Here is a 131613-nt window from a genome sequence, read left to right on the forward strand (position 1 = left end):
CAGGGTCAAAGTCCGACTTGTCCACTCTTCAACATGCCGACATAACCTCCGAAAAGGTCTATTGTCTCTAAAACAGTGCACCAAAAAGCATAAACGATTTTTTTTAACATTTATGTTTATATATGAACTGTGTGCGTTGGAAAAGGAATTTTCATCATCCAGAAAGGTGAATGATGAAAATTGAATTATATATGCCTGACGACTCTGTTGATTCACTATGATGATTCACACAGAAACCGCGGTACATTTGACAATTTTCCAACATTAATCAAAAACGGCCTTTCAAAGCATCAAAAATAACATTTCACAAAATCATCACATGGTCTTCAATTTACATTCAAAGGCAACTCAATTCTCCAGAGGAATTTATAGGTTTTGACCCCAAATCTACAGTTTTCCCATAAAAAAATGCCCTCTGAAAAAATTGCAAAATCCAGGCTTTTTAGAAAATGAGGGGTCAGTGTCTCAAAATAACTTTTCCTCATCGACGAAAATCAGACGGGCTTTTACGTTTTCATTACAAAGCTATGTGGGATGACATTTATGAGTTATCTTATATATTGTGAAAGTGTTTAGCAAAATATAAACTTCAAAAGTTGGAAAACAAAACAAGAGCCAGAGTGTCATGTCCATGAATAGGAACCGGAAAAGGATGAAAACGAGGGTTAAATGCAAGCAGGAATAACACGATGCATCAAAAGTTAGTCATAAAACGAATGCGAAAAAAATGCCTTGAACAAAAAAATCCAATTAACTGATGACGATAGAATAGGAAAATGAATGGGAAAACGGGGGTTTCATGACATTAGTTTGTTGTCCAAATATGCAGGGAAGCATTGATTGCTTTGTTTTTCATTGCTGATAATTAAACATCTCGTATTGTTTATAATTTCTATGATTAAGTTTGTGTGTACAATAGGTATATACTTTATCAGAAAATTTGAACCATCAGCAGTTAGCAGACTGATTATCCTGGTATTCCTTCTTGTTCCATATCGAGCAAGATGTTGAATAGTAAGGAAGTGAAGCTTCAGTGCGGTGTTGCTGAGAGAACATGGGGATATAGAGAAGAGGTAAGAGGTTCTGGTAGAAGATCTCTGGTTCAAGAATAGAAGATAAGTGTAAGTGGGAAGACAAACAGGCAGTTTAATTACCCAAAGGCTGATGCAAACAATTGAGTAAGTTGGTTTCAAGTGTAACATTCTGCCTTAGTAATAAACAAGCAATTATTTATGTAATTGGATGCTTTATATTTTATATCTCTCTAGAAGGTAACTCATGTCTGTTTAAGCTTGTCAACTTTTGCTAATCACAAGATCAGTCTTTAACGTGAGTGAGTCGTAATGCTAGGAACAAAACTGAACATCATTAGATATGGACGTGACAAGCAAAGCAAACCACGGAAGGCAAAGGACCCTACAAAAGGATTACATTCAAACTCATTTACATCAAATTTACAACACGCATTATCCGACATACAACACGCACAATTCCACTGATTATCAATTTCATCAAATGCTGTTAAAGACTTTGTATTCTTTCAAATCAATGATGTCATCATTAAACAATTACACTTGGTATTCAGTAACCTCGAATTTGCCTAATTACTACATTTGATTTTGTATTTTGATGGTACAATCAACATTTTCAGATTCCATCAAGAAAAGAAGCGTCATCTACATCAAGAAAGAGTTTTTTACTGTCTCTGGAGACAAAGTAATAAAACAGCAACAGAAATAATGCTTTGCAAAGCAGATGCCCATGCAAAAATTATTCGCGGATACAGCGTCATTGTTGACAATGTCATTGTCAAAGCCAGACATTGTGGGATCTATGGCAGCCATGCCAAACTGGAATGATCTTAAATATTCTGAGCCTGAAATGGGAAGACATATTGAATAGCTCTATTTAGTCACGTTTTAATGTCTTTTAACTGCAAAGATATTTAAGGCATTTCTATACATAGTCTAAATATCTCTGTTTCCTCTCATTTCTTGCAGACAAGCCAACAAGACTGTGCTGTAACCTTCTTTGCTGGCCATAGCTAGATCCTTGCTGAATTATCGAATTATCTATCTATAGGGTTCTTACTATTGTCATACCGTAATTCCTTTAGTGAGTGCCTGAAGGGCTGACTTTGATTGCTTCTCCAGATCCAATTTATGATTGGAAATGTATGCACAGCAACAATGTAGCATTTCTTTAAATTACAATTGGAATTTACCAACCGAACCAAGGTATTAACCATTACTTTATTTCATTTTAGGGTCGCACAAATCATCATCCAATTTTGATTGGTCAGTACTGGATACACTCCATTTTCAGAAAACCACATCAATAGTAAGCAGGAGTTTTTTTCTTTTTGTTCAAATCATGGTAGTCCTGACAAAAAAAGTTCAGCATATTCATACTTATGTTTTAAGCTTGCCATTTTGAATTCGCAGGAACAATCTCGAACTGCCAGGAAGGTCTGTAGCTGACAGCACAAAGGTTGGTATTTTTACATTTAGCCATCATTTCAAAGAAGACAACTTGTTTTTTGAAAGTTACTTTTTTCGAATCAAGTGTAACTCTCAACAATTAATCAAAAGTCATAGCTTAAGGTTTCCAAAATGCATTTCATTTTTGAAACATTGGCATGGATGCTACCAATGATTTACACATTTCTGTGCAGCCAGAAAGGTTTGTCATTTTAACAATGATTATTGTTTTATCATAGAGTGCATGAATCGTATTTGTCTTTGGTACGATTTATTGCGCGAATCCACTCATCCCTAATGGCAGAAAACCTCAACTTACTTGGAACAACGAAAGGGCTTTGGACAATAGCATTCGCTGTGAGTAAGCTCTGGATGAATTTCACATCTTTCCTTCTTCCATCTTTTAAGCTTGTAAGTACTGTTTATGCATCCAACTATGGCACAGTTCCCATTTACCATATTTGTTTAAAAACGGCCTAAGCACAATGCCAATTCAGAGCGTATTTGCGTAACCCCCAGAGCAAGGTACTCAAGAAAGATTTTAAAAAAGCTGTTCCCGAAGATGACAGACTACCCACAGCAAATATTTTTGCTTGTTAACAATGAAACAGTGAAGTGATATGTTCTCAAATCGAGCAACCTGCACTGCACTGCACGTAACAACTTGCAGTAACTATGGCGAAAAAAAAAATTTATTTCACCCAATAACTCGTGCCAGACCCCGAGAAGAACACGGCTCGGCTTATCGTTAAATGGTGTATTTACCTGCCAATGATCCTTTTAATAACATTGAAGATATGCAGTTCAATTCAAACCAAAAACTGCTACACAAAGTTCCAACACTGAGAAACAAGTAGCAAGTGCTTTTCCAAAAGGTAACATGACTTGTGGACATAGTGCTGATACCAATACTGAATCCTTCTCTGAACGTTATGAACCCCCATTGGGAAACAATACTGCTAGCATTAGTATCTCTACCCTGGAACTTGAAGCTACATATATAGGGAAAATGTTTGCCGAAGTTGCTTGAGCGATGTCCCAATATCGAATTCCAACAAAAAATGGTTCAAGGGCAGACATAGAAATGTTTAGATACCCTTTATGATCTTGCAAATGAAAGACAAAAAGATACAATTGTTTTAAATGGTGCTAAGTTAATTGAAATGCCTGCGGAAGGTATGTACAGTTCAGATCTCATGAGAAGGCTTGCCAGGTCAAAATTACCAAGCGAAATAGAGGCAAATCTTATCTTAAGCAAGGTTTCAGTGTCTTTACTTTCAGAATAGCAATTAATTACCTGATCTCACAATTTGGCGCTCCTACTAGACTTAGACTTGATTCTGAGTCGGTAAAATATTTCACCAAAATTATTAGTAGACAGTCCCTACTGCTGTTGGGTTATCTTTGAAAATTTTGTCAAGAAGATGGGATCTCGAAAAGAGTCTTCTGTCTATTTTCATGCCCAAGCAAAGTGCACTGAAGATGGTTGTTTTCATAATGCTTCGTTGACCATCGGGTACCAAATCAGTAGTAATATGCAAATATCTTTTAATGGTAATGTCCTACATAAATGTGGTAATCTTTTTTCTTTAAAAATATGTTGCAAAGGCCAGGATGTGATAGCGCAATACCTTGTAGACAATTTATCAGTGCCTCCCTCAAAAAAATGCAGAGAGGATCTTAAATAATTAAATGACCTACAATTTTCAGCAGGAAATATGTCAGGACCAATTAAATCATATTGAGTGTAGTATTGAAAAACTCAATTACCTCCCACCACATAAAATGTACCATGATGGACCAGAATTTATGGAGACAATTGTCAAATATTGATGGGCAATCTGCCGTAGGTGGAGAAGGCGAAAGATGATGATGTCAGGTGTAGGTACAACTAACAGTGTGTGCCAAGAGATAGCATCTTTAGCTCAGCGTGCGGCTAGGAGCTGCCAAACATTGCCGGAAAATGTTATGTCCCCCTGAGAGTCAAAGACGAAAAGGAATCAATGAGATTAAGGTGGACTTTTAGAACTGAGTTTGGATATATCCAAAAACCAATCATAAATCCGGATAATCTACAGATTATTCTAAGTGATAAAATAATGACGATGTTGTACCATGAGCACATACATAATGACATCAATGCAACTGGCTCTGTCACAGATAAGCATAAATGGCTTTTATATTGTATGGCTGTAGTAAGAAATCCATATGCTGAAACACATCTGTTGCCAATCGGCGAATTCATATCCACCATTCATATCTGGTAAGCACAACCAATCCACCATTGAACAGTTTTTGCAAATGATACATTAAAAGGAATATAGGAAAAACAAAGAAACTACAAATCCTAGAATGGTAATGACAGATTTCAGTTGGGCAATTATCCTAGCTTGCCTTAAAATGTTTTGAAATGAAAGTCCTATTGAATACTTGAACAGAGCATTTAGAATTGTGAACAGGGACGAAAGTACGACTGATTTTTTTAAAACTTTTTTACACGTTTGCGCTGCACTTATAATGAAACTTAGCAAAAAACATGCAACAGCAAAACATTGTAAAAAATTTTCAACAAAGAGCCAGGTTCATTTTGGGTCATTCCATGTCAAATCATCCAGAGAAAAGAAAATTTGTGACCATCATGTCTTGGATTTTGATCATATTTCGCACAATCAAAGCTTCTAAAGAGATTAAAAAAACTGCAAAATTTCAGATTTATATCTTGAATAGTTTAAAAGTTACAGTAATCCAAAAATTTTGGTGAATCAGCAAATCTGCAGAAAATTGGGCGTGATACACACTGACCCGTATCTCCTTTAACAGTTACAATTCAAAAACTATTGCAGATATAAGACTCAAATTGGCAGGGAACCAAAAAACTAGCTGAAAATTTAAAAAATGCATTTTAAAAATATTTGTGATGCTTATTTACTAGACAAATCAAGCATTTTCCTAAAATTATGAAAAATTGCATTGTCCGCAAATTCCTTGAAATTTAAGGGTGTGGGCAAATAGATACAAGCAAACCTTTATAACTCATTGAAACATAACAGTTTTCTCTTAATTTAAAACAATTTTCATCAATTGTATGTGAAGGCACAAGGACTAACATGCACTTGAAAATCACAGTCCATTTTCGCAGAATAATAGCACTGAAACGTTAGGTGTAGCCTCATTTAGTTCCTCAACATTTCAATTTATCACAAAATTCCCAATAACAGCTGAAGATTTATATAAATCTCAATATCAATTCATTCACCACCATAATTGTACTACCAGCAAGGATCCATAACATCATGATAAAAAATCTTCAAATTTCCTGTTGATATTGTTCAAATACATGTCGCTTATAGTGTAAACCTGACCAGATTTAGTGTTTGGCGGCTCTATTTTACACATTATTTTTGTGCAAGTTACCCAGCAAACGTCATCTCTTGGTGGCCATGTAAAATTTTTTACATGGTCCATGTGGATGAAGAAACTTGACTTTTGCACCTCAATTCTCACTGTCTATCTCTTCAACTAGACCTACCCTCCACAAGGCATCATAACAGCAAGCAATGAAGTCCATGGTGCTGGTTGAGATTTTTTCCTTGCTTGTCATTGAAATAAACTGAACTAAACTGATCATCTTGACTTAGGCATTTAAATTGCTCACCCAACCCATCTTGCAAAGGTTTAAAATGGTGGTAACTTCTAGTACCTGGTACTGTTTAGCCTAGCATATAACGCTGTCTTTGCATATTTCTTACAGCCACCATTTCCTCCTTTCTTATCATGGCAAATTCAATCTTTGGCATAGCTTCTTTACATTAAGTATCGTAAAGTAAGTATCATATGTACATTAAATATTGATATAACATTAAGTATCTGGCCGTATAAAGGCTGTTTTAGGCTAGCCCTAGCTGTTAATCTTTTGATTGCACCTCCAAGCCCATCACAGGAGGATTTTTCATGTGAAGTTGCAAAAAAAGACCATATTGCAGACAGACCAAAATCATCTTCATGTTTACAGAGATTGACAAAATTCTTAAAGTTTTTGTATTGTCCACCACATCCATCTGAAAAGTTATGCATTTCTTTGACATGTGGAAGCTTTAAATTGACGTACGCTGTAGTTTTCTGCTGAACTTTGTGGACTAATGTGGGGTATCGTGATAAAACACAAAGGGACATGTCAGTCAGAACTATCTTTCTAACCTTCCGATGATAACCGGCTGCAAGGTACACTGTTGATTGTTCCAATGAAAGATCTGCACCTCATCTTGAACGACAAATTTGTAATTTTCTGCAAAATCAAGAATTGTATGTATGACTAACGCATTTCATAAAATAGACTTACTGCTTCCTCTACATGACTTCAATGCATTTTCCATTCTTAGGCTGCGATCACATTGCACAAGCATTTACTGGCGCCAACTTTTGCATCACAATTTCTGCAATTCTAACCCCTTGCTGTGCTCACCCTTGATTTCGAGCTCCTCATCACCGAAATTGAAAAAAGGCCCGCAATATGGGATCCAAAGAATACAAAACATTGTAATCGCAATTTCACATCTAAATGCAGGGAAGAAATAGCAGATATAATGCAGTCACAAGGTAAATTTTTGAATTACCTTGTGTGAAAGATAAAATTTTCATATTTTGACAAATAAGCATTTCACATGTTGCAAATAACTCTCCTTAATTAATTATATTTCTTTGCCGTGGGACTTCTCCTGACGAACTGTTAAAATAGTTCATGAACTTATTTCGAATCTCTAGGCTTATATTGTTACCCCGGTAAGCTTGTTGTTGAATTGCTCGATCTCCTCTAACATTATTTTAACCCCACAAGTTTTCTGCCATGTCATCAAAACGCAAGCCTTCCTTTTCAACTATTATATTATGCCAGAAACAAATAGCTTTTATTAGTTCCTCGCAATTTTTTACACTGATATCCACATCAGTTGCCAAAAATCTCCACTTTGCTTGTAAGATTCCAAAGGCATACTCAATACACCAACGAGCCTGAAAAAGTCTGTAATTGAAGATCTTTTTGCATCATTGAGATCTTGACGAGGAAAAGGTCGCATGAGGTAGGGAGTGAGCAGATAGGCCTCATCACCAAGGATTACAAATGGCAAAACAACATCTGTGTTGGGTAGAGCCCTTTTGGGGGGGGGGGGAATATCCAGGGAGCCATCATCAAGGCATCTTCCTAAACTTGAAACACGAACAATTCCTCCATCAGCTCCAACATCAATTGCAATGAATTTGCAATTAGCATCTGCCCAACCTTGTAGCACAATGGAAAAAACTGTTTATAATTGTGGTACATAGACCCAGCACGGTCCACATCTCTTATTCTGACATGCTTTCCGTCTACACAGCCAAAGCAATTCGAAATTCATGCTCACATTTAAAAAAAAGTTCTTTCCCGTAAACAGCCCCATGTAATTCTTGTTGTCTCCTCTATAACCCCTGACACGGTCAAAACACCAACTCGAAAATGGAATGCAAGTGAATGGTATGATTCACCAGTAGCCATATACCTAGGGTAAAATAAAAATATTGGATGTCAAACGTATTTCATTGGAAATAATTTTTTTTCAATGGACGTTTTAAAAAAAACATGGAAAGCAATGTGTGACAATTTTCGAATAGAGCTTAAAAAAGTACCCATGGGAAAGTCAGGTGATTCTGGGCTACCACTGGACCAGTACCTCTAAAAATGGCCTTTTTTCAAAATGATGTTTTTTTGAAAAATTTTATGGTTGGGAGAAAGATGTCAGGCAATCTCACAGCCGCAAAAATTGGGGAGATCAGTCTCCAAAATGTTAGTAAAAATCCCTCTCCAGCTCTTTCACAGAACAGTGCAATGGAGGCTTGAGAAATACTTCCTAGAGAAGGGTTTTCCAAAGATGTTTCTGCAGCTGACTGCCAACCACTACAGAAACCAATTAACAAAAGAAAGAGGTGCAGAGGCGTAGAAAATGAGACCGAAAAATTAATGATGTTTGAGAAGGAGAAGATAGAGATAGAAAAGGAAAAATTCCAGCTTCTAGCAAAGAACAACGAAAGACAGGAGAGAGAAGAAAGTGACCCAGACCAATTATTTTTGTTAAGTTTATTGCCACTCATTAGAATAGTTCCAGAGAGGGAAAAGAAAGACGTGAAAATTAAATTTCAGAAATAATTGCAAGAAGCGCTTTTTAGTGGCCCACACAATACAAACGTTTACAGGCCATGGGATGATTGAAATAATCCATATATACTTTAGATTATCCAAGAAATATATTAGAACATGGTTTGCGACCTACTGCGCAATGATGCAAGTAAATGCTTGTGCAATGTGAACGCAGCTTTAGGCTCAGGATCAGCTTATATACCTATTTCAATTAACGGGCAGTTCGGATAAGATACTCTGAAACACCACAGAATCTTGCAGCATCTCTTCTTGACCAAGATTCGGGCACCAGAGTAGAATCTTAATTTTCTCTCTGTAGGATGAAACATTTAACTTTTCTTTCAAAAGATACATGAGCTTGTCAAAATCTTCATCTTTACCTTCAAGTGATGTATTTGACTGTTGTGTGCTACAGCTTTACTCTAAATCTTCAACATTAAGATCAATAGCTGTTGCTGTTTCAGTTTCTTGTGCCCTGAACATTAACACAAATAGCTCTTGCCGTTTCAGTTTCTTGGGCCCTGAACACTCTGTTAAGCTTTTCCTCTGCAAACAATACTCTCCTTCGTTTCTCGATACCATGAAACTTTATTGGTGAAATGCCACATAATTCCAGACAATATCTCTAGAAATTTCGGGATCATTAATTTCTACATCTTCTCCCCCTTTTTTTTTTTTTTTTTTTTTATATCCAGATAAAATGTTACAATACAAATTACATTCTACTTTACTTGCTAATTACTCTACGATACTACAGGTACAATACCATGAAGAGCAATGGACAATGCCAACCCCATGGCCATTACATGCAACTAGAGAAACAAATACGAACGCTACACTTACACTTAATCAATGTTACAAAAAAAAGAAGTATATATATATAGAAGATTACAGGTACAAGATAATACGTTTTGAAAAACTGAAAATAGCAAATAAGTGGGTGAGACACAAGATTAAGGGATATTTGATGAAACTGATTTTATGATCATTCAAAGCGTTCCGTTCTTGAAATATACAGAATAGTAGATTCCAAAATGAATTTATTTACTTCAAATGGCAATTTTTTGTCGCCATACAAAAGAATCTGTAAAAGGATAGGATTAGGAACGTTGGTAAATTCAAGTGCAGTACTGGAATGACACAAGATAAGTTCAAATTTGAGTGCAGTACTGGAATGACACAAGCGAGGAGGTCATGTCTTTGTTCTTCAAAAGAATGGCATGACAATATGAAGTGCTCTTTCTTTTCTTCTTCATCAATAATATGTGAGCTTTCAGACTGGCTTTTACCATAATATTTAAGTATTTGCTGGTAGCAGTTCCTGCAAAGTTTCCACCAAGGCAAAACATTGAACCCTCTTTCTTTTGACTCTTTTTTGAGGCTACCTTTGTTTTTTTTGGTGTCGCTTAAATGGATCACAACAGTTTACGGACTTTTTTTCAAATACTTGTCCAAACATCATTTTGTCGTGTTTGCAAATATTTCCACCATCATCAAGTTGATTCAACCTGCTTCTCCATAGAAGTACCTCTTGATGTTCTCTTGGTAGGTCAGAAAAAAAGAGTTAAATGCCTTCTTCTTGTGAAAGATTTTTTGTGGCACAAATCATCTAATAAGGTTCCAAAACTGCAAGGCTGCATTTCCATCTTGCTTGTAAAAGAAAACAAAAGGCTGGCAGTCTGCGATGGTTTATGACATACGAAAACCAGGTCATCGGCGATCATCCCCGATCATCGCAAAAGTCAAAATAATTTGACTCTCGCGGTGCTTCCCACAGACGATAGCAAAGAGAACAATAGATCAGGAATGTTATGTCTCAAGTGAGGTCATTTTCACTCAAGCGAGGGTAACTGTTTCGTGGAAAAACTGGAATGCTTTCGACAGTGAAGGAAACATAAAAGCCCAGAAAGGGTGGTGCTATAATTCCTATTCTAATTTTCTCATTTTTTGTGGTGAATCATCAGTTATGCCATCAACATTATATAATCCACTAAACAAAAACGTTCCCAGGAGACCACAGTTTTATAACTTGGGCATCATGGATTCGTAACATTTGCCTAATCCTGTTCAAGCTAAAGAAGATGATGCTGTTTTCATTGATATCATACGCGAATTTACAATCGAGCATCAAAAGACTTCCAGGATCGAAACAAAATGGCCAATAGTGGGAATGCCGTGTCAGCATAAATAAGTGAAAATATCGATGTGGTAAAGAGAATGTACGAGTCCATCAGGACCAGTTTTAGCAGCTATCTTCAAAAACAAAGGGCAAGGTCTGGCTCTGGTGCAGAGGTCACTGCTCTTGACCCAAAGTTCGAGCATCTCAGAAGGCTGCTGACCTAAATGAAAACGTTGGGGACGTCTGGGAATTTTGAAAATTGCCTGTATTTCTTGCCTTGCCTGTACATCCTGTACATCCCCCACCATCGGGGAACATCCCCAACCACCGGGGAACATCTCGACCACCGGGGAACATCTCGACCATCGGGGAACATCCTGACCATCATGGAACATCCCCGACCATCAGGGATCGTCCCTGATCATCGGGACTGCTGTGCATCGGGGATCGTTGCCGACGAATTACGATATTTGAAAACCAGGCTCAACCAAATGCTAGAACCTCCTCTTTTATTATTGCTCAACATGAATCTCATATCATCAAATTAACACACCCACTCAATGCATGACTCATTACAAGAAATGAAGAGGAAGTCAAAGGCAATAAAAATATCTCTATAGGAGGGGAGGAAGCATTTAAATGATGTGTTAACTATCATTAAATCAATTTACACCTAAGCATGATTTCCTATTGCCTAACAATCTAGTCTATTGATCAATTTTATACTCGGCTTGCTTCAATTCAACTGTGAGCACAGAAGAATTTATTTTCTTAATGCTTAATTAGAATTTCGAAGAAAAACCTGAAGCTAAATGCTAACTGTAAAAAAATTTACTAAAATTTCTGACAGAGCAGAAATATTAGCATAAATATTTGAAATTTTCTTGGAAATTTAGTGAAGGAGGGGGTAATAACTTGAGATCAGAGAACTCTGCTAACCCAGACACAGTATCCTGCATTTGCTGGAAATCTTGTAAACAAAACAGCACCAACATAATACTTCACACTTTGAGTGACATGGATTTGGACAAACCAACAGGATATTTTGTATTTATATTGATGTAAATGAATTGAAATTGATATTTATATAAAGCTTAAACTGCCATATAACAGTTTTTTGACAAATTGAAATTTTCAGGAAACATTACAATGAAATTTAGAGAAATATGAAGCTACACCTAACGTTTCAGAGCTATTATTCTGCGAAAATGAACTTTAATTTTAAAATGCGTCTTACTCCTTGTGCCTTCACAAACAATTGATGACAATTGTGCTAAATTAAGAGAAAACTGTGTTCCAATTAGTCTGAAAGGTTTGCTTGTATCTATTTGGCCACACCCTTAAATTTCAATGTATTTGCAAACAACTCAATTTTTTCATAATTTTAGGAAAAGCCTGATTTCTCTAGTTAATAAGCATCATAGATTTTTTAAGTTGCATTTTTTAAATATTCAGCTAGTTTCTTGGTTCCCTGCCAATATTAGTCTGATATCTGCAATAGTTTTTGAATTGTAACTGTTAAAGGAGATACGGGTCAGTGCGTACCACGCCCAATTTTCTGCAGATTTGCTGATTCAGCGTAAATTTTGGATTGATGTAACTTCTAAATTATTGAAGATGTAAAGCTTAAATTTTGCAGTTTTTGTAGTCTCTTTAGAGGCTTTGGTTGTGCAAAATATAATCGAAATCCAAGATATGATGGTCACAACCCATGGATGATTTCACATGGACCCTTTTGCAATGCGCTTCTTTGGGCGTCTGATGAACTGCAAAACATCAAGAGATGCAATATCTCTTGCGAAATGTGGGAAAAAGGTCATTACATCAGAGTATGCCACTAAAACAGTTGTTAAATCGCTTGAAAACATAGAGGGTATATCAATTCATTTGATGAAATGTTTGAAGAAATTTCTGATCAGCAGACAGAAGACTGGAATGGATGAGCAGGAGGTTGGAATTTAAGACGAACCTATAGGATGGGATGAGTCGATTGCTCCTAATGTCAACTCATTGTTCCATACACTTTGGGAGAAGGAGCTTGGATATGATTCAGATGAGTACTTGACAGACAGTCCTAAAGATTCATGTAGGCAGAAAAATAATAAGAAAACTCGTACTGAACATGATTCAGTCCCAATAAACATAAAAAATGAAGAGGTTTATGATGGGGATGGGGATATTTCTAAAAATAGCGAGCACAAAGTTCTTGAAGAAATATGTACTTCATGACAGGTTATTTTTGTTGCTGAACTGCGAAGCTCCCATGCATCACTTTATGGATAAATATTTTGTTAGGTGATCAATCTAAACATAGCAATAGCTACATAGAAGCCAAAAAAGTGATGTTCAAAGATCTTTCTTGGATAGCAATACCACAAATGACTATGCTGAGCAGTTTGTCAGTGTAGTAAAAAAGGACATATCTCAGTTAAAACTGCCCATTAACAAGTTTGTAAAAAAATGATGGGAGGAACAGAGAGGTTTGCATCTCCAATTCTTGAATGGTATTTATATTGGTATGAACGCCGAAAAGGATAATGCCCAAAGAAAAAGTAGTGATAAGCAAGATGTTTTCAAAGATCCTGAAAAAGTGCAAAATTCAAAATGGAAGAATACATAAAAAAGCTTTGTGAACAAGAGTAACTTTGCCATTCCGAAGATGACTTTGAAAGCTCAGTTCACAAACTGGAGGAATCATGGTCGAAAAAACAGGGTCCAAATCAATCAGGGAAACGCCACTAGAAAACTGGCACGTATCAGAAACCACCAGAAGCAGAAAGGTCAATTGGTCTAGGAAGCAGTGGTATAACGCACAGTGTGCACCTTTAAACACAAAACTACGGGCCACCAAACATTTGGGCCTCGAAAAGTTTTCGAAAGGCGGGTTTTTGGATAAAAACAAATGTTTCTTAATAGCATTCACAGCAGCATGAAGGTGGGCACAGGACGGGATATGATTTTTGAGCAAACACAATAATGATATAAGATAATGCATGTCAATTAGGTTTCCTTCTAACGCATATCTATATCCGTTATAAAATTTTAGTTTACGAGGAAATCGCAGATATTTGAAATATTCTTGATTTTCTCAATAAAACAGTTTGAAAATGTTTATCTATTCTGTTTTCAAGCATACCGATCACTGTTCTTGCATCCATTTCACAATGTCTTCCAATCACAAGCGTTTTTATGAATCTGGTGCAAGCAACAGGGCTGAAATGTAAAATCGAAGCAACTACAGCAAACACAAAGTCAATTTCGCTGTTTTTTGAAAAAAACAAAGACCAAAAGCTACCAAGCACAAGTCTCCCTCCGCAGGGGGAAATGGCCGAAGAAAAAGTCACGAGCCCTGTCTTTGATAATTCTTATGAAACGTCTGAAAAGAACAACAAAAGTGCGAGTCAAGCTGTATCTCAAGTAAAATCATGCCAGTTTTATCTTTCAAAGACTTATCCAACTGATTGTGGTCATTTTTGTGAAGGTGTGCTTGATGCAGATCTTAAGAAATTGATTTTACAACATGGGTCATGTCGACCAGGTGGTACATTCGAGTGCATGAAGGAAGATGGATCTGTCACTGCAAATTTTAGTGCTAGGTATTATAACAAACACATAAAAAATATTTCGGTTCCAAGGCTATGGCTCTGTTACTCGATGGAAATAAAGGAACCTTACTGCGAGGTTTGCTGGCTGTTTGCTGATTGTTCATTGCATAATTACAAAAGCCAGCGAGGCTGGATCAATGGTGATAATGGCACTGGCCGCAACATGCTGGAAAAAATAAAGCAGCACGACAGTACACTCATGCACATCCAAGCCGCTTCTGTATACACTGCATGGAAATCCGGCAAAAACTTAGATGAAGAAAACAAACAATAGATACGAAAAAACTCTCGTTTTTGGGTTAAATTTCTCCATTGCATTGTGACAATAGTCTTGACTTTGGCATCAGTATCAATAGCTTTCAGAGGTCGAAGAGAAAATGTAAAGGATGGGCTTTGTGAAGGAGGAAATTTTCTTGGTATGGTTGTTTTGTTAGCTGAATACGATGTAGTGTTGGTTGAAGTGGTACTATTTCCTACTCGAGCCACAAAGTATTTGAGTGCAGCTATTCAAAATGAGTTGATTGAGTTGCTTGCAAGATCAGTGCGATTGTCCCTCGTTGAAAAAATCAATGTGTCCCCATTTTGGTCAATAATCCTTGATTCAACTAGTGACATATGTATGGTCAATCAGCTTAGTGTAGTAGTACGCTGGGTTCAGATTGTTGGTGACAAATGCTCTGTTGTGCAAAGTTTTATGAGGTTTGTTAAGATAACTAATCCAGATGCGAAAGGTATTGCTTAGACAGCAAGAACTTTTGTAGAATCACTTGGAATTGACTTTCGAAGAATCAGGGGACAGGGATATGATGGTGCTAGCATGATGAGGTGTTCATTCTGGGGTACAAACATTGATTGAAGAAATGGTTTCATTCCCTGTTCCATTTGTGCACTGCGGCTGCCACAACCTCAACCTTGTCATGATAAGGCTCTAAAATTTGACTCAACCTTAGTTAAGTTTGGGGGCCCCAAAACACGACTTTCACTAAGGGCCCCACACTGCTCTGTTACGCCACTGCTAGGAAAGTGAAGGGAGAGTTGCAATTTGATAAGGAAACAGCTAAATAGGAACATGAAGGAAAAGGTCCAGGCAGTAAAAATGAAAGAAATAACATTAAAAACGATGAGGTTGGTGTAGATCATGTTTTTTATAAAGAGGTTGACAGTAAAAGTTCTAATGACCCTGAGAAACAACAAACTTTGACTCCTAAAGAGAAACCAGGCTTTTCAGTTTACAAAAATAATTGTTATTGTAATGCGCTTGAATCAAGTGGAGGCTCTATGGAAAAGCTGAAAAAGGTATTGGAAGATGGTTGGTTTAGTTTGTCCACGGCAGAAAAAAGAAAAATTTATCAAAGATGGCAGCAAAAACAAGGACTTGTGCTGTTTCTGTGGCAAAGCCATGTCTCCTAGCTCAAATCCGGGAACGAAAATCGAAGAATGGATTTTGTGTTTTCAATGCCTGAATTGGTCTCATTAGAAATGTATACTCCTTGATAAAAACAATAGTGACGTCATTGAAACTTTCATTTGTCCTCAGTGTGCCAAAGTTCACTTGCTTGGATTAACAAACTATATTTACACTTTCGGATATTTGCCTTCTAATAAAATTGGAAAGGTCTTGGATACCTACTATAGCGAATCGGAACCTCTTTCTGAGAAGCAAAAAAATATCATCTGCGATCATGTTTTCACACCACAGACTGTACACAAGCAAGTGAGTGTACCTGCCCGGCAAATACTAAGTTAAGGTGGAATAAGAAACAAACATAATCTCTGAAGAAACAAACTTTCTGAAGTCAAAACGAATTCAAACCACATCTAGAGTGTTCTATATTTAAGAGACTTCTTGTTAGGAACAGGGTGGACCCACCTTGGCTAACTGACCTTAATGGCAATGAAATTGCCGACCTAGAAAATTGAGTTGCCTTTCCAATGAATGTTGATTGAAGATCGTGTTATGATTTTGAGAAAGTTATTTTTTATACACCGATGAACGGTTTTTGTTCGATTCCTCAGACAGACTCCATTTTCTTTAAAAAAACGTGAGTTTTGCAATTTTTTCAGATAGCATTTTTCAAGGGAAAACGGTAGATTTGGGGTCGAAATCTGTAAATTCCTCTAGAAAATTGAGTTGCCTTACCAATTAATATTGAATGAACATCATGTGATGATTTTGAGAAAAGTTTTTTTTGATACACCGACGAGCGGTTTTTCTATGAAATGTAAGAGCACCTCATATTGCAAGATACCATAGACAGGAAGTAGATGAACTAAGGCAAGAGTTTTATACTTTTTGAAAGTCTCAAAAAAACTTTTTTTGCCTGCAAAAGGTACTTGCTAACAGTTAAATTGACAAACAGTGATCATATGTTAACCAGTTTGTTAATAATTCACTGAATAATGCTTCAAAGGGAAAATATTAGATAAAATGAAGTGGTTTTCATAAAAAAACATTGCAAATTTTGCCCTTGTTTAAGACATAGCCCTTGTTTAAGACAGGGTGCAAATAATGGAGATAAAATTCGATTTTTTTGAAAATCAGTTATCAAATAACAGTCAAACTCTGAAAAATTGTGTTTACCGTCGGCTTTTTGGCCAAAAAAGACAAATTGCCGGTCCGTAAAAAATGGCCTATGTTTCCTCAAGTATGTTTCCTCACAGGACAGACTTTAGAACAAGACACCCAATCGTATAATGAAAATCTTATTCGATCTAAAGCAAGTAAATTATGAATATAAATAAATACAAAACGTCTTACAGCGGCGATAAACTGAATAACTGGAATGGAAACTGAATGCGAAAATACAATAAAATAAACTTACTTACTTATGGTGATGTCTCTAAAGTGTCTTTGATAAGCTGGTTTCTGTCTAAATATTATTCCTGGTTAGCATGCAGTAACGATCGTGTCCTATTTTCCAACGTGTGAATACTACTAACTAAAACTAATTTGCATAAGAATAAAACAGAGCGGGATAATACAAAGCAACTTGTCAACATAATAATAATGTCCTTTAAGAATATATTATCAACAAAACATCCTCCGCCCCCGATGGTCCTTATCAAATATGTAAAGTTATTTATTCATATCCTTCTGCTGGGCATATAACTGCTATCTTTGTCACTGGGCGACTGTATTCTCCTGTTGCTGTTTTTACTTTGACATTGCGCACTCGTCCATCAGGTCCCGGGAATACTTCAAGGATTCTTCCAATGTTCCATTTACCTCGGATTGCGTTGCTCTCGGCAACAGTAACTGTGTCATTAGGTTGGACATTGCGGCGGTCCATGTGCCATTTCTTTTGTGGAACAAGTGATGGAAAAACATCACGTATCCATCATTTCCAGAATGATTTTACAATTTTTTGAACAAACTCTACCCTTTGAGATCTTTAGTTTCTTGAAATGAGCCTTGAGGTACTTCTGGGGTAGCTCTTCCTAACAGAAGATCGTTTGGACATAAGTAGGCTCCATCATCTGGATCATTTGGAATTCTACCAATTGGGCGTTGGTTCAATAAGTTTGCAACTTCCATCAAACAAACAAGGGTCTCGAAACTTGTTCACCAATAGCGATTTTTAATGCTCTTTTGCTGCTCTTTACAAGTGCTTCTGCGCATCCATTTTGGTGTGGTGCTGCCGGTGTGATGAAAATCCAGTTTATGCCTTTCCCTGCACAAAAATCTTGTAGTTGGTCAGTGTCGAATTCCCCTATCATCTCTCTCAAAACTCTCTCTGCACCAACCATCTGTGTTCCATTGTCACTCAAAATTACTGCTGGATAGCCTCAAATGCAAAAAAATCTTCTCAGTACTTGTAAAAATTCCATTGTAGAACAATCTGTTGCTAGCTCTAGGTGAACTGCTCTTGTACTCAAGCATGTAAATATGACACCATAATGCTTTGCTGTTTTATTACGTCCAATTCTAACATTGTACGGTCCAAAATAATCACATGCTGTGTAGTAGAATGGTGGTGTTTGCGGTGTCAGTCGAATTGCAGGAAGGCTTCCCATTTGTTGTTCTTCTGCTTTGTGTGCCAATTCTCTGCAGAACACACACTTGAATTTAACAGATTTGCTTATTTTGTTGCCTGTAAGTATCCAATATTTCCTCCTTATCTTTGCTGTGGTTATTTCAACTCCGGTGTGCCTGTGTTGGTGTACGTGTCTAGTTATCAGCAGTGAAATCCTATGATTACTTGGCAGTAGGGCTGGATGTCTTGTCTCATAAGACACTAAAGCTTTATCTGCTCTGCCTCCAACTCTAATAACTCCATTTTCGTCAATAAAAGGACTGAGTGACTTGAATTCACCTTTCTTTAAACGGTTATGTAAGCTTTTTTGTGCATCTTTGATCAGAAACAACTCTGATTTCTGGAGTTCCTCGGGTTTCAGTGGTCCATATTTAAATGGTACATGACGTTTCAGGCGTCTGATATTTTCAGCTAGTTTTTTGATCCATGCATAAACTCGTATAAGCTTCGGCCAACTGGAGACTGTGTCATAATTGATAACATTTTCAGGCTTTGTGTTTATCGACAAACAGACTTTTGTAGCTTTACGACGTTCACTGTCTTCTTTGACTGGTGACGGAATAGCTTTTGTTGGCCATAATCCTTCCGCAGTTCGTAGAAACTCTGGTCCGTGCATCCATCTTCCGTTCAGTTCATGTACATGAATCCCTTATGACAGTTGGTCTGCTACATTGTTTTCCCCAGGAATGTGTTTCCACTGGCTAGGGTCTGAATTGCTTTGAATCTCTCCTATCTTGGATGATACAAATGGTTTGTAACTGCGTGATGGACTTTGAATCCAAGCTAATGTTATTGAGCTGTCTGTGAAGAAATTAACATCCTTGAATTCGATCCTTGATTCTTCCTGAATCGTTTTTGCAAGACGTGATGCAAGGACAGCAGCTTGTAACTCCAAGCGTGGTATGGTTAGCTGTTTTAGTGGTGCAACTCTTGTTTTGGCAGCAACGAATCTAACATCAAATTTGCCATTCTCAATCTTCTGTCGAAGATATGCACATGCTCCAAAGGCTTCTTGTGACGCATCTGAAAACAAACACAATGATGGTTTTTCTTTGACATCTGTTGTTAGCAATGGTCTTCTGAAAAAAATATTGTTGAGCTCTTTCATCTCTTTAAACAGTTCATTCCATTTCCCTCGCATATTTGTAGGAATTTCTATATCCCAATCAATTCCAGTCTGCCATAGTTCCTGTATTCCAATCTTAGCTCTGATAATAAATGCAGCAGCCAATCCGATTGGATCATAAATCTTTGCAACTTCAGACAGTAGTCTTCTTTTGGTTAGTTTTACCTTCTCTGTTAGATGCTTTTCTTCATCAATGAGTTTCATCAAGTCAGAGTCAACTTTAAGTGACAGCGTATCTGACTTTCTGTTCCAAGAAATTCCAAGTACTTTCTCATCTGCTTCTTCTTTCAGCATATGGTTTGCATCTGACTCTCCTGTATGCTTGCTGTTTTCATGCAGTTCTTTCTTTGAAATCCATCCTTTGACTTGGAAACCTCCGTTCTTCAGAACAAAATCTATATCCTCTGCTAGCTTCTTTGCTTCTTCTACCGTTTTCACTGATTCACATATATCATCCATGTAAACATTTTCTGTCAGCACCTTTCCAGCTTTCGGTTTGATTTCTTTACATTCTTCTGCAGTCTTTCTCAAAGCAATCTGTGCCATCGCTGGAGCTGGTTTGTCCCCAAATGTAAGAACTGTCTTGACATAAACATCAGGCTCTCTGTGTGTCTCTAAATTACGCCAAAGAAATCTGTGTACATGCTGATCTTGTTCTGGTATCAATATTCGATGATACATCTTTGATATGTCACCAATCAATGCTACTTCTCTTTCTCTGAAACGCAGACTGACTCCAAAACGGTTATTCAATAGGTCTGGGCCTTTCATCCAATAATCGTTGAGTTGATGACCTTGAAACACTGATGATGAGTTGAACACGATTCGGACAGGTGTGCTTTTCTTCTCTGGTCTTAGGACTGCATGATGGGGGATGTAATGCACAGGGCCTTTATATTCTTTTAATTCGTCAGTTGTCAATTTACTGAAAAGTTCATTTCGTTCATTTCTTTCATTTGCTTATCATAAGCTTCTGCTTGTTCGGGTTTAATCTTCAATCGACGTTCCATTGATTCTAAACGCTTCACTGCCAGTTGTTTATTGTCAGGTAGAAGATTGGGATCCTTTTTCCATGGATATGGAAATAGCCATTGGTTTTCCACCTTAACACACGATGGCCTCTTCCTTCTCAGTTTCACTCAGTTTGTCTGCAGTGCATATGCATTGCTTCATATTAACTCCCATTGATTCCGTGGTCCAAAAGGCAGCAGGGTCAACTGGTTCTGTATACTTCACATGAAGTATGCTTGTTACTTCACATGTCTCTCCTGGTCTTGCTCCAAAAAATACCCATCCAAGTGGAGACTGTCGAGCCATCAAATGGCCAGCTTGCCTTGTTTTACCTGAATGCATGAAAGCATAATCTATGCCGATTTACAAGTCCACTGGGCCATTTCCTCTTCTCACCTTTTCTGCTTGCAGTCCGAAAATTTCTTGTAGTCTGGATGTGTTGACAGATTTGATACCATCACTTATTATTGGAATGCCAATTGCCTTGACTGAATACTGTTTCTGGTCATTGATTTGGGAAACTGTAATAGTATATTTCTTTGTTTTTAATGTTTCTTCCTCTCCACCAACTTTTGTAATGTTGACTGATACATCTTGACCTTTAAGTCCTAGTTTTTCAGCTGTCTCTTGACGTATCAAGCTGATTTGTGCTCCTGAATCTAACAATACATTTCCTCGCTTGAAGAAACCTCTTGAATTGGAGATGTTGACTGTAATAACTGGAAGGATTGCTTCTCCGTCATCAGATGCGATGGCAACTCCGACTCCTACTGTGCCGTTTTCCTCTTTGTGCAGGAGATGATGATGGAAACCGTTGCAACGTATACCATTTTTAACGACTGGACATTGTTTGCGACAAATACAGTTGGCGGCTTTGTGATCTCTTCCAGCTTTTTTCAGGCAGCTAAAACAAACATGATTTTCTCTGGCAACTTTGTGACGGTCATTCACATTGAGCCCAGCAAACTTTATACATTGATCTGGCCAGTGTGAAGAGTTTGAGCAAAGCCAGCACTTGTGTCTTGTTAGTATGTTGCGGTTGCTGCTTTCACTAGCGACATGAGTGACGGTACGCTTGTGAACAAAGGTTGATCTGATTGGTGCTGTAGCACGCATACGAGACTTCATCACCACTGTCATCCATAACATTAATGCTTGTAAAGTTGGAACTTTTTTCTCTTGCTCCAGGTAACGTGCCCATATTTTTCTGTCATCAGCACACATTTTTTGCTCTATGATTGAAAGCATATGACTATTGTCCATATCACTTGGTATACCGACTTCCTTCAACGTGTTGTAGCATCGTTTGACTAGGTGCACTAAATCACAAAAACGGGCATCTTCACCATCCTGTAGTGGTCTGAATTTGGTAATATCTTGTGTGATTGCATCTGATACAAAACGAGGGTCTCCATAAATAGCATCCAAATACTCCCATGCTGCATCATAATCGGATCCAATTCCTTTGATCAATTCCAAAGGTTTATCTTTCAAACAGGTACGTAGCAGTGTAATGGCGTCCCTTTTGGTGTATCAAGCCTCGATTGCATGTTTAAAGTCAGAACGAAAAATTGCATATTCTCTTACATTACCTGAAAATGATGGCATTTTAGGTTTCTCAACTTTAAAACCACAAAATTGCTGTTCCTTAATTGGGTTTTCATTGTCTTCCTTAATTGGGTGTCCATCGCTAATCCCTTTGATACCTGGAAACGATCCGCTTCGTCTTTGTCAACACTGCCCTCATTTGTTTCTCCTTGAGTCATTGACTGCATATTTGGAATTCCATCAAACTGTTGTGGGTTTCCACTCGGGGGGTTCTCGCGAGAATTTCTTGAAAATACTGGCGCTGTTTCCGATACTTCGTCTTCGTCTTCGCTTGAAATTTCCTTCAATTTATCAATACATTGCTTTGCCTTCGTTTCAATTTTCATAAATGAGTCCTGGCATTCTGCTAACCATCTTTCCTCTACTTCATATTCATCGTCATCCTCGATTAGATTTGTAAACTCCTCGTGTTTTTGCACTAAAAGTTCAAACGCTCTTTTACATTTATCCAAAAGTTCTTGTACCTCGTTTACCGCTCTTTCATTACCGATTACGTGATCTAAGGCTTTCAAGGCTTGAGTAAAAGCTCCTTTCGCAGTTCTTCGATCGATTTTACCCCGTTTTAACTGTTCAGTTTCCGCCATGGTTTCCTATCATTATTCGCTCGGTTTACAGTTCTCCCGTTCTTCGACAATTTAACATAAATCGAATGTATGTTTCCTCACAGGACAGACTTTAGAACAAGACACCCAATCGTATAATGAAAATCTTATTCAATCTAAAACAAGTAAATTATGAATATAAATAAATACAAAACGTCTTACAGCGGCGATAAACTGAATAACTGGAATGGAAACTGAATGCGAAAATCATCTTTCTTGATTGCAATATGCTTCTAGATGCAAAATTCCTCTTAAATGTTGCTGGAATGGTAGAAAAACGTAAAAATCTGGCTGATTTTTGTTGATGGGGAAAACTTATTTTTCATACACTGACCCTCAATTTTCTTAAAAAGCTCAATTTCACAATATTGTCAGAGGGCATATTTTTACTGGAAAACTGTAGATTTTGAATTGAAACGTGCAAATTCCTCCAGAATATCGATTTGCCTTTCCAATAAATCTCGATTGAAGATCTGTGGTGATTTTGTGAAATATTATTTTTGATACTTTGATACGCAGTTTTTGACCGATACGCAAGAAAATTATCAAATTTTACGAATTCTTACGGAATTTTCAGTTTCCAAATGCTAAATTCCTCTTAAACAATTATTAAATATGTCGTTAGAACAAAAATAAACTTAATATCTCTTCTAAACTAAATGTTAATCGATTATAATTTGTACAGTGGTTTCTGTGCGAATTGTCACAGTGAATCATCAGAATCGTTATGATAAAAGAACTTCTCAAGTTTATGTTACAATGTGCCTTCTCTAGAAATATTGGATGTGGAAATGAGTCAATTGAAAGCTTTACATTGGCTTTTAATAAGGAGAATCACAATAGATAAATTGTAATTATAAACAAATGTTATTGTGAGAAGTTCAAATTGAGAATTTTAGGACCTGCGGAGGATGCAAAAAAGTAGCTCAAGGTCAAATAATTTGACAGTCAGTTTTGAGTATATGACAAAAAAATGACATGCATCATTGGATGGAGTTGTCAACTGCAATTGCAGTCATTTCTGGTTCCTTCGTTTGGAATGCTGCACATGATATTCTTAGATGATTTACTAAAATTATAAAATGAGCTCAGGGGCAGTGGGTAGCGCTTAAAGATTGGTATTAATTTTTTTCAAGTAAAGATACAGGGCTTTTGGCCACATAGCCACTTTGATGAATTTTCCGTTCTTTCGTTTTGATGATACAAGTTTTCTTTTGGTGTATTTGAGGGAGTAACAAATTCTCATTCTTATAAATAATTTTAGCATGTAATTTCTTGGAAAACTCCTGCAAAGGAATATCTATTATTTCTTTTTCCAAAACCTCAAGAAGGTGCTTTCCAATTCCTTGTAATAAATTGAGGTCTTGGAATTTCCCTACAAAAGTGTATTCAAGCTTGATAACATAGTCTATCATTACTTTAGAGGGAACTACCAACCCTCCAAAAGCATTGCTGTCCGACTCATATGCTTTGAAGAACATAAAGACCTTCCTGTCATCGTCAAAAGAATCATTTGTCAAGAAAGATCTACATGTCTGGCAGTCATGCTTAGTGAAGGATTTTCTAAGCAAGAAACCAGCAACATATGTAATGGCATTATCCTTCAAAAGCCTGTTCTTGACAAGTTGGTGTGAGAATTCCTCTGCTAGTATAAGCTTCAAAGGAGCTTCAGCTAGTGACGATTGTGGCACATGTACTTCAGACAGACTTGGGAGAAATTGTAAAGGCTTGTCATCGTCAGCTTCACAGTTACCTGATGCAATCTTGAGGAGATTACAATGGAAGAGCTCTCTGTATGCTCTCTTAAATTGTACAGGAGTGGGGTTGTCAGAGTTCCCTTTTGAATTGAGCCGAATAAATTATTCAAAGGATCTTGGTTTAGCTGTCTCGTTAGAAGATAGGAAGCTTGGCCATCATTGTAGAGCTTCTCCCATAGCTGTAGTATAGAATTTAAGGTGAGCTCCCAACTTTTGAGGCATTTCAGTAAATGTGTCTTGTCCATCACAGTTATATTTTCCAGCACTCTTAAATTTTTGAAGAGCTCAATATCTGATCTTATTTTCGTTCTAGATGCAGATGTATTGGACAAAGGATTTCTATATTTCTTTGGTGTGCTGAAGCTATGAGAGTTGACACAGTCAAAAATGTCATCCATCATTTTGATGAAATCTGCTGTGCCTGCAGCCTGTGCTGGGAGTTTCTGGCAAAAAATGTATGCTGACATTCCTGCAGTGACAGAGTGGCTGAAAACTTGATCAGCTAGCCTAACTTTCATTTTCATAAACCCGTTAGGGTTTAGGTGCTTTTCTGTAAGCTTAGGAGCCATTCTAGTTGGTAGCTGCTGCTCAATTCTAAAAAAAAGCTTGATATCAGCCCACTGAGCTGTCTTGCCGTCAAATGAAAATTGGTACTTCATCAAGTTATTCCTTACAGATTTAAGTAAATGTGGTGGATCATTTATGATGAGGTACTGTTTTCCATCCACTCTATATATGGTCGTTCTGGTGTTACTTTCTCCCCTGCTATAAACGTTTGGAAATTAGAGCCCTGGTCACTCACAAGAGCACCAATATTCAAGCCAAGTGACTCAAGATGGTGGAAAGCCTGCCATAAAATCTCTTTCAACTGGTCACTTTTGCTGGTCTCATGGACCAGATAATATGACATATTTCCAATTTGAGAGGACACCTCTTACCATGAAAACCAATGCAGATGTTGCTACAAGACCCGATGACAATCCTTTTCCATAGTCTTCAAGACCAATGATGAAATCCTTTGATGGGTCATAAAAAATATTGCTTTTGAGAGAGACTTCATCCATCAAAAGAGCACAAATTTTGCTGCGAGCTGGCAAAGTATCCACTCTCTGCTTCAATCTGAAAGTGATCTTTCAGAAAAACCAGCCTCAGATGCAAATGTTGAGACCATTCTGCTAAGTGTGCGTTTGGAAGGCAAATCAAATAGCTTAGCTAAGAATCTGTATGCTTTACCACTTATATGATATAAATATAGTGCCCAAGCCTTAAACTTATTATCATAACGCTTGCCTTTTGCTTTTTTTCCAAAGATGTGCTCGAGTTTTCAGAAATTCTAGAAGATCAGCACTTATATAGCCTTCTAGAAGCTCAAAGGCCTTTTCCATTTTTTCGACCTGACTTTGCTTGGCATTTTTTTGAACAAGCTTCAATTCATTTTGAAGATAGTTGCACCTGTTTCTCATTTTTGTTAGCATCCTCCTTAAATTTGTTTTACCGATAGTATGAGCGCTCAATTGATTTGGGGTCTGACATGCATACCCAGTGTTGTCTTCTGAACCAGCCCTTGCGTTGATTTCATTACCTGAAGCATGGAAAGTTTTATTGGACAAATGGTTACTGTATTTGTTTTAGTTGAAAAAATTGAAACAGTTAATGGCTTGAAAATTATAAATCAAGTTAGTAATTAAGAAGAAGTTTTGAATAAAAAAAAGAAAATTGTAACAAATCTTTAAACAAGTTGACAAAATATACATAGAGTAAAAACTCAGTTTGGATAGAGTAAAACTCAGGGGCAAATAGCAACAAATGCCAACTTGTAGTTAAATTAGAAGTTAATTTTTTCTGATAATAAAAAATTTGCTCATTTACCAAGTTGGGTTGATTGTATGTAATATATTCTAGATAGTGCTAAATGAAATCCCAATTTTTCAAATAGGTTTGAACAAACTTGATTTTTCTTCTTGCTCTAAATCTTGTCCAACAGGAAGATATATGAGATGCGTTTTTAATTGCCTAATAACAAAAGCATTTCTATCTATTTGTATCTAAGAACAAGGTATTACCATTACTAGTGAACACTTCCTCTGTATAATCTTTTTCCAATTTGTTTCTCTTACCTGCAATACATATAAAGAAATTGTTTCAATTTTTTAACATAGTAAATGAAACCCTATCACAATTAAATATTTTATGCCAAAACTCTAGGAAAATACTTACCAAGATATAACAAAAGATCACTTTCCTAATTTACTTTTTGCCATTTTTGATAAACTTTTCGGGTTCCTCAACAGTATAAGTTTAAAATTCTCTTCACAAGGATATTGAAACTTTTGAAATGTCACAAGAAAAGTTACTTTTTACTGTATGAATCTCCAGTTTCTTCTGGGCCAAAGCTGTCCTGAAGTTTTCGTTTTGGTGTAGCTAAAAATAAAAGAAACATTTATTTCACATGCTTAATAGAACATCTATAAATGCTTTGAATTAAAATGTTTCAAAATGCCAGCAAAGAGTTTCGAATGCGTGGCAAGAAGCAATCAACATTTATTGAAAATAAATCATACCGTAATGTGTTTGATCAAAGGCAAAAAGAGCCGATAAATAACAAAGTAAGTGCCATATGAAACAGCAAATTAAACATAACATTGATTTGAATCTATTGAGCAAACTCATTTTGGTTGTAACACTAAGATATCATAAAGAGCCATTTAGTCATGTTTCATAAGACAGGAAGCATTATTCATAAAGTCATCAATTCATAAAGGCGCTGTCAGCTGTATTGATATTGCATGATTAAGAAAATTCAACCTTACTTTTTTAGGGGCTTAAATTCTACCTTGCTGCAACTAGTCCTAAGAGTTTCTATTTCCCATCCCTCAAAAACATGAATACACCAGTGACATCAAAGAAATATTGTCAAGCACTTTGTTAACTGTATATGTTAAGAAAATCAGAGAGAGCAATACTTTTTTATCAATATCATCTTGTTGCTATTTTTAGCTGAAGGAGCGGTTTCAAAGAAGTGGTGCAGGCACAATTCCACTGACTTTGGTTAAAGAAGAGGACAGTAGCCATTTTGTTCAGTATTTGGGTAAATATGTGATATCCTTTACTACCCCATAAAATAATCATGTGCTATAAATCTACATGTGCATGTACAAAATAGTTAGAGCAAAGACCCCATCCATAACAAACGATCTTTACTTGTTTCAAAATGCCAACAAAGAGTTTCGAATGCGTGGCAAGAAGCAATCAACATTTATTGAAAATAAATCATACCGTAATGTGTTTGATCAAAGGCAAAGAGAGCAGATCAATAACAAAGTAAGTGCCATATGAAACAGCAAATTAAACATAACATTGGTTTGAATCTATTGAGCAAGCTCATTTTGGTTGTAACACTAAGATATCATAAAGAGCCATTTAGTCATGTATCATAAGACAGGAAGCATTATTCATAAAGTCATCAATTCATAAAGGCGCTGTCAGCTGTATTGATATTGCATGATTAAGAAAATTCAACCTTACTTTTTTAGAGGCTTAAATTCAACCTTGCTGCAACTCGTCCTAGGAGTTTCTATTTCCCATCCATCAAAAACATCAATACACCAGTGACATCAAAGAAATATTGTCAAGCACTTTGTTAACTGTATATGTTAACAAAAATCATAGAGAGCAATACTTTTTTATCAATATGATCTTGTTGCTATTTTTAGCTGAAGGAGCGGTTTCAAAGAAGTGGTGCAGGCACAATTCCACTGACTTTGGTTAAAGAAGAGGACAGTAGCCATTTTGTTCAGTATTTGGGTAAATATGTGATATCCTTTACTACCCCATAAAATAATCATGTGCTAAAAAACTACATGTGCATGTACAAAATAGTTAGAGCAAAGACCCCATCCATAACAAACGATCTTTACTTGTTTCAAAATGCCAACAAAGAGTTTCGAATGCGTGGCAAGAAGCAATCAACATTTATTGAAAATAAATCATACCGTAATGTGTTTGATCAAAGGCAAAGAGAGCAGATAAATAACAAAGTAAGTGCCGTATGAAACAGCAAATTAAACATAACATTGGTTTGAATCTATTGAGCAAACTCATTTTGGTTGTAACACTAAGATATCATAAAGAGCCATTTAGTCATGTATCATAAGACAGGAAGCATTATTCATAAAGTCATCAATTCATAAAGGCGCTGTCAGCTGTATTGATATTGCATGATTAAGAAAATGCAACCTTACTTTTTTAGAGGCTTAAATTCTACCTTGCTGCAACTCGTCCTAGGAGTTTCTATTTCCCATCCATCAAAAACATCAATACACCAGTGACATCAAAGAAATATTGTCAAGCACTTTGTTAACTGTATATGTTAAAAAAAATCATAGAGAGCAATACTTTTTTATCAATATGATCTTGTTGCTATTTTCAGCTGAAGGAGCGGTTTCAAAGAAGTGGTGCAGGCACAATTCCACTGACTTTGGTTAAAGAAGAGGACAGTAGCCATTTTGTTCAGTATTTGGGTAAATATGTGATATCCTTTACTACCCCATAAAATAATCATGTGCTAAAAAACTACATGTGCATGTACAAAATAGTTAGAGCAAAGACCCCATCCATAACAAACGATCTTTACTTGTTTCAAAATGCCAACAAAGAGTTTCGAATGCGTGGCAAGAAGCAATCAACATTTATTGAAAATAAATCATACCGTAATGTGTTTGATCAAAGGCAAAGAGAGCAGATAAATAACAAAGTAAGTGCCGTATGAAACAGCAAATTAAACATAACATTGGTTTGAATCTTGGTTGTAACACTAAGATATCATAAAGAACCATTTAGTCATGTATCATAAGACAGGAAGCATTATTCATAAAGTCATCAATTCATAAAGGCGCTGTCAGCTGTATTGATATTGCATGATTAAGAAAATGCAACCTTACTTTTTTAGGGGCTTAAATTCTACCTTGCTGCAACTCGTCCTAGGAGTTTCTATTTCCCATCCATCAAAAACATCAATACACCAGTGACATCAAAGAAATATTGTCAAGCACTTTGTTAACTGTATATGTTAAAAAAAATCATAGAGAGCAATACTTTTTTATCAATATGATCTTGTTGCTATTTTCAGCTGAAGGAGCGGTTTCAAAGAAGTGGTGCAGGCACAATTCCACTGACTTTGGTTAAAGAAGAGGACAGTAGCCATTTTGTTCAGTATTTGGGTAAATATGTGATATCCTTTACTACCCCATAAAATAATCATGTGCTATAAATCTACATGTGCATGTACAAAATAGTTAGAGCAAAGACCCCATCCATAACAAACGATCTTTACTTGTTTCAAAATGCCAACAAAGAGTTTCGAATGCGTGGCAAGAAGCAATCAACATTTATTGAAAATAAATCATACCGTAATGTGTTTGATCAAAGGCAAAGAGAGCAGATCAATAACAAAGTAAGTGCCATATGAAACAGCAAATTAAACATAACATTGGTTTGAATCTATTGAGCAAGCTCATTTTGGTTGTAACACTAAGATATCATAAAGAGCCATTTAGTCATGTATCATAAGACAGGAAGCATTATTCATAAAGTCATCAATTCATAAAGGCGCTGTCAGCTGTATTGATATTGCATGATTAAGAAAATTCAACCTTACTTTTTTAGAGGCTTAAATTCAACCTTGCTGCAACTCGTCCTAGGAGTTTCTATTTCCCATCCATCAAAAACATCAATACACCAGTGACATCAAAGAAATATTGTCAAGCACTTTGTTAACTGTATATGTTAAAAAAAATCATAGAGAGCAATACTTTTTTATCAATATGATCTTGTTGCTATTTTCAGCTGAAGGAGCGGTTTCAAAGAAGTGGTGCAGGCACAATTCCACTGACTTTGGTTAAAGAAGAGGACAGTAGCCATTTTGTTCAGTATTTGGGTAAATATGTGATATCCTTTACTACCCCATAAAATAATCATGTGCTAAAAAACTACATGTGCATGTACAAAATAGTTAGAGCAAAGACCCCATCCATAACAAACGATCTTTACTTGTTTCAAAATGCCAACAAAGAGTTTCGAATGCGTGGCAAGAAGCAATCAACATTTATTGAAAATAAATCATACCGTAATGTGTTTGATCAAAGGCAAAGAGAGCAGATAAATAACAAAGTAAGTGCCGTATGAAACAGCAAATTAAACATAACATTGGTTTGAATCTTGGTTGTAACACTAAGATATCATAAAGAACCATTTAGTCATGTATCATAAGACAGGAAGCATTATTCATAAAGTCATCAATTCATAAAGGCGCTGTCAGCTGTATTGATATTGCATGATTAAAAAAATGCAACCTTACTTTTTTAGGGGCTTCAATTCTACCTTGTTGCAACTAGTCCTAAGAGTTTCTATTTCCCATCCATCAAAAACATCAATAGACCAGTGACATCAAAGAAATATTGTCAAGCACTTTGTTAACTGTATATGATAAATTTAGCTGAAGGAGTGGTTTCAAAGAAGTGGTGCAGGCACAATTGCACTGACTTTGATTAAAAAAGATGACAGTAGCCATTTTGTTCAGTATTTGGGTAAATATGTGATATCCTTTACCACCCTATAAAATAGTTATGTGCTATAAATCTACATGTGCATGTACAAAATAGTTAGAGCAAAGAACCCATCCATAACAAACGATCTTTACTTGTTTCAAAATGCCAACAAAGAGTTTCGAATGCATGGCAAAAAGCAATCAACATTTATTGAAAATAAATCATACCGTAATGTGACTGCCGTAATGCCGTAATGCCGTAATGCCGCATGATGACTTAATGGGTATACTATTGGGACCTATTGATTTACCTGTTTTTAGCATATCTATTATATCTGATACTTCAAGTGGAACTGAGGGACTTCTAAAAAATGAATGTGGATTTCTACTTTCAAGGTAGTCTAATGGAGATTTTGGTGACCTGGGTATTCTTTTTGTAACGCCATCTGCTACATTAACAAAGAAGTCATTAAAAATAGTAGCCAATGTTGAAGAATCTGTTGTCAAGTTTCCATTTCCATCTTTGAGTTTGTTGATGACATTAACTTGAGAATTTTTAACACTAATTATGGATTTTATCCCAGTCCACAACAGTTTCATATTGTTACTATTTATACTGAAATAGTTATGAAAATACTTTGCCTTGCTTTCTTTGAGTTCAATGGCAACTCTGTTTCTAAACTGTTTGTACAAAAGTTTTGCTGCAGCATCCGGTTTTTTCCTCAGGTTTTTAAGAGTTTTATCCCTTAGGCGCATCATTTTATGAATCCTACTGTTGATCCATGGCTTGTTCCGTAGTTTTATGTCTTTTTTAGCGAGTTTCTTCAATGGAGCATGCTTTTCGACAAGTTTGTCAAGATTAGCAAGGATCTATTAAATTTAGCATTTACATCACTTTGATTGTCATTCAAGTAATCAAAGTCAAGGCTCTGAAAGTCTGCAAGAAATCTTTCCTGGTCAAATTTTGAATAGTCATGTTGATAATATGAGAGATTTTTATAGGTGGAAACTGCCTTTTTATTAATCAAAAACTGTGGAAAGTGATCAGCAGCTTGTGTTAAGATGTTACCACTTTTGGTGTCTAAGTTGCAAACATTTGAGAAAATATTATCAATAATGGTAGAAGAATGGTCAGATACTCGAGTAGGATGGATTATATATGGAATGAAATGTTGAGAAAGAAGGAGACTAAGAAAACCACAGGTAGGAGTATGAGCGTCATAGTTTAGTAGGTTAATATTGAAATCACCTAGGATGAAAACATGCTTATTTGCAACAGAGGGGTTAGATAAAGTCCTTTGAATATATTCATTGAAATGTTCAATTTCAGAACTTGGGTGTCGATACGCACAACAAATCAAAATATTTTTGTCTTTTGAATTTTCAATTTCAGCCCAAACTGTCTCATACTCATCACTGTCACTGACCAGGTCTAGTCGCGCAAGGTTAGGCAAGTTGGTAAGTTGGGAGGTAATTTCAAATGACGGTAAAGAATCAACAACAGACAGTTTATCAAAACCAAAAAGATTTGATAATGTTTCATTATCATTGCGCCAAAAGGAAAAATGGATTCATGATATGTTATTGAGCAGTTGATACAAAACCATGGAATATCATCAGGTTCATTAGAAAGTGCCTCATATTCCGAGGCAGATATACCATTGCATTTTATATGATGCCAAAAATTGCAATTATTGCAGAAAATACCTTTTTTGTTCACGTTTTTGTGGCAAATGCCACAGGGATACTTGACTGAACTGGAGGGGGGGGAAAATTCTACTTTGAGTAGTAGATTAACACAAAATTGAGTATCAATCAGTTATTTGAGTTACTGCATCCAAAATCAGCCAACGCTGACCTCTGTATCATCATTATTTTTATGCTCATGGTTTAATTGCCTTTGTCTTCTTTGTGGCCTTGTGTCAACGTGAAAAGGCTTCTCTGTTATGACCAGCTTGTCTCTTATGAAATATGCATTTTTTCCTTCACGCTGAGCTTGAATGAGATCAGGAATTTTGCTTCTTCGTCTCTCCAGGGTTTTCTCAGCAAGGTCAGAATGAAAATAGATACCATCAGGTTTCTTGTCTCTTGCTGCTTTTAGGATTGCCTCTTTTTGCTTCCATGACCTTAGTTTTGCAACAACTGGCCTAGGCCCATACGACGAACCGTCTTCACGTGTTGCTCCTGGTGGTCGTTTTACGCCAATTCGATGTGCTCTTTCAATCTCCACTTCCGCTTGCAAGTCGAGCTTGTTTTTGACACATTCAAGTACCATTTTCTCCGTGTGATCCCAGGATACTTCCTCGTCAGATTCGTTAAGGCCGATCAGTTTTATGTTATTTCTCCTTGACTGGTTCTCAATATATTCAACCTTGTTCTCAACACGCATGAACTCCATCGTTTGCTTCTTAAAGCTTGTGCAATTTTTATCGACGGTTTCGGTAACAAGTGATAGCTTCTGCTCAATTTTCGTTACGTCTCTTTGACTAAATTCGAGACTCTTCTGTAACTCAATCACATCTTTTTTTACCTCTTTTATGTCCTCTCTCAGTCCATTGAACATTACTTCAATCATACTGCGGAACGCATTTTCTTGAACAGCCATTAGGCTCTTGACAACTGCCAAACTGACCACTTCATTATCGCTGTTACTCATCTTTCTGGATAACCAAGACCACCATAAACTCTTCCATTGATAGCAAACAACTTAAACTGAACTTGTATTATAAAATTGAACGATAAATTCATAAACTAAATAAAGAAATACGACTTTGATGCTGAGCGAAAAAACACGTGTTCCACTCATCCGCCATATTCAACTAACCTTGTGAGAAATTTCTCTTGCCTTAGTTTCTGAGAGACTCTCCATAGCCCTTTTCCTCACAGCCTGTGCCATTTCCTTCTCTGCCCCTGTTGCCTGTCTCTTACCATCATCACATTTTGCTTGCTGCTGCTCTGCACTGTCTTTTCTTTCCAAAATATCCTCCATTGCTTCATCTAGCTCACTGGGTTCTGGTGCTACCCCACTAGCCCTCATTTCTTCGATCATTTTCCTTCTAAACCCCCTTTCTAATTTTACGAATCTGTCCCTAACCGCTCTCTGATCAACACTGAACTTTGGCCTTTCTACTCCATTTAATGCATCTGCAATTTTGTCCCACCATTTCCCCCTTTCCCTTGACCCATGCTTATATTGATAAGGCTCCTCTGCCAGAATTTCACGGCAAAGCAGCACATCATGATCTTTAGTCCATGTCATTTTAGGCCTATTCAAAATAAGTTTATATCAACACATACACAGGAAAGTTTTGGCTGAGACCTTAAAGCCCATCCATTTCAGGAGAGACCAGGAAAAATTTCAACTATTTCAGCAAGGTAAACTAACCACTTGTTCTTCTCAAAACAACAAAAAACAGATTACAATTTAAATAGAGTTTATTCAAAATGTAAATTTAAAAATGCATCAAGTACAAAAGCAAGTAATTCCAGCAAGTTAACTTTTACTTTAAGAGTACTTCAAGAATACAAAGTTGGTGACCATTCAGATACTGATCATACACAGGCTTTCTCCTTGTATGAACTGATAACTTCAACAAAACATCAGGAAATCTGGCAGGCTTTTGACCTTTATTTTGCTGTCTCTCAACGGTAAATGCCACTTGATTTCGGAATTTCAAAAGGAATTTCATATTTCAATAGACAACTTCAAGGAAAATTTAAAGCATTAGAGTGCCAAAGATCAAACTGATGCCTACTTATGATTCCACCATCTTCTCCAAAAGATTGTGTCAGTAGATATATTTGATACTTTAATTCTAGTAGATACTGTTGATTTTGATAAGACTCTGTGATACAGAGAACTTCTTGAACAAAAACACAGGGAAAGTATACCCTTTGTCTTCCCTAGTTTGCTTTATGTTGCCTACTTTCTTAAATTAATGAATGACTCTGAAACTTACCTGGATGTGTTTGTTCAATGCAAGACCTTTCCAGCCAGTAAGCTGATCCATCTGGCATAATTTACTCTATCGGTAACGAAAAACCATGGAAGCATTGACCTGACCGCCGAGAGGTGAAGTTCCCAATTGTTTTCTCTGGTAGCTCGAATAAACAGCAACAGAATCTCCACCATTTCAATGTATGTTTGCCACAAAGAGAATGTTCCATGCTTCGATGATTCCTGCTTTGAAAATTCCTCTATTCTTTTTGACAAAGACTCTAGCTGAGGTGAATGCACATAGTTGGAAAATTGGTTGTCAGGATAACACTCCACCATGCTTGCTGCAATGTGACAGAAAATAACCTTTCTAAAGAGATAAGAATATCTTGATTATAGGGGAAAGGGGAGCTTTCAGTTACACCACCACATGACTATCAGTCTACCCCTCTTCAGATACATATTTTCATGATAAAGCGTTGTGTTAATATATACTTTTGCAAAAAATTGTACTTACCAATGAAATCTTGGGTCTCCTCTTGTATTAGGGCTTCATACATGACTTTATGACATCTTATGCTGCGATTGTAATGTTTCCCGGTCAATACACCTGACAAAGAACCCAGTGCTACAAGATCAGATTCCAGAAGAATGTCCTGTGAGGAAAGAAGAACCATGTTTAGAGCAAATGTATGAATGCATAATGAACAAATAACACCATCAAAATGTTACCCCTAAATGCTTTAAGGAGCTTGGAGGTTAAACTTGACACTGCATTTAAAAACTTTCTACGTAATACTTACTTCATATTGCATATTACTTACTACACTTATTACCAAGGTACTATACCTTCCTACTTATAATGTCATGAATCTAACATTCCGCTGAAGCAAGACTTGGGTTTCTAATGTCTTTATTTAAATTTCTCTATTGTTAGAAATACAAAATTCTTACAAAATGTTTTTTCTTACCTTCAGCCCTGCGACCTTGCAATTTTTGAAATGGCTCCACAGTATGACATGGCCATATGAAAATCTCCCATTCTTATGATGAACCTTGAGTAATAAGCTGCATCTTTCCATCTAATTTGTTTTATTTTAGCATAGATTGCTTCATCAAACACAAGGCATAAATAGGAAAGTCCTAATTTATCTGCAATCTTGGTGCTTCTTGTTAGGATGGCATTAACTGTTGATATTTAAGTAGGTGAGGCGTCTATAATTGGAAGATAGCCAATCATTGTGGACTTTGGCAGTGAGTTTTCCTGTAACTTGGTATTGAATCCTGTCCAATTTGGTATGTTTGCATCATCAAATGATCTGCATAAAACAAATGAAAGGTCCAGCAATCGTTTCCCTTTCTGATGATCTTTATGAAATTCTTCATCAATATAAAAACTGGATAGATGATGACGTAGGTCAACAGTGATGTGTCTCCCTAAAACATAAGGATCTATCTTGCTGGATGGTTCATCCAATGAACTTACTCTGCGTGGTAGACTTTTTCTCTCTGGCACTGTTCTCTCTGTATGTACTGATTCTCTTTGCAATATAATACCACCTGCCACATGAGTTGTACCACTGCCAGTCCTTGTGTCTTCTCTAAAGTCATCATTGTCCCATGCTAAAGTAGTACTGGTGTTTGCAGAAAATCCTGATGGTATTATGCAATCTGGTGAAATGTTAAGTTGGGCTAAAGCAGTCTCATGTCTCAAAGCAAATGTATGTGATACACAGTGACCTAAATTATTCAGCAACCTCAGTGCAGATGATGATCCTGTGAGCTGCCTTAGAGCAATATCCAAAGAAATACTCTTTGGTGTATGTTTTCTTCCATTTGAAGCAAGGAAAACAATATCCTGGGCAATTGACATTACTTTAACAAATTGCTCACTTTCCTCCAATATATGCTGATCCAGCTGTGCATCTTCTGATAAGTCACATATCCAAACCAGAAAATTTAGCAGCTCAATTGAAACAACATTTCTTGAATTTTCATGACTAATATCAGATGCAAGTGGTGGCCATGGGAGTTTCAATCCTGGATGATCCGAAAGCTTATTTCTAATAATCATGGCGCCATTATACAATACCTGAAGTTCATTTACATGCATCTGGCTGCTTCCTGGCAAAACATATTCATCATCCATTGCTATGCTTTCTTCTAAAATTGTTTCCTTTAATTTCATGTGTTCATCCAGTATATCTTCGTAAGATAAATTCTCCACATAAACCTTCTCGCTTTTGTTGCTCATTCTTGGAGTGAAGAATACGAGCTGAGGATACTTTTTCTGAAGTCTTTCAAACGAAATGATCTAAAACTAGAAGCATCAATAACTTCTTCTTCTTTTACTATATTTAAGAATCTCTCAAAAATAGTAGTCATGTGCATCATTTTATTCTCTGCAATAATCTTTTCTCAATAATCTTAGAAGAAAACTTTTTGTAACTTTTTTCATACAACAATTGTGTAATATTTTGCAATTTTTCCGGGCGAGCTAGAAAATTTTTGTAGTTTGCATAGCAATTTTTGTGATATCGCACCTGAATTGCCACACAATCTTGATCTCTTATTTGAAGGAGAATCTTCTCGTTGTTTTTTAATTCAGCTGCATGACGTAGTTGCCCAGCATCTTCTGTCTGGCATAATGTTAGGGGTACTCGCTTTCGTTTACCACTCCACTAAAAAATTGGTAGCAAAATATCAGAACTAAGACATTTAGTTCAAACATTGATTTTAAGCATCATTTTTTTATCAATCTCAAGGTGATTATTGTATTAAATGCATGTATGTCCATAAAGGTGAGATACAGCAAGCAAGAAATATTGCAGTTTTGCTTTCCAAATAAATTTATTTATAGAGAATAAATACTTTCTTTTTCATCTTGATATTTGAAGACCTCCTTGTCTTCAGATAAAGGGGAAACCAAAAACAGCCTATAATCACAATGTTCTTGTTCTGCGTAAAGGCATTTTTTAGGTTCGCAACATGTGGCTCAACACAAGTCGTAAAATTATTTTTCGGTATTTTTGATTGAAGTTTATTGCAGGGTACGAATCATGATCACTGACCTTATCTTGCTGAAACCAGTCAGAACCTTTCAAGCAAATTATACAACGCTTTGGGAGGACAAATGAATTTCTTTGCTTTGGTTTTATTGCCATTGTCATGGTGCTTTTCTTCCCCTCCAGCCGTATTAACTTGCGGTATGGTAAGGCGGCAGTATCATGTTGGTTGTCATTGTCGTGGTTGGTTGTCAAAGAATTATTATCATCAGTTTCCTTGCTGCTACTACTTGTGTTTATCAAGTTTTTATTGGCTTCGGCTCTCCTTATTTTCTCTTCGTCACACAAACGCTTGTAGCAAGTCTTGTGACAATACCACTCCAAATCAAAGTTATCTGAGTTGATCTGTTCGAGTCCTGTTTCGTCTGAAAATAGGTTGTATGAACTGCGACAAATCTCAGCATGTTCACCATCCAAACTGACCCACTTCCCTCTACAGCTAAAAAAATTTCTCTAGACGTTGTTTCGTTATCAAATATGTACTTTCTTTGATATCTTCAAAGTGCATAAAACACGATTTGACAATCTTTGGCAACCGGCCTCCTTCTTCTCCATCCGCCATGATTCTAAACAACAAAGCAACTAAGCAACATCACCATATATGTAAAATTAGCGGACCACATCAGAATCACTGAATCACAAGCGGAAAAGTGAGTCCGCCGATTAGCCTACATATCACATGCTTCAAGATATCATAATGGCGCTTCTCTTGTTTGAAGAAAATTTGGCAGCTTCTGGGAATCTTTTTAAAAGAATTGTGCAGCTGTTTCAATTGGGGCCAAGTATCTTGCGGATGTGGAATGAAAAATGCGTCATTTAATGCCATTCTTGCTCAGTTTCAAGGAATGTGCCACAAAAACGACATGCTGGAGCAACATGGACTACGGCCTATACGGGAAAATTGTGATAAACGCTGGTACACTAATTCCAGATCTGCCTCCACCAATACAACTTGGATACAATGTTTGGCATTATTTCAAGAAACAGAAGCGACTGCCTTGCCAAAAACCTCATTCCCCAATTAGTGCCAAAGAAATGGATGGACTTTTGTATCTTGCTGTATATGTAGTGAGCCAGCCACTTTCATCAGTATTTAACAATTTCATTGAGGAAACAACATATCACAGAGGTTGATTGCCAGTCAGACAAAGGGAGGGTTAATTGCTTTGAAAACTGAGGAACAGATAATCTTGTTGTCTGTAGAAAAACTTTCGAAGCCCATACTTCAACATCAAATATTGTTAGGAAAAAAGCTCTACAGCTCGGGATAAATCTGTTGTTTGATATTGATCTCATTAGCATGTATAATTGCCTTATAGAAAATTCCATTTTACCAATAGACCTTGAGGTAAAAAAAATTGTTGGGAAACATGCTGAAGTTATACTTTGGCGCCAGGTTATTTTCTTTTGCAAGAGATGTTGCAGGAAACCACTTATATGTTTCAAGGAAGGTTGAAACAAAAGCTTTGCGGAAAGATATTGAAAAAGCAACAGATAAACCCTGCATTAATAATTGAGAAATTATGAAGTAGTAATAACCACCGAGAACGCATGGGGTCACATGCTTTTGGGACAGCTTTTAAATTCTGTTCAAACCACATCCCATTTCATAATGAACAACCTTACAAAAATGATTCCATACAATGTGCTTGCAGTTATTCCACATGTATCGTGTTTTTCCTTCAGGTGGCTATATTAAAATCTTTTTAAAAATTTGAGAAGAATGCAGAAGGTACAGATAGCGAATCATTTTGCATTTGCTTCATCGGTAATAATCAAAATATTTATATATAAATCTGTACTATCAAAAGCCCTAAAAGTCTTAATCAGTAATATTATTTTTATAAATATTCATATAAAAAACAATAATGAGAAAGTAATAAGACAACATTATATTGATTAAAATAAATTATTAATATTAAAAATTAGTCTGCCTCATGAGTGCACAAGCACAAAACTTGGAGTAACAGAAAACATGTCTCACATCAATCCTATCTACTACTATATATATTTATACAAATGTGATTAGAATGAGTATGTATGTACATTCACTCGAAATATGAAATGGTCCACAAGATATTTTGAATGTTTAATTTTGCGGCAAGATACCAAGTTACATCTTTAATCAAGTTTCTTCCCCGAATGATAAACATAGTTTTGAGTTGTCTTTATTAAATGGAGTGCATCAGAAACAAACCATGTGTGTCGATCCAGTAAAAACAAATTTATGGTACAGTGGACACCATCTGCACCTTCCTTTCCACCCAACATATCATGCATTTTGTTAAACTTTCTGTTGCATGAAGCTCCATCTGAAACTGCAGCAATGACAGACAATTGAAGGTCAGCTCCAGTATAGCAATTGCTTCCCAAGAAGTTATCATAATTGGGTAACTCCTCTTATAGCAAAATATGCAAAGCTGAATTTCAAGTCTGATGCCAAACCTCTCACATAAAATACCAGGGTATGACTGGCTAACTGGTCAACATCATCAAAGCAAGAGTAATTTAGTTCTGCATTACCCAAATGAACAAACCCAATTAGTTCGCCAAAATTGTTTTAACCAAAATTCTTCTGAATTTTCACCTCACCAATTGAAATAGCAATGTAATGTTGAACACCCTTCAGCATTGATGCAGTTTCAATGAGCTCATTGATCACTTCAGAGTTAAAACCTGTCTTAGGTCTAATTGCATTTCGATAGTCCCTTAATGTTTTCTACGACTTGGGAGAGTCAGTATAATTGTATTAGTTTATCGTAGACAGATGCAAATTTTGATGGCAAGGACAGGCAAAAGCATAATATCATTATGCGATTTTCTTACTTCCACTTTGCAGAAGTTAAGTTTGTTGATCCCAAAAAAGTTTTATGAATGGTTATGAATTCTGTATTTTGCTTACCATAATTCCAAAAATGTCACTTTAAAGCTCATCATCAATTTCTACATCTGCAGACTTTATTTCTTTTTCCATTCTTTGGATTTGAATTTTCCATTTTGAAGACTTCAATCTCTTTTCTGCAGGGCTAACTCTGCCCTGCCACACCTGCCATCGAATTTTTGTTGACTGGATCTACCCTTGCAACATCAATAAAAAGAGTATCTCTAGGACAGCTGCTAAGATAGTAAGCATAACTGTCAAAAGATACGTCATAGCTGACCCTTTTTTCGTCAGGAAAATACCACAATGGTGTACTGGAGTTGGACAGTGTTACATGGTTATCTTTAGAAAATATATTGGAAAGAGTTTCCCTGGTGGCCAATTCGGACATACTCTGTTTTAACAGAATTGTTTGAATAAATGTTTTCCCTTCTCCAGCATACGAGGGGGCATTCAAAAAGTTTCCGGAATTAAAGAAATAAAATGAACTAACTAAACAGTTTTATCTACATCTTTTCAAAGTACTCTCCAGCATTATCTATGCACTTTTCCATTCGCTGGAACCATTTGTGGAACATGTTAGCTCACTCTGTTTGTGGTATAGCCTGGATGTGCTCCAAAAATGCCTCTACTTGCAAGATCAGGGGTGTCAAACCTCACCCCACAGAGCTTCGACTTGCTAAAATGAAACACAAAGAAGTCCCATGGAGCCAGGTCTCGACTGTTAGGTGGATGATCTACAATGCCTGCCAAAAGTCTTGGAACACTGACGTCAATTTTAAAGTTCAGAATCAATCATCCCCTCTCCCCTACAGAACAATGTTGGTTTACTATCAAACGAATTAGGATTTTAGGAAGCACTTTCCTTCGCTTTCTAAAATAGATATTTCTCTAAATCATCAACATTGTTTTAGGGGGAAGGGGGCGGAAGTAGTAAATTTTTTTTCAAGAAAGGAATGAAAGATATGAATGAAGCGTAAATTGCCAGGTGTTCAAAGTACTTATGGCATTGCTGTTGTACTTTCTCTATTTGCAGGAATTCCTGAGTAACGTTTGCTCTGTGCGCTGCAGCGTTGTCATGATGCAGCAACAGCACACAGTGTTGAGTTCTCGGGCCCCTTCAACAACTGCAGCAAGAACACAAGGAAGGACGTATTTCTTGGATAGAAACTGCGGCTTCTATTATTTTCATTAGGGAAAAATGTGGCTTATAATCAGAGGCGGCTTGTATTTAAGGGCGGCTTTTATTTTTTTTGGTTGTTACACCTTCGAATAAAAATTTCACACAGATTTTTAAATGAGTGAAGTTCTGAGATCTATCGGGAGCACGTTATAGTTGCAATGGGAGAATTAAAATACAAAGAAGCAAATTTTTATCACACTGTTATTCCTTTATATATAAGCATGTCATCAAGAAACCAGATTTCCAAGTTACAGATGCATAAGCAAATCATGGCAGAGAAACAAAAGAACTATTTGATTTGAAATTTAAAATGAGTGCAATTAAGTGCGCTGAAGAAACAACGAACAGACAAGCTGCAAGGAAGTTTGCTGTAGATGAGAGCATCATACGGAGATGGAGATAGAATTCATAAAAAAACTGATGATGAATCTTCGTCCATAATTGACAGCACAGAGAAGCGATTGGCTGGTGCAGGACGAAAACCAGTACTAGGTGATCTTCAAGAAGAACTACTGGAGAAAATCATTGACGTGCGTGAGAAACATTATCATGTTGCATGCAAAATCCTAACTGTCTGGGCACAGCAGCTGACAACTGCTCATAATCTGGGCGATTTTCAAGCTAGCTGTGGATGGCTGTTCAATTTTATGGGACAAAACAACCTTATGGTGAAAAGGCGCACTACTACAGGACAAATGATTCCCAAAGATGTCCTGCAGAAGATTTAAACTTCGTCAAGTTCTGCGAGAAGCAAAGGCATGAGTGTGGTTTCTTGCTGTCAAACATAGCCAACATGGATGAAACACCCATTTGGGCCGATATGCCAAGCGAGACAACAGTAGAAATACAAGGATCGAAGATCGTCCCAATAAATCACAGCGAATCACAGTGTGCTTAGAATCCCTGGAAAAAAGATGAAGTCAGAAGTTGCCGCTGTCAAAGGGGCAATAGTGAAATGCTCTCCAAACGGATGGATGAATGGTCAACTGACAGAAGTGTGGGTTGAAGAGGTATGGGGAAGTTTGGCTTTTGGGAAGAGGTTTCTGGTATGGGACTCGTTTAAGTGCCACATATCTGACGAAATTAAGGAGACAGTACAAAAGATGAAGACAGTGATTCATGAAGACGGCGAGTTTGAGTATACCAGGGGAGGAATTCAGAAGCCACCAAATCACTTCTTGCAAGTTCAGTGGGTTGTTGAAGCATGGAAACAAATCAACAAAGAGATCATCAAGAAATCTTTCGATATGTGCGGGATAATGACGAGTGATTCGGACAAAATTCACTTTCTGGGAAAGTGTCAGCGGACAGAGGAAGCCAGGGTACTCTTGGGTGAATCGAATCCAAGCATTGAGTTTGTACCATGGCCAACATTAGAAGACAACTTTCAAGAAGAAACATATTTATGATATTCATAATTTAGAGGATTTAACTAATAAAATTTTAGAGCAAAGTGAAGTGGAAATCCTAATGATATGATGAAGAAAATATACGTCGTCAACCATTCTATTAACTTCAGTAGGAAAATGCGGCTTCTATTCAGGGGCAGCTTCTATTCAAGAAAATACGGTATGCACGAAGAATAAGGTCGGCTTTGACTAGATGAAGAGTTCTCCCTGTATTGTACAAGAATAGGCTTCAATTTTTTAATAGTCTGTGCGCCAAGATCTTCTAGACAATCAACTTTCTTTTTCTTCGACAGCAACAATTTGGATGCATCTATTTCAATGAGAAAAAATTATTAAACGTAGAAATATATAAATGTTTGCACAGCTGACTACATCAGTTGTCTTGACTTCAAGCACTCGTCTCTCTTTCAAACACTGCGTGACGTAATTGTGAAAGTGGTCTATTGCATTTGGTCTATTGCAGTTCCTCAACATCAACATTTGAATTGATGTTTGCAGTCCCACAGGTATGGCCTTATGCGCCTGCAAATAGAATCACTCAACAGACCTGTCTCCACTGATTGAGGAAAAAGGCCTATGACCCAAACTGGACTATACTTGTGATCATTTTCAGACTCTTCCCCGCATGCAAAAATAATTCTCTGCCTGCAGTGCATTGCACGTATCAAAAAGTAAACTGAGTCTTCCTTGGGCTCCTGTGACATTGTGAGCAATTCTTAATTTAGACTTCTTGCACTACCCTCTTTAGAATGTGATCTCAAAATTTTCCTCAACCTTGCAAGGGAATTTGCCCTGAACCTTGTAAATAGCTTCTTATTTGCAGACCAGGAAAGATATAATTAATTATTGCATTCACTACTTCCCCCTCAAAATATCCTCTGTCAAACTCAACTTCAACTTGCCTTATTAGGGACACATAAGACAATTTTACCCTTTGACCCACCTCCCAAATCTGCTAGTCTGCATGGTCAGATTATCAGGCTGGGTAGTTTGTGTTGTCTTAATTTTTGTGCTATCCCCCTCTGCACCTTCTGCACACCCCGGGCTGTAGATGTTTCTTCTACTTCCTTATCCTCTTCCAAGGGAGAGGGTGACAACTCACCACATTTCTTTAATGTATTCAAATTCTTGTTGGGTTCATTTTTCAAAGTTCTCTTCATAAACTGCAGACAATAATTTAACAAGCTTTAATCGACTCTTACAAACAACATCTTTCTTTGGAACTTTGAATTTGTCTGCAAGTACTTTCAATTTCTCCAATTCCAGCAAATACAATATTCCCTCAGCATGCAACAATATTTCCTCCATCTCTGCAATCCTTGTACTAAATCTTCCTCACAGGGTACCAAAATATGTAAGACACTCGGTTAAGCAGTAGGCAGAACCTTTGACATCAATTTTTTAATTCATCTTTTTCGCTAAGGCCACCTACTTTTCAAAAACCTGTGGTTGCGTGAAAAAAGGCAAATTGATTATATTATCCCCAAAAAATAGTTCCTTTTTTTCGAGGGGTTTAAAAGAACTTAAATTTACCATCTAAAAATAAAAAAGATAGTATTGTTCTTACATTCCATAGGCACAGCACTGTACACTGCAGGCGAATGGGGCTGAGTCTGAATCATTGAAAGAACAAACACTATAATCCTCTTCACTAGGGTGCTGTTCAATATTGCTACTGTTGTTGCTTGTTACATTCTGCTCTGCATTTTATTCTGCAGCAAATTGTGTTTCCCTAAAACCATGAGGGTAGGAAAGTTTCCCCTCCTCAATTTTTTTGCTCATTGATATCAATAGCAATATCACAGTCAAGGTGATCGGGATCATATGGAGCCTATATTGTCGATGTTTAGGTAGAAATTTGTATCCTGGTTTGCTATTTGATAACATTTTGGATTACGGTCTTCATTCCTGAGATCTATAAAAGACCTAAACAGGAATATATGACCATCTGGTGACATTTGGTTCAAGAAATGTTTATCCTTGTTGAAAGAAGCATGTAGCTGCTCTGCTACTTCACTGTTGAACTTTTCTTGAAGTTCTTCAATACATCTGATGCGCCTAAGAGCCTCTACTCTACCACATGTGTTCAATTCGTGAAACCTGTCTAATAGCGCAAGCCTTATACTGATGCTGGTAACTTGTTCTGCTATTCTTGGGTATTAGGCTGCAGTCACACTATACTTGAAAAAGCATCCTTTTTTCTAACCCGTATTTGTTTTTAAATCATGTCAACCGGTCACATATGATTTTTACAAGGATGCTTCATAAAATGCAAATTGATAACACGCAGTGTTTGTTGAAAGTCTGCTATTAGAAAGAAACAGATCATGGCAAAGCGAGCTTTTCTTTTGGCCAGAGCACAAAGAAACCGTTTCCTTTTATCAACGAACAGCTGTCATGCTTTTTGGGTTTTAAAAGAAGGAAATTTAGTTCGAACAGCAAAGTGGGTTTGGTCTATTGAAAGGCCTCAGCAATGGTTCGATAGACTATGGGATAATGTAGAATTTGATACCCTCGATGACTATTGGAAACAAGAATTCAGATTTTCTAAGCGTTCATTCAATGTTATTTTGAATATTGTTGCTGGCGATATGGAAAAAATCGACACTAAGTTTAGAAAGGCGATTCCGATCCAAAAACGTGTAGCCATTGCGCTTTGGAGACTTTCGACAGGAAACAATTTTAAATCAACTGCTGCTGTTTTTGGTGTTGGGAAATCTAGCGCAGTCGATATAACCAAACAATTTTGCAAATTTATTGCGAAATGATCAAGCAATTTAATAAAGTTTCCAAGAAATGAGAGAAAAAACTTCTATAGCTTTGGAAAAATTTTCAGAGATTTGTAAGACCCCCAAAGCTATAGGAGCCATTGACGCCACACATGTAGAAATCATTGCACCTGAAAATTCGCCTATTGACTACTTCTGCAGAAAGCAAAAGTTCACAATAAATACGCAAGCTGTAGTGGATGGAAAATTGAAATTTATAGATGTATCAACTGGTTTTCCAGGCAGTATTCACGATGCAAGGGTTTCACATGCGAGTTCAATTTATCATACAGCTGAAAGGGGTGATATTTTGAATAATCCACTCCCATACATAGAGAACCTCCTCGACAGCTACCCCAACTTCTTTTACCAAATCCAATTCGACGATTGGCCTGCATGACAATACTTCATCAAAATCCTCAAAGAATGGAGGAAAATCTGGAGCAGCGCCGCTCTTTCTATTGTTCTCCTTTGTATTTTTGTACCCCTCTTTTAAATTTGAAAATTTTTTCTTGGCTTGCTCTACAGTTTTTTCGGTCCATTTTTATTTACATTATTTATAACTTTTGACCATGCCTGTCTATTGCGACTGCTTTCCAGCTCTGTGACATTATCCTTCCACTCTTTGATAAGGCTTCTTGTTTGCTTCTCGGACCAGCGACAATTTTTACCTTCTTTCTCCTTTTCCCCTTTGCTTGAATCGAGCGCATCCCCTGGATTCAGTGCCATACGTGCATTCTGATAACGTTAAAATTCCATTTGCTGCAAATACATTTGGTACTGAAACGACTGTGGTGGATAGTTGTTTTCACGAGAACTGCCTGGAAAACTGTAAGGGTACAACATGCTTGTACCGCACTTTTGATTTTGCTTCTTCGATTTGTTCAGTGAAAGTATGTTAAGGAAAAAAAAATTTTTGTCGCGTGTATTTCATTTCATGCCAACCCCAAGGAAACATCAGAGGTAGGAAACAGATAAGCAGAGATTTATTTATTTAGCTTAACAAGTATTTAGATTGGTTTTGGGAAGCTACCGAGCATCCTAAAGGATTAGAGGGATTTTCTTTGAGAATCCTAAAAGCCGGCCAAATTCCAGAAATATTTAGCAAGGAGATTAGCATGACACCTTTAAAGAAAGCATGCTTACACCTAGTGTGACCGCAGCCTTAGTTTCAAGCCACGAGCAAGAAATGGAAAATGTTCCTTCATTTTCGCTTTGTACATATTCTTGCGTGGCTTCTGCAACTTGACCTTTATGTGGACTCAAAAATCCCTCTTCATACCTGTTTCCGTGTGCAGCAACTAGATGTGCCATGTCATTTATAGACATTTGGCCAATGTTTGAGGCTCCTTAGTGTATCTATGTAGTCTCGTGGGCCCTCAGCTCTATGTAATAATACCATGCTGACAAGCAACAGTAAGCCAATTGCCAGAAGGACTAAAGCGTTTTGTAAGTATTTTGTTAAAAGAGTTAGTGTCAAAGTTTTGATTTTGTGACTTAACTTGCAGGTTAGTATCTGTACATAATAGTCGTCTTAATGTTGAAGTGGGTAGATTCTATGTGACGTTTGATCTTGGATTCCTAAGCTACAGATCTAGAGAGCAGACAAAAAGCACAATAAAAATGATATACTTTTTCATTGCATTTTTTGTCCCTTTTCTTGCACGAAACTGCAAAATGGGCATAATCTATAGGTTCCTTGACATGAATAACATCAAAGAGCTCTTGCTTGTCATTTGCTTAAACGATTGTGCTATCGCTCTCTTTACTTACATAATTCAAATTATGAGTAGATATTTCTTCCCCCATACATTCTTCCAAAACATTAAACTTTGTGTTGTGTATCTGCTTGGAATTTTAAAGCACTCTCACAATGTTTTCACACAAATTAAAGTTAAATGCACACGTTTCACCAGACTGGAGATTTATAAGTCTGTTATCTTTTCTAATACTGCCCCATCAATCCATCTACTACCAACAAAAGACTTTATCTCTGAAATCCTTAATTTGGTAACAGGACAAAAAGACAGGTCATAATCCTCTTTAATTTTATCAACAAAGGCCATTAAAAAAGACCTTTCAATGTCACTTGTTCCCATTGCTTTTTCTATGCCCCTACAAAGCTTGTTAGCCCATTCTGTTTCCTCTTTAATTTTGCGGGTTATGCCGAATATCTTCATAATACTTAAACATTTTGTTATTGCATCAAGGTTGAAATATTTATTACCAATTTTTGCACATAACTTTTTACTATCATCCTCGTTGCTTTTCAACTTGTTGAATGCTGTTTGTAACACATGTTCACTTGAGATACTTCTGGAAAAATCTCTTTCTATTTGGGTGCTTTTTGCTACTTCCAAAATTTTCTCCAGGCAAATGTCACTGGCTATTCTTGGCATGTTCTTCAACCAGCTTTGTTTCCGTGTCTTTTCATCACTGACGCAACTTGCGTCTTCAACATTTACTGGATGTAAGCATTCCTAATAATGATACAATACCACCGTATTTCATTAAATCAGAACTTTGTTGTTGTTTTTACAGTTGGTACTCCAATTTTTCTTCGTAAAATGCTTTTCAAAATCATCATACAAAAATGCTACTTAGCCGGAGTAGTCTCCACCTGCCTTAGCAAATCCAGATAAACAATAAATGTTTGAAATTAAGGAAAAAGCAATCTATAGAAACCTTTCCAACAGTATACTGTTCTGCATTACCATTTTCATTGAGCCCACTACCGCCAAATTTTGCTTGGTTTGTAATCACCAAATAATCCAGGTGAACAAACTAGAATGTAGGTAATCAAAAAGATGTTACTCAAAAATTGCTAGGTATGCCAATCAAAAATATTTGAAGCCAATTCTTGCAAATCATTTTTCAGAAAAATTTGCAAAGAACAACATTACAAAGTTGAATACAAGATGGACACTGACCTTGGTGGTTTCCTTGTCAGCCTTCTTTCTGTCTAGCATTAGGCTACTCTTCTTCTTCTTAATTGAGTATCCAAAAGGTTGCATTAGGTTTTGGAGCAATTGGAAAAAATTATCGCTAAGATCTTTAGATGTAAATCACAAGGTAAGTTTTTGTATTCCAAGGAAAAGTTTTTGTATTTATTTTTGTCTTGTGCATTGTGTCAAGAACATACTGTAACTGCCCTCCTTTGTCATTTTTAAAATTAGGGCCAGATAATTTGGTCAAGTAGATAATCTAACAAAAAGATAACAAAAAAACATCAACGTACCATAACCATACTTGAGAGGCCCATATATTTATACAACTTTGACAATAAAACAATTTTACAAACTGTGGCTTTCGCTTGAAGTTTCTATGACGAGGTCAGAATGATTTGATAGGTTCTTCGCATGCCAAATCTGAATACGCGTAGCTTACTTACGGACAGACTGATCGATTCACTACAACAGGCTTTTCCGGTGTAGGGGCAGACCTCATCAAAGATCTTATGACTTCTTGAATTAGCAAAGGTACTCCTTCATTGGAACTTATATGTATACTGTCTGCTTTGCTCCATAATTTTCTGTCCCATTTGTTAAAGAAGTTGGCCACGTCAATATAATGTGCAGCATATGCTTTACAAAACTTCTTCAAAGCACTGTTATACATATCCCTTCTGACATAAATTTCGTCTAAATGAGGTAAAATTGAAACGAAAAATACCTGCAAATAGACAATGCTATCAAAGTCATTCTCAACACATAGGTTGAAGGAAGAATTTTTAAGATCATCAAGAGCTATTTTACTTGCTATTTGCAGCTTAGTTTTTTACCGCTTGTTCTATTTACATGTAAGGGAAACCTTTAATGACAAAAAGGATATGACAGAGTGCTCTATTGCACTCCCACTGGAATTTGCATTGCAAATTGGCTTCTTATCCTACCTTAGAATCAGATTAAAAAAGTCTTTCTCTACTCTTTCCATCCTCAAATGTTGCATAATGTCATTGGTTCCAACTAGGAACACAATGCAGCCTGGAACGGTTGACACTTGACAGTTTCTTAGCTTGCAAGCAACAATGTTGAAGGGCCTCTGCCTCTCCAGCCAAAAAACAAAAAACAAAAAACAATAAATTTCCTTAACACCACAATTTATCTTTAATATTTGTTAAGCCGCCAAAGAATTTGACAGCCTGGACTCGAACATGGTCTGATTATAATTACAAAAATACCACTAAGTATCTTGATGCCATCAGCCCTGCAGGTGCTGTTATATTTTTATCTACTTGCTGGGATGGCATTAATCTCCAAAAATTTTGGACGGTAAAATTTTCGGACAAATACCCGATCCGAAAATTTAACCGCCGAAATGTTTATCGTCTGGATATTTTAACGTCCGAAAATTTTACTGCCAAAAGTTTATACAGAAACTTTGAGAAGTATACTCATGGAACGCTAAAATCCATATACATATGTTCTAAAGCGCTGAACAATTTAGTGTTAAAAGAACCTTAAATTATAGAAGTAGATGATAAAAAAATTGAAAGATAGACACAATAGAAATGGCAAGCAAATATGATAATCTTTGGCTTTGTTAGCAATTATTTAAATTGAATGCCGAAGAAAGAAAGGCGCAGGACTGTTTAAACTTCCAACGAGAAAAGATGAGTAGAGCAACAAATGGAGGAGGGATTTCCTGAACGTGTTAACAAATACCGTGTCCAGGATGAAAGTTTTAAGCGACAATTGGCTGCGGACTCACTTCCTGTTGTGCCGAAGAAATTTCCTTCCCGAAGAAAAAAAGATTTGTAAGTATAAATTGTTGTCAGCGTCAATCGCTTTTATACTTTAGCCAAGCAGCACAAAGTTTTTATTTAACACATTCCACATCTTTAAAGAGGGCAACCTATCAGCAATGCTGTATTTCAAGAGGCCTTCTACTTACTAAAATCGAATGGCTGCATATTGTTACACCTTGTTACACTGTATATTTTTTGCATGATGTGTAAGTCCTGTTTCACAAGGAATTTGCCTAATTTGTTTCGTTCTATCTTTCTAAGGTTGTGGACCTAAACTAACAAAGGAAGAATTGGTCAAGGGAGCACTGCCACCACAGAACTTGCCAATTAGAAACTCTGACCTTGGCCCAAACACCAAGAAGATAGAACATCAAAGAGTATCAAAGTATATTGTTCGTGATCAGCCATTAATAAGTGAAGCAAGAAAATTTTGTTACAAGGACTTCAAAGAACTCACCAACAGGACACAAAAACTTGTTCTGAAAGATTTGAGTATTTCTACAAGTGATAATCTGATACGCTGAGAGCTCATTTTCTGGATTTTCCATTCGACATATTTTACCAATGCAAGCTGATCCATCTGCTCAAAAGGAAAATTCCAGTCCTTTTCCATCAAAAGAAAACACACGGGCAGTAAAATGTGAGATTCTCATTCCAGAAGGTGATAAAGTATGTGGAGCTTGCTTGGAAAGAGCTAGATGTGAAGAGCATGCCACAAAGAGAAAGCAAAGGAGACTTGCAGTGCCCCCTAAATTGAAAGCCCCAGTAAGTTTAAATTCTGCTCAGCCCATCAAGTGTACACTTTAGGCACAAAGATTAAGATGTAGGCAACTCCAGTCACAAATAACAGAAATGAAAGTCGAAATTGAACAAAAGAGCTTGCCAGTTACACAAAATCTAAGCCACGATTTATTAAGTAAAATTTCTGAAAACAGTGGGAAGATGACACCATTTATAAAGTTGTTCTGGGAACAACAACAGAGAATCATGTCTTGTTAAGCACAGGGAAGACGGTACCATCCTACAATTATTCGCTGGTGCCTTTCAATTGCCTCAAATTCGGCATCGGCATATGATGAGTTGAGAGATACTTTCAAAGACTCTACAATTGTGCTATCAAGCTGAAGGGTTCTCCGTGATTACATCAAACGCCATTACTCCCCAGACTGGGTTTAACCCTAAGATCATTGAAGAACTATGCAATGCAACAAAAAGCCATGTCAATCACCAGAAGTTTGCGTTTATCCTGTTTGATGAAATGAAAGCGTAAGGAAATTTGGTCTGGGACAAACACTCAGGGGAGCTAATTGGATATGTTAATCTTGGTGACCCAGAAATCAATTATGCCACATTAGAGAAAGTGGATGAAATTGCCTCACATGCTCTCTTATTTATGGTGAGAGGGTTTTAAATAGAAATAGAGAGAGGATTTAGAATAATGAAAAGGAACTTAAGTGATGCGAAACAACAAATACAATGAAACTGAAATCATATTAGGTGCTTTTCAACAACCAAAAATTGAAATTTCATATGTTACTGATAATTTATTTTGGAATGGCCACGTAGGAAACCTGATGAGAAAGTCTGAATAAAAACACTCTTGGAAAATTATTTGGAGAACTAGGCCTTGTAGAACTATAACTAGAGAAATTATTTTAGCACTGATCGCGAACAATGCTAAAATTGCACAATTTGAGTGTCAAGGATATTTTAATCATTGCTGGAAGTCTTTATCATACTGTTGGATATTAACTGCTAAAAACTTCAAGTTTAGAATCTTGATGTATTCATTCTAACTTATGACTCAGTTGTAACTACACAGCCTAGACCTTCAAATTTACATGGCGACGACATCATCGCTTTCTTTTTTTTGTGCTCAACAAATCTTTATAAACATTTCTAGCTTCCTTACCTCTTCAATAGCATTATCGAATGAATCCTGAATCTCAAGTTCATCGTCTAGAAAACCTGACTCAAAAAGCTCCATAATTATATCAAAATCATCGCCTGAAATCATATCCTCCTGCATATACTATATGCATATACCACTTTGGACACTAAATTTCAATATGCTTCTTTGCAGCTGCTGACCAACAACGAAGTTGCTCTCCCATATCAATGCTAAATATGTTGAGGCCAATTGAAAAATGCCACTGTTTTACCATGGTACTAACTGAACAATGCCACTGTCTTAACATTGCTTTTGGCATCTACTTGATATTCAGATGCAGCTCTACCTTCTTTCTTGCGTTCCTTGTCACTTTTGAGATTTTTATGTGCCCCTTTAAAATGATTTGCACGTATTGCTCCTCCAGACCAAATGCCTTTTGACTTAAGATCTTTAATCAGCTCAACAGACATGAAATGTTTATAGCCATGACGTATTCCTTTACAAAGGGTCAAGGCCAAAAGTTCCAAGTCTTCTTATCATTCTCCTTTTCTGTGTAAATCTCAAAGTCATAAATGATGCCACTTATGCCAGCTCTAGCCCACACTTTGAACCCCTATTTGTTTGCCTTCTTAGGGAGATATTGCTTGATGGAAGACCTAGTTGGTATTATCTGTTCATCAATTGAATTGCCTTCTTCAACTGAAATCTTGTGACATTTCTCAAGAATAGACTCAACCATTGGCTTTACTTTATACAATGGATCATAAGTGGAATCTCCTCTTTTTGGCAGCATAGAGTTGTCATTCACATGAAAAATCGCTTCAGGTTTTCAAATGATTTACATACTGTGTGTGATTTACATACATTCTTGTTCCAGTCTCATAGTCCTCTAGTCTAAAAACAGAACAAGGGGTCTTTTTTGAGTTGGGGTCTATATCTTTTTCAGCGTATCCAACTGATGATATTCCTGGTATTGAACCTACTAACAACAGAGATATCAAAAGTACTTTGTAATATTATTATCTAAGACTTTTTTTATCTTCTTGATTACACTCTCATGCCTAGCCTCAACTATGCCTCTGAAATTTTGGGGACAGATGATTGAAAAAAATTAGAAATATTGCTTCTGTCAGCCTGTAAATACGCATTAGGAGTTAAATTATCAACAACAACTGACCCTGTATATGCCATGCTTAGGCGTTACCCAATTATTTCATCAAAGCATAGGGGAAAATGCATGACGGTGGTCATGACAGCACGGAATCATTTTAACAACATATGCAGTAAAAACTTCAAAGTCAAAGTAAAAAAGTTAATTGTTTTCGGAAATCTAGTAGATATGCTACTTGATGAAACTTATAAAACAGAAATGCTTAATCAAGGTTTATCAAGAAAGAACTTTTAATCATTATTTCAAAACAACAAACAAAATTGCAGGTAAATATCAAAGTATCTACATTTATATAAAATTACAATATTGAGATGAAACATTGTCGCGAGAAAGAGGATAACCTATAGAAACATTTAGAAATTGCCACAAAACGAATCTATTGCCAAAGTAATTGCCAAACAACAAGGTTTTTGCGGGTTATTATCATTTGTTGTGAATGTATTGCATTTTCATGTAAAATGGAAGAAACTGGATGCTACTATTGATTATTAGGAATGTGACTTCGAGATTGATAAGGAATATGAAAGAGTTGAATTGTCGCAAGAAATGATGTAGCCTACAGAAAAATCTAGTTTTTGCTACAAAACGAAACTATTGCCAAAGTAATTGCCAAGCATCAAAGTTTTCGTTACTTATTATCATTTCTCTTGATTGTATTGCCTTTTCATGGAAAAAGGAAGGAAGTAGCCATTACTTTTGGTCATAAATGTAACTTTGTGATCAAAAATGAATATGAAAGAGTTAAATTGTGGCGAGAAAAGTGTAAACTACAAAAAAATTCAGATTTCACTACAAAACGAAACTATTGCCAAAGTAATTGCCAAGCACAGGGGCGCACATCACAAAAATTCAGTCTAATCAATTGGTCCTATGTTAATTACTCATACTAACCTGTCAGCGTTTTCTGCCACACATCATTTATCACCATCTGAGAAAAACAAAACCATGTGTGCATTCGGCCAACCTCTTTTCTGGAACTAAATTGTGTAAACATATGCAATCACATGTCAAAAGTATTTCTTTCAACAAGGTCACACAAAAGTTTCTCGAGTTTTAGGTGGAAGACACGACTGATTATATCTGGCCTGTCATTGGCTGTCTGGTGTGGAAGGAAATTTTCTCTCACCTCAGGCCAGTTTTGATTTGCAGTCATTGTTAGGAAGATGTCAGGTTTACCAAATTTTGTGACAATGGTCATTGCATCTTGATAATTTTGATGCATGTTTCTTGGACTTCCTTGAAAGGTGGAGGGTATAATGAACATGCGGCCAACATTTGCATCTTCAGCTCATCTGTGTATGTGGTCTACAAGACCTTGATATGATTCTACCCTCAGTTGTGCTTGATGGGTTCTGATGTATGTCAGTTCATTCCCTTCAATTTTTGTGTATGCAACAACTAAATATTGTTGGAAAAGCAACTTTGCATGGTGAATGGTTGAAAAACCATCACGAAATGCAATCCTGTAAGCATAAAACTCGTTTAAAGAAATACGCTCCCTTTGATTAGGACAACGTGCTGCTGATTATGTCGAAGATCAATATTCTCCATGGAAAAACAACAGTGGATATGTCATTGGTCTGCATTTGGAGATGTTGTCTTTATTTTTGTGGTATTATTGTTGGCAGTATGGTATATAACTATGTCTCTGTTAGCAGGATCAGGAGGTGCCCCTTCATCTCCAACATAAACTGCAGCCATTTCTGTGGCTGTAGGATTATCACAACGTTGTCTTGAAATGGTCGCTGTGCTATGATCATTCTCACTGGTGGTAATGGCTGATTGTTTCCTGCAGCACTGTTGCGTTCTCTTTCAAGAACTTGTCCCATATTTTGGAACTGTGTGGCTAATGGATTGACAGTCATAAGCTCATCCTGTAGCAGTTACAAGACCTCAGGTTGCAGGTTTGCATTTCTTGGATCATGAATCCTCTCCTGCAATGCTTGATTTGTGTCCAGTATGTATAATTGTGAATACTGTGGACATTGTCCTTCAGGTGCATCTGCTGCACTTGTCAAGTGGTATGTTTGCCGATGAATAGTAACAACACGGGGTCCTCTGCCAGGAAGTTCATTCACAGTGGCATTCTAGGAAGCCATTGCCAAAGCAGCATTGTTATGACAAATGTTTAAAAAAAACCGCGATTGTGGTGTTTCAGCACTGAATAGGTAAACAATATTTCCTTGTGACTTTACCTTGAAAGCAACACTTGGTGAATACATTATGTCCATTCTGCCCACCAATGAAAAATTTGCCATGACAATGATAACATGTATTTGCCATCATGCCAAGGTAATGTTGCTGTGGTAGGTTGAAAAATGGCTGTGGGTGCTGATCGGCATTCAGTTGCTCAGCAGGTTGGTTAGGTTGAATATTATCAAACTGTTGTGGGGGCTGTTGGTCAAGTTCAGCTTCATTATTTCCCTGTTGATTTGGAAGCTCATTTTGTGCAATTTGAAGTTCCAGGGCAGCTAATTCATTTACTGCAATAGCAAGTTGGTTCATCTGCATTTGGTGGTCTGTTGTTGTTACGATGGTTCTGATATTATTGTCTTTGCCTTTCTCTTGCTCTTTGCTGATAAAAGTTTCGCCGAGGGCGACATGGCATATCTCAAGGCTGGGGATTACAAAGTTACCCAATTCAACAAAATAAAAGGTGTGAAAGTTTACTACTGAAATAAATATTACTGACATTGAGCATGATAGAATATGTAATTTACTTCAATATAGGATACAATTATTTTTGTTTTTATAGGCATAGAAGGTAAAAACTAAAAAACCAATATGTGAATAAAAGTATAAAATCCAAAATAGAAAAATGAGAAAAAAGGAGATAATTTTTTTTCTTAATTTTGGTTAAGATAAATATATTTTGGGGTTTTTAAAAATGGAGAGGTAAGGGTACCATTTTATTTTCATTTCCATTGCATTTCATTTTATCATCAATCAGTAGTTGGGTAACTGTTCTGAAATGGGGATTTAGCTTCAGTTATTATTATTATTATTATTATTATTAATCATTATTATTATTATTATTATTAATCAGCCCTAAATGGAATACACAATTTACAATACAGACATAAACTCTTGAATACCTATTATGATGTCAGGGTAAGAAAATAATTTGTGCAAATTTGGAAAGCAATGTTGCAGAGACTGGCTTAAATTATTGATATGACTTTAGGGGGGTATACATTTGAATTTGATAATATTGCTATTAGTGAATATATATATATTGTAGGTTTCTAAGGTCAGACGTTTAAACTACGCTTTAATTTGGTTTCTGAGCTGGTTTCCAAAGCTTCACGAAATTTTCACTCAGCACTTTCTTTGTCAAACATAGATTTACTGCTCCGTTATCGTAAATTACAAAAAGAATAGACATTGGCACGAAAACAGAACAGATCTGGGGTCTGAGGATTTTTGAAAAAAAATTTCCTGAGGAATTTTCGTAAGTTTATTGTATCTCAGTAAATAAAGAATGCAAAATTAGGAAAAATATAAAGCTCTTGAAAACAGACAAAAATAGATAGAAAACTACACACTTCCCTGCTTTAAAGTAATTATTATTAGAAAATTTAAACTTAACCCAAAATAACCAAATGGAAGAAAGCATCTCCTCGATCCTGTAACTTGCTGTTTTGTTTAAACTGTAAGCTCAACCGAAACGATCTGTTCTAGGCCGCCATGATAGATGTACACATAGAACCAGTGTTTTCAGATTGGATTTGTTAAAAATCCCAAAATGAGGCTCAAAAAGTCCCAAAATGCAACGGACATTTTCAAAAATCCGATAATTGTTTAAATGTGTAAAGGTATTTTGAAACTATTTTGAACATCTCATGAAATGAAAACAACATGCTCATGCCTCTAAAAATTACAAAAATCCCTTGTTTCCAATAAAGAAATACTTTTGTTTGTACTGTTGCAAAACAATCCTATATACTCCTATATAATTCTGTCCTTCCTACGACACTGCAGATGCTATTGAAGCCAATCACCTTGCCCCCTGGTCGTTGCAACGCCCTTGCCACGTAAGGAGGGCGTTTTGGTATGGTAAAATAAGTGTCGTTACTGCTTTCCTGCCCTTGCTTTTCCGGCAATTAGATCATTGTAGAATATATATCTTTAACTTATTGTCCGAAATTGTTGACAGGTTTACCGACTTTGCCGTTTTTTTGTTGAAAGGTTTGACAATGAAGAAGTCACAAAAAAGTTAAGACAGAGATCCTTCGGTTGAGATATTGAAAATTATTAAATTTATCTGTTGATGAAGCATTTAGATTGACACAAAACAAATTGAAGTTCGCTAGGCATGAAGCGGTGACATGGCTACCTTCATAGACCTGAAAGTTTTGTTAAGGAAAATACTGTTACTGGTACTGGCACGGAAAAATGAAAGTTTTTTGAGAATAACTTCAAATACGATGAAATCTGCACTGGATAAGATCTGTTCAAATGATTAGTATTGAAAAATTAGGGAGATCTCTAAATCCGAAGAACAGAGACATGAAAGATAAAACAAAATGAAGATGCATATTTGTAAACAATCTAAGCGTAAAAAATTTATATAGGTACAACTAATTAGTGTCTTTTACTTCTAATAAAAAGTCAGAATCGTCCATGTCCTTTGTCATATTTAATTCACAAGAAAAATCATCCAGATTTTTCGCAAGAACCTCAAGCACTTTGCAGCTTCGCTCTGCAAATTCCAAGTGACCTTTCTTTGTTATCCCTCTTTTTAATATCAGAAAGGGATGATTTGCATCCGTCAAGGAAGGATGCCAGCTCCTTCAATTTGTTTTGAATGTTATATTGAGCCATACCGTTTGCTATATCAACGAAGAAATTTTAGGTAAAAGAAAGTTCAAACTGTATGAAACCATCATATAACTATACCCTTTTTTATAAGAACCAGTAAATTTAAATTTAGGCTGACTGTTCTTAATTTGTTCTTAACTTTGACAAATTTTGAGGCTCCTGTTCTAATAAAGCTGTTCTTATAAAAAAAGAGTGTGAAAGAATTAGACTGCCTAATAAAAATGTCAATGGCACTGTACCATTTGATGGTATTGCAACTAATATTTTTCGCTGATTTCATAAACAACATGCAAAAACTTTGGGAAATGGGGTATTTTAAATACAACTTGACTGGTGCACAGAACCAATGAAACAGGTACGAATGTGCCCCTGGTATGTGTTATAGATGTGAAAGGTTCGGGTGGTACAGTTCAATTTTTTTAATGGTTCGTTTGATAAACTTCACAAATACAACGAATTCAGCGGGTATCAATGATAGAGGTCCTGATCATTTAGAATTATCATTAAATAGCATAAGGTCAAAACTAAAATTAAAGAATTAACTACAGATAGGATCCAATGACATAACCTGGAATTTCTCTAGGGTGTGCGAAACTAAATAGTTTTGTGTTAGAGGTGGGTTGTCTTATAATTGAAAATAAGGCATTCTTATAATTGCTTTTGATGAATTTCAATTTTCGGTCAATGTTTGTTAGTGGGGTGGTTCCTTTGATTATGCCAATGGTGAATACATAATGAGAATGTGAAAATAATTGTTTAACTTTTTTTAAATCAATGAAGGAAGGCATATTAGTCATACGTAATATCAATGAGAATATCCTGATTAAAGGGATGTTTAATGCATGAAATTATTTTGCAGCTAAAATATTGGACATAGGAACATTTTTTACCTCAGATTATTAACTATGGCATTACTTCGTATCGATGATTCTCGATACGAAAAATTTGACTATATGATGAAATTAGGAAGTTGCAAATCAATGAATAAAAGGTACTTACAAGTTTGAATGAGTCAAAGTTGAAATGTGATTAGAGATATGCGAAAGTGCAATGTGGGGTTGTCATTTGAAAGCCAAGTTTTATGGGGCGAAATTGTCATGTGATCATTGAGAGACACTTGCCCTTATTTGGATCATGTGATCATGTGATTATGGAAAAACGCGCCCTTATTTGGAAGTCAATTCCGAACATGGGAGTTATTGGGTAACGGCGATTAACTGTCAAAGGTAATCAGTAATCAGCAAATTAACTAATTAAAAATATACTATAAATTCAAACGAAAAGACAAATGACAAATGTTAAGACAAATGAAAAGCCAGTTAAGAAAAGGAAAAGTTAAAAGTAACCGACGTTGCTAAAACGAGGAACAAGCGGAACAACCCAGGAACAAGCGGAACAACCCAGTAACAACCCAGGAACAAGCGGAACAACCCAGTAACAACCCAGGAACAAGCAGAACAACCCAGTAACAAGCGGAAATGTGAAGTTATTGTTTTGTAAATAACACATGGGGGCGTTTATAAGCCAACTCTCTAAAGTTCGTGTGGGCTAGCACGTGCACTATCAAGAGGCCGTCAAACACTTTCGTTATGTAATTTTTTGGCAGTTCGCGGCCATTTCCCCTCCTTTTCACACAACCGTACATAGTTTGATGGATCAGAAAACCTGTCGTTGTGGTTTTTCACTCGAATCAAACACCGACATAGCAAGGCAAGGGCTGGTACGCAAAAAGCCCAAATTGAGGGGTCGAAAATTGAGGTGGGGGATAATATTTAGAATATATTAATGGCAACCGAAGGGGCAAAAGGACCGGGGGTGTGAGGGTGTCACACCTCCCCGATAGTATCTCAATGAGAAATTTCGGGTAAAATCTCAATAAACTAACAACAAATGTTGCCAAGTTTGTACGAGAAATATTCAGACAACGCAAAAAATTGGAAATTCTCCTGTAAACTGAATCGAAACGCCATTTCTAGGCATAGATTTTTACTCATTACTTTTGATTGTACACTATTAATTGTCGCATTTTTTATGTTGCTACTGTTGTTTAATTTGCTGCAAATTGTTGCTTATTATGTTTGTAAGAAGAAGCACTCGATTAACGTAAATAGCTGATGTAAGAATGGATCTTCAACTAAGTGTATTTAGATAAATTAATTTTTTTATGATGATGATAAAAACGCCAAACATTGGTTGCGTGTTTGTCACCTTGCCATCATTAGTTCACGATACTGCGCCATTCAATCGCCTGGGGAGAAAATGACATTGATGTGCCTACGAGAAACTGATGGTTTGCCCAGAAATAATTTTACTGAGGCGGAAAGTTGACTTCTTCTTTAATCCAAATTATAAGTTGTAAGAGAAATTAACAATAAATATTTGAAATTAACAACAATGGAGTAAACAGGTTATTTGCTTTTTTTTTATTAAAAAGGTATCTAGGCCAAGATGGCCTCTAACGTAATTACAACATTAATATAACAAGAAAAGTTAATATAGTTACTGCTACAACAACTTTTCAAACGTTAATATCAACTCTGTTTCATAAAAAATACAATTGTTAAATGCGTCTGTTTTCTGTGTTTGACATCAAAGGCTAGAGAGGGGGGGGGCTTAATAGAGAAGGGAGGCTTATTTAAAGTTTTTGCTTGATAAGGGGGGACTTGATAGAGAGGGGGGCTTAATAGAGCTTTTGTGGTAGCTCAAAATGCGTTTTAGAACATTTCTTCCAGTCATTTCTTGCATTCGTCTTTTTTGCATACTTTTGCTATTTTCAATAAATTTACCCCCTATGTCTAAGGGCCTCCGTGAAGGCATTAATCAGGCATAGAAAAAATTTCTAAGGGGGGAAGGGGGTCTAGTGCCAGATTGCCGTATGTTTAAATGTTTAAATGCAAATCAAATAAAGGCTTACTCTGAAGTTGAAAACTGAAGACGCCCTCTTCCTCGTTTATTAATTTTTGAAAATCTATCTTCATCCCAATAGACGTACTTTTTAAGATTGTTATTAACTCACAAGAAACTCGGAAGAATCTCTACTGAAAATGTAGGTTTATAGATATCATTCTATTTTTTTCATTTTTGTGTGACTGTATTTTGAACACCAAATGGCAATTCGATTCATTCAACTTCCTCGATTTTCCAAATTTTTGGTCACTTTTTTAATTTATTTTTGTCTCTACAACAAGGGCTGATTAGCCCTTGAAGAAATTTAGACAAAAATTAGGACAGAAATGTGTTTTTAGTTCTTACAAATTATTTTCTGTTAGTCCTACGAATTAAGTCTACCGAATTTCCAACAAATCCCTGAACTGGGAATTATTCATGTTGCGAAAATTTCGTACGAAAATTTCAAAAACAACTACGGTTGAACATCTACAGTATCTTTCCGTGGCTTAGATAAGTGGAGTAGCGCCAGGGTATTAATTGGTTTCCAGAGAAAAATACAAAAACTCTATGAATTGTAACAACATTACTTGTCTACGAATTATTGAATATGTTTACCTTTGTTGCCCTATAATGTGGGCTATGGTTTTAATTCAAAATATCACGAAAGTGTTGCAAGAATAAGATAACATACTGTATAATGTAAGGTTTCTTTTTATGTGGAATGTGAAGCGTGTATCAGAACTTTTATTGGTTCACAATAGCCTCGTTTCGACAGTATGATTTCACACTGTCTGAAAATGCATCATGGGATGCTCATTTTAATGGACGTTTTGAGCAGTTGGAGTGATAGAACCTCCCGCTTATTGCAACAATGACTAAATCCTAAGGAGTTATTGCAAGGAGAGTTACAAGTTTGTATACCTGTTTATTCAAATTTATCAACAACTAAGCCAAAAAAAGTATACTTAGTTGAAAGTGATACTTAGTTGTGTCGTTGTATGTATTTTAGGCCAATTGCAAGTTTACTTAATTGTCTTTAGAAATCTCCTTTGGCGGTGAAGGACCCTTTCTGTTTGTATTGTGCCTTTAATATGGCAGAAAGCTGTAACACATGTAACTATGATGAGATTAAAAAACAGAATTGCTTAAATAGAATCTAAAAACCAATTATTACATAAAAACTGGGTTAAATGTAAGTCATAACATAACATAACTGGGTTAAACATAACAAACAAATCCTTCAACTTGTCCCTATTCGAACTTGCAGCCTTGGTCAGAAAACCGTTTTGCAGATCCTTTCGGCAGTAAATTTATCGTCGATTTCAGAACAGTTATCATTGAATAGTTAAAATTTTGCTGAAATTCAACTAGACACTGACGGAGGTAGTGAATGTATACATTTCCATGATACACAACTTGCTTGCCTTGCTTGTTTGTGTATTCCCGGTGTCCCTCTGTTTTGACCAAAACCCAATCAGTATCTGTGAATAATCTTTTGCAGCTATGGCAACGCTTCACTGATGCTGGGGCATTCTTATTGTCCTGACGATGCACCAAATGAAATGCTTTCCTCATGGGTCTGTCAGGATTCAAGGGATCACACCCATCTGCTGTTGCTGATCCATCTTTAGGAAGAACTACCCATTGTTCTGGATGTGCAGATGCACTAAGCTGAACTTTTTTTACTTTGATTGGGGTAACTTGGCAAGTGTGTTGCTCTACCCCAATGACACGATCAACAAAAAGCTCTGGGTCAGCTTTTTCTGATCTTCTTTTTGCTCTTGGGGCCTTCTTTAGACCAGCTGCCACTGGTTTTTCAAAGAGCTGACTCTGGGTTGGCCTGAAGTTGAAAAACATGTCAACATGCTGCTGGCGTCGTATTGGGCTCCATACACTCCATTTCCTTGGCTCAATGAAGAATTCCTGGTAACCGTTGGACAAGCGATATTTGCCCACACCTCGAATTGCCCGCACCGCCTCATTGTAATATTCATCAGACCACTGTTGTAGCATGACATTGACATCTGTGACATTCTTGGGAGTATTCTCCTCTCGGCTGAATTTCTTTTGCAGATGATGTGCACTCTCCAAGCCATTCGTGTAAAACCTGCCAGTGATACTCAATGACTTTCTTGCACTAAGAACTAGATTGGACTTAAACTTGTCTGCTCTCATTTTTGCAAACCATGCATGGAATCCTGGGATGAGAGTATCCCACACCACCTCCAAGCTAGCCAATTTGGTATCAAAGTCCAACACATCATCTGCATCAGCGAGACCAAGTTGCTCAACTGGGCCTGACTGTGCTCCATATATATCCAACATTATTGCTTTAATGCTGGATTGGTTAGCACCTAGTGTCTTCAATTTTCTTTCATCAGCCTTTTGCAGATGTTGCGTGCAAAAGAGCCTCTTGGCCTTCTGGAAAATGTCTCCAAGTCCCGAACTAATAGCAGAATCTAAATCGTGACCAACTTTCTTGATATTAAATGTGTCAGGCTCCATGAACACAGTTTCAAGTGCAAAACGCCTGAAAAAAGGTTTGTATATGTTATTAACGCAAATATATCAAATTTTAGGCATCCACCTCAACCTACATACAAAGTGTTAGTAATGTCCAGTTTGGTGTCTTCATATAAACAAACATCATATATATAATATTGTGAAAAAAGCTTAATTGGAATTGGAATTGAAATAATTGAAATTTACAATATGCACCAATAATGATAACTTTTGATAAAATTCATAAATTTGCTATTGACCATAAATCGGCCATGTTGTATCCATTTGACTCTAGCTTTGTTTCTGCAGATGATTTTTGATAGTCAATGGTAGAAATATTTTCATTTAGACATTTAAAAAGAGTGTGAAAGAATTAGACTGCCTAATAATAATGTCAATGGCACTGTACCATTTGATGGTATTGCAACTAATATTTTTCGCTGATTTCATAAACAACATGCAAAAACTTTGGGAAATGGGGTATTTTAAATACAACTTGACTGGTGCACAGAACCAATGAAACAGGTACGAATGTGCCCCTGGTATGTATTATAGATGTGAAAGGTTCGGGTGGTACAGTTCAATTTTTTTAATGGTTCCTTTGATAAACTTCACAAATACAACGAATTCAGCGGGTATCAATGATAGAGGTCCTGATCATTTAGAATTATCATTAAATAGCATAAGGTCAAAACTAAAATTAAAGAATTAACTACAGATAGGATCCAATGACATAACCTGGAATTTCTCTAGGGTGTGCGAAACTAAATAGTTTTGTGTTAGAGGTGGGTTGTCTTATAATTGAAAATAAGGCATTCTTATAATTGCTTTTGATGAATTTCAATTTTCGGTCAATGTTTGTTAGTGGGGTGGTTCCTTTGATTATGCCACTGGTGAATACATAATGAGAATGTAAAATAATTGTTTAACTTTTTTTAAATCAATGAAGGAAGGCATATTAGTCATACGTAATATCAATGAGAATATCCTGATTAAAGGGATGTTTAATGCATGAAATTATTTTGCAGCTAAAATATTGGACATAGGAACATTTTTTACCTCAGATTATTAACTATGGCATTACTTCGTATCGATGATTCTCGATACGAAAAATTTGACTATATGATGAAATTAGGAAGTTGCAAATCAATGAATAAAAGGTACTTACAAGTTTGAATGAGTCAAAGTTGAAATGTGATTAGAGATATGCGAAAGTGCAATGTGGGGTTGTCATTTGAAAGCCAAGTTTTATGGGGCGAAATTGTCATGTGATCATTGAGAGACACTTGCCCTTATTTGGATCATGTGATTATGGAAAAACGCGCCCTTATTTGGAAGTCAATTCTGAACAGGGGAGTTATTGGGGAACGGCGATTAACTGTCAAAGGTAATTATTAATCAGCAAATTAACTAATTAAAAATAAACTCTAAATTCAAAAAGCGTTAAGACGAATGAAAAGCTGGTTAAGGAGAGGAAAAGTTAAAAGTAACTGTCTCTGTTACTTTTTCACTTGAACATTCTCTTGGTTTCCTGCAAAGTTGCAGGAAAACCTCATCCCCGGCCCTGTGAAAAAATAAAACATTTTAAAGGCAACTATAAATGATCTAACTTTTAATTACACTTCTGATAAATGTAGAGAAAATAATGTCAACGAAACAGCTAAAGAATAAATGTAATAAGATGAATAGATCTGTAGAAAGGAAGTTTTTATACCAAATGCTAAACATACCTTAATTCTCTTATGACATGCCAACGTTGATCTACGATTTTGAACCTTATTTTCTTGCTTTCTTGCAAATGCCCTTGCAGCTTCCATTTTCAATCGGCGAATACTGCCGTCATTGTACGGGAGATTCTGTAAAAAAGAATTTGTGAAAAAATTGTTGAGTGTATTTAATTTGTGAATATGGAAAGTGTTACGTTTTCAAGCCCTTCCTTTGAGCTGCGGAGATTGATTTTTCACAAACTTTACCATGTTCTTCAGAACAACATTCTCAGAAAAACTTTACTCTTGTCCTATGTGAAAGTACTTCTTACCCAATAGATAGCAACATTCCAATAATATGGCACAGAATAAATTGAAAATAGAAGTTTAAGGTCAGCAATATGACTTCTTTGTGCAATGGTGCTCCAGTCCCAAAGCAATGATTGCACTGTTGAATTGTGGTAAGATGAGTCTCCAATTGGTAAATAAATACAGCAAGCATTCTCAATATTACCCTGGACAGTATCAATAGCTAGATGATGATAGGGGTTGCCCGGTTCACACATTACTTTAGATAAGATAGTTGTCAAACATACCCATTAGACATTAGACTCCTTCTTCTGACGTGACTATAATTTTAATCCCTTTCATGGCATCTCTATAATCAAGGGGTTCAGAATCCGGTTTGCATAGATCTTTATGGACGGATTTTAGTAGATTAACCATACTGTTACTTTTAGAGATACCTTCAAAGAACCTGTATATCACAGACCTAATAGAATTTGCAGTAATGAGTTGAGGTAGCAGACATTATATTTGTTTCTTATTCCACGTTTACTTAGAATTTGCAGGGGGCCTACACTCACTTGCTTGTGTACAGTCTGTGGTGTGAAAACATGATCACAGATGATTTTTTGATGCTCCTCAGAAAGAATTTCCCATTCCATACCAAATCATCACCAAAAGCAATGATTGAAAATTTAGGCCTGGCACACAAGGTTTAGGGCGCTTCCAACAACAAAGATTTTAGAGAAAGAATTTTGGCTGTAGATCTCTTACTGTTCATCATATCTGCATCAAACTTGGTATTTTAGTTAATTAAGGTATATAGATCTCAAATATTAAATCAGATGAAATGGACCTCAAACAGTTTAATAGCTAAAAGGCTTCAAGAACATTCTCCATTTGTGCAAAGTTTTTTACTGCCGTCTGATCTTGACCCCTTCCCCCCATGAGGACAACCTAAACCCTGAATTTTTTTGCAGAATTTGGAAGAAGGTAGAGTAAATAAGCATCAGTAGAAAAATGGATTTGAGGTCAAGTCTCCTTTCAATGAAAACTGTGTCATGAAAATGATGAAATTTGACGAACAAAAGTACAATATTTAACTCTGTACCATGAAATACGAGGCACATATTGTTATTTTCTACTTTTAAATAAATTTGTTCAACATCAACATTATATTGCCTTCCTGATCTGGTAGTTGGAACTTTGATTTTCTTTCTTTTCTTGTAACAAGTTAAGTTTCAAATCACTAAAGCTTGGTTTCCACTATGAGTTAACGTGAGTTAATTTGAGATAATTTTGTGATCTGACATGGTTTAAAAATTATCTCATAGTGGAAACGGTCATTAAAAATTATCTCATGAAAATTAACTCGTGTTAACTCACGTTATCTCATGAGCTTGAAAACAAAATTTTTTGATTTCAAGCTCATGAGTTAGCTTGAGATAACATCTTATCAAAAGAAGCCGATGCGTGGGATGGGAATGTGCTATAATTTGCACTGAGGTTCTTACGCAACGCACTTGCACTGAGTATTACTTCAGATATTGAAAACAGTTTTCTTTACTAGAAAAAAACAAATGTGAAATAAGAGAAGCGTGTTCTCATTTCTAAGTTCCCATTCCAAGTGGTCGTATTCACCAAACGCATATCTTTTTTGGTAGACTTTCCGTACCGAAAACCTTGGCGCAGATCGCGAACGGCACTTCTAGCAAAAAATATTTTCCTTCTAAGTATTCTCAAAAGCAGAAGTAAAATAAGTTGTTCTTGTAAGATGCCCGCCATAGCTGGAAGGCTCAAATAAAATGTGTTTTCTGAAATTTCCATACTTAATTCTATCTCAAGTGGAAACCGAATCGGTACATGGGTTAACTTTGAGATAGCTCGCGTTATCTCACGCTATTTCACACTATCTCAAGTTAACTTGAATTTAGACCATGAGTTAATTTTCAATTTAGCTCAGAATTATCTCACGTTAACCCATAGTGGAAACCAAGCTTAAGATTGACAATACTATTGCTGTATCGCACCTTGTGAGATTGTTGTTTTTCGTTTAAAAGGTATTTGCTTGCTGATGATTTTTGTGTTTTCACTTTAGCGCGATGTTTTCTATTTTGGCCTCAAATCTTTCTAAGGCGTGTTTTGGTATGTTGATTTGTGAATATACGTGTACCCTCGGATCCTGTATGCAGCGAGAACAATAGAAGACAATGTGAATGAGGTTTGATAGTATAGTTGTAAAATAAAATAAAATTATATGTATATTGTTAAAGTTATATGTTTAATTATAAATTCAAAATTGTTCAACGCCGTTCGCGTTTCCGCTTATTGCCTGTTGTTGGGCACTCTCTGGTTCCTTTGTATCTTATGTGTTTATCCATGGCCAGGGTTTCTGCCCCTGATACAATACCAGCGTATGCAGCGGGATATCTTTTCCTGGCCATGTCTATGTAGTTTTGTGTGAGATCATCTTGCGATGACCTCATTGGTTCGTGATGGGAGGCCAGTATTTTGCACATGGTCCTGGGGAACGTGCAACAGGCCTCTGCCACTTGTTTTTGCAAATCCAACGAGAAATCATTTCTGTATCGGATGTTGACCTCCGGTTAGAGAAAAGTCGAATATCGACCTTTCTCTGCCTGTCTCTGAAATTCTTCAGATTTGTCTTGGTGGTAGAAGCTAGTCGCCAGGCTTTTGGATTTGAGAGCAGTCAATTTGCTGTTCTGCTCTTTGTGTGCCCCACCATTATGCTGGCTGTATCGACAGGTGTATGCTTTGCAGATTCTGGTATATATTGATATAAATATGATTTTTGGCTATATATGTAACGAGTATCATATGAAATACTGGTATAGAGTGCTAAACCATGTGAGGAGAACGAACATTAAAGGTGTGGATAATTTGTAATTTGTAAAGTAGAAATGTAGTACCTTTCTTGGTGGTGGATGATTCGCGTGTGTCTTCTTTGTCTTTTGAAATGTAATTGCTGGCCATTACAACGTGCTGATTTTGTGGATAGTCTTGTGTTATATCAACAAGTGCAGGCGTAGATTCGAGCGAGAGTGAAGCTCAGGGGCTGTTGTATGCCTATTTGTGGAGCATATGATTGATGGGTCATGTGGTTATCGTCATGTCAGACATCCACCGTGATGATGTACCAACAGCAAACATGACCGATGAGGGCGCCGCAGTAGACAAGCCTGAAGCGTTCTCCTGCGGAGATCTTGGGCTCCACCAACGTAGCAATGTTTGTTTGAAACCATACAAATAACAAGCTCAGCTTGTCAGAAAACTAAGAAAAAATGGTGTTATACCAACCGCAGCCCTGCTGTACTGGGCATTGTCCCACAGCCTTGTGCCAAACGAGATCTGGGAGCCAGTGTGCTATTGAAGTACTGTACCCGCATTAAAGGGGCGTGATTCAGCATAGGCATTCTATACTGTTTATTCTCTTTCATATAGAGTGTTATATATGTATATAGATATACTCACGAAACAGGCTTGTAGAGATAAACCATATAGTTTTACTTTCTTCAATCTATGATATATACATATATATATATATATATATATATATATGATATATTTTGTGATTATGAGTCCTTGCTAGCTCCTCAGCTTATCCACCAGGCAGAGCATTTCGGGGCTTATGATCCATATGCTCTTTTACACCTGGGTGCCCCCTCACCCCTGCGTCCAGGGATGATGCCAGCAAAGTACACATTTCTAATAAGACCAATTCAGGCATTGAAAACACAAGATCCATTCTTCGATTTTCATTCCCAGATCTAGGCTAGGAGCCTCGTCTTTGCCACAGAAACAGCACAGGTCCTTGTTTTTGCTGCCATATTTGATAATTTTTTCTTTTTCTGCCGTGGACAAACTAAACCAACAATCTTCCAACACCTTTTATAGCTTTTCCATAGAGCTTCCACTTGCTTCAAACGCATTACGATAACAATCATTTTTGTAAACTCAGAAGCCTGGTTTCTCTCTAGTAGTCAAAGTTTGTTGATTTTCAGGGTCACTAGAACTGTTACTGTCAACTTCTTCATTAAAAATATTATCTACGCTAACCTCTATCTACGCTATCTTTTTTAATGTATTTCTTACCTTTTTACTTGTTGGACCTTTTCCTTCATGTTCGTATTTAGCTGTTTCCTTATCAAATCGCAACTCTCTCTTCACCTTCCTAGACTGCGGGGATCGATTTTGCTGCGCAAAGTGCACTTTGTATTTCGGTGGTTTCTGATATGTGCCAATTTTCTTGTGGCGTTTCCCTGATTGATGTGGATCCTGTTTTTTTTACCATGATTCCTCCAGTTTGTGAACTGAGCTGTCAAACTCATCATCTTTTTAAAGAAGAAAGATTACCCTGTTTATGTAGGACATTACCATTAAATAATATTTGCATATTACTACTGTTTTGGTACCCGATGGTCAATAAAGCATTATGAAAACAACCGTCTTCAGTGCACTTTGCTTGGGCATGAAAATAGACAGAAGACTCTTTTCAAGATCCCATCTTCTTGACAAAATTTTCAAAGATAACCCAACAGCAGTAGGGACTGTCTACTAAGAATTTTGGTGAAATATTTTACCGACTCAGAATTATATCTAAGTCTAGTAGGAGCCCCAAAGATGTTCAAATTTTGAGATGGGGTAATTAATTGCCATTCTGACGGTAAAGGCACCGAAACCTTGATTAAGATAAGATTGGTTCTATTCCGCTGGGTAATTTTGACCTAGCAAGCCCTCTCATGAGATCTGAACTGTACATGTCTTCCACAGGCATTTCAATTGATTCTAATCCTCTAAGACAAGAACCATTAGCAAACAAGGGTAAGATGTAGTTCCAGGTTATTCAGAATATTATAGCATTATCAATCACAAGACTTAAGGTGGCGTTCTCTCATCATTTGAACTATTAATTTTTGGGCTGTTTCGCAAAGAGGGCCATAAATAAAAAACCTAACCGTTTTTGAGGGGTTGAGAAGAAGAACACTGGCCTTCTTCTGCCGACTGGCAACACCTTGTTCATGCAAAAATATCAAGCCATACGGCCATTAACTAAAGCACGAAGAAAAGAAGTAGAAAGCTAACTTGCATGTGAAAAAAAACCCAGAAAAATATCTAGACATGGGCTGGGTGGGCAGGGTCGCAAAGAAAAACCTTTCCTCTCCATAGCCCAAGTTCAGGTTGTCTTGTAACGTGTGAGAATGAAACTATGCCAAGACAAATTTTATGACACCCAAGGCCAATGCACACTTCTACGGTTGTTGCTTTAGCCGTATAAAAGACACAATGTAAAGCTTACTCGAGCACTGCTACAATAAACACAAACTCCACAATTGTACAATCTGTGCCCAAAAAAAAGCCCAAGGGCCACTGAAAAGGCGTACCCTGTCACATTATTAAATGTGATCAAATTCCATTTTTGTGATCAAATTCCAGCACAGTTTTGTTGGCTTGTCTGGAAGTAATGAGAGGAGCCAGAGATATTTAGACTATGTATAGGAATGCCTTAAATATCTTTGCAGTTAAAAGACAGTAAAACATGGCTAAATAAAGCTATCCAATATGCCTTCCCGTTTCAGGCTCATAATATTTAAGATCATACCAGTTTGGCATGGCTGTCATATATCCCACAATGTCTGGCTTTGACAACAACATTGTCAACAATTATGCCGTGTCTGCGTATAATTTCCGCATGGGCACCTGCTTTGCGAAGCATCATGTCTACCGAGACGGTGAAAACCTCTTTCTTGACGTAGATTATGCTTCTTTTCTTGATTGAATCTGAAAATGTTTATCGTACCATCAAAATACAAAACAATTTTTTACTAAGAACGATGGCTCCGTAAGGTTTCTATTAAGTGTAATAGATAACAGATATCTATTAAGTGTCAAAAAAGGAAGGACACACATTACCATTCCATGGTAAAAGGTCTTTGCTATTGTAACTTTTAACTAACAACTAAGATTAATATAGTAAAATCAAAAAGCTACACAATGAATTGCTACGATACTAGTCATTTCACCTCGCTTGAACAGTCTGGCTCTTCTTTCTTTCCACATTGCGAACTGAAAAATAAAAATGAATGAGAAAGTGAGGAAAACTATAGAGGGAAACGCAGAAAATAAAATCATCAACAGACACTCTTCAATACATGGTATGAGATAAAGGGCTGGTGTGATCATCCTGGAGAATGTGACTAGGTAGCAACGGCAGCAAGGGAGAATCGCTGCAAAATCCAAATGTTACGATTTCAATGTCCTTCATGAAATTGGCTACTTGAGCCATTTACTGCTGATTCAGTATACTGTAGTTCTTTCCAAGAAGAACCACAGGGTATGTTTAATGCGTACTCTGATTGTACATGTCCTGTCATCTTTTTCGTTTGCCATTTTGAAAAAAAGAAAGTTTGGTTCTTGCTATTTAATTAAATCTTAAACGGAATCAAATTGTTCACTTATGGAACTGACTCATTATTTTTATTAACAGCACACTTACCCAGAGGATTGTGGTTTTTCAGCTCTCTCCACATCCACTTGGGGCAAAACTGCTGTCATTTTACAGGCGGCGCCTCCTGACGCTTGGATTTCCCTTTGAATCAGCAGAAGCAGAAAAGGGAGTCCCCTGTCTTCGCTGATATAGACGCCATCCTTCCATGACCTGAGACGTTTGTCAGATTTGGGGAAGTAAGGTGTTACATCCAAGAACCTCTGTCTCTTTCTCGAGCAGAGCTCCTACATCTTTTTGTTATATATTCAAACTCTGATCTGTATTCTAACTCGTCTAGTCTTGGAAGGATTGACGTCACCAATATCTATGGAATAAGAATTGTAGTATCTCACAGTCTCGGTTCGTTTCAATAAATCGATAATAGTTTATAACTCCTTTTTCTGACGCTCTAGTAAACTGCTCAGTTATTATGCTTAGGATAATCAATGTATATTTGATTAAGTTTTTTTTCTTTGTTTTTGAAAAATCCCACCAACCTCAAGGCACAAAAAGAAAAAAAATTCATTTTATGGATGCAATATTGCAACATGTGCATATGTTTGGACATAAATCCATTTAAAACTGCAGATCAGGTTGTAAGTGCTATCTACCTTTGAATCAGGAAACTTCTTTTCTGCAGTGGATAACAGATTTCCCAGACTTCCCGCTGCCCTTTGAATCAAAATGTGCTGTGCCATGTCATTTGTGCCTACTAGAAGCACTACACATTTTGGCGAAGAGACGTTTTTGGGGAACTTCACATGATTGATCTGCAAGAGACAACGATGATTTTAAAATATGTAGATTGAACAAAGTTGTTATATTATGAACACCTAAAGCCTAACATTTGCTAACCTACATAAGGGTTGTAAAAGCAGCAAATATTTCTGGATAGGGACGAAATAAACACACCTGTTGTGCAACGTGACTGAAACATCCTCCAGGGGTGGAATTCAAATACCAGTTGGAAGGAGCAGTGACTTCCCCTTGTACCAGGGGACGCAGCTGGGAATCCGAGAACACTGCAACCTGTTAATGAAGGAAGAGATGAGCAATACTCTAATTTCATAAATTATTAGCTCCACCTGACAACCATAGGGAAACTCGTCATATTTATTATAAACATACGAAAACTCACCATAATTAGCACCCTGGGGGCTTATTTATATTTGATACTTTTTGATGGGGGCTTATTCGAGGGGGGAGGTTTATACAAGGGGGGGGGGGCTTATAAAATTATTGTAGACACTAAGAAGACATTATTAAAAGACCTCTTTTATTTGAGTAGGAATTCATTGATGAGCATTTAATTTATTACTACCAAAAGTATCAATTTATTGTGGTAATTCACAAAAACTCCATAGGCAACCTCAGATTGCAAAAATTCATCAAATTAAAGGCAATCTGTCTCGTTGTGGATTGGTTAACAAAAACAATAGCTGGAACAATAGCCTAAACACGATTTCAGCGCTCCGCCATACTTTTTACAATGCGATAAATTAAAGGGGGACTGGAAACAATAAAAATCCCTTTGTTCTTATAACCAATCAACGTTGTGACAGATTGCCTTTAAGGGGTCCAATTCGAGAATTGACGGTAGCAGTGGGGGCTTATGTGAGTAGGGGTGGGGTTTATTGACATTTTGTAGCTCTAGGGGGGGCTTATTCAAGAGGGGGGGGGGCTAATTCGAGAATTTACGGTACTGAATACCAAGGGTAATTGTTTAATGATGACGTCATTTATTTGAAACAATACAAAGTCGTTAACAGCATTTGATGTAGTTGATTATCAACGGAATTGTGGGTGTTATGTCAACTAATGCGTGTTGCAAATTTGATGTAATTGTTAGGGCTTGAACATAATCCTTTTTGTAGGGTCCATTCCATTCTGTGGTTTGCGTTGCTTGTCACACCTATATCAAATGACGTTCAGTTTCGTTCCTAGCGTTACGACTCACTTACGTTAAAGACTGATCTTGTGATAAGCGAACGTTTACAGGCTTAAACAGACATAAGTTGCCTTCTGGAAACAGTTGTTTAGGTGTCATGGAATATGAAAAATAAGCATCCCATTACATAAATAATTGCTTGTTTATCATTAAGGCAGAATGATATACTTGGAACCAACTTACCCAATCTTTTGCATCAGCTTTTGGGTAATTAAACTGCCTGTTTCTCTTCCCACTTAAACCTATCTTCCATTCATGAACCGGAGATCTTCTACCAGAACATCTGACCTCTCCTCGATATCCCCATGTTCTTTCAGCAACACTGCACTGAAGCTCAAAGTCCTTACTATGCAACATCTTGCTCGAAATGGAACAAGAAGCAGTTCCATATCAAGCAGATCTTGAGCAGTTCCTCTAATTCCACAATGTTCTAATTTCATTGAAAGAATATAATGATTCACTGTGTCAAAAGCCTTTTGCAAATCTATAAATATTCTACAACCAAATTTTCTATTGTCTAATGAACTTTTGATTTCTTCTGTTAGATTAACCAGTGCATGGCTAATGGAATGGCTAGCCTGAAAACCAAATTGTAATAAATATAAGATTTCATGCTTTTCCATGAATTTATAGACACGTTCATACATGATCTTTTCTGTAATTTTGCTGAAGACAGAGAAAAGAGATGGGTCTATAGTTTGATGCTGTTAGTGGACAGCCTTTCTTAAAAAGTGGGATAACTTTGGCCAACTTCATCTTTTCAGGAAATATTCCAGATTGAAATGATTCTTTTATGATTTGAGAAAGTGGAGAGAAGATCAATGGGGAAAGACATTTTAAAATCTTCATTGGAATGCTGTTTGGACCAAGAGATTTCCCAGAATTAGGGCAGATATTATATCAGATATTTCAAAGGGAACTGAAGGGGCAGTGAAAAAAGAATTTCCAACTCTATCACCCATGGAATCCACTGGGGACTTGTTGGATCTTGGTATATTTTTGGTGATATCATGAGAAACATTAACAAGGAAATTAATTGAATACGTTTCCAATGACCACGGGATCTGATGTACTGTTACCATTTGAGTTCTTAAGTTTATTTATCACATTTATATTACTTGATTTTTTACATCAATAACTGATTTAATTCCTGACCATAATTGTTTCATGTTATTACTGTTCTTTTGGAAGTATTTATAGAAGTAGCTAGCCTAACTTTCATTCAAGGAGACAAAAACCCGATTTCTAAACTTTTTGCAAAGATTGATAAGAGCTTGGTTGTTGTTCTTTTTAAGCTTTTTAGGTATCTGATCTCTGATGCGCATCATTTTGTGAATCTTGCCATTTATGCATGGTTTGTGCCTGAACTTTATGTCTTTCTTTGTAAGTTTTCTCAAGAGAGCATGGGTTTTGACCAATTCATCAAGGCTGGATAGGAGTCTATTGCACTTTGAATTTACATCTAAAGCACTGTAATTTAAATATGAGAGGTCAAGGTTTGCAAAATCATTTAGGAGATTTTCTTCATTGAAGTGAGAAAAATCATGTTGGAAATATGAGAGATTCTTATAGGTGATACCAGCATGTTTGACAATTAAAAATTGAGGGTTATGATCTGTTATTTGCGTCAAAATATTGCCACTTATGGTTTCAGTATCTGTGATGTTTGAAAAAATATTGTCAACAAGAGAAGAAGAATGTGCAGATACTCTAGATGGATGAATGATGTATGGTAGGATTTGTTTCGAGAAAATGAAATTAACATAATTTGTGATAGGTGTACTAGAGATATAATTCAGAAGGTTGATGTTGAAGTCTCCAAGGATAAAAACATGCTTATTAATTACAGTGAGGTTGGACAGAGTTTCTTGCAGATATTTACTAAAGGTATCAAAAGTTGAACCTGGATGACAATAAACACAACAGGACAGATATTTTTTACCATTTTCATTTTCAACTTCAACCCAGACCGACTCAGAATCAATAATGTCCTTACCTAGATCTGGTCTAGGAATCGGAGTAAGTTCTGATTTCATATAAATTGCAACACCACCATTTTGGGTATGTGACTGGGATGGAGAATAATTGTAACCAGGAATTTCCACATTTGTTTTAATAGGATTTTCAAAAGAATTCCAAGTTTCAGAAACACCAATAACATCAAAGTTTATTTTTAAGTTAGAGAGTTGAAACAAGTTCATCAAAATGAAGTGAAAGGCTCCTGATATTCGCATGAAATAAGGAAAGATCCTTTGTAAAAAGTGTAGATGGTGAAATGTAGTGTAGAAGTCCTGGGGCGTATGATAACTAGAGTTGACATAAGAGAGTAAATGTTCATCAATATCGTAATCTCCTAAATTAGGCAAGTTGGTAAGACCAGAAGTTATTTCAAAGGATGGAATTGAATCTATAAAAGATGGAAAGTCTAATTCCTTCAGGTTAGATAATTCTTCATTGCACAATTAACCAAAGGGAAACATTCAATTCAAACAAAACCACGGCACATTATCAGGCTCCTTTTGCAGCTCTTTATACTCAGATATTATTACATCTTATATGGACCCAAAATTTGCAGTGATTACAAAATATTGACTTGCCACGAGCAGGTATCTTTTTCTGGCAAATGCCACACAGAGGGGTATCAGTTGCTACCATTGACATGGCTTGGGCCTAAAATAAAACATTGGACCATAACAAAAATAATTGACCACAATGAATGTACTGAGTCAACACAAAAGTTTGTATCAAACACAATATAGGTAGGCATCTTACGACTCCGTGAAGGAAATTTTACTATCATTGCATATGAAACTCTTGTTGTTCTTGTCAGTAGGTTCTCGAATTATCAATCGGTCCATGAAAAAATAGGCTTTTTCGCCATCTTCCCTTGCCTTTTTCAAATTATCCTTTTGCCCATCACGTCTGTTGAGTATTCACTGTGAAAAATCTTGGACAAAGATCAATCCATCAGACTTTTTCTTCCTTGCAGCCTGCATTTTCTTCAACCCCGAGGGTGTTATTGATTGTCTACTTGATAAGCTCCTCTATGTCATCCCAAGTACATTCCTCTTTCCTCTCTGCTAGCCCAAGTATCTTGATACTATTACGTCTCGATTGATTCTCTAGTTAGTCAACTTGGTTTGAGATTCCTTTGCATTCTCCGTCAATATGCTCCAGGGCAATGTGTTGCAAATTTACTTTGGCATTAAATAGATGTTACCTTGGAATTTAGCTCATCAATGTCCTTCTGAGAAAATTGCAAGCTACATTTCATTTCCTGTATCTCATTGTTCAGGTGTCTAATGTTTTTTTTCACCTCCGAAAAGAGTATTTCAATTGCGTTCTTGTAGGCCCGTTCCTGTACTGCCATCAGCTCTTTCACAACTTGCAAAGTTTTCTCCTCCATCGCTAATAACCACTGAACTTGTAATTTTATTAAAACAAACAAACAAATAAATTCTCATTTTATATTCAAAATTCAACAAACTGTCCCATGCATTCTTTTGAATGAATTATTTGAAGTTGACGAACAACACAGCTCTCCTTTCGCCATTTTGCACAATGTAGGGATCGGTCAAGTGGTTTTCGGTTTGAATCTTCAGACACACCAATGAGCGGTTTCTGTTCGAATCGTCAGACAGCCCTTCGCATCGCACAATCCCATAGACAGGAAGTAGATGAACTAAGGCAAGAATTTCATACTCTTTGAATGCTTTGTTGCCTGTAAAACGTACTTGAAATAACAGTTTTCTGCTTTTACTGTCTTATGGTTTCGTGTAGCAAAAGTTTGCTGTTGACAAAAGTCTCCACAAAGTACGGGGATTGGCCGTTTAGACAAAATGTTGATAGTTTGTTAAACATGATGGAAAAGCTCCTTGCTAACCTAGATATTCCATGGATAAATATGACGTCATACAAAGAATGCATTGAACTAATTGATGAAGACTTGCTAGCATGACATTTGAAAGAGAAGAAGCAATGAATTGTATCACGTTATATTCTCCTCATATAAATCTTTTATGTGCATGCCAGAGTGCCGTGGCAACACAAGTTGCAAGATTATTCTCAAAACAGAATTGAATTGAATTTTGTAAGATTTTCCAGTTCCAGGTTTGCCAATTACTAAAGGAAAGACTTTGTTTTCGAGTCTGTGACATTGAATGAGCCAATGGTTACTTTTATTAAACAAACATTTGTTGCGAAGAATTTATAGAAAATAGCTGTTCATAGTAAAGTTCATATGTCCAGATTCTATTCACTCTGATTAAGCTCTGTATGCTGGAGCGACATATTAGTTTAAATAAAATTTATCCAAAAATTCTATTATACAACATTGGGTTCTCATCGTTATTTTGCATTTTGCTTGACTATTACCTTAAATCATATTGTTACTCATTGCAAGACTCACAGGTTCTGGCAAACAGCCAAGCTTATCCTGTGTATCTTCCTTTTTACATACAGCTTCTATTCCCCTAAATATATTTTTTGAATCAGTTAGCAACTTGAACTAGTATAGAATACAATTTTATGCTCGACAAGACATCTGGTATTTTCTTTTCTATATATAAATTCTAAGCTTTTGCTGCAACAAAATTGTGTGTTTCAGTACCTTCAATATGAAAATGCCACAGCTGTATCCATCTTCCTGTTTGAGGTGCTTTGAGGCAACATACTCCCATCGAATATCTTGGACATTTAAGTTAAGAACTCTGTTCCTCCAGAATGTTCTGCAAAACAACTTAGATCACTCTATGGACCCAGAGAGAAAAAATAGCTTCCTTTTTTGCAACGAAAATGTGCGCTGCTTGATAAAACTTTTGAAAGTCGTCATAGCGACTAATCATGGCGAGCATTTTGATTAACTTTTCTATAAAACTAATAGGGCAATTTTTCAAATTGAATAAGCATGGTTTTTATATATAAGGTAAATGAATTGAAAACTATCCCTAAAACTATTCCTCATGTTGAAAGGGTTTTAGCCAAAAAAAGTACACAATCATGTCCCTATTTATACCTTCCCTGGTAAAGATAATGTTTGCAGCTAGAGACTATGATTATGATTGTTATGATTATGATTGTAGACATAATAATAGTAGTAATAATAAAAATTGCTCAAGGTCATGAGCTAAACTTCAGTATGTATCCAACTTGAAGTAACAGCAAAGCAACAACAATAATAATAACAAGAAGTATTTTAATAGAAGACAACCTTTTTTCTTACAAAAATGCGAGCAAATGCGTACAAACAAACAATTTGATAATAAATGCTTTGTTTAATGCAAATTCTAGTTCATGACGATTCAAGATTAAAGTGGCTTTGCTCCACTCCCTGAAATTTAGCTACTTTGTTAATTTCTGTACAGAATTTATTTATCAGACATTTAATAACAATTCTGGATAAGTAGCACAAACCTTAGTCAGTTTTTGTTTGTAGCACAAGCCGTTGCAGATCCCTGACATGATGGCTGATCCAATTACAAGAATTTTTTTCTGTTTGTAAAAAGTATGTAACCTTATTTGCCACCCTGTTTTACAAAACAATATGGAAAATGCATGACTGTATTTATCATATTGACTATCTTAGCATGTCTTTTGTAAACAGCGTCTACATGAGACATGTTTATAAACAAAATCATGCTGGCTTGTCTGAATTGCAGATGAGTTCTAGAAGTTGGTGCACACAAAGCTCTTCTACATATCTCGATCTACGGAGATCAAAGTATAACTCATGCCAAAAATAAATAGGAAAAAACCTACATTTCTTTTACTATACTCTTGAAAGAATAGCCAAGTATGCATCTATAACCTGTGGAAATATAAACAAAGAGTGTTATTTACGAATTAGCCTTTTAAAATTTGAGTAACATTTATTCTTAGAGGATTTCTAAAAAAAGAGTATTTGTCAAAGTTTTGCAAATAATGAAATTGTAGCTATAGTAGATTGTACGTGTTTACCTCATCAGACAGGTACGTTTCCCCTTTCAGTTCCATTATCCTTTTGTCCGATATCAGCACTCCGTTTATGACCAACTCGTAATATCCAACAGCTCCTGTTTCCCAAAGAGAATCCACAACTAAAAATATCAATATGAAAGCAACATCTTTCCCAGCAATATAATATGAAAACTTATATAGCATTCTTTAAGAAATCTAATAAGGTTGGCATATACGTTATGGATGACGTATCACAGAATGGCACTAACATCTATATTTCCTTAACGCATTACTGAGCTTCACCTAGTGGAGATTTTTGCAGTTTTGTAGTAGCTAAAGCCCTGGTCAACTGCATTCAACATTTCATCCAACATGCAGAAAACCAATGTTGGACGAAATGTTGGATGTGTTTGACCACCCATGTTGGGTCACCCAACGTCTGCAAACTGATGTTGGATGTAATGTTGGATGCGTTTGACCTCTCCATCCAACTATTCACCCAACAATTCATTTTCTGGGCATGTACATAATTTCAACTTGTTTGTTTTCATTTGAGCGCCAAGTCAATTTATGGATTTGTGAGCAACTATTCTCAAAGTTATTGAATGAAATGTGGAAGGTAAAAGCAAAGAACATTAATTTAGAACATTAAATAATCTAAAAATTCATAGCTGAGAAAAGGGTGGTGGATTAAAGCACACTGACATGGAGAGTGAGAGAAGCAATGGCAATCTAGATTTAGGCACAAGCCTAAGGGGAATCGAGTGCTGTAAAATGCAGGGGTCCATCAAACGAAACTTTCAAGAAAAAGGGCAGCCTATGTTTTAACATGTTGTTTTGGAAATCAGCTATTATTATTCTCTTTCATTTTATGCGCCTTTTCACCATCTGTAAGCCAGTGCTGTAAACAGGTCGCTGCGCAAGCGATGCACCGTGATGGAAATGTTGGATGAAATGTTGGATGCGTTTGACCACCTGCTTAAAAATTATCAGCGAACTTGCAAAACTATTCGAAGAAAATGGATGAAAAGTTGGATGCGTTTGGTTGGGGCTTAATCTAGCCTATGTGTGCTTTTTACATACAAGAAAAATTCCAAAAAGTTGGACAAAAAACCCGTGAATAAAGATAAACTAAGATGTTTCAAATGTACTTACTGTCTTGAACGGATGGAATTAGCTTGAAAAGTAGAGATGAAGGGATGGCATTATCCATTTTGTCTTCAAGTATAACAACATGGTTGCTTATTGTTACAAACGCAGATGACTCCCTGACCTCATAAACTTCCTTGGCTTGACTTTGTTGCAAGTCAGCAGCAAATTCACCCCCATTTATTTGATCTGGTGAAAATGCATTTGAAGTTGTTTTGCTGCTATCTCGATGAACGTCATATTTCTCTTTTGCGACTGTCTTCAATAAATCCTTCTAGCTGCAGGATGACCATACTTCTTCGCCACTAGTATCATTGTTGCTGCTACCGATACTGTCAACAACAGTAGTTTCAGCTTGTAGTCCTCCTTCCATGATTCTCAGCTCAATCTTTTCCAAATCAGCTCCAGTTTTTTATTTTTTAGGAGTGGGGAAATATTTTGCATCATATACTGAGCGCTCTGGCACTGGCAATTGAGCAATCTCCTCCCTGGAATATACGGTCATGTCAGTGAAGACTTCTTTCTTTCGCTCATCTCCTGGTTTTTCCATTCCCTCGTCCGACTTAACTTCGTAAAAGTACCAAGGCTTCAGGTGTTTGATATTTCTTTTAATTTTCTTTCCATCAAGGTATGCATGCTTTTTTCCTACCATCTCTGTTATTGTGTAGGGCCCTGACCAATTTTGTGCAAGTTTGTCCCCTTTACGCATTGATTTTCTGGCATTGAACAGGAGAACCTTCTGTCCAAAAGAGAATTTTATCTCCTGTTTCCCAGCAGCTAGTTTTAGAGCGCGGTGGTTTTTGTTTTGTTTTTCTTGTGGTCCTTTTGTGTTCTCTTCAGCTTTAGCACTTGTTTCAGCTTGTTTTTCGATCAGCTTTTTTACAAAATCTGAAACCATCTCTTCAATAGGAAGTCTGATTTTCATCTAAAAGTATTGTAATTTGAGGTTTTCAGCTTTCATTTTCTTCCTGTATTTTGAGTCCTTCCAATGCTCTTTATGCTGGGCCTTCCAGTGAGTTTATCAAGTAGTTCAATTTATGAATCCCAGACAAATTGTTGTTTTCGTGTACTGCAACATTAAAACTTTGCCAGAAACCGTTGAACTTTACCAATGAAAGTTAGGCAAACGCGTTCTGTTGTTTTGATTCGACTGTGCCCTGTGGTCAAGTTTGGCAGTTGGGCGAAAGGGTATCGAGCTGGGGTTGAAAACGTGCCTAGTGGGTGATGCTGCTGGCAGCGTGGAGTGGACAGGCTGACTAACTTTTCGATTCCTGCTTTGAAATCGACTGCAATTTCGTCTTCATTTCATCTGATGGCATACCGTTGTCGCCACTTCCAATGATTTATTTTGCTTTTTGAATAAATTTCCTAACAACAGCTCAATTTCCAGCATGGATTCTTCTCGTTCCTTTGCCATCATTGGACATTTCGGTGTCTTTGCTACTTTTTTCATTTCCTCCACTGGAGGTAGCCATATTTCATTGTCCAAAATAATTTGATAATTTTCTCCAAATACCTTTGCCCCACTTTGGGTGTCATTTGTCATATTGTTACCATTACAACAACAGGTTCGACATCTCTCTTTGCTCTGTGCTTGATATCTGGTAGCATCTACCTGCAGCAGATTTCACTTTCAGTAAAATTACTTTGCACAGAATATGCGTTACTGGAACCCAGGAGATGTCCTCCTCCTGCGGCGAAGTGAAAGCGTCAGAGAAGACAGATCGATTCATGAATTTGACCTGGATGGCCTTACTTTTTTCGGAAATCTCCAAAATGTTTCCTAAAAACCAGTTGTCGTCATAAACACAGGCAATATATATTCCTGGTATAAAGACTGAGAGATTGGTGATACATGCAGTGATGAAACAGAAACATTTGAAAAGAGCTCATCAAATGAAACTCTTTTCATTTTCAAACTGGTAAGTGATTGTGGTACAAAACTGTGATGATTTCGGGTTCCAGGTATCGTTGCACAGTTGGCATATGGTGCCTCCAATTGAAATGAAGAGCAATGAGATTGCATTTCTTTTCACGAAAAAGAGCTTGATGCCATTAATGTTGTCTTCACACCATTGATGCATTTCTCAGGAGTATCAATAGCCCCTTTTGTCATATGTAAACTTGCCTGTGCTACAAGGCACTTCACAGTTCCGCCAACTCCATCACATTGACTTTTTCCATGTGAGGTTGCAAAGAAGTGCCATTCCGCTGGTACGCCATGGTCTTGTTCATGGTGGCCAATGTTTGCTAAATTCTTATAGTTTTTGTTCTGTGACCCAGCACCGTCACTGAAATAAATCCCCGCTTTAGATTAGGCATCTTTATCTTTAAGTCTTGCAACATGTGATACATAAAACAGTGTACAGTGTTTCTATCATGCTGCAAGTGGTCAGAAATGGCACAAAAACTTTGACACATGACACAGTGAGACTGAAGAAAGATTGAATCGAAATTTTGCCAGTTCCATGTGCAAATCGAAATCCTCTTTACTTTGGCATCATTTTTCAGCAGTAACAGCTTCGCACTCACATAAGATCAAAGGTCAGATGACCCAGGCAGTGAAAAAGCATGAACACTTGAAAAGAACGGTTTAAATGAAACTACTTTTATTATTAGTTTCTATTTTAAGTAACAGTGGTTTTTAAAATACTGCTTTTCTGTCCTTGTGCCAAAAAGGAAGAAAAATAGTGATTTGATGTATAGAAATTGCAGTGCAAGTATAACTCAGCAGAAGTCAAAGCCCTGAAAATATAGGCTAGCTTTTCATTGCCAATCAAAGCCACAGATGTTGCAGTGTACAGACAGTTCCCATCAGATCTGATTCTGCATGAAGGGATATTTTCACATTACACTCAAAATGCTTTCAGATCAATACATTTTATATATTATGTCCAAATTACAAGACTCAAATAAAACACAGACAGAGGTAAAAAGCTCAAATTTACTCATAAATTCAAAGTAGAAAAACAGTGAAAGTTCATGAACTAGACATAAAATTCAGCTTTGAAATTTACTGTATTTTTTGCAAAGAAAGTTGTTTAAGTGTTCTGCGTAACAATACAAGAAGTTAGATATATGATTTTATAACATCTGTTTATGCAAATAAGCTAGTTTTAAAAAAAATTAAAATGTGAACAAACTTGAGACCTTGGCTTTCTTAGGAAATATGATCCTTTTAAGTTATCAGGTTCAATGTTTCATTTTTCAAGAAATAGAGCTTTTGCATTTGAAAAAATCTCTCATGCTATGCAAAAACATAAAGAAACATTCGGAAAATTTTGATACAATTAAGATGTAATGATTTTAACTAACATGTAAAACATTAAAACCTCAAAACTTAGACAAAAAAAACTACGCTAGGAAATATATTGAGGACAGTTCTAAGTCGTGAAAAGAAAAAAATTTTCATTCACTGGTAATAGGAAGCGTGGAACCACCCGCTAAATTTGCTATGGATAACAACCAAACAGCAAAGTTCATAATTGAAACGATAGCAATCTTACAAAGGCAAGGAAGAAAGCCAAACAGGATTAGCATCGCAAAACCTGTTGCCTCAAAGCATGGCCTAAGCGAGAGCATGGTCATCGATACTGTCGCAACTTTACTCAGTGATGAAAAACTGATTTATTATATTCTTCTTTTAATACTCTACAATTTTCTATGGTTCAATGAAACAAGAGTAAAGCAAAAGAGTAAACCATGGCTGCTGATGGCTCTGGTAGGTTTTGTTACTCTTCCTTCTTGCATCAGTTCCAATGGGTATATAATTAATTTTACTATGGTACAAGGATTTAACTCATTCTTAGCTTCTTAAAAATCTTCTTCAAAATGGTGTACTCCCTAATGGAATTTGGCTTTCCTTTCGATCGAGGAACATTTTCATAATGCTATTATTCAATTCTAAATGTCTCATTGGCTTTGTAGAGTTCTAATGCCCTTTGGAATCCCCCAGATATAACATTGTTCAGGAGCACATACAACTTGCTTTTTCTTTGACCGTTACAACTTAACAGTTTGCTTCAGATCTACTCTATTTCGACAAATTTTCCCCTTCTTATAGACAGAAGTATTTTTGAAAACGAAAAGCACAGCAAATACACACTACTCATCAACTATTCTAAATTAACCTTAACGCTTTGGTTTACAAATTCAACGTGATTGAGTGAAAAGTTAATGGCAGATTAAAGGAGACCTGCAACCCTAAAATAATATATGTTAGAAGATACAAAATGAATACGCTGATTTCGAATTTCCAGTTAAAATAGCCACAAATTTAGTAGTTTCCGAGTTATTATTATCGATGGACGGGCATGCCCGCGAGAGTCTCGCATATAGCTTTTACGTCAGAGGTGAACTTTGATTGGAATGCACTTTTCCGGCGCTTCATCGATCCAGAAAGATTGTTCAGAAATTATTATCGCACAAAAATGACAAGCAGTGAGGAGGACAGCGAGTATGGAATGGTAAATACAGACAAAATGGTGATTCGACCATATCTGTACGAACCATTGCCGAGGGAGAGGAGAGTCAGTGAAGACAAGAGCAGCAGTAATGCTGACGATGAGGAGGATTTGAACATCGAAAGAATCAGCAATACTGATTGGTATGTCTGGGATGATGATCATATTTGCCAATTTGAATATTTAGCGTTGTTTAATCAGATAGTTGTTAAACAGATCATTTAAATTACGTAAAGGACAAATTAATATGATTATTTTATTATAATGTTGTTATGATATATTGACATGAGTGATAGGCCTAAACAAAATAGGCCTAAAAGAAAACGTGAGGTTGACTAATAAGGGATTTGGTGGTTAGGGTCACTTATTGAAAATATAGATACGCAAATAGCTATATTTCTTTTAGGAGGTTTCCATGCTCCAATATCCAATACGGTAAATTATTTCTCGCAAGATTCATCCTTTTCCTGCACTTGACTTCTAAGGTGTGATTGTGGTCATTGCGTTTCGATGCCAAAAAGCGTGGAATGCCTCTGTTGCAGAGAGGTAGCTTTAACTCTGCAGAAAGCCAATGAAGCTAACTGTGGGTGTATAACCCAAGTTGATGGCTTCACTCCAGTTTGCTTAAATCCCGATGTTGTTGTGACTGCTATATATCAGTATATTGAAGATGAGCAGTTCATTGATGATCATCCAACAAGCGAGTATGTAGTTGTATTTGATTGAAAAATTGAAGAGATTGGATCCAGAATGTCTTCCACCGATTGAAGCAACTGATCTTCTTTCCTATCTTGTTTTGGAAACAAGTTTTTATAATTTGGAGCAGTTTAAAGCCTACAAAAGTCTAGAAAGCTACAACTACATGGTTTCCGGGTTTATAACGAGTGTGCAAGGGAGAATGATTGGAAGTAACTACGTGGTTGTAGGAAAAGTTCGACATTCACAACGTATGAACGATCCACTGGTTGCGATAGGGATTATTGCAAATGGGGAAGGTACTATCCTTTCTGCTCATTGCTTAGGCTGCAAAGCCGGCAAAGCTGAATGTTGTTCACATATTGGAAGCGTATTATTTTATATCAAAGCGTGGAATCGCATTAACGGAAAGTTAGCGTGTACCCAAGTTAAATGTACTTGGCTACTTCCAACATATGTAAATGTACTTGGTTAAAGATATCAATTTCAAGTCCGCCAGAAAATTAAAAGCCTAGTTAGACGAAAAAATTGATGATTTATCCATGTCAGATTTCTCTCCAACAGTAAGGCCTGTGCCACCGTCAGTGCCTGAAGTACCGTTTCCTTCTGGTGCAGAGATGAATGCTCTTGTTCCTTAGTAACCCAATAACACGCTCCACATGGATTCTAACGATTGCAATTCCTCTGGTGCTCTCTACATCTATTGGATCTAACTGACTCTTGCCTTTAGCAAAGGCAGGCATGACAAGTTTAGCCCCTTTGAAGGCAATGCTTTCATGTATTGTGAAGCCGTGATCAGCCATAACAAGATCTCCTGGCATGAGTTTGTTTGAAAGACCACAATTTTCAGTCAAAAACTTGTCTGAGGTATGTCCTCCCCATGCCTTTGAAACAAAAGAAATGCTCCCTTGAGGAGTAATACCAATCAAGACTTTCACCGTATTGTGGTGCTTGTAAGAGCTAAAGGTTTGTGCTCTTGCTAAGAGGTTAGTGGGCTTTTCTATGAATATCTCAAAACAATCTATTATGACAGTGGTCTTGTTCCCAAAAGAGTACTGAAAGCTTTGAGGCATTGTATGCCACAATTCTTCTCTTTCTGGCCAGTAGATAAGTGGTTGAAGTCTAACTTCCATGACTGTGATCCAAGATAGAAATATTCTTGAAACTGTAGGAACAGATACCCCAAATCCGTAGGCCAGGTCTTGATATGGCACATTAAGTCTTAGTTCAATCAAGGCCAAAACGAGTTCCTGATATTTTGTCAGTGTAAGAGATCTTCTTGTGACATGTGGGGCAACATGTTCATAGACAGCATCTAGAAGCTTCAAAGTTGGCAACCCTGTGTAAAATAAGACCTTCTCGTCTTCCAGCATGTCTTCACGATCAAAAAAAGGTTTTGGTGTTTTAAACATATAGTAAAATTCCTCAGTTTGTGTTGTGGAATCACGAGTTTTAGTTTGGAGTGTCTGGGTACTACACTCAGCAATGTTTAGACCAACAAGTTTTGAAGTGACTTCACACAAAAAGTCATCGTTGCCATATTCGCTGAAGTCTTCGTTGTTTATTGAAGTTGAAGTGGAATCTAATGAAATTTTCTCTATTATGCCCCCATCCTCGTTAAGTTTTACCAATTTAGTAGCTCTCTCCGTTAACTCCCTCTCATGTTGTCTTTTGCGACGTTCTTTAGCCCGTTCGCTTCGTGCCACCTGAAGTTCTGGGTCATTGGTATTGCTTGCTACTTTCTTTGAGTGGCCTAGTTCTACTCTAGGTACCCACTCAACGTTCCACTTATCCCAAGAGGCTGCCGGTTTTCCTTGGACAAAGCGCCGGCTACAAACTCTTCCACTTTTGATAAGGTTTTCGCTCAAGTTGGCTCTGCTAATAGCGGACAACCACCTTCTTCGTCGCTCAATCGACAACTCCTCAGTTGATTCTCCTTGATTTGTAATTACAGCAGGTACACGATAGAAAGAAATTAAGTTATCACGAACACTTCTTGAGTGACAATTTACCATTAAACATAAAACCATGGTTGAAAAGCGATGTTGTCCTTTGTTGTGCCTACTGATCGATCTGTGGTTGTGCACCAAAATGGTGGATAGTAACCGTTGTCATGCACAGGGTCACGTGTGTGAAAATCTAGAATAGTAAACAGCGTGATTAGCGATTAGTATATAGCGGTGATCATAATAGAAACTAATGAGTTCTTAACAATGCTCAGGTTGACTCCTCCATTCATTTGAGTGACCCTCTAAACACATCTATTTAAAAATTAACATTGTACCACAAGTTGTTTTCTTCTCAATCGTTGTTGGTGCAGAGCAAATTTTGCATCTGATGAGAAGTTGCTGAAGCGACGATTCAAAAACAATAAACTTTCTTTCCTGGTGGTATGACTGGGGATTTTGCTTATATGGGTCTTCATACTCATAATCTGATTCCTCATCATTCTCTGGCAACCATTCTGGGTCTTCTTTTTCTGATGTTGAATAATGGTCCTGGTTGTTTGGACTTTTAGGCGAATCAGCAATAGCTAAATCAACATTAAAAGGGGGCTCATATTGTGTTTCCTGGCCAACTATTTCAACTTTCTGCATGCAACATTGTGTTTGTTTGTTGTCCCCACAAATCGCGACTTGAAAAAAGGTTAATTACCATCAATTATTAAAGGGACTTCTTACAAAAACTTAAAAGTTTTTATATTTATTTATCCCAACCACCATAGGGGGGTCCCTTGATTAGAAAGTGATAGGGTGTGCAGAAAAAATTTGCAACCTGACCCTGTCATATTAAAAGTATTCCAAATACATACCCCGTTTTTATAAAAAAGTGCAAAAATATGGCACAAAAATGCTAAAATATACAAAGACACACTGTTTGTGGGAGCAGATTATTGAAATAATTTAGATTTTGCTGTGAATGCCCTGTCCCAGACAATTTCCTTAATTTTGATACGCTGTCCCAGAGCTTTGATGCAATTCATGAGACCTTACCCCCAAATTATAATCATAAAAGTATAAATTCATTAAGATCTTATACCAAAAGAAGTTTGAATCTTAAGCATACCATTATTACTCACATCTTGATTTAGTCAACGTTTTTTTAGTTTTTTTTCTTTCCCCGGTATCTTCACCTTGATAGCTTGTTTCAGAATTTAAAATCGTTTGAAGCAAGTTGTTTTAGTCATTATCACTATTGTTTTGGTTGAGCTTTACATTTTCGGTTGGTTCCGACACTGTGCTTGCGATGACAGCTGTTTGGGGGTTTCTGTATTTTTGGAGTAGATTTTCTATAACCTTAAGTATTAAGAAATATTGAATTTGAAACAAAATCATTTCTGATGCAGTATACGTATATGGTAAACAGAGATGCTTAACTAGTAAGCTAAAGGGGACGCATCCCCTTGTTAATGTTAAAAAATCTCCTTTTGTTAATCTTCGTATTGTTAATGTTTCCTGGCTGCTAATGGGTCTCTTTGTAAATGGCAAATAAATTACACTTGTGATGTAATACAGGCGCTAAATTATGTAAAGAAGATTAAACAAATACTTCTCTTCATTTCTCTTCATACGCTTCTCTTCGTTTTTTCTTTGGGCTTCCGGTAATCAATTTTCTTGGACTCAGCAATGGCCTAGCTTTAAAAGGTGTCCTACCCTTCACCTGTTTTTTTCCTTTTTGGGATCTTCTGTCGAATATAGTGGGCACTGCATCATCTTTTAATAATAAACGTTTATTTTCCAAACCAAGGACCTCAGGAGATCTGGACTTCGCTGATAACTGTTGTTGGAAAAATGTTCTTGACAAAGACGCGAGTGCGGTTTCAGATTTAAATTTGCTAAACGCATGTTTTCAATCCATTTTTTTCTTAATTTCAAGTCTTTCGGAAACTTTTGAGATGTAGTTTTCTTTTGGGGTTTGTTTCTGATAATATTACTGCTGTTGTTGAAACAGTTATAAGCTGACCATCTTTAGGACGAAAATGACCGTTTGACTGGTCTTGCTGACTGCGATTGAAATCTCAATGTTCACCTCTGACGTCATAAGCGTGGGCGGGGAAGATTTCTCCCACGAGGTTATAATCAAACATTTTAAGAGTCAAAAGCAAAGAAAAATTAATTTCTCAAAAAAATAATTATCATTTTCATCTTGTTCAGGTCATAAGCTTTGACTAAAAGTAAAAGTTAACTTGACTTTGCAGGTCTCCTTTAAGAAAACCTTACGGTATAAAAAACCTTTCATTGATCAAATTTTGTCTCTTTGAAATTCTAGGCACTTTTATTCTTGTGAGGGATGAATCACTGTGAAAAATCTCCAACACCTTTCAGAAATAACCAAAAAAATCTCTTTAATTTCTTAGTAATTGCTGAAATCTCAAAATTATTTTAGGGCTTTGTTTCTTTGACCTCTTGTTACCAAAGTGAGGACATCACATAAATATATTTTTAGAACTTATCTTTTTAGAGCTTTGCCCAATTTGAAAATATCTAACTCTTTTTGCATGTTGATAGGTATTTTATGCCGTTGTTTCAGGTTTTCCCGAAATCTACTGAAAAATCCCAAAATATCTTCATTCAGCAAGAGATTTTTCAAATTTCACAAATTTGAAAATAATCAGCCATGTACTGAAACTTAGTACTACAGTTATTTTCTTATTCCCTTTATAGACTCAGCAATTAAGTGCTATGTTATACCCGATGATGAGGAAGATTTCGATGAAATGCTAAAATCAGTAGACATAGATAAGCCAATTTTCAATAAAGAAAATGAAGACGAATATCTTTCCTCGACGATTGTTGAAGATATTGATCAACCAGGGAAAGATAAAAAACAGATAGACTGCTCAAGTGATAATGCTGCTCTCTTAAATGTATTACTCCTCCACCCCGAGGATATTGAAGCTAAAACCAAGCCATGCACAGCGTGGAGAACTATTATTGTATGTTAAACAAGACAAATGTTGCAAAAACACTGTTTTATGTCAAATTCTCAGCAACTGTGCAAGCTCTCGGAGCATTTTCCACGTTTCTATTAAAATTTCCTCACAAGAATATTGTGGGTACCTGAAAGAAGAAAGACGGGATATCATTCCAATTAAAGCTAATGCAAATTTGGAGCATGGCTAGCCCTTCTTGAATAAATCATATCGCTGATTTGTTGATACTGGAAATGCAGATTATTAGACTGTTTCTTAGATTTTTAGCTATTGCAAAATCGCATAGCACACCATCAAACAGTTTTACATTATATCCATTAAATTTAGAGATATGAGTGGAAAATAGATGCTTCAAGGAAATCACTTCTTGTAAAGGACTGCCTGCATTACTCTTTTCCTGTAACAAAAAAAACTAATGATTCTCACCTTGCTACCAGCAGAGGATGGTTGTAATGGAAGACTAAGGCTTAATGATCTGAAATGTTCTACAATTTCAGCTTGAGCTGTCTCTATCTGATTAACTTGATAATATGTGATAGAGTGTCCCAACCTTGCTAGGATCATTGGCGGAAACTTCTGCCCTGTTAAACTATGAGGACCCAGACCAACAGAAGCATGTTTGGCTGTAAGGAACTTTCCTTTTGAAACAGCAGCAACAACATCCTGATTTCATATTAAAGAAGATCTCCTGCATTATTCTTGTTCACTTAGTGTGCCTCCTGGTGCTCGCCTCTAAGACCAAATGACAGCATCAGAATGCCGTAGAACAAAGGAGATTGCAAACTTGAGGATACATATAGAGAGGGCTATAAACAGAATAAAGACAACAGAATTTTAAAAACTGTAAAGGCCAGGTTACACAATCACTTTTTACCATCACTTTTTTCGATATTGGACCAACATGCTGAAAAGTGATCGTGTAACATGCTAAAATTTTCCATTTTCGCTGCGGAATTTAATGCGCTTATCATGCTTCGGACGAGGGGGCTAGCTGTTTCTGTACCAGAGCTGTTACGATCCAGCTTTTCAGTTGATTGTGTGGGGATATTCGAAGGATAACAAAAATGTTACAGAATATGTTAGAAAACTAACGGAAACTATCCAGAATTTGTCAACAAGGTAAGTAGAGAATTCTATGTTGATGACTGGGCATCTGGAGCAGAAGATGTCACAGAAGCACTAAATTTGTACCACAAGGTTAAGTAAAGAATGCTTTAAGGTGGATTTAATCCTAGAAAGTTCAAAACTAGTGACCCAGATTTAGCTAATTTGATCAATAAGGAAGAGGACACACAGAAGGTATCTGATGAAAACAATGAATGTGATTTGACCTATGCCTAGACAGTCTTAAATTGAATGTCATCTAATGAAAACCATAAGGTATTAGGCATGGCCTGGGACCACTTTAAACACTTTAAAATTTGATCTAACGAAGGTTGACCTTTTGTCAAATGATAGCAAGGTTACAAAGCGTGTCATTCTAAGCACCCTTGCCAAGCTTTTTTATCCCTTAGGAATCATATCTCCTGTTCTGATCTCTGCTAAAATTCTTTTTCAGGAACTTTGAACAAAAAATTTGAGTTGGGATGATGAATTGCCAAGAGACAAATGGTTCCAATGGGTAAATGAGTTGCAAGAGGTGGGGCAGATTACTATACCTAGATGTTTCTTTGAAAAGGACTGTGGTAAGATTTTACATTGTTCTTTACATGGATTTGCAAATGCGTCTTTGAAAGACTGTTATATACGTTGTTTATAAGACGGCAACTGGATGGCATAGTCAGCTTATTTGTAGTAAGACCCGGGTAGCCCCTTTAAAAAAGTTGACTATTCCTAGGTGAGAACTCATGTCTGCACTCATTCTTGCCACATTGATGGACACTGTCCAGTCAGCTTTGAGTCCACACTTAATGATTGGAGACAAATTTTATTCGTTAGATAGCAAAACAGCTTTGTATTGGATTAATAATGCTAAGGACTGGAAGCAATTCGTACAACACAGGTTAAATGAGATTTTAAGTTTGTCAGACAAATCACATTGGAGATATTGTCCAGGCTTTGCCACTGAGTGTATTTGCTGCTAAGGCTCGCAGAAGATGGTGACTCATCAACTGTTGATCAAATGTTACTTCTCTTGTATATTTCCTGTTTATAGCATAATACAGGATACAGTCGACATCATTTGTCTGTTGTTGCACAGGAAAAACTTTGATCTTCAGGCATGGTGAAGAGCAATGAACAATAGAGCATATTTGTTGTTTCACTTGATGGGAAATTTTTCTTCTCCATCACCACACATGAAATCAAACATTACACCACCACACATGAAAAATAAAAGAGAACTTGTATATCATATTCCTTTTTCAAATGTTTATTTCCACTTTCTGAACAGTGTCTGACGTTCAATTTTGCATGAGAATGAGCTCTGACCCGTAGGTACAACAAAACAATACATTCAAGCAAATTATGTGCAACTTCCTTGTCAATTTCCAAATCTGCAGACATGACAATAGCTTTGTAGCTTGTTTTGACCAATTGGTTTTCCAAAACTTTCTGGCAAATTGCTTGACAATCAATAGTAGCCTCCATGTGACCAACTGTCTTGCAAAAGTTCTTTTTGCAATAAAAAAATATTTTTTGGGCTGCATCATTGATCCTCCCCAACCCACCTCTGTCTTTTATAGAGAAAAGCTTTTGACTGTCATCCTGTTCACAGTTAGCAGCCATCAAAATTGCAAGTGACTGCTGGCTAGATTGAGATTGCCAATTCTTTGACTTCCTGATTCTGAAATAAATTTGATGAAAGCAGATACTGCAGGCCATGGATTTCCCTTTCAGGCAATATAAATTCATGTCCTTGTGATGGCAGGCTATCATTGGGTTTTGTCAAATATTCCAAACATAGGTTTTCTACTTCAGAGCATAAAAAATTGGAAAAGAGTTTTGGAAGTTTAGGAAATGTATGCTCTTTTGGTAAAAGCAGCAAATATAGGTTTTGTAAGAACCTTTCTGTGTTTCCATTGAAGTTTGCGAAAGCTGGCTTTACTTTTTCCAATGCAAATAAACTTTAACCAACAGTGATGCTAATCTTGGCAAATATTTCATTGCACTCAGCACTGAAGCATTTAACCTTTAACTAACATTTAACTAAGCTTTTGAGCGGCCTTCTGAATGATGGTTCTCAGCTCTAAGTTGTGGATAGTCCGGAGCTTCCTTATCGCAGTCCACTACATCGCTAATACTAGCTATCTCTTTATGTTTTGACAGGGTATGTCTTGTCAATCCCCGCTTTGATTGGCACTTTTTTGACAAGAACCGCATTGAAAGGCAAGGTGCTCTTCCTAAAAAGGTAAAGTATATCTGGCCTTAAATGAAGTAAAGAACACATACAAATTGGGCTGGTTTATTTTTTAAAAACGCAATTTATTTTCTATTGTCTGGCATTACCGTTTCTCAGGCCCACGGCGTGCTTCGCCAGCCTAACCTCTACATACAACACGAAAGGATAAAAATGAAAAAAACTAACCATTTCAGTAGCCTGCTGAACATCTAATTCTATGCCTGCTGACAATTCTATGTCGAGTTCCCTTTTTCAGACAAAGACTTCAAGTCTGCTTTGCACAATAGCTGTGGTGAAATGAATATGGATTGGTTGACCTCCGTATCCTCACCATCAGACAAAACTGTAATTTCCTGCTGAAGGCTGTCTTTAAATTCATCATTACCAATTTTATTTTCTTGATTAGTGCAAACAACCTTTTCCTCTATGATTGAAGTTCTGGCCATGTTTTTTAATGGAAAAAACAGCAAGTTTAGACACTTTGATTTTTTTGTTAAGTTCACCGACACATCTACTAAAGGGATTCTTTCATTTTCTTGTTTGCAAATCCTTGTATTTATTTACATTATTTTTCTTTACATTATTTACAACTGGTCGCAGTAATAGACCTTTTTCTTTTGGTACTTTTGTATAAATATGTCGCTCCAACTTTAACAGATTAGCATGTACGTCATTCAGTATTTCTGCTTTATTCTCCACCAAATAACTCAATCCTTTATATTGTTTAAAATTTGCCGGACTTTTTTGCCAGCTGTTTGACTTGTTTTCGAATCAACTTTGGTTTCTTGTTTGTCTTTCTGTTTGAAATCAAAGTCATTATCTTTATTGTTAACTGGATCTATTTCAGTAATATCATTAGACATTATGATTGGAAAATCAAATGTTTCATCAAAGGCAAGAAACAGAGCTCTGGTATGCCTCTGACAAAGCATCACATAACCAAGCAGGATAGGTTTTAAAAACTGGAAAAAATTGTTTGGTCCAATCATGGCAGCTACAGCAAGGCCTATTCTCCTCATCACCAAAAGACAGTGTGTATGCCTAAAAAAACAGAGATCTGCTGCTCTTCATTTGGAATTCACCATCACCTAAAATTTTAATTGATCCTGGCAAAATCGAAGCTGCAGCAGATCGTCTCTCCATACAGTTGTCAATCATTGCATGTGGACGATTTCTTAGAAAATCAGGTATGTTTTCTGAATATTTCCGGTAGCTTGAATTAAACTTCAGGTTTACTTAGCGACACCTGTAACAGAAGAGCAATAGCTTGAATAAGAGAAGTAGCTTGCCTCCTCCTCCCCGTTTTCTGCTCCACGCCCTCTAGCGCCTGTGACAGTTGTGCGAGTAAAAATCACGTAAAAGCGCGAGTGATTTTTTCGCTGAATTCTGCAGGGGTGCGAGTGTTTTTTGCACATTTTTTTGAGGAAGCATTTTGTGATGGCAGAGGGCGTGGTTCTCGCATCCTCTGCGGGGAGCACGTCACAGCCTGTTTTTGGTGGAAGCCTCTTTTGGGCGGCAGCCACGCCTCTGTTGGGGGCACGCCTCAGCGGGGGGCAGGTCGTGTGTGTTGGGGTTTTGTGTGAGGGGGGTTTTGTGTGAGGGGGGTTTTGTGTGTTGGGGATGGCGTTAGTTTGTTCTTTGCTAATTTGCAGCTCGGGTTGGGTGGGGCTTGCTGGTCACTTGCTCAGTGTGTCGCGGGGGGCGGTCCGATGGCTCGGCGTGCCGCGGGTTGGCGGTCCACTGCCTTGGTGTGTCGCGGGCCAGCTGTCCACCCATTTTCAGCTAACCACCTTAATTCAACTGGAGCTTTGGGCACTACCCACTTCTAGAATTTCTTAGAACTTTACATATGTTATAGATCATAGTTTATTTAGCCAAACAACCATTATTTCGTTTCTGTTGCAATTTGTTTGAGGTTGGATCATTTTTTAACCTAGTTTTACTGGACGAAGAGTGCTGATTTGGGAAGGGGTTAGGGATGAGCCCCCAATTCCCTTCATAATTTTCACGACTAAGCTGACCAATTATTTATAAGAAACTTTCCAAGACCTTTGCAAATGAGTTTTTTACAATTTTTACCGACAGTTTCTTAAAGAGTCTTGTTAGCTTCAACAGGTGAAGAAAACTACAACATTAAACATTAAAAAATATATTTTAATGTATTTTAACTATATTTTAAAATAACAAACCTGAACTATAGAAAAGTTTCCTTTCACGTGCAGAAAATTTGCAAATAAAATAAATCTGAACAGTAACCTAGGAAGGGAGTTTCTTAACTTGTTTAAATAACTCTAAACTTTTTGGTTTACCACCTTTCATTTAGTTGGGGTACAATCTGCCATATTGTTTATGCTTGCATTGTAGGTTTGATCGCAATAATTGCTCTAAGTTAAACTTTTCATTGTAATTCCCTAATCACAATAAAACCCCTTTTAGAATGATTAACCTCATTCTGAATTCAATGCCTGAATTTAAATCTGAAGTCAAACATTTTTTACAAAGAATCTTGAGTAGATTTCATAATGAGGCCAAAGCTGAATTGGTGGAGTATTATAGAAGTACACTAAACTTGTGGTAAGGAAGCATTGTTTTTCAACAAAAAAGATGAAAAGTGACAATATTAAGATGTTTCTCTAAATATTCGAGGACTCATGAATCATGTGTATACTCAAGTAGTGATGCTTTCATGTACTTTTTGGCGACTACCAAGTGCCCTGAACTTAACAGAGAGCGGAAAACATGCCTGCTTTCCATTCCAGATGAACTGGCTGTTCATAACTTGTGGGGTGTTTGATGATTCTACCACAGGCACAGTCAGCTCTAGCATTAAGGGGTCATTGTAAAAGAATCAATGTGGCATCTATCTTATCCTGTGGCAATGTGGCAGATATCTTATACTCACAACCATCGCAGCATTCTAGCAGATTATCAAGCGTTTGAGATAAAACCAGGAGATATAGTTAATTTTCCAGGAGTGTTGACTACCTTTGCTTTAAATTGCAGTCTTTGATGGCACAGAAAACCTATGCTCAGACGGAACACCACATTTTTATGAATAGGCTGGTGTCTACGGAGGCAAAACAACAAATTGTGAGCAAAGCAAAAGGGAAAAACTTTGCTGTGGCATCCAAAACAAACAAAGAGTATTGAGAAAGGGAGGGGGCTGAAAAAATTTTCACAGAGGCACTGATTTTTCACGGAAAGAAATCTAGAATCTAGATTTAGTGAGTAGATAGTACCTACCCCCCCCCCCCCTCAATGGTACCAAAATGCATAAATATGAATGATAATGTTGTCTTATGCACAATGAACGATGAATTATCTGAAAGTCCCTACCCTTGGCCTGGAACTCAGTCAGGTTTTTTGCTGGATCCGTCCCTGAAGAAAGAAACACCATTCTCACACAATTCTATTCCTCCCACCCATCAAAATTCTGGTCACATCACAATACTCCTATTTACGTCCTGATTGATGAGCTAAAAATACACTGCAGCTGTGTATATTGAGAGTGGCATTGGAAATCCTTAATTCTGACATTGAAGCAAAACTCGAGGGCAAAAATGGACATTGTGGCATTAACCAAAATTTTACGTTATAATAAGCAGACAATCGAGTGGTTGCAGGGGCAGGACTTGTTAAAAAAAGGCATACGATGCAGGGAGCGAAACTGCAGGAGACAAATGGAGATGGTGCCAAGGGCTGATAGCCAGATGGTTTCAGGTGGAAATGCAGGTTTGGGAAGACAAGAACTATCTGTGACGGATCGAATTTGCCATTGGAGAAGATAGTTCTCATGATGTATTTCTGGGCTATGGACGGCAGTATGTCGACCGCGAGTGGTGCTACACTTGTGTCAGAGCACACAGTTTTTGACTGGTACAACATGTTGTGAGAAATATGTTCTGTCAAGCTTCTTCGACTTCCCATGAACAGCAGAATGCTTGGTCACAGAATAGAAATGACCAGAAGGGTCACTCTTTGCCAATCGATTCAGCGTGAGTTTTTTCGCGCATGCGTCACCAAAACGAGGATAGTATGTCAAACAATTAGCACGAACAAAGCACATCGATGAAAAACAACACAATAATGTGAGATGGGACTAGGAAAACAAATTCAACGATCTGAACCAGAATTAAACTAGTATCTTGCCCTGTATATATTGCTTTATAACCGGAAAATACTGCTATCAATGGTGGTCTCGCATCTCATAACTGTAGTAGGCCTGTTGTATTGATTATTAGCTAACAGGGAATTTAAATATCGTTTCCAAACTCACGATTCATAACGAACTAAGCGCCTCTGTGATTTTATTCACTCTCCTTTTGCTTCATGATGGTATGAAGTGCAGCCCCAGTGATATTCAAGGGAGCTTGTTTTTAAATTTGCTTCAACACGCCTTCGATTGTGCAACATCCTAGACTACTAGCCTCCTTTCATGACGGTTGAAAACGAGAACTGTATGTACAGACAGCGCGGCGCCAGAAAAAATCGAGTGAACTTGCAACAAAGGATGCCGACACGAGTGACCCTTCTGGGCATTTCTATTCTGTGGCTTGGTGGACTGGACCTGAATGTGGAGATTGAAGTATAACTGGAAGTATAACAGGGGGGATGACGCCCCAGCACAAACAATTGATTTTTGGGATGTATGACTGGCAGACAAAGGTTGGTGTCATCAAGCTTGTCGGCAGACGGGATGCAGACACCTTGATACAACTAATACAGCATTAGATACGACCTGGATCTACCATATATTCCGATGGTTGGGCAGCATACAGTGGACTGGGAGCGTTGGGGTTCAACCACGGAGTTGTCATTCACGCAGACAACTTTGTTGACCCCATCACTGGAGTGCACACAAACGGTGTAGAGGCCTACTAGTCAAGAGCGAGGCATAAACTGGAGGCAGTGTACGGCAGTCTCGACCACATGAAACCATCCTATTTGGATGAGTTCATGTGACACGAACGATATGGCCACGATCGCTCTGAGGTTTAGAGGAACATACGACTTCATATAGCTGAGCATAACCAATAGGTTTGTGGCAATTTTTCTACCTATAGTCTACATATTAATACTTAGGATGGCCGATAGATTTAGATTTTCTGCTATTACCATTTGGAATTTTTCCTAGCTTTGAATTGAATTGAATTGAACTGATTGAATTGTCTTCTCCTAAACCTAAGAAATACAAGTGTCATACCTTATTTAAAGAGGGCAAAACGGAATAATGGAGGTAAACGTACTTAGGCCCATTTTTTGAATCTTAAAAAACATGTAACCAGCTCTTCAATAATGGCCCTTCCCCACCTAAAACAGTTTATAATAGATCTATATATGATCTACTATAGGATTGAGTACAAAATATAGTGTTTTTTTAGAAACCGAACTCTTTATGTTTGTCGCATGGCATTGTATGGATGTGAGAAAAGTTTAAATTTTATCAAGGACCACGGTTCAAAATTGAGAGTTTCACTACTGATCACCATATTGCAATTAATGCCTACATGTGAGACAATGAGCCAACCATAAGGCACTGCTTCAACTTATGGCACATGAAAAAAGCTTACAACATTCATTATTATGTCTTTTTAGGCTTTATATTATAGTTGGCCAAATTTTAGTATTGATTAAAGAACAGAACAAGGTTTGGATAAACCTACAGATTTCCTTGAAAATTTGGGCATTAATTTAGTTTTGTAAGGTAATCCCTCTTTTTTCAGGCCTTTTCATGAAATAAAGGGAAGGCTTTCCAGTTATTTTTGGGAACGATTGTAGCTGGTGTTGATGAGCTTACAAGGGCGTTCATTGTCCCAGATATTTGTTGAAGGAGAAGTCCTCCAGACCTTGCAAAAATTATAAACAGACTAATTTTTCAATAAATTGTCTCCCTGCCATTTATCGTGTGTTGTATTACCCAGGCCACTAAGTTTCTGATGGCATTGGCGAGGGCGATCTCTGCTTCTATTTGCAGCCGTCACTTTATTTGGTTTCATTTATGTTCTAGAGAACTCAAAAGTATTGCTCGCTCTAACAAAAGTTAAGGGAAATGTAATTATAAAATAGTGGATAAAACCTTGCATTCACCATTTTTATTGTAGTGCCACCACAACAAAAGACAGAAATGGACAGAATTTTGTAGCAAAGTTTATGGCTTTCCTAAGTCATGTAATCAATATGCATGAAAACTTTGGACCTCCCCTTTTCAACTCCTGTCATCATGGTAAAAGTATTCAAACCAAGAAATGAATCCCAAATGGTAAGTACCAAATTTTTCTACTAATAGGAATTTTTTGTGTCCTCTACTCTCTAAAAACCACCCTGTTATATTTTGTTTCCTTCAAACGCTTATCAACGTAGCTTTCAAAAACTAGTTTTTATTTGATTATTTGAAATGTTGAAATATCAATAAAAATTAAAAAGCAGAATTACCAAATCAGTTAAATTTTCATCTCCAGGATCATATGAACAAGCAAGAAAGCGTTGACAAACAAAATTCTCCTGAAAGGTGTTCAGAAAGTGTCTCTGGAAACACAAACGAGTTGCCTTAAAAGCTACCATTCCGTGTTGGATAAATTTGTCCCAAAGATGATCTACTTCTCCTCTAGCGGGATGTATTGCAGGTTTGACTATTTAATTTGGTTATTTTATTTGAAAGTAATATAACATGCCTGAAAAAGGTATTGAAAAGAAAATCTTAGATTAATGATCTAACTGCAAAAATTTAAAAAACATTTTGAATTTTGAGAAATAGTGAAATCATATGAACTTGGATGGGTCTCTTTATCAGTGCTCTGAAGTATCAATACAAATTTCATGAAATATAACAAGACTTCATATTTATTAACCAATTATACTGCTTTATAAATTTTGTTCTGTTGAGATACCCTGCTGCTAGCAAAAGCCACAGAATATGCTGTATCATCTGTATGTTTGCAAGCAGTGCCGTCGAGACATGGGCTGGGCCCTACCGTCAAAGGCTGCAAAAACCTTTTTTGGGTTACACCCTTAGCAATGCAGTTAGATGGACTGTAAAAGGCGTGAATTTTGAAATCAACGCCCATGAAACACTTGAATTTGTATTTTAAGGTCTTTAACAGAACATGTAATTAGTGACTATATAAAACAAATCATTAAAACAAATTATTAAAACATATCAGAGTTAATTTAATGTTTAAAAAACTGCTTTTCTTGCTTTCCTCTGGGCGAAATCATTTTTTTCCAGCTGTCGTTCGCTCCCCAACCATCAGGAGAAGCTAATTTTGATTTTGAACCATTATTAATAGTGTGGCCAAACAACTTGCATGGCAAACAATAGAGTGCAGCCTTTGTAGGACTGAAAACAAGGCAGCTTCTTACTACCTCCCTATTTTGCTGCTTCACATTTAGGACCGTTGTTGGAAATTTGTGGCCGTCGCAATCTTTGGGAAACTCTGGAGGATGAGGCAAATGGTCAGTTCTAACAACCTTTTCTAACTCTTTTATCGTTGGAAATCCGGTCAATGTGCTGACATCATAACTAGATGATCCACTATGAACAGTATCTTGACTTAATGACGAATCAGTAGTGCTTTCTCTACTTTCTTTGGTGTCATGGTCTAGCGAAGCAGCCAAGCTGTCTGTGTCTTCTTCTTCAGCAATGCCTTGAACAAAACTTTCGCCAGGTTTATTTAAAGTTGAATCACCCTCCTTGTCTCTTTTATAAGCACCTACCTCAAACAATGTGCGAGATGCTTTCTTTGCATCTTTTTCTCATATCTTTTTTTCCTGCCTTTGCTGAGCCCCAGACTTGTGCCTGTAAGATGACAGCGCAGGGGTTGGTTTGATCGTGATGCCACTTAGTGATTTTGATAAAGACTTTTATAGCTTTTGAATTTGTCTTTGTTCTTCGCATGTGCTTTTTCTCTGGTGTATGCCGTGAATGGAAGATTCACTTTTACGTTTATAGGGAGTCCACACAAGCAATAACTAAAAACATTTGACCTAAAAGTAGATATATGAAAGTGCAATCGAATTTTTTGGCTTCCGGAGAAGTATATTATGATCGTATCGTCAATGTTTTAATTACAAACCATAACAGGTAAAGGCCCTCATCATAGACCAGCTTGTTGTTCCCTTGTTGAAAGATTAAATTTCGAATATCAATCGGGTCATGGGCCCGCCCTGCCAATGCTGCTAATTGAAAACTCCTTATTTTCCAAAAGCCAAAAATACATACCTTATTTTCTACGGGCCCCTCAAGGCCCCGGGCCCCCTGGTAACTACCCTGGTTACCCCCCCCCCCCCCCTCTCGACGGTCCTATTTGCAACACAGAGACTTACAATAGAATTTTCTCTATAGAACCAAACAATAACATTGTCTTTATAGAACCATCATGGCCATTTTGCATTTAAACTGCAATCTTCGAAGAGAAAAAAGGAAAGATGGCACAAACAGAGTCAAATACCCAAAGTATAAGAATGGTGAGGTAACAATAAAGGATGTCCGTGTGGAACAGTATTTTGGTAATGCCAATGAAAATTATATTATGAACTTATTCATTGCCTGGTATTTTGCTATAAAAAACTTTGACTTTTATTGATTGTAAAAATTCTTCCAGTGATAATATTATTTAAATCAATTTATTCAGAGTTTGTTGATGAGCTGTATTTAACCTTGATCAATGGAGCCAGTTCTGCCACAGCTTCAAAAGATTCAGCGAACAAACTGAAAGCAATGACCCCCATGCCAATCAATACAATGCACAAGAAGGAGCCAAGAGCAGATGCAATTAAAAAGCTAGCTGCCAGAAGAGCAATGATTATGCAAAGTGTACCACCAGCAACCTTTGGCAATAAATAACATTGAAGAGAATATTTCACAAGGGAAGGGTTTAAAGAGCTTCTGCCCACACAATAAAAATGGCAAAAACTAACCATCTCTTGTTCTCATCTATAGTCTTGTAAAATATAGGATTCGTCACGTTTTGTTAGCAAGGCATTTTTATCAGATAAATGAGAAAATGGTCAGCTGCATTAAATACAGACCTGAAAACAATCTGAGGTCATGGATTTTAGAAAAGTATGAATATTCAGCGCCCTTCATTGGTTGTGTGATTAATATTTGAAATTACAATATTGGTTAAAAACTGTTGTAATTGAATACAATAAACATTTAATGAATTAAACTTGAAAAATCAATATTGTGTAAATGCAGTAACTTGCAACAGATAAAGAAAATTAAAAATCAATTACACTGACTGCATATGAGAAAATGCATTAAGCATGAATTTTTTTGAATATGTCTAATTTCATCTGCTTATTGTCTTGTCTGGGAATTTTTTTCTTAGCATATAAGAGAACTTAATTCTCGCAGAGTATGAAGCCAAGCTTCTTGTTGAAGATGAAAAAATTCCTTGGCTTGCATATTTTCTCTCTTTGGATTGAGTACTTTGTATCAACTGTGCTATTTTTGGTAAAGAGAGTTACCATAATGCCTCCAATCTACAATACCTGTTCAAAGTTATGCTAAATTACTGGGCAAAGGCTCAAAAGAAACTAAAAGACCATGTTTTGAAATCCCCTGTGCATGGATTCTCTAGGATCAGAGCATTGGTGTTCTGCTGCAGCATGGAAGATAAGGCAACATCTATAGACGTGGAGTTGAATAAAAAGGTTTCTGACCAGGAAGCAAAGAACCAAGAAAAGCTCAAACCTATCATAGAGGCCATTATTATGTGCGGATGTCAGCAAAGAATACAAGGCCATCGTGAAAAAGGACATCTTTGCTGAAGATAAATCAAATAATCCTGGCAACCTCCAAGTTTTCTGCAGTTGCTGGCTAAATGTAGCAACAATTTCGAATTTGATGACCATGTCAATAACACACTGAAAAAAGCCACCTGTCGGTCGAAAACAACACAAAATTAATTGATTTGTCTTTGTAGTGACATGATTAGAGATGATTTGATTCAAGAAAACAAGGAATCAAAGTATCTGCAGTTTTGGCAGACGATGCTGCTGACATTAGTAATGTCAAGCAAATGGAAGTTTTTGTGAGGTATATTGACGCAAAATTGGTCATACATGAACGATTTCTGGGTTCTTTCCAGTGCAGCAAAGGACTTTCTGGGAAAGCAATATCTGAAAAAATATTGGATGCCATCCATTCATTCAGGTTAGATATGGAGCTATGTTGCGGAAAAGGGTATGATGGTGTTAGAAACATGGCAGGTAGATGTTCAGGTGCTGCGACCCACATTCAAGACACGTACCTAAAGCTATGTAAGTTCACTGTGCCTTACTCATTCTCAGCTGTTTGCTGTATTGAAAGAGCAGGTAATGATAAATAAGCCAGCGTCAAATCATGAACACTTGACAAATGTCTGTTGGACAAGATAGGTTGCATGTAAATCAATACCTTGAAAATTTTATAGTTCTCTTTGAGCCAATTATCTGTGCATTTGAAGAGATAAAAAGGCAATGCTGACAGTACATGGAATGCTGCTTTAATTGTTGATGCAACTTCTTTTTAACATTTGACATTAACATTTGAGCTCATTCTCACTCTTACAGTTGTTCGCTGTCTGGAGGTAACATTACATCTTACAAGACAGTTACAGGCTTCAGAAATTGATATGGTGAGATGAAATGTCTGTTTGCAGTTTTAAAGAAACTTCAACTGAACGTTGAAGGCAGACATAAGACATGGTACGAAGAAGCTTGTCTTCTTACAGATGAGGTTGGAACAACCCAAAAAAATCAAGAACAGATTCAGACAATGCAAAATAACACCCCTGCCAAAACAGTTCCTGTCATATTTTCGTACACTAGCTCTTCCGTTTCTGAAATGTGGTTTTTGCACATGAGTGGAGAGAGGTTTTGTTAAAATTCCTTAAACATTACATGAATGATCTCACAGAGCTGTGGTTAGTGGAAATAGAATCGGACATGTGGAAAGAGTCATGGAAAAGGTTCAATAAATCACGGCCTCTACTCCCAGCAATTGACAAGCTAACTTTCCTGAATATTTGTAGCCTCTTGATGATGTAGACGATCAATATCTGTTCTGCGTCGCTTGAAAACTTTCTTGAGAAACACAATGTCTGAAGAGAGGCTTAATGCCTCATCGCTTCTTCTCATCCATAATGGCATTGAGTTGAATGTTGCTAAAGTTATAGATAATTTTGAATGCAATCATCCCAGAAGAATGAAACTTCTTCATATGTTTAATGATGCTTGATTAAAACAAAAAACAATTAACAATATGAAGTAAACCAACGTTTATCTAAAAATACACTTACGTTCTAGTAGCTTGTATTTTCTCATTGTTCCAATCCTTGACAGATCTGCTCGTCTTCTTCTTCCGATGTAAAGCCAACACCATCTGTCCAAAGTCCTCCAAAAAGCACCTGAGTACCAAGCAGAACAATAAAGTCAAGAATAAGTACGCGGTAAGCTCAAATATCAAAATATCAAATAACTTTGTAAAACTGGCATACAAATAGAAAAAGGTGCCAGAGTAAGTTGGATTGTGCTGTTCACATTCACTTTGTCTCTTAAATCTTCTGCAACAATCTTTCAACTTTTCTAAAACCTTGAAACAGTGATATAGGTATTCAGCTATAGAAAAGAAAAAACAAGTTGATATGTTTGAAAAATAAATTTCAGTATGAAAGCAAGTATACCTCACAGTGAGCAGGATGTCCCTTACCATGCATCATTCCAATGGCGAACTTTGTCTTTCGGTGGAGCTCCGGGTCATTTTTTTGCACCCACTTTGAATATTTGCAGGCCACATCGGTATTAAGCATTGTCAAGCCACGCTCCACTAAAAATTTATTCTGCAGGTAACTTATCCGAACAGCTCACCCCTGAACATGTTCAGCGCTTTCTGTGCAATGTGATGCTGGCATGAGATCATCACAATACCTGTCTGGTCCAAATTTGAAAAACTTGCATGACCGTTCCTGAGCAGCTTTCCATAATCTAGATCTACACAGGCCGCTCTCAATTTCCTAAATCAACAGGATGAAAAATATACAAAATAATAAAATAGTGAAGGGAAGTTGTTGCAATAATAAAAACGAATGCCCACTTTCTGTCAGCCTTATCTGCAAAAAACTTTAGAAAAGGGTGTAACTGTAATCAATATTCTTTAAAAACAAAATACAATATACAAAATACAAATAATGACTTTGCTGTACCGTGTAGACATTCTGTCGCCAGCAACTAAATCTTACCGGCATCCTACTGATATCTGGATTATCATAAATGGTCTGTAAGGCATAATCCACTTCCTCGTTGTTACAAATGAACAAGTCTCCATAACAAGACAGCCCCTTTCTTCTAAAAAAACAAAAAGGGTTCAATTAAAGCTCGCACCATACGTACTACTTGTACTATTTATACTACAAGAAATAAACGCGAGAACAAGCTATGAATATAAAGATGACTTGAGCTGTAACCAAACAAAATGATGACTTTTTTTCTATAAATGTTAACGCTCTCTTTTGACCCTCTTAAAAGCATTCTGGCAAAATTAGCTAGTATATTTCATCGAGAGTCCTGCTTTTTTTCATTTTTTCAATCGATCAATACAACTGTACAGAAATAGGAATATCAAATTTAATTAATAAAGAAGAAACTACATACTCTACCGATCCTTTAAAGGTCAGATGTGACCAAAATCGATTTTCTGATATTGAATTCTATATGACTTTAAAGACAATTTAGTAGACTGTCTTTTGGGGTCTGGAACTGGTTTGTGCGTGACGTAGAATGAGTGAGACCTTTACCAGTGTTGCTTCGGTTACTGTTTGTTGTTAGCGGCGTGGCCTATCGTTCGAGTTCGAATTCTAATTTTCCAGTCAAAATGCCAAGATTTTGTTGTGTTTACAGTGGCTCCGCCACAGCAAGTAAGGAAAAGGGTATAACAGTCCATTTAATCCCTTACTTCGAAGACAGCAGACCAGTTACAAAGCAAAGGAGAAAGAGATGGATTGATTTTGTTCGGAAAACACGGGCGAAATGGACACCATCCAAGTATTCAGGAATCTGTTCTCAGCACTTCAACGCAGGTGATTATGAAAAGTCTTTGGCAATGCGAGTCTGTTACCTGGGTTTAGTGAATCTTTCAAGCGAGAGTTGGTGAGAGATCAATTTGGGATTTCTGCGGTGCCATCCATCTACCCTGCTAGGCCCTCATCTTTGGCCCAAGGCCAAAACAAAGAAACAGTTTCAGTCCGAGGAAGCCGTTGCCACAGACAAGTTAGTACAATTTATTGCTTTGCTTTTATTGCTTTAAAATACCAGTGCTGAAATATTTTGATTGTTTGAAATTTTATAATTATTTTTGGAATTGTCCAACTCATTTGCTTCATAATGAAGTTCATTTCTAATTTTTGTAAATATTGGTCTGGTCACCAGGGGAGATTGATTCAATTTTTCATGGGTTAATATAATTTTCAACAACTTTGTGATTCTAGACAATCCGTAATATTCTTCAATCTGGAGACTCCACAGTCACAATCCCATCAGTCACAACACCAGGAACAAAGAAGGCTGTACAAAGTCAGATTTTAGATGAAGCACCTTCACTTGCAGACTATGAAGAAGACAGCTCTACACCACAAGTATGATAAAATTATTTTTGCAAAATAAAGTATATATGTGATGACTGTTTTGGGGAACTTCAAAATTTGCTAAATCATTAAATTGCATCCCCAAATCTCCTTAAAAATACTAACTCATTTTTATAGTATTGTTTCTAAGGTTAATCTGAATTGAAGCAAATATGGATGCATTACTTGAAAATCAAAATCCTGAAATTTATTCTTTTTTAGACAACTGACTGTGGGATTCAAACAGAAAACACTTGTGTGGGCTGTAAATATTGAGCAAGTCAGAGTAGGAGGTACAAGAATAATCTTCTAGGAACAAAAAGTAAATTGAAGAAGGCACTTGCAGTAAAAAAAAGACTAGAGAAAAAAAATTGGTTTGTGAAGCATTTTATTAAATTAGTCTTTCCAGTTAAATTAGTCTTAAATTAGTATGTTTTGACTATAAATTCTTTTAACAATTATAAAAATTTGTTTCAAGCAAACCAACTCTCTACATTTCTTCTAGTAATCATCCAGATGTCACAAATAGTTATATTGTTTGCCCTTGGGAAATATAATTGGATCCTATCAAAATATCACTAATGTCGGATTTTAGATGTTCATCTTAGGTACAATGTAGTGTATTATATTGCATTTTACATTATTTTTGACATGTGTCATTAATTTAGATTCATTGCAAAATGATTTGGATGAAACCACTTCAGAAATATCTGCTACGAGGTTGAAAGTAGCATCAATGATGACTCAACTGATGACCCAGACACTAACGAGTTGGAGCAAGTTGATCTAACAGATGAAGATTTTATGCCACCTGAAGAAGATACATTTAGTGAGGAAGAAGGCCAATATTGTAAAAGGTCATTATGCTACGATAGATTTATGGGTGTTATATCATAATTCAGAAGTGTATGTATGTAAAAGAGCACATCACACACGAATAAAAGTTCTCATTCATTGAGTAAATGGTGATATATTATCTTAGGTAGTTGTTAACTTTCTTTTTCCTGGATTTTATTTTTGCAGAATTGACAGTGATGTGACTTTGAGCAATCTTCGAACGGAACCAAAGTTTATTGTTTTTATATCACTTCTGTTTTCCTTGTTCAAATTTTGCCCATCATGTAAATCTGATGGTGTATTGGTAACACACACCAAAGTCGGTACAATGGTGGAGGTCAAAACTGTCTGCGGAAACCCAGTTTGTAAAAGCAAAGAAAATGTGTGGAGAAGTCAGCCAACCATCCCAAATACAAGGATCTTTGCTGGGAATTAGCTCCTCTCATTTGGAATCCTAGTTGCTGGAACATCTGCAACCAAGGTGTTGAATGTCTTCAAGCACATGGGACTGGCATGCATCTCACTTCCAACATTTTATACACATCAAAGGGTATGTGCATCTTATGGTCAGAAATTGACAGGTTTTATTCATAAAAGAAAAACATATTTCTTTTACATAAAAATTGCTTCAAAAATACAATACAAATTTATTCAATTTTCATTTTTGGATTTAGCTTTGTAAAACCCTTGTCTGCCAGAATAAAATGAGTAAAAAGATCGAATGAAAAATTTGCAGTGTCTTATTCCCTAGGAGAAGATTAAATTCTTAAATCATACTTATCCCTCCTCATTGGTTATTATGAAGATTATCCATGATTTTGTTTCACTTTTCAGGAAAAACTCTTTCCCAGTATTCACTTATTCTGGAAGAACCAGAAAATATCTACTTGATGATTTTGATTTGGTTTGGGAAAAAATAGTTATTGCAGGCGACGCAAGACATGACAGTGTAGTTATTTTTCTTTAGGCTCGCGGCACTGATTGGTCAACTATACCGGTCTTGTGCTTGCGTTTTTCTGATTGGCCTATTTCGATCCACAACTGGGTATATATTTTTCCATCGTGTTTTTTTCGGAACCTATTCTGACGTTTTTGCTCTGAGGAGTGTCAGACGAAAAAGCTTTTAGTATGTCATAAAATGTTTGCTTTTTTCAAAGACAGGACAGTGTATGACATAACGCAAAATATGGCATCTACACAGTTTTCTGCTGTAACCATTCTCTAATTGCCCACTTTGAGCTTGTACAGGTAAAATTGAACAATTGAAGTATGCCTCCAGCAAAAAAAATTATTTTAAAAAAGACCCACTATAATTTCCATATCAGAGTCTGCAATAGACAATAGAAACTAAGTGTGTCTTCTTGCAGTCCTCTCAATAAATATTTTGTTCTATTGGCCAAGCAGTAAATTTTATCATTTTTTCAATTTGCACTTCTTCTTTTCTAGGATCTGCCATTATGGTGATTAGTCTCCCATTATGGTGATTAGTTAGCCATTCTAAAAATTAAGGTGTATATATCAAACATGATATATCATTAGAAAGAGCAGAAACTGGAAAGAAACGCTCTTACTGGAAAGAACAAGATAAGACAGAATTAGAAACTATTCACTCCCAGCTACACCTTACAGATTGCATACCTTCCTGCACACATTCTCCTGTTCCTTCCTTGGAACGCTGGTGCAAAACTCTCTCTTGGAGCAAATGTGAAAGCTGTAAACTGTTGCCAAGTTTTATTAAGCTCCAAAAATCAGAAGTCAATCTGCAATACCAGTGTCGCAATGACAGATAAGTGGTACATGTTTTACAGAATATGCCAGTTCAACTAAGATCCTCGACAAATGTTCACATTGAAGCTCTGAGACCATGTACAACAGCCCTCCACTTTCCTCTTTCCAATCCGTCTTCATCCTATTAAAAAAATTTCAATACAAGGGAAGATTTGCTTTATGCTAAAGCAGAACCAACAATTTTTTATGTGTACAAATGGGATGGCATTGAATGTGCATTATGGCCAAACCTATACCCTTGCACATCTAGGTGTGACACAATACATGACGGCTCTTCTGACAGGAAAAGTTACAAAATTTATTTTCTATTTAAAGGACAAGTGACACACTTTTCACCCTATCTTTTCTTTTCATTAACTTATAGATCATCTTTTAGAAGTAAGTTTTTCCTGGTTTGGAACAAAAGAATTCTAATCAGGGGGCGCAGGGGGCGCGATTTTGCTTTTTATCACGTGACCCTATGACGTACATTGTGATAACTCAGAATCTTCCTGTAATTGATAGAGAGTTTACAAAACACGACGCGACAGGTCCAGACGAACTGTATTCGTTTACAAGCGTGTTGTAAACGTTAATATTGCACTCTATACCAGTAGCAGCAATAACAAATTATCACAATCTATGTCACGGTGTCAGGTGATTCATTTCCCGCCATAATTTCAAATGGGTTTTTAAGTGGGAAAATGAAATCAGAAAGGAAAGATATTTCAACAACACTCTCATACAGCATTTTACTTTAAGTTAAAAGGAAAAAAAAATTTGGCCAGCCAATGACTTTCTTGCAAGCATTACAAGATATGCCATTTTCTAAAGGCTATTGGGACTGGCAGCATCAATTAAAAAGCGACTAATTCCAGCACTTTCCTAAGAATTTTTTAAAGCCCTACGGACGTGTCAAAGGTTTCCCAGCTGATGCAATTGCACTATCAAGACTTCGCCCAGAAGGATGTGAGTGGCTTAGAAGACCACACGTGGCAACATCTGAGCTTTGCTCAACTATTACAGAAAACATCCCCTTGCTGCAGGAGGACAGTCTTCTCTGAGACAAAGATAAAATCAGCTCCTTTACCTCCAACATACAACCACTTGCCCTCACTCTTCAGAATTTTCACAAAGACTCTCTCACAAGCCCTTCTGACCTCGACAAACGTTCCCTCCTATTAAATCTACTAAAGCTCACTCCAGACCTTGCCTCCCAGCTCAACTCGTGCATCAAGATAGGTGCAGCTCTCTTCTCCATTGGCCTTAATATACGAGTTGCCCATCTCCTCACTTCCAACCCCAAAAAAAACGCAGATCTACTCACTTTTGCCCCAAATCCAGAGCCACCTTTCAAATCATCCAAAAATATTTTAGATCTGCTTCTGTTACTCCATCATTCAAAGCCAACACTGCCCCCTTCTTCATCTTATATTGCACAATTAACCTCTTTGCTACGCTTTCCAAAAACACAACAACCCTCTGCCCCATCTGCATCATTAACTTCTCTGCTCACAAATAACCCAACAATCCCCTTTTCTATCTCCACTCAACCAATGCCATCTCCATCATCGCAAAGCAGCACCGCATCCCATCTTCCTCATCCCACTCCCACTTCTCAACAGCAGCTGTTTCCAGTACCTCAACTACCTCCTCCTAAAGCTCCACCTCCCACCTCCTACAGCTCCTACATCTCCTGGACCTTCTCTGGTTTCTGCACTGTCTCTGCCATCTCTACCTCTATCGTCTCCTGCAGCTGCACCGCCTCCTGCACAAAAGAAACGAAAACGGCGGGTTATTGCAGATGATGATGATGAAATTCCTGACAGTAACAGTTCCTCCGAAACATCGTCTACAAAGAAGAAGCAAAAGAAACGATAACTTTGTAGACATGAAATACACCTTTCTTGGAATTTTACATTGCTTTGCACAATATTTAGACTTAAAAACTGTTTTCTCTCTTCGCCTTTCTTCTTCAAGTACAAAAAAAACAGGGGTTGGGAGGGTTGGTATAAACTGATGCAAATAGAGTCTCTGGTCATCCCTGTGGTAACTTTTTGACACCCCTTGCTTAAACTCATAAAGACTAAGGGATCGATAGGCCATGTTTTCACAGTTTGTATTCATACTGAAAATCAAAATCAAGTGAGCTTTTACATGTCTTCGTCTTATAAAAGCATAACCCAAGAAAGAACAAAATGTGAATGGTTAAATATTATGAATTTTTGGATAAACAGGAATAAATTGCAATATAATAACGAGAAAATTAAGATAATCAATCAATTGTCGATTGTTTTGTGCTTCTTGCAGCTTGGCCCTGTCATCATCTTCATCCTCCATTATAATTTGCTTCTTTTTGGGTTTTTTTTCGGTGGTGGCACATTGTCACTTTCCTCGTCCTCGAACTCCTGCAGCATTCTGGCAATATTCCTTTTTGCCGGCTTTTTTTTGCTTGTTGATTGTAAGAATATTTTTCTTAGGTTTGCTACAGATGAGTTCTTTTTAAACTCTTCATCCCCACCACCAACAAGGGCAATTTTGGAGGCATATGCCTCTGGATCAGTTATTATGGTTCTTGCCATTAAATAATGGCAAGACATTATGAAAAGGGCACCCCCTGTTTGGTATGCTTCTTCCATGAAGTGAGCAAGGGAGTCATTAGCGAGCATTGTTTTTATGATTGTGTTACAATCCTGGGTTGTTGGTGCAGCTTCCGTGTCACGCGTATTAAACTATGCTAGAGCTTCGCACAATTCTTCAATGTCCTCATCAACTGCTTTTTTTAGACTTTACTTATGGGCTTTCCTTGAGAAGCTCCATGTTGTCCACCACTGACTGATAGAGCTCACTCAAGGCAAAGGTTGGCCGTAGGAGCCATTCGCAGTTAATAGGCTTGGCCAAATCCATTGCAGGAACATTTTCCCATGAAACAGTCGGTCCATAAAGCCGCAAAAACAACTTTGTAAATTGATTAAAGAAGCTGACACCAATGTCATTTTCCTTTAGGAAAGGTGATGATTTGCTTGGTGATGTCATCTGTAGAATTGAGAAATGACAGGATACAAATTAAATAGTGTCTCAACTGAGGGAGAAAAACGGTACAGGACGACATCATCCTTAGAATTGTACATAAAATAACCTTGCTCGATCATTATTTGAGGTGGTGCACTGCCTTAAAGTCATGATAGTAATAACAGTTTCTTAAGTAGTTTTTTTGGTTTTTTGCTTATTTCTTTGTGATGTTGGCATTTCGTTGGGTTTTCTTTGTAATATGTATTAACAATTGTAATATACTGTGTATGATGTAAAATTAGTGTCCCGTAAATTCATTTAATGTTAGTGTATTTGACTGTCAGAATATTGAAGTGATTATATAATTGAAGTGAATATCTGTCATGTACAAGTATTTGGTTAACGTTTTCAACAAGAAATTGTTGTAACAGTGCTGACATGTGCAAGTGTTAGTGGCGTAAGAAAAGAAATATGTACATGATTGGTAATCCTTGGAAAATGGATGTGAGATGTTGTTTTTTTACATGGAATAGTTGCAATGACAGGGCAAACTTTGTTGTTTGATATGTTTGACTGATTAACAAAAATAGCAGCATCATTTGAAACAGTGAGAAAAATGGCATTAGTGTTATTTAAATGTGCCTTCATTTCATTTCATTTTATAATATTTATACAGGTTAAGGGTTCATACATATGTTTTTCAACCTGACCTGTTTAAAAGATTAAAATAAGAGCTAATCACTATGTTATAATACTAGTAACAAAAGAAATTTACCAATCAAACCTAATTTACAATATTTAATAATACTAAGGCTATAAAAAGTGAATGTAAAGATGAAATAAAAGTTGTCCCCGACTATAGCTGTTCTTTGAAGGTTTTCAGGGAGGGGGCCAATTTGGTAGCCCTTTCTAGACTGTTCCACAGTTTTGGACCGCGATAAGAAAAAACCTTTTGGCCATTTATCGTTTTTAGCAGTGGTATCTTAAGATCAGTTTCTGATGAACGCAGAAACCGTTCTCTATCATCTGAACATTTTTCGAATAAATTTCTCAAGTAGTCTGGTGCAAGCATCTTTAGAGATTTGTAAGTTAGGGTGGCTGTCTCCTTTCTTACAAGATTTCTGATGGTTAACCAGCCAAGATTCTGAATTATCAGAGCAGCAGACAAATTGTATGGGCTGCTAGTTACAATTCTGGCAGCTCTATTTTGGATTTTTTGCAACACGTCAAGCTTTGATTCATTACAGCAGCCCCAAACGGAACAACAGTAGCTGAAATGGGGCTCAACATTCCTCTGTACATTTTGTTGAGGATGTCAGATGGAGAGAATTTCTTAGAATACTTAATAAGTCCAAGGGCTCGATTAGCCTTGGTCTTGATATTATCCATATGCTTGTCCCAGTTGAGCTTACTGTCTATCTGAACACCTAAGTATCTTGTGTTGGTGATCATTTCAATGTTCTGATCACCTATTGAAAAAGATGGTGGCGCATAAGGCTGGCTTTCGATCTTACGGATGTGTAGACCAGAGCCTATAACAAGTGACTGCGTTTTCACTACGTTCAGGGAAAGTTTATTTGCATGCAGCCAATCCTGTAGTTTCAAAAGATCTAAGTTTAGTTAATTTTGAAGGTCACCAATACTTTTTGAAGAGAGGGAAATGGCTGTGTCATCAGCATACATGCTGACATGAGATTTTTGCAAGGAAAAAGGCAAATCATTGATCTAAATCAGGAACAAGAGTGGACCAAGACAAGAACCTTGGGGAACTCCACAATTTATTCCCCTCACATCAGTTGCAACATTTTGTTTTATTATCTTCGATGCAACAATGTTAATATCATACAGTACTTCAGCAAAAAAGTAAGGTGGCGACAGCCTCCCAGCTCTCCCTTGCCTGGCAATTATGTAGTTCATCTAGATTCGTTGAGAAAATGTCGGGGGGGGGGGGCAATATTTTGGCAACCTATTTTTTGTGATGTAATCCTGTGATTTCAAACTGCCTTTGCGTAACCAAATCTTAGTGGTGGGTGTTCCCTTCAGGTAAAATTGGCGTTCCATGTTGGTAAAAGGGCGCTGCCTAGAATTTTTTGGTTTGATCCCTCCCCCAAGAGCCTAGTGGCTGGCACAGCCATTAATTCCCACTCATCACATTAAACCCAAACACTTAACGAGTGCTTAAAAGAACCCCCGCTTTTTACTGCCTTGATAAAAAATACAAGTAGAGAACACTGTAGCAAAAAGACCGATTTAACCAAACAAAAAGATTTTGAAAACATACACATTTTCGACACAGTTACAATAGAAAAAAACATAACAGAACAGTTTTTATCGAAATCTTAAGTGAAAAGAGTCATGAAATCCCAAAATCGTTCCTTTTTAACAGATTTGTGTTGCATTTTAATTTTTTAAGTCTTTGCTTCTGCCTACAATAACATACTATATATATATATGCATATAAAGAACTTGCAATTTTCTATTAAGGCAATTTAGTTTATTTATATACAAGAAGGTACTTTCAAGCGATGCTGACTAATTTTAAAAAAGTTGTCTTTTAATGACTTCAATGACCATGCTGCACAATGACCATGCTTCAAAAATAGACTCTAAATTGGACAAAATGATTCTTGAACTGGAATCTACAGACAGAGGTCACCTTCAAAAATTTGGCACATGTAAATTTATTCAATAAATTATCTAATGATATTTTTTTATAATTAAATGGCAGGGTTGTCAGGATAATTTTAACATAAAGTTTTCTAGCAAAGTTTGCAGCATTTGTCTTTGGTTCATGACAAAACCCTTTCGCCTTTGGGTTGCTTTTGTGGCCTTTCGTCCTGGGTTCGTTGGATCGGCTAGTATCGAAATAGAACTAGGATTTTTTCTATTGAATGTTGCTAGCATGTTCCCCAACTCTCCCATTTCCTCTGCAACGATGATGGTATGAGAACTTATTTTGTAAGCTGCAAATTTTATGCAGTGTTCTGTGCATCTGAGACTTGAATTTTTGCGCTGTTACAAAGAAGGGTTTTAAAGGATCCTGCTCATTTGAGACAAAAAATGTCAGACTTTTTTCCAGATCTTGGAGCTGAGACAATATTATTGCCACAATAAATATAAGAAGATGCATCAGAAACATTTTTCAACAATGCTGAAAGCAGGATAGATTTTTTGGCTTTGCTCGCCAAAGTCGCTTAACTTCTTGGATCATCTGATGGAAACACTCCATTTTGTTGCAGACGATTTGAAGGCCATTGCCAGCATGACCTGTAACAGAACAAAGGCGACATATTTGTTAAGTGAATGCCTTGCAGTTGATGCCCACGAAACACCAAAGGAGGAAATGAAGAAGTTCAAAGGATTTCTATACTCTGTGACAAGGCCACAAATATAATAATAGACAAAACATTCTGCGTTAATGTGCGTTTTGTTGAGAGTGAAAATGAGATCCCTGTTGCAAAACTTTTTCGCTTGATGCCAGTCGGAAAAGATGGAGGGGCAGACGCACTTTTCGAACTTTTGAAAACAGCCCTTCAAGAGGATGGAATCGGTTGGGACAAAGTTGTCGGATACGCTTCAGATGGCAAAAACCTGATGCAAGGAAAAATAACTCTTTCCTTACAGGGATGAAATTGGAAGTACCCAACCTGTATGTACTAAAGTGCTACTGTCATTTGTTTCATCTAGTGGCAGGGCATGCCTGGGAAGTTCTTTCGAAATCTGCAGAACAACATGTGCAAGATGTCTACAGTTATTTCAAGAGCAGTCCCAACAGACAAAAAGATTTACAACAATTCCAACATTTCCTTGAATTTAAACCCCATAAAATTCTCAAACCTTGCCAAACGTGGTGGCTTTCCCTATCACAATGTGTTGCGAGAATCCTAGAACAGTGGGAGGCCTTAGAATTATTTTTCACTGCCGAAGCCTTTGAGGGCAAACACCTCAAGCAGAGAGAATACTGCAATCGTTAAAGTCACCATACATCAAGGCCACCCTGGAGTTTATGGATTATGTTCTTGGTGACTTAACTGGTTTGACTACGCTTTTCCAGTCAAACGATTTTCAACTCCAAAAGTTCCTTCCATAGGTAGAGCGTGTACTGAGGATGTTTTCGTTCAACTTTATGAAAAGTGGCCACACTGACGGTATCGATGATGAGACGAAGTGGGTAGCACTGGAAAACGTTTACCCCAGAATCATGGCAAGAGAAACGGTAAAAAACATGCTGCCACACCAGAAAGAAAGTTTCCTTGCACGATGCTGTGACTGTTACAGAAAGGCTATTAAAGAGATTATGAAGCGAGTCGATATCTCTAACCCAGTTCTCAAGGCTGTCAAAGATGTTGACCATTGTTCCATCATAAATGGAACAGCATCCATCGATACAGAAGCAGTACTGAAATCAAACCTTCCACGTTTGTCAGATGCAAGTTTGCAAACAATTGATCAACAATGGAGATCACTTCTTGTTGACAAAGATGCTCTGAAAAGTGAATGGAAAGGAAAAACACTAATTGAGTTTTGGAAGCATCTTATCATGTCATAGTCGTCTTTAACCTTTGCAGATTCTTTCAATTCACTTTTGAAACCTTCTTACATATCATACAAATGTCTGGAAAAAGCCCCCTTGGCCCAGTCTTCTCCACGTGTAAACTTCGTTTCTTGTTTCAGTCTCTTCGCCTTCCATTAACTTTCTCCTCATCAATGCTTTTGCATAAGTGAATCTCTGATAGTATCCTTGATCGTAGAATAACTCATCATGTTCAAAATATTGTGCAAGGTTCTCGCATTGTTTTCTGTGATAATTCTCTTCACCAAGGTTTTGGTAAATTACGCTTTACCCAATCAAAGATAAAGATTAAAAAGCTTCCAACGAGATTTTCGGACTTGCTTATTGATTGATAGTGAACGATACAAGTTCTTTTAGCTGCCATTTAGCTTAAATGTTGATCGCAATCACCATTTCACAAAAACAATCTGAAGATCTTGAGACATACCAACAACAAACATGAGTCACAGGCACTGCAGTTTCATTTGCTTTCAGATTAGGTGTTACAATTTGGTGTACTGTAATGTGATGCAATGTACGATACTTTGTTAGAAGTGGAGCAAAAAAGACCCCCAAAAGGCCTCAAAACATTATTTTTTAGAATCAGTACACCATAATTACCCTATTGCGCTAAATTTGAAAAAAAAATTTAATTGGGAGGTATCTTATCAAGCTGCTTCTGTCTTTTTTGCGTGAAAACGAGATTTAAACATGGAATTGAGGCCAAACGCCCCCTTATACGTACTTATAATATCGAATTTTGGAATCAACATCCTAAAATTATCTAGATCCAATAAATTTTAGATACTTCCCGGAAGGGTAGACCTTTAAAAAGCAACTGCCCCTATTTTGATTGAAAACGAGACTTTGGGATGAAATAAAGGCTGAATGCCCCCCAACTTGCCCCTATAACATCAATTTTCAGAATCTGTACCCCAAAATTACTCAAACCCACCTAATTAGAATTACTTCCCCGAGGGGGGACCCTACCCCCATTCTCTGCCTGGTCTACTCCTGCCATCCTCAGTTTTGAAGGCATGGCAAATTGTGAAAATGACGAAAAATATCCGGTGGCAGAGGTTCAACGAATCACACAGGAAGCTATTCAAAGCATCACACAGCTTTCAAATTTGATCGGTAACCAGGAGACTGCATTTGCTTTGTCAAATCGATCTAATTCAGGGCAGCCCTGTAGGCTCACAACAGGCGACAGAAGCAACTTGCAGCAACAGCCTGTAGGCCTTCCCATCTTATCAAGTGGAAGGCATTGCTACCGATCTCATGCAGGGGAAAATGCAGTTGGGACCATGGAGAGGCAGGTAGGCGTTCGTCAAGGGACATCGTCATCTTACGTGCAGTGGAAAATAGGGTCCTGTCAAGAAGTGAAAAGGCAGGAATGGAAAGACCCATCGTTGGAGAGTTTGAAAAAGTAAACTCGTTCTTTCAAGCTACCAACCTTGAGCCATATGATATGATGAGTGAGCTCAAGCTATTCTACGACAGTTTCAAGTGTCGAGTGATGACATCATCTGGAACAGAATTACCAGTTAAAGATGTTCAGTTTGGAGCAAAATTTCTTTTCGAAGCCAGTTTATTGACGGAGCAACATAAAGGCGACAACAACATGCGTTCGAGAATAGATGATATGAAAACCAGATGCCATAAAATGCTCCTTGAAGCAGCAAGCCAACTCAGTCAGTGCATGCCACACTCAAGTGAGATATTTCGAGGTCTTAGCTTCTTGCAACCATCATGTGTTTTAAGTCAAGTATCAAGAGTACCCATACTCAAATTACCCATGCAGCACTTGATGGCAGAAAACATGTCCGAAATAGACAACCAGTATCGCAAAATAATCCTGGTGAATTGGAAAGATGAGGCGACTTTCAGCAATGGTATTCCCCAAGGAGCAGTAGATTTCTGGTCTGCTATACTTATGTATAAGAACAATATGGGAGAGCAATCGTTCAAAGACCTTGCATCATATGCCCTGGCCTGTCTCACCACACCAACAAGCAATGCCATAGTAGAAAGAATTTTCTCCTATGTCACAAACATCAAGACAAAGCAGCGAAACAGAATGTCAATTGAAATGCTAGAAGCAATACTGTGCATCCGCACTAATCTACATTTTGGGGAGAAATGCTGCAGAGACTTTGAAGTGACTGAGAAAATGGTCTCATTGTTCAAGTCAGACATTATGTATTCAACTAATAAGGAAGATGAAGACCATTATATTACTATTTTGGACAACTTTTAAGCATTTTTCTTTATTTTGTTGCTTTTGCTTGGTATAATTGGTTAGAAAAGTGATTAGATTGGCCATAATTTAATTCCTTATTGCTTACTGCCCATAAATGAGCTGTTTCTGCGGAGGAGAACTATTTTGGCTTTTTTTAAGTAATCTGGCTTATTTTTTCAACAATTTGGCGCTACTCCCATCATGCAAATCTGGCAACCCTGGTTTTCCATGCAGTAATCAGATCTCACTGGTGATGAAAGGCCCCATCTCTGAACACCATCTTCGAAATATGAAAGCATTGTCCTGCTTTATAGTTGTTGGCACAAATGCAATATGTGAGTAGCCTTGTTTTTCCATTGATGCAAACTTGCACTATAAATTTCCATCTAATCAATTTGTGAGCTGAATCAATATGCCATTGCTATTTGGAGTAGGGACATAGTACTTCCTTCAGTGAATCACAAGCCTCTAACGCAAAGTCCCTACTCAATCATTTCTGTAAATAAATTTGCTAACTCGCCACCTTTGTATTCTTGAGCCTCTGCTTCTCAGAGCAGCAATGAACCTCCTTCTTCCAAGATTTGGCGTTACAATATTATCAACAAAGTTGCTTGCTAAACTCTGATAAATTGAGTCAATCTTTTCGCTCATGATGGCGCAATAGTTCTCTTCATCTAAACCAAACACTAATTATCTTCCTTGAATCCTTAAGATTCTTACATGCAGCAACTTTGAAATTTTTTGCAAAGAGAAAGGCAGTGAGCGGAGATGCCTTAGCCTTTTCATTATTGACAGAATTTTTGGATTTTTGCCTACTTTATCTAAAAAATTCAGCAAAAATTGATTTTTCAAGATAACTGGATGATCTTTGGCCCAAGTAATCATCAATAGCTGTATTTCATGCAAATGATCTTATTATGCCAATATTATATTATAATTGGACATTAATTAGCATCCAATTTGCATAATCAAATATAAGAGAAAATAATTTTATTAATTTAGTTCAATTATCTTCAATAATAAAACACTCAACTACTTTTTTCTTTCAAGAATGTATTTTGTCATAGTCTTGGAACACTGAGTTGAAATATCAAGCATTTTTCTTGAACAGTCTTTTTTTTAATTAATTAATATGCAACAATGGGTCTAGAACAACTCAATTCAATTTGGCAAGCGCAATTTCGATTTCGACTTTTAAGAGAAAGAAAACAAGTAAAAAACACAAAATCTTGGAGAGAAAAGATTGTAATTTTGACCAAAAGTTCTTTTTTACTTTTTATGTTTTTTTATTTTTTACTTTTTCTCTATCTAATCTACATGAATTTACCAAAAACAACAACTTATCTAACGATCACAACTGTAAGTTAGGAAAGCTTCCTTTTACTGCTCAAACTCTGGGGAATGGAAAAGCAAGAGGCAGTTTCTTTTTCCAATACACAAAGGGATATCACATACAACACAGCAAAATGTGGGCATAGCTAACAATCCAATTGCGAGATGTAAGGGTTTAACATTAAGGCTTTATTCAGTCAGTAGTCCCAGTTTTAGAGGGGCATAGCTAACAATCCAATACCCTGGGTACCAGACTCACTATATATGAAATAAAATAGAGAGTCTGGTCTAGTGCGCCCCATTCTCGTTCTGATGTGCTGATATTAACCAATCAGGAGCGAGTGTACAGATTCCTGTACGTTCAAAGGTCACAGCGAAACAATAAACTTAGCTCCGGTGTAAAACATTGAACAGAACAGAACATAAATAAATGCTAGCGACCATAACGATTGAGTTTGAAGATGCTGTTAAAACTGTACTCAAAAAATATTTTCCGCATGTTGTGGAACTGAACACAGAACAGCATTGAAAGCCTTGTTTGTAGAGAGAAGAGACACCTTCGCCATATTGCCAACTAGCTTTGGAAAGTCTCTGATATTTCAGGCTGTGCCTCTCGTTGCAAAGAAATTAGGCCTTGTAGTGAAATGCAGTAGATAAGAAACACCGCAAGGCGCCGAGAACAAACAACAACAAACACAGTAAATCAGTTATAGCTAATATTTCGCCCGGCATACGGGGATCGCTTGTCGTATTGCCCATATTTGCTGTGGTGACCTTCCAACGTGATGATTCTAACCGCCGCGGTGTCCAAGCGCGCTGCCTTCACAGTGAGGAAGTAGACGTTGAAAGTACACACAATTTTTGAGGAAAATTACAAAAGACTTATTTTAAGTTGTATACGAAATTTGATAAGGATTAACATTTAAGAACTGCATTGTGCTAACTTTAATTTCATGCTTCGCACATGTTTTTTGCTGCCAAATGGCGTTTTAAACCTTGTTTTTATTGTTATCTTAGGCAGAAAAGTCTATTACCACTGTATTAAAAATGTCAACTTCAAAGAACTAAATAAAACACATTTGCTTTAAGATTTCCCAAAACTCCTCTGACTACTGAGTATCCTTGTTATTTATCTGACAGTCTTGTTTCACAGGCCTAGTCTGTTAAATAGACTTCAGTTCTTTCAAGTAAGTTCACCAGAACGAGAATGGGGCGCACTAGACCAGACTCTCTATTATTTTATATAGTGAGTCTGGTACCCAGGGTAACAATCCAATTGCAAAATGTAAGGGTTTAATATTAAGGCTTTATTCAGTCAGTAGTCCCGGTTTTAGAGGGGCATAGCTAACAATCCAATTGCGAGATGCAAGGGTTTAACAGTATGGGTTTATTCAGTCAGTAGTCCCGGTCTTAGAGGGGCATAGCTAACAATCCAATTGCGAGATCTAAAGGTTTAATAGTAAGGCTTTATTCAGTTAGTAGTCCCGGTTTTAGAGGGGCATATCTAACAATCCAATTGCGAGATCTAAAGGTTTAATAGTAAGGCTTTATTCAGTTAGTAGTCCCGGTTTTAGAGGGGCATAGCTAACAATCCAATTGCAAAATGTAAGGGTTTAATATTAAGGCTTTATTCAGTCAGTAGTCCCGGTTTTAGAGGGGCATAGCTAACAATCCAATTGCGAGATCTAAAGGTTTAATAGTAAGGCTTTATTCAGTTAGTAGTCCCGGTTTTAGAGGGGCATAGCTAACAATCCAATTGCAAAATGTAGGGGTTTAATATTAAGGCTTTATTCAGTTAGTAGTCCCGGTTTTAGAGGGGCATAGCTAACAATCCAATTGCAAGATGTAAGGGTTTAATATTAAGGCTTTATTCAGTCAGTAGTCCCGGTTTTAGAGGGGCATAGCTAACAATCCAATTGCGAGATCTAAAGGTTTAATAGTAAGGCTTTATTCAGTTAGTAGTCCCGGTTTTAGAGGGGCATAGCTAACAATCCAATTGCAAAATGTAAGGGTTTAATATTAAGGCTTTATTCAGTCAGTAGTCCCGGTTTTAGAGGGGCATAGCTAACAATCCAATTGCGAGATCTAAAGGTTTAATAGTAAGGCTTTATTCAGTTAGTAGTCCCGGTTTTAGAGGGGCATAGCTAACAATCCAATTGCAAAATGTAAGGGTTTAATATTAAGGCTTTATTCAGTCAGTAGTCCCGGTTTTAGAGGGGCATAGCTAACAATCCAATTGCGAGATCTAAAGGTTTAATAGTAAGGCTTTATTCAGTTAGTAGTCCCGGTTTTAGAGGGGCATAGCTAACAATCCAATTGCAAGATGTAAGGGTTTAATATTAAGGCTTTATTCAGTCAGTAGTCCCGGTTTTAGAAGGGCATAGCTAACAATCCAATTGCAATGGTAAGGGTTTAATAGTAAGGGTTTATTCAGTCAGTAGTCCCGGTTTTAGAGGGGCATAGCTAACAATCCAATTGCGAGATATAAGGGTTTAATAGCAAGGGTTGATTCAGTCAGTAGTCCCGCTTTTAGAGGGGAATAGCTAACAATCCAATTGCGAGATGTAAGGGTTTAATATTAAGGCTTTATTCAGTCAGTAGTCCCGGTTTTAGAGGGGCATAGCCAACAATCCAATTAGGAAATGAAAGGTTTTAAAAGTAAGGGTTTATTCAGTCAGTAGTCCCGGTTTTAGAGGGGCATAGCTAACAATCCAATTGCGAGATATAAGGGTTTAATAGCAAGGGTTGATTCAGTCAGTAGTCCCGGTTTTAGAGGGGCATAGCTAACAATCCAATTAAGAAATGAAAGGGTTTAATATTAAGGCTTTATTCAGTCAGTAGTCCCGGTTTTAGAGGGGCATAGCTAACAATCCAATTGCGAGATGCAAGGGTTTAACAGTATGGGTTTATTCAGTCAGTAGTCCCGGTCTTAGAGGGGCATAGCTAACAATCCAATTGCGAGATCTAAAGGTTTAATAGTAAGGCTTTATTCAGTTAGTAATCCCGGTTTTAGAGGGGCATATCTAACAATCCAATTGCGAGATCTAAAGGTTTAATAGTAATGCTTTATTCAGTTAGTAGTCCCGGTTTTAGAGGGGCATAGCTTACAATCCAATTGCGAGATGCAAGGGTTTAACAGTATGGGTTTATTCAGTCAGTAGTCCCGGTCTTAGAGGGGCATAGCTAACAATCCAATTAGGAAATGAAAGGTTTTAAAAGTAAGGGTTTATTCAGTCAGTAGTCCCGGTTTTAGAGGGGCATAGCTAACAATCCAATTGCGAGATATAAGGGTTTAGTAGCAAGGGTTGATTCAGTCAGTAGTCCCGGTTTTAGATAGGGCATAGCTAACAATCCAATTAAGAAATGAAAGGGTTTAATATTAAGGCTTTATTCAGTCAGTAGTCCCGGTTTTAGAGGGGCATAGCTAACAATCCAATTGCGAGATGCAAGGGTTTAACAGTATGGGTTTATTCAGTCAGTAGTCCCGGTCTTAGAGGGGCATAGCTAACAATCCAATTGCGAGATCTAAAGGTTTAATAGTAAGGCTTTATTCAGTTAGTAGTCCCGGTTTTAGAGGGGCATATCTAACAATCCAATTGCGAGATCTAAAGGTTTAATAGTAAGGCTTTATTCAGTTAGTAGTCCCGGTTTTAGAGGGGCATAGCTTACAATCCAATTGCGAGATGCAAGGGTTTAACAGTATGGGTTTATTCAGTCAGTAGTCCCGGTCTTAGAGGGGCATAGCTAACAATCCAATTGCGAGATCTAAAGGTTTAATAGTAAGGCTTTATTCAGTTAGTAGTCCCGGTTTTAGAGGGGCATAGCTAACAATCCAATTGCAAGATGTAAGGGTTTAATATTAAGGCTTTATTCAGTCAGTAGTCCCGGATTTAGAGGGGCATAGCTAACAATCCAATTGCAATGGTAAGGGTTTAATAGTAAGGGTTTATTCAGTCAGTAGTGCCGGTTTTAGAGGGGCATAGCTAACAATCCAATTGCAATGGTAAGGGTTTAATAGTAAGGGTTTATTCAGTCAGTAGTCCCGGTTTTAGAGGGGCATAGCTAACAATCCAATTGCAATGGTAAGGGTTTAATATTAAGGCTTTATTCAGTCAGTAGTCCCGGTTTTAGAGGGGCATAGCTAACGATCCAATTGCAATGGTAAGGGTTTAATAGTAAGGGTTTATTCAGTCAGTAGTCCCGGTTTTAGAGGGGCATAGCTAACAATCCAATTGCAATGGTAAGGGTTTAATATTAAGGCTTTATTCAGTCAGTAGTCCCGGTTTTAGAGGGGCATAGCTAACAATCCAATTGCAATGGTAAGGGTTTAATAGTAAGGCTTTATTCAGTCAGTAGTCCCGGTTTTAGAGGGGCATAGCTAACAATCCAATTGCAATGGTAAGGGTTTAATAGTAAGGGTTTATTCAGTCAGTAGTCCCGGTTTTAGAGGGGCATAGCTAACAATCCAATTGCAATGGTAAGGGTTTAATAGTAAGGCTTAATTCAGTCAGTAGTCCCGGTTTTAGAGGGGCATAGCTAACAATCCAATTGCAATGATAAGGGTTTAATAGTAAGGGTTTATTCAGTCAGTAGTCCCGGTTTTAGAGGGGCATAGCTAACAATCCAATTGCAATGGTAAGGGTTTAATAGTAAGGCTTAATTCAGTCAGTAGTCCCGGTTTTAGAGGGGCATAGCTAACAATCCAATTGCAATGGTAAGGGTTTAATAGTAAGGCTTTATTCAGTCAGTAGTCCCGGTTTTAGAGGGGCATAGCTAACAATCCAATTGCAATGGTAAGGGTTTAATAGTAAGGCTTTATTCAGTCAGTAGTCCCGGTTTTAGAGGGGCATAGCTAACAATCCAATTGCGAGATATAAGGGTTTAATAGCAAGGGTTGATTCAGTCAGTAGTCCCGCTTTTAGAGGGGAATAGCTAACAATCCAATTGCGAGATGTAAGGGTTTAATATTAAGGCTTTATTCAGTCAGTAGTCCCGGTTTTAGAGGGGCATAGCCAACAATCCAATTAGGAAATGAAAGGTTTTAAAAGTAAGGGTTTATTCAGTCAGTAGTCCCGGTTTTAGAGGGGCATAGCTAACAATCCAGTTGCGAGATATAAGGGTTTAATAGCAAGGGTTGATTCAGTCAGTAGTCCCGGTTTTAGAGGGGCATAGCTAACAATCCAATTAAGAAATGAAAGGGTTTAATATTAAGGCTTTATTCAGTCAGTAGTCCCGGTTATAGAGGGGCATAGCTAACAATCCAATTGCGAGATGCAAGGGTTTAACAGTATGGGTTTATTCAGTCAGTAGTCCCGGTCTTAGAGGGGCATAGCTAACAATCCAATTGCGAGATCTAAAGGTTTAATAGTAAGGCTTTATTCAGTTAGTAGTCCCGGTTTTAGAGGGGCATATCTAACAATCCAATTGCGAGATCTAAAGGTTTAATAGTAAGGCTTTATTCAGTTAGTAGTCCCGGTTTTAGAGGGGCATAGCTTACAATCCAATTGCGAGATGCAAGGGTTTAACAGTATGGGTTTATTCAGTCAGTAGTCCCGGTCTTAGAGGGGCATAGCTAACAATCCAATTGCGAGATCTAAAGGTTTAATAGTAAGGCTTTATTCAGTTAGTAGTCCCGGTTTTAGAGGGGCATAGCTAACAATCCAATTGCAATATGTAAGGGTTTAATATTGAGGCTTTATTCAGTCAGTAGTCCCGGATTTAGAGGGGCATAGCTAACAATCCAATTGCAATGGTAAGGGTTTAATAGTAAGGGTTTATTCAGTCAGTAGTGCCGGTTTTAGAGGGGCATAGCTAACAATCCAATTGCAATGGTAAGGGTTTAATAGTAAGGGTTTATTCAGTCAGTAGTGCCGGTTTTAGAGGGGCATAGCTAACAATCCAATTGCAATGGTAAGGGTTTAATAGTAAGGGTTTATTCAGTCAGTAGTGCCGGTTTTAGAGGGGCATAGCTAACAATCCAATTGCAATGGTAAGGGTTTAATAGTAAGGGTTTATTCAGTCAGTAGTCCCGGTTTTAGAGGGGCATAGCTAACAATCCAATTGCAATGGTAAGGGTTTAATAGTAAGGGTTTATTCAGTCAGTAGTCCCGGTTTTAGAGGGGCATAGCTAACAATCCAATTGCAATGGTAAGGGTTTAATATTAAGGCTTTATTCAGTCAGTAGTCCCGGTTTTAGAGGGGCATAGCTAACAATCCAATTGCAATGGTAAGGGTTTAATAGTAAGGCTTTATTCAGTCAGTAGTCCCGGTTTTAGAGGGGCATAGCTAACAATCCAATTGCAATGGTAAGGGTTTACTAGTAAGGCTTTATTTAGTCAGTATTCCCGGTTTTAGAGGGGCATAGCTAACAATCCAATTGCAATGGTAAGGGTTTAATATTAAGGCTTTATTCAGTCAGTAGTCCCGGTTTTAGAGGGGCATAGCTAACAATCCAATTGCAATGATAAGGGTTTAATAGTAAGGGTTTATTCAGTCAGTAGTCCCGGTTTTAGAGGGGCATAGCTAACAATCCAATTGCAATGGTAAGTGTTTACTAGTAAGGCTTTATTTAGTCAGTATTCCCGGTTTTAGAGGGGCATAGCTAACAATCCAATTGCGAGATATAAGGGTTTAATAGCAAGGGTTGATTCAGTCAGTAGTCCCGCTTTTAGAGGGGCATAGCTAACAATCCAATTGCAATGGTAAGGGTTTAATAGTAAGGGTTTATTCAGTCAGTAGTCCCGGTTTTAGAGGGGCATAGCTAACAATCCAATTGCAATGGTAAGGGTTTAATAGTAAGGGTTTATTCAGTCAGTAGTCCCGGTTTTAGAGGGGCATAGCTAACAATCCAATTGCAATGGTAAGGGTTTAATATTAAGGCTTTATTCAGTCAGTAGTCCCGGTTTTAGAGGGGCATAGCTAACAATCCAATTGCAATGGTAAGGGTTTAATAGTAAGGCTTTATTCAGTCAGTAGTCCCGGTTTTAGAGGGGCATAGCTAACAATCCAATTGCAATGGTAAGGGTTTAATAGTAAGGCTTAATTCAGTCAGTAGTCCCGGTTTTAGAGGGGCATAGCTAACAATCCAATTGCGAGATATAAGGGTTTAATAGCAAGGGTTGATTCAGTCAGTAGTCCCGGTTTTAGAGGGGCATAGCTAACAATCCAATTGCAATGGTAAGGGTTTAATAGTAAGGCTTAATTCAGTCAGTAGTCCCGGTTTTAGAGGGGCATAGCTAACAATCCAATTGCAATGGTAAGGGTTTAATAGTAAGGCTTTATTCAGTCAGTAGTCCCGGTTTTAGAGGGGCATAGCTAACAATCCAATTGCAATGGTAAGGGTTTAATAGTAAGGCTTTATTCAGTCAGTAGTCCCGGTTTTAGAGGGGCATAGCTAACAATCCAATTGCAATGGTAAGGGTTTAATAGTAAGGGTTTATTCAGTCAGTAGTCCCGGTTTTAGAGGGGCATATCTAACAATCCAATTGCGAGATCTAAAGGTTTAATAGTAAGGCTTTATTCAGTTAGTAGTCCCGGTTTTAGAGGGGCATAGCTAACAATCCAATTGCGAGATGCAAGGGTTTAACAGTATGGGTTTATTCAGTCAGTAGTCCCGGTCTTATAGGGGCATAGCTAACAATCCAATTGCGAGATCTAAAGGTTTAATAGTAAGGCTTTATTCAGTTAGTAGTCCCGGTTTTAGAGGGGCATAGCTAACAATCCAATTGCAAGATGTAAGGGTTTAATATTAAGGCTTTATTCAGTCAGTAGTCCCGGATTTAGAGGGGCATAGCTAACAATCCAATTGCAATGGTAAGGGTTTAATAGTAAGGGTTTATTCAGTTAGTAGTCCCGGTTTTAGAGGGGCATAGCTAACAATCCAATTGCGAGATATAAGGGTTTAATAGCAAGGGTTGATTCAGTCAGTAGTCCCGCTTTTAGAGGGGAATAGCTAACAATCCAATTGCGAGATGTAAGGGTTTAATATTAAGGCTTTTTTCAGTCAGTAGTCCCGGTTTTAGAGGGGCATAGCCAACAATCCAATTAGGAAATGAAAGGTTTTAAAAGTAAGGGTTTATTCAGTCAGTAGTCCCGGTTTTAGAGGGGCATAGCTAACAATCCAATTGCGAGATATAAGGGTTTAATAGCAAAGGTTGATTCAGTCAGTAGTCCCGGTTTTAGAGGGGCATAGCTAACAATCCAATTAAGAAATGAAAGGGTTTAATATTAAGGCTTTATTCAGTCAGTAGTCCCGGTTTTAGAGGGGCATAGCTAACAATCCAATTGCGAGATGCAAGGGTTTAACAGTATGGGTTTATTCAGTCAGTAGTCCCGGTCTTAGAGGGGCATAGCTAACAATCCAATTGCGAGATCTAAAGGTTTAATAGTAAGGCTTTATTCAGTTAGTAGTCCCGGTTTTAGAGGGGCATATCTAACGGTTCAATTGCGAGATCTAAAGGTTTAATAATAAGGCTTTATTCAGTTAGTAGTCCCAGTTTTAGAGGGGCATAGCTAACAATCCAATTGCGAGATGCAAGGGTTTAACAGTATGGGTTTATTCAGTCAGTAGTCCCGGTCTTAGAGGGGCACAGCTAACAATCCAATTGCGAGATCTAAAGGTTTAATAGTAAGGCTTTATTCAGTTAGTAGTCCCGGTTTTAGAGGGGCATATCTAACAATCCAATTGCGAGATCTAAAGGTTTAATAGTAAGGCTTTATTCAGTTAGTAGTCCCGGTTTTAGAGGGGCATAGCTAACAATCCAATTAAGAAATGAAAGGGTTTAATATTAAGGCTTTATTCAGTCAGTAGTCCCGGTTTTAGAGGGGCATAGCTAACAATCCAATTGCGAGATGCAAGGGTTTAACAGTATGGGTTTATTCAGTCAGTAGTCCCGGTTTTAGAGGGGCACAGCTAACAATCCAATTGCAAGATGTAAGGGTTTAATATTAAGGCTTTATTCAGTCAGTAGTCCCGGTTTTAGAGGGGCATAGCTAA

General features: G+C 37.0%; 14 protein-coding genes, 5 long non-coding RNA genes and 1 pseudogene across 26 annotated transcripts; 6 read left to right on the plus strand and 14 right to left on the minus strand.

Moving 5' to 3' along the window:
* The first annotated feature begins 2220 nt into the window (after positions 1-2220).
* On the plus strand, positions 2221-7882 carry LOC148958781 (uncharacterized). The gene is made up of 3 exons (XR_016144227.1): positions 2221-2340; positions 2445-2490; positions 2720-7882. It is a non-coding gene; the product is annotated as an uncharacterized LOC148958781 (long non-coding RNA).
* A 9568-nt stretch (positions 7883-17450) lies between these two features.
* Positions 17451-19020, minus strand: LOC148958782 (uncharacterized; annotated as a pseudogene).
* A 33-nt stretch (positions 19021-19053) lies between these two features.
* Positions 19054-20301, minus strand: LOC148958783 (uncharacterized). Its single transcript, XM_089111160.1, has one exon. The coding sequence runs from the start codon at positions 20299-20301 to the stop codon at positions 19054-19056; it is 1248 nt and encodes a 415-aa protein (XP_088967286.1).
* A 603-nt stretch (positions 20302-20904) lies between these two features.
* LOC148958784 (uncharacterized) lies at positions 20905-21804 on the minus strand. Its single transcript, XM_089111196.1, has one exon. It carries the CDS (start codon positions 21802-21804, stop codon positions 20905-20907), a length of 900 nt encoding a protein of 299 aa, XP_088967322.1.
* Positions 21805-22124: 320 nt separating this feature from the next.
* LOC148958785 (uncharacterized) lies at positions 22125-22733 on the minus strand. The gene has a single exon (XM_089111197.1). The coding sequence runs from the start codon at positions 22731-22733 to the stop codon at positions 22125-22127; it is 609 nt and encodes a 202-aa protein (XP_088967323.1).
* An 854-nt stretch (positions 22734-23587) lies between these two features.
* Positions 23588-25627, plus strand: LOC148958786 (uncharacterized). Its single transcript, XR_016144228.1, has 2 exons — positions 23588-24706; positions 24822-25627. It is a non-coding gene; the product is annotated as an uncharacterized LOC148958786 (long non-coding RNA).
* A 136-nt stretch (positions 25628-25763) lies between these two features.
* Positions 25764-29057, minus strand: LOC148958787 (uncharacterized). Its single transcript, XM_089111198.1, has 3 exons — positions 26870-29057; positions 26572-26625; positions 25764-26090 (listed from the first exon to the last, which is right to left on the minus strand). Exons 1-3 carry the CDS (start codon positions 26946-26948, stop codon positions 25786-25788), a joined length of 438 nt encoding a protein of 145 aa, XP_088967324.1. The 5' UTR covers positions 26949-29057; the 3' UTR covers positions 25764-25785.
* Positions 29058-32497: 3440 nt separating this feature from the next.
* LOC148958788 (uncharacterized) lies at positions 32498-33708 on the minus strand. The gene has a single exon (XM_089111307.1). It carries the CDS (start codon positions 33706-33708, stop codon positions 32896-32898), a length of 813 nt encoding a protein of 270 aa, XP_088967433.1. The 3' UTR covers positions 32498-32895.
* Positions 33709-33867: 159 nt separating this feature from the next.
* LOC148958789 (uncharacterized) lies at positions 33868-35149 on the minus strand. The gene is made up of 2 exons (XM_089111309.1): positions 35012-35149; positions 33868-34318 (listed from the first exon to the last, which is right to left on the minus strand). The coding sequence occupies exon 2, from the start codon at positions 34309-34311 to the stop codon at positions 33868-33870; it is 444 nt and encodes a 147-aa protein (XP_088967435.1). The 5' UTR covers positions 34312-34318; positions 35012-35149.
* On the minus strand, positions 35026-36090 carry LOC148958790 (uncharacterized). The gene is made up of 3 exons (XM_089111308.1): positions 35961-36090; positions 35507-35645; positions 35026-35333 (listed from the first exon to the last, which is right to left on the minus strand). Exons 1-3 carry the CDS (start codon positions 36069-36071, stop codon positions 35026-35028), a joined length of 558 nt encoding a protein of 185 aa, XP_088967434.1. The 5' UTR covers positions 36072-36090.
* Positions 36091-36187: 97 nt separating this feature from the next.
* Positions 36188-37243, minus strand: LOC148958791 (uncharacterized). The gene has a single exon (XM_089111306.1). The coding sequence runs from the start codon at positions 37241-37243 to the stop codon at positions 36188-36190; it is 1056 nt and encodes a 351-aa protein (XP_088967432.1).
* A 5249-nt stretch (positions 37244-42492) lies between these two features.
* Positions 42493-42846, plus strand: LOC148958792 (uncharacterized). The gene has a single exon (XM_089111161.1). The coding sequence runs from the start codon at positions 42493-42495 to the stop codon at positions 42844-42846; it is 354 nt and encodes a 117-aa protein (XP_088967287.1).
* A 1190-nt stretch (positions 42847-44036) lies between these two features.
* On the plus strand, positions 44037-57122 carry LOC148958793 (uncharacterized). Its single transcript, XM_089111305.1, is given in 2 exon segments — positions 44037-46319; positions 46321-57122. Coding segments are annotated over 2 exon segments (840 nt in total). The 5' UTR covers positions 44037-45854; the 3' UTR covers positions 46696-57122.
* A 5943-nt stretch (positions 57123-63065) lies between these two features.
* Positions 63066-64319, minus strand: LOC148958794 (uncharacterized). Its single transcript, XM_089111163.1, has one exon. The coding sequence runs from the start codon at positions 64317-64319 to the stop codon at positions 63066-63068; it is 1254 nt and encodes a 417-aa protein (XP_088967289.1).
* Positions 64320-72998: 8679 nt separating this feature from the next.
* LOC135693712 (uncharacterized) lies at positions 72999-75117 on the minus strand. Its single transcript, XM_065212258.2, has 4 exons — positions 74944-75117; positions 73725-73841; positions 73424-73582; positions 72999-73137 (listed from the first exon to the last, which is right to left on the minus strand). Exons 1-4 carry the CDS (start codon positions 75115-75117, stop codon positions 73018-73020), a joined length of 570 nt encoding a protein of 189 aa, XP_065068330.1. The 3' UTR covers positions 72999-73017.
* A 4242-nt stretch (positions 75118-79359) lies between these two features.
* Positions 79360-81971, minus strand: LOC135693714 (uncharacterized). Of its 2 annotated transcripts, XR_010517027.2 has the most exons (5): positions 81850-81971; positions 80716-80834; positions 80518-80566; positions 80173-80250; positions 79360-79487 (listed from the first exon to the last, which is right to left on the minus strand). It is a non-coding gene; the product is annotated as an uncharacterized LOC135693714 (long non-coding RNA). The 2 variants fall into 2 exon arrangements; XR_016144216.1 differs by lacking the exon at positions 81850-81971 and having other exon boundaries at positions 80716-80898.
* A 5081-nt stretch (positions 81972-87052) lies between these two features.
* LOC135693654 (uncharacterized) lies at positions 87053-94098 on the minus strand. Its single transcript, XM_089111105.1, has one exon. The coding sequence runs from the start codon at positions 89030-89032 to the stop codon at positions 87584-87586; it is 1449 nt and encodes a 482-aa protein (XP_088967231.1). The 5' UTR covers positions 89033-94098; the 3' UTR covers positions 87053-87583.
* Positions 94099-99832: 5734 nt separating this feature from the next.
* On the plus strand, positions 99833-106462 carry LOC148958795 (uncharacterized). 4 transcript variants are annotated; one of them, XR_016144217.1, is made up of 4 exons: positions 99833-101898; positions 103644-103780; positions 103906-105538; positions 105830-106462. XR_016144217.1 is itself a non-coding variant. In XM_089111107.1 (4 exons), exons 2-4 carry the CDS (start codon positions 101864-101866, stop codon positions 104115-104117), a joined length of 384 nt encoding a protein of 127 aa, XP_088967233.1. In that variant the 5' UTR covers positions 99833-101534; positions 101734-101863; the 3' UTR covers positions 104118-106462. The 4 variants fall into 4 exon arrangements, 3 of the variants coding, with proteins under 3 accessions (XP_088967233.1, XP_088967234.1, XP_088967232.1); XM_089111107.1 differs by having other exon boundaries at positions 99833-101534; positions 101734-101898; positions 103906-106462; XM_089111108.1 differs by having other exon boundaries at positions 99833-100312; positions 101377-101898; positions 103906-106462.
* Positions 106463-106509: 47 nt separating this feature from the next.
* LOC148958796 (uncharacterized) lies at positions 106510-107067 on the minus strand. The gene is made up of 2 exons (XR_016144218.1): positions 106942-107067; positions 106510-106665 (listed from the first exon to the last, which is right to left on the minus strand). It is a non-coding gene; the product is annotated as an uncharacterized LOC148958796 (long non-coding RNA).
* Positions 107068-107486: 419 nt separating this feature from the next.
* LOC148958797 (uncharacterized) lies at positions 107487-111347 on the plus strand. Of its 4 annotated transcripts, none has more exons than XR_016144255.1 (3): positions 107487-108523; positions 108742-109250; positions 109545-111347. It is a non-coding gene; the product is annotated as an uncharacterized LOC148958797 (long non-coding RNA). The 4 variants fall into 4 exon arrangements; XR_016144256.1 differs by having other exon boundaries at positions 108742-108888; positions 109099-111347; XR_016144254.1 differs by having other exon boundaries at positions 108742-109733; positions 109900-111345.
* Positions 111348-131613: the final 20266 nt, after the last annotated feature.

This window comes from Rhopilema esculentum, chromosome 11, assembly GCF_057945365.1.
Source record: "Rhopilema esculentum isolate cy_ngs chromosome 11, ASM5794536v1, whole genome shotgun sequence".
Taxonomy (NCBI): domain Eukaryota; kingdom Metazoa; phylum Cnidaria; class Scyphozoa; order Rhizostomeae; family Rhizostomatidae; genus Rhopilema; species Rhopilema esculentum.

Excerpts from the sequence above, each read along its gene's own strand:
- LOC148958783 (XM_089111160.1), bottom strand. The coding sequence starts at position 20,301 with ATGAAAGGCCCAGACCTATTGAATAACCGTTTTGGAGTCAGTCTGCGT.
- LOC148958784 (XM_089111196.1), bottom strand. The coding sequence starts at position 21,804 with ATGGACAATAGTCATATGCTTTCAATCATAGAGCAAAAAATGTGTGCT.
- LOC148958785 (XM_089111197.1), bottom strand. The coding sequence starts at position 22,733 with ATGGCGGAAACTGAACAGTTAAAACGGGGTAAAATCGATCGAAGAACT.
- LOC148958787 (XM_089111198.1), bottom strand. The coding sequence starts at position 26,948 with ATGTTTCTTTTATTTTTAGCTACACCAAAACGAAAACTTCAGGACAGC. Across the intron at positions 26,626-26,869 it reads AGAAACTGGAGATTCATACA|GTAAGAGAAACAAATTGGAA; the intron begins GTAAAAAGTAAC and ends TATGTATTGCAG. Across the intron at positions 26,091-26,571 it reads GGAAGTGTTCACTAGTAATG|GTAATGAAATCAACGCAAGG; the intron begins GTAATACCTTGT and ends TCCATGCTTCAG.
- LOC148958788 (XM_089111307.1), bottom strand. The coding sequence starts at position 33,708 with ATGAGTAACAGCGATAATGAAGTGGTCAGTTTGGCAGTTGTCAAGAGC.
- LOC148958789 (XM_089111309.1), bottom strand. The coding sequence starts at position 34,311 with ATGACATGGACTAAAGATCATGATGTGCTGCTTTGCCGTGAAATTCTG.
- LOC148958790 (XM_089111308.1), bottom strand. The coding sequence starts at position 36,071 with ATGGAAAGATGCAGCTTATTACTCAAGGTTCATCATAAGAATGGGAGA. Across the intron at positions 35,646-35,960 it reads GCAAGGTCGCAGGGCTGAAG|GACATTCTTCTGGAATCTGA; the intron begins GTAAGAAAAAAC and ends CTTTCCTCACAG. Across the intron at positions 35,334-35,506 it reads GGAGACCCAAGATTTCATTG|CAAGCATGGTGGAGTGTTAT; the intron begins GTAAGTACAATT and ends GTCACATTGCAG.
- LOC148958791 (XM_089111306.1), bottom strand. The coding sequence starts at position 37,243 with ATGAGCAACAAAAGCGAGAAGGTTTATGTGGAGAATTTATCTTACGAA.
- LOC148958792 (XM_089111161.1), top strand. The coding sequence starts at position 42,493 with ATGAGAGCATCATACGGAGATGGAGATAGAATTCATAAAAAAACTGAT.
- LOC148958794 (XM_089111163.1), bottom strand. The coding sequence starts at position 64,319 with ATGGAGCCTGACACATTTAATATCAAGAAAGTTGGTCACGATTTAGAT.
- LOC135693712 (XM_065212258.2), bottom strand. The coding sequence starts at position 75,117 with ATGTTGCATAGTAAGGACTTTGAGCTTCAGTGCAGTGTTGCTGAAAGA. Across the intron at positions 73,583-73,724 it reads TCAGTCACGTTGCACAACAG|ATCAATCATGTGAAGTTCCC; the intron begins GTGTGTTTATTT and ends TGTCTCTTGCAG. Across the intron at positions 73,138-73,423 it reads AGAAGTTTCCTGATTCAAAG|ATATTGGTGACGTCAATCCT; the intron begins GTAGATAGCACT and ends CTTATTCCATAG.
- LOC135693654 (XM_089111105.1), bottom strand. The coding sequence starts at position 89,032 with ATGGTTTTATGTTTAATGGTAAATTGTCACTCAAGAAGTGTTCGTGAT.
- LOC148958795 (XM_089111106.1), top strand. The coding sequence starts at position 101,864 with ATGATCTACTTCTCCTCTAGCGGGATGTATTGCAG. Across the intron at positions 101,899-103,643 it reads TCTAGCGGGATGTATTGCAG|AACCATCATGGCCATTTTGC; the intron begins GTTTGACTATTT and ends TTGTCTTTATAG. Across the intron at positions 103,781-103,905 it reads CCGTGTGGAACAGTATTTTG|AGTTTGTTGATGAGCTGTAT; the intron begins GTAATGCCAATG and ends CAATTTATTCAG.